At 47.3% G+C, this 144,179-nt stretch overlaps 1 protein-coding gene across 1 annotated transcript; it reads left to right on the forward strand.

Annotated features, from left to right (window-relative positions):
* Positions 1 to 40,770: 40,770 nt before the first annotated feature.
* Positions 40,771 to 100,219, forward strand: BARX2 (BARX homeobox 2). Its single transcript, XM_079763063.1, has 4 exons — positions 40,771 to 41,333; positions 84,588 to 84,888; positions 89,765 to 89,849; positions 99,251 to 100,219. The coding sequence occupies exons 1-4, from the start codon at positions 41,147 to 41,149 to the stop codon at positions 99,518 to 99,520; spliced, it is 843 nt and encodes a 280-aa protein (XP_079619189.1). The 5' UTR covers positions 40,771 to 41,146; the 3' UTR covers positions 99,521 to 100,219.
* The last annotated feature ends 43,960 nt before the right edge of the window (positions 100,220 to 144,179 follow it).

The raw sequence follows: 144,179 nt of genomic DNA on the forward strand, positions 1-144,179 counted from the left end.
AATGAAGGCTGTGGTCTGAAACTAGTGACCTCCGGGAAGGGTGAGGCTGGCCAAGCACCATTACTCATTTCATTTGACTGATCTCTCTCTTTTTTTGAAACTACGTAGAACCTAGTAGAGAGTTAAACTGAATATAAAACAAGTCGCCCAAATTATTTATATATATACACATGTAAGCTAGAATAATTAAAAGTGCTTCATGGAGGAACTAGCTCTTTTTAAAAAATATATTTTTATTGATTTCAGAGAGGAAGGGAGAGGGAGAGAGACAGAGACATCAATGATGAGAGAGAATCATTGATTGGCTGCCTCCTGCATGCCCCTGCTGGGGATCGAGCCTACAACCCAGGCATGCGGCCTTGACTAGAATCAAACCCGGAACCCTTTAGTCCTCAGGCCGATGCTCTAGCCACTTGAGCCAAACCAGCTAGGGCAGAACTAGCTCTTAAGTTGAACCTCACAAAATTGGGGGAATTTTTTTTTTAATCCTCACCCAAGGATATTTTTTTCTATTGATTTTTAGAGAGTGGACGGGGAGGGGGGGAGATAAAGAAAGAAACGTTGATGTGATAGAGACGGATTGATGGGTTGCCTCCCATACACACCCCAGAAGGGGCTGGAGATCAAACCTGCAACCTAGGTACATGCCCTTGACCTGGAATTGAACCTGTGACCCTTCGGTATGAGGGGACAACATTCTAACCACTTAGCAACACTGGCCAGGGCACAGAATCGGAAGACTTTTGATACTTATAGTCAAGAATAGGGAGAGCAGTGCGGTGAAAACTCTGACAAAAGGGAAGGAAGCATTTCGGGGAGACGGTTCAGAGGGAAGTTCTCCTCCAGCAGGGTCTGGAACACTCTGAAAGGAATAAAGAAAATAGGGGAGGACGGGGAATGGAGAGGTAAGTCACTGGGGGAGGGGATCAGGAAGACCATGACTCACCCACCTTGTCCCTATCTTTCTTTTGTTAATACTTCCAAGTGATTGTCCAATCAGACAGAAACTTAAGAAAATCAATTCAAATAACATTGTGATGAATAATATCAAGCATGTGTATGCACTGCTGGTGGGAGTGTACACGGGCGCAACACTTGCAAAGCTATCTGGCAGTCCTGACAGAAGTGAGGTTTACATGTGTGCTGTGAGGCATCAATTCCACATATATAAGGTGATATGTATATAAAACAACCCTTGCTGGCCAGCATGGCTCAGTGGTTGAGTGTCGACCTGTGAACCAAGAGGTCACAGTTCAATTTCCAGTCAGGGCACATGCCTGGGTTGCAGGCTTGATCCCCAGTGGAGGGCATGCAGGAGGCAGCTGATCAGTGATTCTCAGCATCGATGTTTCTATCTCTCTCTTTCTCTTCCTTCCTCTCTGAAATCAATAAAATAAAATAAAAATTTTTAAATGACCCTAGTGTCCATAACTAGGGTTGTGGATAAGTAAAATGTGAAAAATACACACTGTGGAATAAAATGCTACAGTTTGAAACACTGAACTAGATATACATTTAGTGACATGATCGATATTAAAAACATAGTTTGTATTTTAAAAGTAAGGAAGAGAATGAGATGTAAGCATGATGCCACTTATGAGAAGTACAAGCACATACTAGTACATGCACATAAAGAAAACATACACACAGAACATTCTGTCATTTAGAGCTTGGAGATAAATGGGAAGAGATCAATCCATCAATCAAGTGAGGAGCCTTCAGATACCACTGATAAAAGCATGTGCTACGGACTCGCCTCTCTGTGCCTACGGTTTTGCCCCCACCTCTCCTACCCACAAAATAAACCTTTAGACCTCCCAATATTTTTAAATGTAGGAGTCGCACATGAACATATATTTCTCCCATGTGTGAAATTGCAACAATAAGAAGAATCTCAGTGGGTTGTGAGAAAATTTAAGGAGATCCATTAGATGCCCAAACGGAGCCACACTCAGAGAGTAGGCGTCAACTGGGTTCGCTAACTGCCCAGGGGACTCTCTGTGACCTTGACACCAATCTCACAGCGCCTGTGTTCAGTTCCTGCCTCAGCAAAGTGGTAAATCGTCACATCAGGAACTTTCAGCGTCAAGCAAATCGTCAAAACCAAGACCAGTATGGCAAGTCCTCAAATGCAAGGGTATACAGCCCTGTTTCCTGTTGGCTTCAACCCCACAGAGAAAATAATGTAGCTATTGATTTAGGCTTAGGGAGACTCATCAACACCAATATTCTCCCCTGTGGTCCGTTGTAGCTCAACTCAGTGCTCCTTTCTGACCATTACTCACCGGAGAAGGCAGTCCTGCCAGTTCAGCGATTACCAGGCGGCGTGAGCGGGGCGGCGAAGGCTAACGTAGCCAACAGACGCTGCGGGATGGGGGAGACTGGCCAAAGTTTAATGACCTCACCTGGCATTGGATCAGATGATGGGGATTTTGCTGGCCTTTGGTCAAAGGTCTGGAACTGTGCACTCAGGTCTTCAGGGAACAATGTCACGCCACAGTGTAATCTGAAAAAGTAATTGGGAGCATACCATTGAGGGTAATGTAGGTATTGTTTGTAGCCAAGTCTACAAAGATTAGAGGTTTGAGAAGCATTGCAGTGTACTATTACAAATACATAAGCGGTTCTGAACATAGTCCAAGGCCTCTTAAAATTAAAGTGAAATGTGACCCAAAATTCTTTCCTATATAACTACTATCCAGCCCTGGCTCAGTGTGGCTTAGTTGACTGAGTATCGTCATATGCACCAAAGGGTGGCAGGTTTGATTTCCAGTAGGGGCACAAGCCTGGATTATGGGTTAGGTAACCCAGAAGGGGGCGTGCAGGAGGCAGCTGATTGATGTTTCTCACATCGAAGTTTCTCTCTTTCTCTCCCTTCCTCTCTCTCTAATATCAATAAAACATATTATTTTTAAAAATAAACTACTGTCCATGCAAGAGGAAAGTACTTTATTTTTCCACCCAACGAAGGAATTTTTAGATATCCTATCTCTCCTGCTACAGTACATTATTCATAAAGTCTGTGAATCCTCTACTCCTTAGCCTCAAAAAGGCGAGACATCTTAAACGACTTGATAAACTAAAAGAATTCTCACCTATCTACTGTAGACGGAGTCAAGCTAAAGTCCAAGACTCCATCAGATGATCCCTCAAGATCTCTTCCAGATTGGAGTTAAAAGATTCTTTCGTATGTGAATGGGAAACAAATTTAGAACTTGAAGGGATCTTAGAGGTCTTCCAATCCAATTTCTTCCCTTTATCTTTGTAGAATTTATGTCTCAGAGAGGATAACTTGCCTCGTGTTGAGCAGCTAGCTCATTTCTATTCAATACTCGTTTATCAAATACCTACCACACTTCAGGTATCATTTTAAAAAGTAGTAATACAGATAGAGTGAATAATAATAAAGCATGGCATGTTAGTTCAGCATGCATGCTAGAGCCAGATTCCCTGGATCCCATTTAGGCTTCACTACTAACTAGCTGTGTGACCTTGGTCAAGTCAACCTTTCTTATGCTTCAGTTCATTTTCCATCCAATAAGATGATAAAAGACTATATATAACCCATGGGATCATTATAAGACTCAAAAGAAGCAATATACTGCCCAGCAGGCATGGCTCAGTGGTTGAGTGTCAACCTATGAACCAGGAAGTCATGGTTTGATTCCTGGTCAGGGCACATGCCTGGGTTGTGGGCTCGTTCCCCAGTGTGGGGCATGCAGGAGGCAGCCGATCAATGATTCTCTCTCATCATTGATGTTTCTCTCCTTCTTCCTTCCTCTCTGAAATTAATAAAAATATTCTTTTAAAAAAAGAAGCAATATACTTAAAGCACATAGAACAGAACAGTGCCCAGCTCATAGTAAGAGCTCTGTTCAGTGTTTGTTAATGAAAATACAAGGTTTCTGTTCTCTAGGAGCTCTCTATCCTTCGTTTGGAAAGCCAGCCCAGCACATGGGGGACATGCAACACTAGCCTATCTAATTAGTGTTATGCATTATTTTCAGGCACAGATTTGTCTAGCTCACCAGTGAGTCATCCCACCTCATACCTAATACAGTGGCTGGCATGCGATAGACTCAGTGTTTGCTGAATGGGTGAATAACTGAACCACAAAACTAAAGAGTCAAGGAACAGGCAACCCGATAAGCAAATATTTGCACAGGACCTTAAAGAATGACCAGAAGAGCAGCATTTCTCCCTATAGAGAAGGGATGAGGGATTTGAAGCAGCATAAACAGCAAGAGCAGAGGCACGGGAGTGTGAGGGTGGCTGGTTTTCTTCGTGTGCGTAGCCTACTCTTCTCGCTCCCTTCCTTTGAGGGGTTGGGGACTTAGACCACAGTGTGCCATGGGCTCTGCAGCTCCCAGCTCCTGCTGCATTGTGTAGCCCCATTCTGGTGAAACCAGGTATGATGAAGATGCTCAAGAAGCTACCAGTTGCCCTGGCTGGTTTGGCTCAGTGGATAAAGCATAGGCCTGCAGACTGGGGGGTCCCAGGTTCGACTCCGGTCAAGAGCATATACCTTGGTTGAGGGCACATCCCCAGTGTGGGGGATGCAGGAGGCAGCTGATCGATGTTTCTCTCTTATCGATGTTTCTGACTCTCCATCCCTCTCCCTTCCTCTCTGTAAAAAAAATCAATAATTTTTTTTTTTTAAAGAAGCTACCAGTTATTCTTTCCTTTAGCACATGTTCATTCAGAAGGAACCGGCTGATTTCAGAAAGCCAGCAGGGATTAAAACACTAAATGTGTACTTACTTAACCCACTTCTTCATTGTGATGACATTTTATTGTTGTCTACTATGTTTTCCTCTCGTTGGATTCTTTTCCACGAGGGACTGAAATCATTTTATAGTTACATGCAACTGAACTACATATCATTGGATTATTTTCCTTTGAAAATCTTTGACATTGTTAATCACCTGGTGGTTCTTATGACAGAGATATCTGGCTGTCCCCCCAATATCCATTCTCTCTTCTTCTATAGTAAGAGCATACTACTCAATTTTTTACCTGGGCACATGGACAATGAGGATAATGACCACATTTCCCAGCCTCTCTTGTGTCTATAGGTGGCCAAATGACTAAGCAGACATGGTATGTTTGGCTTCCAAAAAAATACATTTTAAAAGAGTGACAGCCCGGACTAGTGTTGGTTCAGTGGTTAGAGTACCAGCCCGCTAACCAAAGGGTCGCTGGTTCGATTCCCGGTCAAGGACACGAACCTGGGTTGCAGGTTCAATTCCTGGCCCCCAGTCAGGCAGGTGTGGGAGGAACCAATGCGCTCGCGCTCTCTCTCTCTCTCTCTCTCTCTCTCCCTCCCTCTCTATCTCCCTCTCTCTTTCTCTCCCCCCTCCTCATGCCCCCACACACATCCCTCTCTTGCACTCTCTAAAACTCAATGGGGAAATATCCTAAGGTGAAGATTAACAAACACATAAATAAAAGAGTGACATTTTCTTCTCCCTCCTTCGTGCCCTCTCCTCTAGATGGAATGTGGATGTGATAGCTAGAGTTAAAGCAACCATTTGACCTGCTGAGGTGACCTTGGGAATAGGAAAAAGAATGCTCAGGAGAACAAGTAGAAGTCTGGGTCTTTGATACTCCGTGGAGTGTCATATGGGAGTGAAATAAACGCCTGCTTGTTTAAGCTCCTGTTAGTTTAAGTTGGTTGCTTTTGTTTCTTGCAGCCACATCTAATCCTAACTTAAACAGCTGCCTCTTGCTAACCACCCTGACATCTCCTTCGCCCCTTCCAAGTCAGTTGTACGACTCAGAGAATAAAAAATTGCCCTCGCTGGTTTGGCTCAATGGATAGAGCTCCATCCCGCATACTGAAGGGTCCCGGGTTCAATTCTGGTCAAGGGCACATGCCCGGGGTTGCAGGAGGCTGCCGATCAACAATTCTCTCTCATCATTGATGTTTCTATCTCTCTCTCCCTCTCACTCTCCCTTCCTCTCTGAAATCAATAAAAATATGTTTTTCAAAAGAGCTGAAATACGTAAACCTATTCACGACTCAGTAACGCAGTCTGATTCATCCATAGTTTAGTGTCACATACTTGGGATGAGGGGTGGCAAAGATGAAAGCTGGGAGAAAGGACTGGCCTGGAGGGTTGGGAGGGCTGAAGGCAGGTGGAGGGAAGGTGAGGTTTCCCAGATGAGGGAAGGGTGGAGCCGACTGTCCGGAGGGCAAGGCAATGGTGTGGTGGAGAGTCAGTGCGGACAGGAACAGCCTGCTGTGTGAAATAACAGAGCATGAGTCAGCCAGTGGCATCCTTTTAATATGTGGTTAAGAGGGATGCTCCCAGCCTCCTGGATGCAGGTAACCAAGGGACACACTGCAGCCAGAGCTCATCGGTACCAGCGCAGCCTCCAGCCGACTGGCAGACTGCAGGGCTCTGTCTAGGGGAGGAAGGACCCTGAGCTGGGGGCGACCCGTTGGAAAGGAGGGGACCACACTCTGGGTTCTTTTTAGTGCTGCATCCCGGAGCAGAGCAGACCAGAGGCCTGTGCGTGCCTGTGAATTCCTCCGATGGAACTGTGTGCGTGCGGTGCCTGCTCTCCAACACCTTTCTCATCAGACTCCTTTCTGCAGCCTGGCCTGCAGGGACCGCAGGTCCTCCCCACGGTCCTAGGATGCTCTGCTGGTCGGCTTCCTAAGGCCTTGTGCAAGAGATGCTCAGCAAAGTAGTGGATGTTGAGGAATCAGCAGCTTTTGACACGGGAGGCAAAGAAAGTTTCTGCGTTTCCCAGTGTTGAATGCGTGCCAAAGACACGCTCAGCCCGGTTGGAAATGTCAGCACAATGGAATCCACACGGACCTTCAGCGAAGCCACACAGACCATGTCCCCCAAGCTGCGGGGGTGGGAGTGGGAGGGGGGGGAACTCGACACCCTCACAACACCTAAGAGCCCTCCCGCCAATAGAACGTCTGTGCCGAGCATTACATCATCAGCAAGAGAGCCCATTGGCTGAGTCTGCCCTCAATCAAAAGCCCCATTTCTGGCAGAGAAAACTTTTTTTTTGCAAAAGCCTTTTTGGACATCAAACACCAAATTTAGTTTGTTTTTTTTTTCCCCTTTTAGTGCAAAACTTCAGTGCAATGATCGGAACGGAGGTCCTTGAGGAGGTGGCTTCGGTGGGCTGGAGCTTCCGGCCAAACCCCTGAGCCCCTGAGGCCCCCTGAGGGCCGGGCCCCCTGTGGGCAGCGCCCTGCCTCGGTAGGTGGGAAGCTGCGACGTGGTTTCATGAGGAAACTTGCTACTTAGCTTCCAGACTGGACATGCCATAATCGTGCTTTTGAGCAGCAGCCAAGGAATGGCATCTCATCGCAGAGGCTCCTGTGAAATCCAGTGGAAGCAGGGGAAAGCCTTCGAATGGGAGGCTTTAGGAAGTGCTTGCCTGCCCTGCATTGGGCTTGGTAGGTGGGCCCTGGCCCTCGAGGAAAACACAAACCCTCCTTGGGCTGCCTCTCCGGCCAGGCACTGACATCACAGAAGCGCTGTAAGGAAGCTAACGCAGGAGGCCCTCGGAGCCAGCATACACGTTTCCTAAGTCGTAAAAAGACTGATTGGTCTTCGGCCGGGAACTAAGTAAAAGGAAGTATAACTCCCTGTCTCTCCCCCCACTCACCCCTGTTCTTTTCTTTGGCCTTATTCAGGTCCTGTTTATCTGTAACTGTCTCTGAGGTGAAAGCTACACAGGTAGATACACTATAGTCAGGTGCACTGCTTCTACCACTGCTTTGTTACTCTGTATTCGTCCCCATTTCTCCTTCCTTCTCTCTCTTCTTCCCTCCTCCCTCCCCTTTTTCTCTCCCTCTCAGTCCCTCTCTTTCTCTCTCCGTCTTTCTTTTTTTTTAAATATATATTTTTATTGACTTCAGAGAGGAAGGGGGAGAGAGGGTTAGAAACATCAATGATGAGAGAGAATCACTGATCGGCTGCCTCCTGCACGCCCCACAGGGAATCCAACCGTGACCTCCTGGTGCATAGATCGACGTTCAAACACGGAGCCACGCCGGCTGGGCTCTCTCTGTCTTTCTTACAATACAAATGGATCTCCTTGGTCCTCCTTTAGAGAATGCCTCTCTTTCCTCCAGATCGATTCCCACCTGACTCTGACTGTGGTCTAGGGCCGTGGTCGGCAAACGCATTTAGTCCACAGAGCCAAATATCAACAGCACAACGACTGAAATTTCTTTGGAGAGCCAACTTTTTTAAACTTAAACTTCTTCTAACGCCACTTCTTCACAATAGACTCGCCCAGGCCGTGGTATTTTGTGGAAGAGCCACACTCCAGGGGCCAAAGAGCCGCACGTGGCTCGCGAGCCTCAGTTTGCCGACCACGGATCTAAGGAGAGCTGAGCTCCCATTCCTGAACTGAAACTTCCTGGGGCAGGGAGGGGCGGGGCCAGTTTCCCAGGGGACAGCACCTGTCCCTCAGGCCCGTGTCTAGGTAACCACAGTGCACTTGTCAACCGGCCCTGAATCCAGGTGATGGTTTCCCAACACGCAGTGTCCAAAGGGAAAGGGAGAAAGAGGCCATCCATCCTCCCCCAGGAAGTGAGAGCTGGATTACGTCACTGCGGGGCCATTTAGGGTAAAGTGTGGATTTTCATGCGGTGGAATCTTTCTGTCTTCACAGCTTGGGTTTCAGAGAAGTGAAGATAATAATAGATGGATGCGAGTTTCCCCGTGATAGAGAAGCATCGCACTTGGGGGGTGGGAGGGGGGGTTAAAAATGGAAGGAATCACAGGGACACATTGCGCAGGTGGCTGCCAGCAGCACGTGAATTCCAGGGCATGAAGAAGCAGTGGGCGTAGGGTGAGGTCAGCCCCAGACATCGAGGGAGAGGCTGCTAGGTCTCTGGTCACGCCTTGTTCTTTTAAACAGAACCATCTGAGAGGCAGCCAGACTCTGGTGAGAATGAACTGTCACCTGGCCTTACCCCTGGGCTCACCCGGGACCAGGCTCTACCTCTAACTTACTTCCCGTCTCCTGACACTCCTGCCCCCACAGGCTCCGGCCTGCTGCCTTCATATCCTGCCGTGAACCTCAGATTTCGTGCTCTGATCTCTTCCTCCAGGACTGATCTCGGCTTGCCTCTCTCAGTCCAGCCGCTGGCCCTTTAAATGCGGCCGACTCAGCAGGCCCAGACTGGCACAGAAAAGGCTGTGGCAGACAATAGTGTTTATTCTAGGCAATTGTCCCAGACCGGTTCCTCCCTGCTTGCTCCCACCTGCTGCTGCTGTCTTTCCCAGCATCTGAATTCCTCCTCCCCAGGCCCTGGCTAAGACTCCCTCTCCCAGCCCACCCAGGGCTACCCAGGCCCCTGGGCTGGGGGAAGGGGCTGTAAACAGCAGGCCAGAGGTGGCTTTCTGCTTCCACTCTGACTGTTCCAGGTACCGGCAGCCCTGGGTCAGGGCAGGCTCCGGGGCGCCACCCCAGCGCTCACCTGGCCAGCCAGGTCCTCAGCGGGGACAAAGGGCCAGGCTTCAAAGCAGCTTGGGCCACACACCGACCCGACCGCACTTCTACTCACAGCCTGGAGGGAAGGGCGTGGGAGAGGGTGTCACCGCCCAACTCAGGTCCTCGCCATCCTCCCGTCCTTCCTGCCCCCTGATGCAGAGTGCCCTGCCCTGGAGAAGCACCTGCCAGGTGGGTCCCTGCACCAGCTCGGGAGCCTGGAAGCAGTTTGCTCACCGAGCATCAGCTGTGGCCTCCCTCTGCCTGCGTTGGGCTTCCCAGGGAACCGGGCCTCTGAGCCCCACCCTCAGGGCCCTCGGCTCCCCTCCCTTCTTACTCTGCCCAGCCACCCTTCTCCTCCTGCACCGAGATCCCCTGCTTTCCCAGAGATGATTTTTTTAAAAGCCTCACCCCAGGATATTTTTTTCCATTGTTTTTGTTGTTTTTTTTTGTGTGTGTGTGTGGTTTTTTTTAGAGAGAGAGTGAAAGGGAGGAAGAGAGAGAGAGAGAGAGAGAGAGAGAGAGAGAGAGAGAGAGAGAAACATTGATGTGAGAGATGCATCAACTGGATGCCTCCCACACCCATCCCGACGGGGCCAGGGTTTGAACCTGCAACCGAGTTACATGCCCTTGACCAAGAATCAAACCCATGATGCCGAAACTGGTTTGGATCAGTGGATAGAGCGTCGGCCTGCGGACTGAAGGGTCCCAGGTTCGATTCCGGTCAAGGGCATGTACCTTGGTTGTGGGCACATCCCCAGTGGGGGGTGTGCAGGAGGCAGCTGATCAATGTTTCTCTCTCATCGATGTTCCTAACTCTCTACCCCTCTCCCTTCCTCTCTGTAAAAAATCAATATATTAAAAAAAATAATCAAACCCATGACCCTTCAGTCCTCGAGCCGGCACTCTAACCACTGAGTCAAACCAGCCAGGGCCAGGGATGGTTATTTTGAATCACATGGATTTGGAGATAAAGGAAGAGGAAGGGCAGAGAATGACTAGAGGCGGGGGATAAAGAAGCAGGGGCCACAATGGTGGCAGTGACAGACACGAATGTCGGGGCCATTAAGTCTCCTGGACCGAGGACACTTTTGGGGGCGCGGGGGGGAGAGGGTCTCACTTCAAGTTGTTCTGTAAGTTTCTCTATATGTCTGGTTATTTCCATTCCACCTATAGCAACATGCTAGCATCAGTCCTCTCAGGTGGTGGTGATGGGAAAGGGAAGGTAGGAGAAGACTTAGGACATTCTTCCTACGTTTTATGACACTTGTATCCGTTTGCTGTGGCGTGGCTCCCCTCGCCTCAGCTAAGCTTCCTGCGAGGGGGGAGCATGCCTTGCAGACTTAGGAGGTAGGGCAGCGCCGTGACATCAGACCACGACGCGTCTGCGTGACGGCCAGCAAGTCACTGGAGCTCCGTGAGCCTCCGTTTCCTCGTCTATCAAGTAGTCAAATAGCTCTGTTTTCCAGGGTTCTGAGGACTATGTTCAAGACACATCAGAGCCCTGACACATTGCAGCTATTTCAGAAAATGGAACTCTATATGCTGGCTTCCGTTTCCCCCATGGTCAAATGGGAATAATAGAATACCCATCGGATTGAGCTGTTCTTAAAAATTAACCACGTGAGTATTTGTAAAGTTTTCAGAAAGGCGCCCAGCACCCGGTGAGCTCTGTCCAAGGGTTGTCAAATACAATGAATCTTCCTGTCCCTTTTCACAGTACCCAGGCGCTGCCTCGCCCAGGGAGGTGCTTTCGTAACGATTGCTGACATCAGTCTAAGGCAGTGGTCGGCACACTCATTAGTCCACAGAGCCAAATATCAACAGCACAACGACTGAAATGTCTTTTGAGAGCCACATTTTTTTAAACTTAAACTTCTTCTAACGCCACTTCTTCAAAACAGACCCGCCCAGGCCGTGGTATTTTGTGGAAGAGCCACACTCCAGGGGCCAAAGAGCCGCACGTGGCTCGCGAGCCGCAGTTTGCCGACCGCTGGTCTAAGGCACACACAAGGGTCGGGAAAGAGGCAAGGCAGACGCACGCAGAGGTGGCTGTGGATTGGGGGGGCAGCAGGCTCCTGTTTCTTCTTCTCCGTGTTTATCCTCCTTTTACTGATGCCTCAGTCTGGACCAGCAATGTCAGCGTCTCCTCCATTCCCTCTGCCCAAGGCTTTCCTGAAGGTCACCAGGGCAGAAAGCCCCGGGTGCCTAGCAACGCACAAAACTGGGAAAGCAAGGACCTCGCCCAGGGTAACCTTCCCTCCCCCGATATACAGTTATCGCTGATCATGCGGTTTAGACCCCCTGACCTTTCGTGTCGCTGGTCATGTGGTTGGGACTCTCCCCTGACTTTTCCTTCCCTGGCATGTTGCTAGTCATGAGGGTTAGACCCCCTTAAAGGGGAACGAACAAAAGAGCTGAAGAACAGCCCTTAAGCATGAAGCCCCCGGGACAAGAGCTTCTTACCCACATCAGATACCTCTAGGTTCAGTTGTCCTTCAGCTCCAAGCCCAGTAAAGCAGCAAAACCGGACAAGCAATGCCACGACTGACAGAAGGACCAGATGCATTGGCTAATGACCCCCTGCCCTGGCACCGACCCATCAGGGGAGACCTGGACCCTAAAAGGACACATCTGGAAAGCTGACGCATATTCTATTGGGATTCTCCCCTGAGACCGCCAGACAAATACCTTCAAGATGGAAGATCCAGAGCGCTTCCTCCCAGGAGCCTGGTAAGCCTTCCCCTCCCCCTCGTCTCCCCCTCTTCACCGCGTGCCACCCCCCACCCCCCCTCCTCCACTCCTTACCTTTACCGTCCTCTCTCCTGAGCTCCAGGGGCCCTTCTTTTGCCTCCGGAACGTGTTTCCTGAGCCCATTCCTTCTCCAGCTCACTTCTCCTACCTCCGTGACTTTCTAAATAACCTTTCTGTTATAGTTCGAGTCTTGGCTCTCAGTCTTTCTTAGCCAGAACCCAAGTGCCGAGGTTGCTGAACCCAGGTCCGGTCTCACTCCACAGGCCTAACACCTGGTGCTGTTTTCCTTCTGTCAGAACTCCCTCCGTTAACTGCTAAAGTGCATGAGCAGACCCCACAGCTCCGCCTGCACCTTCCCTTTCTCTCTCCTGGGGCCCAGCTTCCATCTGAATCTCCTTTTGTGGCCTCTAATGAAAAGACCCAGCCCCAGCCGGTTTGGCTCAGTGGATAGAGCGTTGGCCTGCAGACTCAAGGCTCCCGGGTTCCATTCTGGTCAAGGGCATATTCCCAGGTTGCGGGCTCTGACCCCAGTGGGGGGCGTGCAGGAGGCAGCCAATCAATGATTCCTTCTCATCATTGATGTTTCTCTCTCCCTCTCCCTTCCTCTCTGAAGTCAATGAAAATATACTAAATATTAAAAAATACCCAGAGCTTCCACCGAATACAGTGTCTGATCCTAATTTATTAAATTTTCGTGAGGAATTTAAATGCATATTCCAGGGTATAAAGGAAACAACAACTCCCTCCCCCCCCCCCCCCCCCCCCCCCAGTAACCATGTGAGAACAGCCCAGTTAGTCACTCTATTGACTTTCTTCCCTATTCATTCAGGGCCCTACCATTTGCATGATAACATTTACTGTGTATTTACTAGGTGTCAGCTACTCTGTAAACCCTTCCTTGCTGCCGTGTTCCCATGTGGTCTGCGAATCAGTGCTATGGAGTCGCTAGTGCGATGCCCACTCACAGGGGAAGACATGGAAGGCTAGAGAAGTTAACTCATCCCAGGCCTAACCAGTCAGTGACAGTCCATAGTCCCTGAACCTGCCTCCCAAGGTCAAGTTCAACTATATTATATTATTCACAGGCACCAGCAAGTTCCCATAAAAGCTAGACCTAACTGTTCTCTTGGCCTTCTCAAGCCTGCTCTCTAAAAGACAGAGGAGTCTTTGCCGACGTTTTTCGGTGGGCAAAGAAAACGCGTGCATAACTTCCTTCTGAACAAAGGGTCTTTGGCTCCAGTCTGCTTTTCACATCAGAAAGCGTCCTTCCTGCCACAGGCCCTCCGCACAGCCAGCCCCTGCCTCCTCTCAGCTCCGCAGCCTGTCACTGATTCTAAGAGTTTGAACAAAAGAACTGGAACAGGAAGGGTTTTTAAACAGGCTGTCCCTTTCTTTAAATAATTAAAGAAGATGTTATCGGGGGAGATCGGGTTTTTATGAGCTCTTCTCGAGTTCTCTGTCATTCGCTTACATCCGAGGCAGGATTGAAGGTTGGGGTGGATGGTGGACATAGCGAAGTGCCCTAATTTGGCCCGAGTGTTGGGGAGCACATTGGAGAGTCCGGCCATTCGCCTCCCGCCTTGATTCCTTGCCAGCAGAATAGAGGGTGGGTTTGAATGGCGGGTTACGGTTCTTTGGAAACAAATTTAGTCAAAATGAATGAACCAGGGGATGAATGAAATAATTGTTGAACCCTGACAATAGCGGGTGTATCGTGGGCAGCAGGCTTTGAGAAGACTAGCTCCAGGCCTTGGAGAGAGCAAAGGAGCCAGATCCGTGGAAAACAAGCGTCAGGGAAACAATTTCTAAACCGGGGACTTGGGAACCCGACTCCCATTCAAACGTGTCTTCGAAATCTCTGCCTCAGCAGCACATGCCCTGCATTTTTACTCTTTTGGTGCAAGGAGCAGGCCACCACACACACACACACACACACACACACACACACACACACACACGCAGCGGGGTGTCTCGCAAGCGGCCTGCAGGACAATACGGAGGAAATTGGTTTTCCAGGAAGCAATTTCTCTATCAGCAGAGTGGTTCTGCATTTGCATAGAGGAGAGGTTAGGCTGACAGTTGGAAGGGTTCCATCTGCCACTTGGAGTCCTCGCTTGGAAAGCCCCAGTGTGCAAAGGACACGAGGAAATGCTGTTTTTAGTGTGGGAAGGAGTGTTGATCCAGGGGTGAGAGGCCTTCAGGCTGAAGGAACTGGAAGTGGACTTGCCCTGAGCCCTTGACCTGATTCTTGACTCTCCTTGTCTCTTACTAAATGTAAAATGAGGTCAAACAGTCCATGGAGCCGGGGTTAGGGGCAAATGAAGATTTCAAAATAAATATTTATAATGCCCAGCTCATTGCAGGGCTGATGTAGATGCCTGTGAAATACTTGTCAGTTTGACTTGTTTCCTTGATTTACACTAGAATTTAGAAGGCCAGAGGGGTTATTAGCTTATAGCTTGTCATTTTAATGGCCTGTTTCTTGGAGGAAAAAAGAAAAGAAAGAAAGGAAGGAAGGAAGAAAGACAAAGAAAACATCATCCAGGCCTGCTGGTGTGGCTCAGGGGTTGAGCATAGACCTATGAACCAGGAGGTCAGCGTTTGATTCCCGGTCAGGGCACATGCCCGGGTTATGGGCTGGATCCCCACTGTGGGGCATGCAAGAGGCAGCCAATCAATGATTCTCTCTCATCACTGATGTTTCTATCTCTCTCTCCCTCTCCCTTCCTCTCTGAAAGCAACTTAAAATATGTATGTAAAGAAAACATCACCTACTTTCCCCAGAATGTGGAATTAAAGGAAAACTACCTTTAATTCTCCAGATTCCCTGTGGCCTGGCTGCCCGGGTCTGCAACGAGTTCAAGCCCCCGACCTTTATCTGGCTTCTAGTGTTAGTTCTCCGGTGGTTAGGGCCCAGCCGCATCCGCTCTGGATGATGCAGGCCCCGCGGGGTTAGGTCGGTCTAGTGGAGAAGCAGCAGGCTGGAACAATGGCCCCTTCTTGTCGTGTGCCACCCACACCCTGTTGACTCGACCTTCAGAGCTGAGAAAACAGAAAACATTTCTGCCTACGACCTCCGGCAAGTCAGTCATCCTCTCCGGGCTTCAGCGGCCTCCACCGTGAAATGAGGGAGACTGGGCTGGCTGATCTGTCAGAACCACAAGCCGTGAGTCCCCTTTTCTGGGGCAGCCCCAGCTCCCACAATCTGCCCGCTGTCCCTGGGAGTGCACTTGGGTTTGTCAGGCTAAGCGTCCTAGTTTTGGGTTCTGAAAATAGGGTCCCTGTGTTTCTAAGATCACTTGGGCGCTGACATTCTAAGCCTCCAGGATTCTAAGTAGGTAATAGCCTTAAGTGGCTGCTCTCATGACTAGTGCTGTGAGCTTGGGCGAGTCGGTGTCACCTCTCTGGGATTCAGGTCCTTATCTGTAAAATTAGGAATAATAAAATCTTGCTTCCAAGCAGGAAGCTGGATTGGAGAGAGAGCCCCTCTTGCTAAAGATTTATGATTCAATGACTTGGGGCCCATAGGCTGAAGCGAAGGCAGAGCTGGACCCCTGGAGGTTTAAAAGAGGTCTACAGCCTTTCCCCTTCTCCCCCCCCTCCCCATCCCTGTGGCTGAACAGCGGCACCAATGATGCCCCTGAGGACAATGTCCCTTTGCAGCTGGAAAAGGACCAGGCCCACCAGCCCAGCTGCTGACCGTGGGGAAGGCATTCCTGTGGTGAGATGTCAGTGGCCTCCGAGGCGAAGCTTCCTGTGCAGTCCTCCTTGGGATGGAGGAAAGCCTCTCAGGAATTCACTCTAAGTCCTAGGAATGTCCAAGTATTACCTCTCCTTCCCCCCAGTATTTCCATTATCAAAGAAAATGAGACAGAGGGGGGTGGGAGGGGGGCAGCGGGGATTCAGGGACTCTACACCTGGACCCAGTAACAACCTGTGTGATGCTGGGCAAGTCCCATAATCCCTCTGGGCCCAGGTTCCTCATATGAAAATGAGAATGTTCGATGACAGGAGCTCCAAGATCTGTTTCGAGCGTCTATGGACTCTCAAATGGTGGGGTTCAGGCACCAAAAGGGGGTTATTTGGGGGCAGAGAGAATTCCTTTCTTCTTCAAACCACAAGTAGGCAGCCATCCAACCATGGCCTCCATTGTCCCCCCAGCCTATCGATGGAATGGGTTGTTTGGAGAGAAGGCCCTTGATGTTCATACCTTTATCCATGTCTCTCTCCATCCATCGTGTCTAATCCTAGCCCTGTCTGGAGCACAACATATGTCTGCTGGTAATTCAGGTTTCTGTTTAAAAAAGAAAGTAATAATGAGATGCTTTGTAAGTATTCCAAGTTGATGCTTCATTGGTAAAGACAGGCTGTCCATCATGTGCGGAGTGGAAATCAGGTTGAAGAACTGGTAGCCAGGCAGCCAGCCAGGAGGCGGTGTCCTAGTCCCTGCGCAAAGCAGTGAGAGCTGGGAGTGCCACGCAGTCTTCCAGCCTGAACACTGGCATTGACTTTGGTTCTTCTTCTTTTGAAAAATATATTTGTATTGACTTCAGAGAGGAAGGGAGAGGGAGAGAGAGAGAAACATCAATGATGAGAGAGAATCATTGATCGGCTGCCTCCTGCACGCCCCCTACTGGGGACTGATCCTGCAGCCCCGGCATGTGTCCTGACCGGGAATCGAACTGTGACCTCCTGGTTCATAGGTTGGTGCTCAACCACGGAGCCACGCTGGTCGGGTAACTCTTGGTTCTTCTTGGTCCCTTACTCCTCACACCTCGGCCAACGTCAGTCCCTGTGGAGTCTCAGTCCTGGGTGGTTCTCAAATCGGCCCACTTGTCTGCATCTGCCAAACATCACGAGGGCTCCCCCCGGTGGCTCACCTACCACAGCTGCCTCACAGGTTCACTGGGTCACATCTGCCCCCTTCTGGTCCATTTCAAAACAATTAGGGACAATTTTGAGCACAGAGGAAAGTTGAGAGAACAGTTTCAAAACACTCAGGAGAGGTAGTAAGGTTCGCTTTGGAAATATTAAGAGAGAATCGCCTTAGAAATAAAGAGTTTCAGCTCAAATCTTGGTTTCTCACTTGGTGACACTGGCACGTTCCTTGATCTCTCTGACCCTTAATTTCCTCATCTTGAAAATGGGTGGCGGGGGATGTGCACTGACCTCATAGGGTGGGGAGAATTAAATGAATTTATTCATTTACAAGCTATGTGTGTTAGCCTTCCTCTCTATCTTTCTCTGATTTTGTCAAACTTGAACCCAAATTATGTTGCACCCTTTCTCTAGAGGGAGCTCAAATCAACTGCACAAATCTAAACCTGTTACGCATCTTCCTAAATCCCCTAATGGCTCCCTGTTGCCCTGAGGACACAGTCCAAACCCCCTCATATAGTTCACCTGAGCCTGGGAGGTCTGGCCCCGGCTCCTCCTGCAATTGCATTGGAATGGGGCAGGGAGAGCGGCCATCCCAGGCTGGGAACACTTGGTGAGAAAGTAGAAATGAGGCAGGTAGGTTGCAGAGGCGGGCAGAGACCAAGACTCAGCAAGTCTTGGTCTGCAGCTGGACTGCAGAAGTTCAGACTGTCAGCAAAGGTTCGCTGCCACCAACTAATATCAACAAAAGGCCCACAATGGAGTGCAGAGAGAGGAGACACTTTATTCAGGTAAACAGTTTGCAAAATGGGGGAACAGTCTCTAGACTAAAAGTGCGTTCTGTGGAGACAAAATGTTACATAGGATAAGGGTGTCAAGGTCTGGACAGTTCTTACTAAATTATGTTCTTTTGATGTTGTTGTTGTTCATCCTCACTTGAGGGTATTTTTCCCATTGATTTTTAGAGAGAGTGGAAGAGATGGATGGAGGAAGGAAGGAGGAGGAGGGGGAGAGAGAGAGAAGTTCAGAGAGAGAGAGAGAGAGAGAGAGAGAGAGAGAGAGAGAGAGAGAGACTGATGTGAGAGAGACACATCGATTGATTGCCTCCTGACCGGAGCAACTCAGGTACATGCCCTTGACCGGGAATCGAACCTGTGACCCTTTGGTGCAAGAGGCAATACTCTAACCACTGAGAAACACCTGTCAGGGCCTAAATGCTATTCTTGTTAAAACGTAGCACAGTATTTTGTAGACACAGCTGTAAGCAGGACGAGCTTGACAGGGACCCAACAGTAAGTGTAGCCAACTGCAAATGGTTTTTCCATTTGACAACATGTAATTAACCAAACATTGTATATAAGCAATGGCTAAGCCTCCCTTCAGGGAGACAGAGCTTTGGATATGAATCCCCTGTCTTCTTTACTTTGCCAGTAAATACAAGTACCTAATGACAACCATGGCTCGCTCCTTCCTGAACAGAACACCTCAAGCAGCAACCTCTTGAGCTGGGTAACAAAAGGGAAGGCCTGCTTTTACAGAGGAAGTTCCCACTCCAGTCCCTGATGGGCCCATTTCTATGCAAATGAGGAATGCAAATTTGCACAGTCTAATTGGTCAGATAGCACTGTTCTGACTGGCCGGAATCACGCATCCCGATGGTCCTTATGGAGCTGCTCTCATTGGTCAGCGAAAATGCAAATGAAAATATAGCTGAACACTTCCAATTGGATGGGGCAGGGTTAAGCCCATTGGTTGAAAGATGGTTCCAGGAAGTCCTTTATAAGGGGCGGCTCTGATAGCAGGAACACAGTGCAGGAGGCTGGCAGTTCAGTCTGTGGCTTTCCCCTGAAATGCTGAGTGCGTGAGAGGTTCCCATCATCAGTGACTGGTCGGCTCTGATTATGAACTTGAGCCCAGTTAACCACAAGGATTCATTCTTGGCAGGTATATTACATCTCGGGGTCAACATTATTATAGTCCCGCTGCTTATTAGCTATCTGCCCATGGGCTAGTTACTAAGCTTCTCTCTATCTTGGTTTTCTCATTTGTCAAATTTCAGAAGAATGCTCCTACTTCATGAGGTCGTAGGAGGATTGCATGAGCTAATCTATAATAATAAAAGTGTAATATGCTAATTAGACTGGACGTCCTTCTGGGCATCCTTCCAGACAACCTTCTGGACATCCTTCCGGACAACCTTCTGGACAAAGCTGGGGTTTCGAGGGAAGCCCAGGTCCTGGGTGCCAGAGGGAAGCCAGTGCCGGCAGCCAGGGGAAGGAAGACCTACTCTTGCATGAATTTTGTGCATCGGGCCTCTAGTTAATATATAAAGTGTTTAGAACAGTTCTGTGTAGGTAGCGAGAACTCAAGAAATATTCTTATTTGGGGCAAGAGTCAAGATGTGTGGTGTGGGTTTTGTAGAATCTCAGAAGCAGCTAGGGGAGTTAGACTGGGCTGGGTGAGGATAAGGCAGTCAGTTGTGTGCAGGATAGAGTTCAGGTTGAAGAACGGGACCTGGGCAGCCCAGCCAGGAAATTGCTGCTGAAATTAGGGCAGTTGGGGTGGCAGAGAAAGAAAAGGCACAGCTGAGACAGGTCTCACCACTGAATGCCAGGTCAGATACACAGGTTAAAAAAAAAATTGCTTTGGAAACGTTCCATGGCAGCATTCTTTAGAATTCTAGGTCTAGAAAGCACTCCATGAGTAGTAGAGTAGCTGTTCATCTCAATTTGAGAAATGCCATTTACACCAGGGGAAACTATGCAGCAGCAAAAACAAAGGAGCTCTTACCCTTTGAGACAGCATGGAGGGACCTGGAGCGAAAGAAGCCAGTCAGAGAAAGACAAGTATCACATGATCTCACTCACATGTGGAATCTAATGAATAAAATAAACTGATGAGCAAAAAGGATCCAGAGACACAGAAGCATGGAACAGACTGATGCATCTCAGAGGGAAGGCGGGGGGTTGGGGGGTGGGGGGTGGGGGTGGGAAGAGATAAACCAAAGAACTTGTATGCATATATGCATAATCCATGGACACAGACCATAGGGTAGTGAAGGCCTGGGGTGGGGAGTGGGGCGGGCTGGAAGGGGACGATGGGGGGAAAAAGGGGAGCATCTGTAATACTTTCAACAATTAAGATTAAAAAATAAATAAATTTGAGCCCTGGCCGGTTTGGCTCAGTGGATAGAGCGTCGGCCTGCGGACTGAAGGGTCCCAGGTTCGATCCCGGTCAAGGGCATGTACCTTGGTTGCAGGCACATCCCCCAGTAGGGAGTGTGCAGGAGGCGGCTGATCGATGTTTCTCTCTCATCGATGTTTCTCACTCTCGATCCCTCTCTCTTCCTCTCTGTAAAGGGTCAATAAAATATATTTTAAAATAAATAAATAAGTAAGTAAATAAATTTGAGAAATGTCACTTATATCCCAGTATGGAGAGTCGCAATGTCCATCAGGTGAAAACGGTCTAGAAACCCTGCAGTAAACAAGCATTGAAAATTGTGATAAATCCAGGATTTCTGAAGTAGTCTGATCACAGGACATGCCTGCCCCTCGTCCCCCAGCAATAACATCATAGATTAAGGTCTTGAAGAAGAGCTAGTGTTCAGTGGGACCCCCTGTGGGATCCTCTGGCCTGAGCTGGATAAACAGAGCTGGAGAGAGGAGAACACACACATTCCCAGCAGCTCAATGTTACTATTTTCCTTTCCTCTGTTCTCCCTCCCCCCGGGCTCCAGGGGTGGGGAGCCCTGGAGGACAGTTTAAAATTAAATGCAGATTTCCCTTTCCTTCCCTGGTGTGAAGTTGTTGCCTCTCCCACCCTCCCCCCTGCCCCCTTCTTCCTCCAATAGCGTTTGTCTGCCCCAGAGAAAGCCATCTGGATATTAATGTTGCAATAGTGACTGTTTCAAGGGACTCCTTTTGGCATCCCTTCCAGTGTGCAGCGTTTTACTTGCGTCTGTCTCTCTGTGTTAGAAAACCGTCCGACTTCTCTCAGTGGTTTCTTTGGGGTGGTATCATCATTACCATGTCGCCTTTTCTCCCCGCCCCCTCAAGGACTTCATGGCATTTCCGCAAGGTTTATTATTCTCTTGTGCTTGAAGAATGTGGCATCCTGTTTGCACTGCACACAGTAACATGAGGATCACTCAGAGCCTCGGGGTCACTTCTGCTGAAGGAATCCCAGCTGTTGTGGGTCCGCATCTGGACCCTGGCGAGCGACATGCTGGGCCTGGAAAGGGAGATCAGACCAGGGGAGGGGATGCTGAGCTTCCGGCTCCTGTCTGAGTCCTGAACGTGACAGGAAGAGCAATGCAGACAGGGCCCGAGGTAATGAGGTTGTGTTAACCGTGGAGTTTCATGAACTTGGAAAGGACCGTAGGCCCCGCTTCTAAACCTGAAGCTGAGCTGTGCATGCTAGTTATTGTCATTATTTGAAGTCATCTGGACCGATCTCACATCCCATGCAGAATCCCATAGGTAACCAGCCAGGAGACAGAGGTACCTGGTAACGCTACAGGCTGGAGAAAGGATGCAGCAGGGAGTGTAATGGGGAGGAGAGGAATGGGAGTGGGAGATAGAGCGAGAAGGGAAGGTGCCAGGGACTAGCTCAATAAATGATAGAGTGATTGAGTGAGAACTATATTTATTCACTATTAGACTGCCTACCATGGGCCAGGGCCTGCTATACGGCAAGAAATAAGATGAATACGAAATGGTCCTTGTCTAGTGAGAGACAGAAATGTAAACACATCTTAATTACAAAACAATGTAGGGTAGAACCTACGGCTTCATGGCGTGCTCAACCCCTGCATTTGGACTGTGTGGCTTTGAACCCCAGTTCTGTCGCTTTCTGAGGAAGCTTGGTCACGTGAACGAACCTCTTTCTGCCTCCGTTTCTTCATCTGTTAAATGGGGATAACGGACTTTTTCTTCCTCCTAGCATGGGCGTGAAGACTGAATGAGTTCTTATACATAATATATGTAGACCTCAGCCTGGCCCACCGAAAGTGCTATATGCCTGTTGGAAACAATGATTATTATCATCACAGATTAGGTCACCGTGTGCTGTATGGACACAGAGGGAAGAGCAGGTGACTCGCTGGGGAGGTCGGGGGTTTATGGAGGAGGTAACATTTGAATTGAGCCCTGATCTAGTTGTTTGCTGGGCAGGCATAGGGCAGGGGTAGGTGCCTGAGAGGGGAATCCACACAGAGACAGTATCACACGCATGGACAAGGGCTCTTGGAAGAGAATGGGGTGACTGGAACACGACCCGTGGACCGATCACTTGGGGGACCTTTGAGTACTTCTTTTATTTTTTTCTTTCATGAAACGACCAATGTACATGGAGAAAACACACTGAGTGGCCAGATAATTATGATCTCTGAATGCATAATAATCTGACCACTCAGTGTATATCCTATATCAGTGGTCAGCAAACCGCGGCTCGCGAGCCACATGCAGCTCTTTGGCCCCTTGAGTGTGGCTCTTTCATAAAATACCATGGCCTGGGCAAGTCTATTTGAAGAAGTGGCGTTATGAGAAGTTTAAGTTTAAAAAAATTTGGCTCTCAAAAGAAATTTCAATCGTTGTACTGTTGATATTTGGCTCTGTTGACTAATGAGTTTGCCGACCACTGTCCTATATAATAAAAGGCTAATATGCAAATTGTTCCCTCAACCAGGAGTTCGACCAGCAGGCAGGCCGGCCAATTGCCCATGTCCCCTCGCCCTGGCCAGGCTGGCCGGACCCCACCCATGCACGAATTCATGCACCAGGCCTCTAATACACACACACACACACACACACACACACACACACACACACACACGGAGTGGCCAGATTATTATGCGTTCAGAGATCATAATAATCTGTAATCTGGCCACTGAGTGTATTTTCGGACTGTGTTTTGTTCTGATGTTGCCCTGAAGCCTGAGTGCGTGTGGCAGGTGGCCGAAGAGAGCTGAAGAAAGCTGTTTCCATGTGTACAGGAGCATACAGAAACCTACGAGCACGCACATGTCGATTCCATGCGCCGAGACAATTGTCCTTTGTGGCTGGTTTGGAAATCATCCTGCTCCTGATCTTGCAAAACTCACACTTGTTCTTGATGGTAGTGATCATGGACTTTTCGACCACAGAGATGACATAATCCGACAACCTCGTTTTATAGCCAATAAGCCTGAGGCCCAGAGAGTGGCTTGCTTAGCATTACTACATCGCCCAGTTAGTCAGTAGGAGAGCCAGGGTGTTGTTATAGGCTGAGTGCGTATCCCCAAAATTCATATGTTGAAATCCTAATCCTCAGAACCTCAAATGCAACTTTTTAAAAAAGATTTTAAAAGTTGATTTGGAAAGAGAGAGGAAGGAAGAAGGAGAGAGAGAGAAACATCAATGTGAGAGCAAAACATCAATTGGCTGCCTTCTGCACAACCTCTACTGGGAATCAAGCCTGAAACCCCAGGCATGTGCCCTGACCAGGAATGGAACCGACAACCTTTCCATGCATGGGACAACACTCAACCAACTGAGCCACACCGGCCAGGGTGGAGACAGGGTCTTTAAAGAGGTAATTAACTTAAACTGAAGTCATTAGAACGAACCCTAGTTCAATCTGACTGCTGTCTTTCTAAGAAGAGGAGATTGGACATGGATCCCTATCGACGGGAAATCACATGAGATAAGGAAGAAGGCGGTCATCTCTAAGCCAATCACAGAGGTCCCAGAAGAAACCAACCTTCTGACACCTTGATCTTGTACTTCTCGCCTCCAGAATTGTGAGAAAATGAATGCTTGTTGTTGAAGTCATCCGGTCTGTGGTGGGTGGCTATGGTGGTCCTGGCACGCTACCATAAGTGTTGTTGCCATAAGACCCAGGCTCGGGCACCGCCTCTGCAGGTTAGTAGGATGAGGCTGTGATGCCAGGCGGAGTTCTCTGTGAATCCTCACTGCTGAGGGGAGGCTGGGCCTGTGCTTGGCGCAGGGCAAGGCCTCTAACACCGTGGCACTTACCCAGCTCTGGACTATTCTCAGGATGACTCGTACCCCAGGCCCCGCCCACACAATTCACACCTTCACCCAGTGAATCAATTTCTAGCCACCAGACTCAGAAGAAGTTTCACCAAGGTCAACTCAATGGAACGTCCGTACCAAGGGTCTTTTGTAATTGATGATGATGGTTTAATTTGTGTATCGTGACTATCAATAAGTATCACTTTTATTTGCGTGTCTTGACTGCAGTCTAATTGTAGGCAAAGACCATAATAACATATTCATTTTTGTATTCTTTGCTCTTTTTAAAAAATATATATAGTTTTATTGATTTCAGAGAGGAAGGGAAAGGGAGAGGGGAATAGAAACATCAATGATGAGAGAGAATCATTCATTGGCCGCCTCCTGCACACCCCATACTGGGGATTGATCCCACAACCCGGGCATGTGTCCTTCCTGGTTCATAGATTGACGCTCAACCACTGAGCCACACTGGCAGGGCTATATTCTTTGCTCTTGATTTAAAAAAAAAAAATCCTCATTAGATAATGAGAAGAAAACTTTTCAGCAATAATCCAAACACACGGTGCCTCTGTTCAGGAATCAGAACAAAGTCATTAATTGTCAACTCCCCATTGACACACTGCCATCTGGTGGCGCCGGGCCTATGGAGCCTTTTTCACAGGCTGATGCTGCCTGCGTCTGGACATATGTTTGTTCTCCTTTCCCGCTGATTTTCCTGACAGCTGTCCAAATCCAGGGGCGACAGCCACTCAGGTCCAAGGCTTTGCAAAATATTGCAGGGGGTCAAAGTTGTCTTTGATTTTCCTCCTGCTCTGCCTTTAAGTGCTGCTAGCATTCTGGTGTTTCCCCTCCTCTGCATGAAATCTTGAATTCCATTCACCTAATTAGCATCTCTCTCCCTCCCCCCAATTCCTTTTATTTGCGTAGAACTCACAGTTTAGAAATTGCTTCTGAAACTACTCTCTCATTTGGTTCCCAAACAACTTTTTGGAATATGTACCTCATTTGGCAAACATTTATTGACTACTGGCTGTGAACATACTAGGTTGTGAACTAGGGATATGAAGATGGGCTCAGAAGACCCCAATGCCCGGAGTCCACAGTATTTCTAGGGACTTTCAAAGTTCAAAAATAGCAGAAGTAAAACCAATGAATCAGCAAAGTAGTCATTAGTAAAAGCTTGGTGCACACACCAAGAATGACAGTTTGCAAACCAGGGCACTCAAACTGAATCGTGGGGTGAGGCCCTGGGGTATATTGTTATTAAGTAGCTTATATAGTGAGAAAGCAGTGACTGGCATTCTTTTCTTATTTTTTTTATCAATATATTTTATTGATTTTTTACAGAGAGGAAGAGAGAGGGATAGTCAGAAACACCGATGAGAGAGAAACATCAGTCAGCTGCCTCCTGCACACCCCCTACTGGGTATGTGCCCGCAACCAAGGTACATGCCCCGGATCGGAATCGAACCTGGGACCCTTGAGTCCACAGGCCGACGCTCTATCCACTGAGCCAAACCGGTCAGGGCGTGACTGGTATTCTTAAAGCAGTGATTGGTTACAAGATTATAATTTTCTCAAATGATAGGGAATTGGTCAGTGCTTACCTCATGTCAACCTTGGGAAACAGTTTAACTTTTGCTTGTGATTTTCAGAGGCATAAGCAAGAAATGACCCAGGTCAAGTTAGCCTTGCCAAATGAGCTAAATCAAGCTTCCTTGTATGACTAAGCTGGTGGTGTCTGCTCAGGGAATTTTCAAGGTTGGCCTCTGTTTGTTTTTTATTTTAACAAGACTCACCAAAATGCTTTAATTTCTTTGAAAATCAAAAGGAAAAAAGAACTTGTAGGTGGAGGAACATGTTTTACTCTGTAATAGTAATATATTCATCTTTATGCCAATGCAAGTTTTTAATACAATTTTCATATTTTTAAAATATAATTTGTAGTATTTTTTTATATATATAGAGAGAAAGAAGTCCACCGAGGCCAATCTGCCTAGGAACTGCAACAATAAAAATGCAGCCCCAGAAAAAGTAGGAATAAAATGAAACAGTCATTTATGCAAACAAAAATAACTGGAATAAGGGGATTTTCATTGGGTCTGAATGGGATCGAAGCGTGTTTGGCTGAACACAACAAGAAAACCAGAAAGTAAGTTGTGTGTGGGCTTAGGGGACCCCTGGGAGAGAGCCACAGCGACCAGTGCTGGGGTCACATGTGCTGAGAGCATTTGTTGAACTGCGTCAACACTCTAGGGCCGTGGTTGGCAAACTGTGGCTCGTGAGCCACATGTGGCTCTTTGGCCCCTTGAGTGTGGCTCTTCCACAAAATACCACGGCCTGGGCGAGTCTATTTTGAAGAAGTGGCGTTAGAAGAAGTTTAAGTTTAAAAAATTTGGCTCTCAAAAGAAATTTCAATCGTTGTGCTGTTGATATTTGGCTCTGTTGACTAATGAGTTTGCCTACCACTGCTCTAGGGGTAGAATGCAGGGGAGTGTAAGGAGTTTCCAGGGAGAGAAATCTTCTAAGAAAGAAGAAAACAGCCGCAATGTGCTGGACCCCACAAGAAAGTCCAGCTCGCCCTGACCGGTTTGGCTCAGTGGATAGAGCGTCGGCCTGTGGACTGAAGGGTCCCAGGTTTGATTCTGGTCAAGGGCACATACCTTGGTTGCGGGCACATCCCCAGTAGGAGGTGTGTAGGAGGCAGCTGATCGATGTTTCTCTCTCATTTCTCTATTCCTCTCCCTTCCTCTCTGTAAAAAAATCAATAAAATATAAGAAAGAAAGAAAGAAAGAAAGAAAGAAAGAAAGAAAGAAAGAAAGAAAGAAAGAAAGAAAGAAGGAAGGAAGGAAGGAAGGAAGGAAGGAAGGAAGGAAGGAAGGAAGGAAGGAAGAAAGAAAGAAGGAAGGAAGGAAGGAAGGAAGGAAGGAAGGAAGGAAGGAAGAAAGAAAGAAGGAAGGAAGGAAGGAAGAAAGAGAGAGAGAAAGAAAGAAAGTCCCGCTCACCCTCCTGATGGGAGAAACTACTTATAGGATGCCTGGCACATGGGTTTATCACCCGCCCAGTTCTATGAAGAGCATTAAAGTGACCAGTTCATTTGAGAGCACCTGTGAGGCCCTGTTAGGCTCTCAGGCACTATAGGAAGGGGGACCTCGCAGGGCAGGCCTGGCATCTTGATGGGCATAAAGTGGTATCTCGCTGTGGCTTTCATTTCCATTTCCCTGATAATGAATGATGTCGAACATCTCTTGGTGTATCTTCCTTGGAGAAATTTCTAGTTAGATCCTTCACCTATGTTTTTAAATTTTTTTATTTCAGCTTTACTAGAGGTATAGCTGACATATAATATTATAATATATTTAAAGTGTAAACTTTTTTTTGTTAATCCTCACCCAAGGATATTTTTCCCATTGATTTTTAGAGAAACTGGAAGAGAGGGAGAAAGGGGAAAGGAGAGAGAGGGAGGGAGAGAGAAGAAAAGAGAGAGAAACATGGATGTGAGAGAGACACATCAATTGGTTGCCTCCTGCGCCCACCCTGACTGAGGCCAGGGATCGAACCTGCAACCCAGGTACGTGCCCTTGCCTGGGAATCAAACCCGTGACCCTTTGGTGTGTTGACCGATGCTCCAACCACTGAGCACACTGGCCAGGGCAAAAGTGTAGATTTTTAATATGATTTGATATACAGATACGTTGTGAAAGTATTCTCCCCATCTAGTTTATTAACATATCTATCAACTCCCATATATGTATATGATGAGAACATTTAATTTCTATTCTCTTAGCAAATTTATATACATATGTACATATATACACATTTATTTTAACACACATATATTTAAATATGTTTTTATTGATCCTAGAGAGAGAAGAAGGGATAGAGAGATAGAAATATCAAACGATGAGAGAGAATTATTGGGCAAAGTGGATGCTCAATGAATATTTGTAGTATAATTTACCTCTATATTCAATTTGTACATATTTCTCTCCACCACAGAATGGCAATGGACAGCCACGATAAAAGCAAGGCAATGCAAGGCTTAGAAGAAAACAGTGCCATTCAGAGACACGGTATGAACTGCCCAGAACTGTAACAATATCCTATCCCCACACGCAGTTATCTGATTGGCGGGACGGCCATTAGGAATGCAGTACCGCTCTCTGCCAGCTTCTGAATCATTGTCCGTAGTTTTGTGGTAGTTTGAGCAAGTCACATGAATTGGCGTTTTTGTTCTGAAGATTTTGTTGAGGGGGAGAGGTTGCTGTAGTCATATACCCACTTGTTTTTCATACCTGGCAAGACTGACTGCTCCGGTTGATCCACTGCAAGAAAGAGAGAGAATGCCGAACTAGGCTTTTATGGGACAACTAGAGGCCCAGTGCATGAATTCGTGCATGGGTGGGGTCCAGCCAGCCTGTCCCGATGAGGCCCCATCAGGCCGGGCCAGTGAGGGGGAGGGGCTGCAGATGGTTGGCCGGCTGGCCCCGCCCCCGATCAGGGTGTTGGGGGCCAATTGGGGGCCAGACCAGCCAGGGGGAGGGGGCAGGGGGGCATCGGGGCCTGGATCAGGCTGATTGGCTGCCACAGTGCATGTCATAGCCACCAGTCATTCTGGTCGTTCCACTGTTCTGGTCGCTAGGCTTTTATATATATAGATAGCACAGTCGCTAGTAGTTTTGAATTTGCAGTTTACAGTGTCAGGGCTTTGCCTTCTGGTGAGAAAACATGGGTTCTTCCCATTTCTCTTTTCTATGTTTATTCTGCTATTAACATTTTCCCTCTGAAATTTTCCTTTTTCAGTCAGACCCTCCACTCTCTTTTCTCAGACCTTCAGCTTTAACCTAAGCTAAAGAAGACCAGATGCCACCTCTAAATTCACAGTACCATAAGTGCACCCAACCCATACAAACGGGGTACATTAAGATAGGGTCTAAAGCAGACAAACATATATAATTACATGTAAATGTATGTACACGCTGCTGAACAAATGAGATATCTAGCGCCATACACGAATTAGATCCCTGAGACTAACGAACTTGGGAAAGTAGGCTTTGTATTTGTGGCTGAGATCCCCATCCTTAGGTCAGACTAAAGCTGCATCTTCTTCAGCTGTGCTATGGGGGGTTCTGGGGGCCACGGCCCTGGATCTTGTCATTGGTGTAGACTTTCTACTTGTATTGTGTGCTGCTTTCCTATCCTCCCTTGTTAAATGCCCCATATTCCAGTGATTTTCAACCTTTTTCATCTCAAGGCACATATTAGCTAATTACTAAAATTATGTCGCACACTCAAAAACACATTATATTTTTTGCCCTTCTGACAAAAAAAAAATAGGTATAATTTTATTCGTCCACACCAGACGGTTATTATTGTGTTGGCTGTTGTCATTTCTTTATTGGACAATCGAAGGGAAAAGAGGTCAGGCTGTTACATGTTTTAAAAATACTTGCGGCACACCGGTGGAAAAACCACTGCCTGCTCCCTAGAAGTAGAATTAAGTGGTGTGAGTTATTTTAGGTGGAGAACTTAAATCCGTGACAGTGAGGATATTAGGACTAAACCTGGAGTTTAAGGCCAGCAAAGAGCCTTCCTTGTGGAATCTAAAAAGTGTCCCTTGACCTGCTGCACTAGTTTGGGAAAGAAGAGCAACTAGTGACCCTTCTGACACAGAATTGAGGTTAAGGGACCCCCCATCCCAGAGGAGAACTTGTTTGCTGAATGACTGAGATGTCTGTGTTGAAGGCCCATCCAATGAGGACCACTGAAGACCACCGAGCTTGCCAATGGCAAGAGAATGTTCTGAGACCAGCGGGCAGTCGTGAGCACGGACGAACCCAACACCTCACTAGAGCCCGTTTTCAATTTTGCAATGATTTTCTGCCAATAGAGGGAGACACGATTCCACAGCACAGACGCCGAGCTGCCTTGCCATCCGGTAGAGGGCAGTGACGGGACACTTTCAGCTCAGACCTCGCTGCGCCCTTAGAACCCTCTCCTGATTCCAGTCTTGGTCAACCGCCACCCGGGCGTGGCTCTGAAGTTCCGTCAGATGCCTGGGCTGCATGGCTAGACGGTGAAAAACGTGTGAGAACCCAGATAAACCCCGTTGACAGTCCACATTCTACACAGTCACCAACCCATATTCTTTGATCACGAAATTTGTTAGCTTGTAACAGGTGAGTGGGGATGTCTATATTTAGAGGGTTACCCAGTAACCACAGAACTTGGTTTCTAGCAGAGGTCTAGCTTTGATAGATCCCGACTGCAATATATTTTCCTATCAGCTTTCTTAATATTCAGTCAATTTCATTTTCATCAAGTGCTTAACATATTTTAAATGGGGAAGATACGTGGAAAATAGACATTTGTAAAGCTGGAATCCTATAATCCATGTATATGCTTAGTGGGGAAACATTGCCCAGTAGAAGGTTTGATGAACCTGGATTCAAAAAAACTTGTGTTTGAGACTAGTCTGCAACCTCAGCTGTGTGTGTGTGTGTGTGGGGGGGGGGGGGGTGTCCTCAGGTGAACCACTCATGCGCAGTTTCTTTATGTGCAAAACAGAAATGGTAAGACGCCTCCTTTTTCATTCACCGGGCTGTGTTGAAGCTCAGGTGAAGTAAGGGATTTGGAAATGTTCTGCAAAGTGTTATGCAAATGTAAGGTATTATTGAAGTACCCTTTATGTTTTTGAATTTAAAAACAATACCTTGGTGGAATATGTAAATGTTAAGTGTAAAACAATTCAAACCATATTCAAAGCTACAGAAAGAAAAGTAAGTCCCTCAAAAGCCTGCTGTCAAGAAATGGTCACTGTTAACATTTGAACCTGATTTTGGGTATCTCTGCATGCACATATACTAGTATGCATATGTATATAAACAATGTTTCAACATTGGAATTACATTATATATTTGATTATTTTAATTTGCTTCCCCCTCAACATTTCGGTAATAATAGCTGTTACTCATCTCTCACAATGTGTCAGCCACTGCCTAAACCACTTATGTGAATTCTCATTTAATCTCACAATTATGCCATGAGCATGCGTACTTATCGTAAAGATAAGCGAACTGGGGTTCCGAGAGGTAAAAGAACAGATTTTTGCAGTTGCCTGCAATTTTAAGGAATCTTACAAGTAACAAATTTGCTTCTGCTTATAGCGTTTCCCCACTTTTATTATCTTTTTAGCACCCTGTCGGTTAAAAAGTAGTCAACTCAAGAGGACCGCTTGTTTAAAAATGTCAATCCTCACACCTAAACGACTCCGGGGGAAGACACCTTGGAGTCAGAGTGGTTAAGCAGGCTCTCCTAGGAGATGGTTATGTGCACGATCATGTTTAAGAACCACAGCCTTGGTTTAAATTCCTTGGTTGGGATTGCTGGCTTGCTTTTGAATTTGAGACACAATGCTAAACTGCCCTCCAGAAATGTCATACCAGTTTACATTACCACAGAGGGTGGGTGACTAATTTCGGCTTTTTTTTGTTTGGGTCTTTGTATTCCACAACATTACCTTGTAAATTCCTCCTTGGTTTGTCATCAGGAGAGTAAGTAACCTGCTTGTAGGCTATGTACCCTACGTGTGTGTGTGTGTGTGTGTGTGTGTGTGTGTGTGTGTATTCTGAAGGGTGAGTTTGAGGTTGTGCACTTTTCTTTAAGCTTGTTCATCATTTTGAGGTTCCTGGGAACCTATCTGCAGATTCTGCTCATCGACACCCTCTCTCTCTCTCTCCCACACCTTCCCTCCTGCTGGCTTCCTTTCTGTGCTGCAGGCCATTGGCTTCAGGGCTGTAACGAATAAAGGCATACACTTTGCATAGTTAGTCCTTACAGATGGAAACAAGTTCTAGTTCTTTCCACAAGAAGTCAACTACCATGTACCCTCCACACCCACCCCCTGCCATTTGATGTCCCTAGTTCATCCTATTCTTAGTCTAGAGTCCTGCTTAATCTCCAAAAAGTCTTGATCCTCCCAACTTCCCATCTCAACACCAAAATCATAAAAATGAAAGTCTGTCCCCTTCACTACATAGACATCATTCCTTTGCTGGACCTGTTTGAGCTATTAGCTAAAATTTCTAGTTTTTCATCAAGTGAGTCTCCTTATACTGAAGTTCTAAGGAGAACCCTTTTTCTCTTTCTCAAAAATTATCTTCCTCCTACCTAGAAAACTGGATTTCTTTTCATTTCTTCATCCTTGGGTAAAGAGCCGCTTTCCCTCCTAAAGGAGACAGAAAGACTTTTTAAAACTAATTAATTCGCAATTAACTCAACAATTAAGGTAGACATTTAATAAGTGATAACAGACTTCAACCTAAGAAACTGTGTACTCTGGAATATTCAGTGGGAGGGTGAGTCATCTCAGACTTATTATCAAGTTTACATTAGTCAGTTATGACAGTAATTATTTTTAATTGTCTGAGGCTTAAAAATACTTCAAATCAATGCACAGAGAACAAAGCCACAAAAATTAGACTGACAGGTTATCTGTACTTAATGTGACCCCCCAAATGAATATAAAAATGTTTTCTTCCTCCAGTGAATTTCTTCAAGGGAGAGCTGCATTTTAATACAGATTTCATCATGGTTTCGAACAGTTCAGATCAGAAGGTTTTTAGCCCATGAGTGAGAATGTTAATGCCGAAGGAAAATGAGGTAACATGACCAGAATGTTGGGCTGGGATCCTGAAACTCTCATCCCCTCCTCTGAGCATGTGTCTCTATGTGATCCATAAAGATGATGATTTGAAATTCCACGTACCCATAGATGATGTCATATAAGAGACGAAAGAAATGAAAGGACAGTATTATTTTGATTTCACAGAGAAGCAATTTTGTGCAACAGTGGCTCAGATGAAAAGCTGTGTTTACCAATATTTGGTCATTCAAATCATGTGTTAGATTTCCTTCAAGTAAAGACATACGGGCATAGGAATGCCAATAAATTAGAGGGCAATAAACACTATTGTGTGATCTGTGGTGCTGCTACTTTTATTTTTCAACACTTAGCAAGCCCCAGTCCTGCTTAATTCTGGCATAGCCCCAACCTTGAGAACACAGAGTTCAAAGGAACACAGAAATGTCTTTGAAACTGCCTATGGCTAGGTCATCTTCATATCCATGACATTTTGTCCTGAAGATCTGTCAGTACACCTTCCAAACATGGACCGATACAAATCACAACCTCCTCCAGGAACTATGAACTGTGTCCTGGTGTCAGAGAAGAAAACCCAAACCTCTTGAGCGACACCCACTCGCTCTCCAAGCTGAGAACACAGCCCATTGTTCTGCCTATACAAAGGACTAATTTGACTAATTTCCCACCCTGCCTTGGCCAGGATCTTGATTGAGCTGATTGAAATGGCCAGATGTTTTGGTAGCGTATGTAGACAGACTCTAAGAGACTCACTAATTGACTTAAGTACACGTATCAGAATGTGGACTGGCAATAGCATTGCGGAGTCTCTGTTCCTGTGATGGCTTCAAATCCCGATTAAAAGGGCAGGCTGCTCCTGTCATTGAAATGCACAGAGATTGGCACCATCTCATTCATTTGCTTTGGTAATTTGCAGCCTATTTAGATCTGAGCATCCCTGTAACTTGTGAAAGTAAGCAAGGAGAGCTCCCCCTTGGAAGACCTATAAAGACGGCCTCTGAGGCTTCTGCTCAAAGTGAAATGAAGTATTTCTGGGCATAAAAAAAAAAAATAATTGCCAAATGAACAACTTTAGCAAACTTTTATTCCACTTAGATGATCTAGCAAATGATACATTTGCATTTCCTTAATGTATGAGCATCTTATATGCGAATGTTTAATACCAGGATTTTCAATATTATTTTTCAATTCTCCCATTTTGCTCTGAGAATATTGGCTATGTGATAACCTCTATTGGTGATTTTCAAAAGTCATTATCAATAGCACACAGAGATCAACTTTGCCTTAAAAGCCTATCATCATAAGAAACACTTCAAATTGTGATTTTACGTCATAGAAAAAGAGTCTACATGTCATCCCACGCATGAAAGCCTGTTAACCTTCTAGGCTGAGAATTCGGGCTAGACCAGTGGTCGGCAAACTCATTAGTCAACAGAGCCAAATATCAACAGCACAACGATTGAAATTTCTTTTGAGAGCCACATTTTTTAAACTTAAACTTCTTCTAACGCCACTTCTTCAAAATAGACTCGCCCAGGCCGTGGTATTTTGTGGAAGAGCCACACTCCAGGGGCCAAAGAGCCGCAGGTGGCTCGCGAGCCGCAGTTTGCCGACCACTGGCGCTAGACAATTCATTTGGCTCTATTTTCTCTTTCCTCCCTCGAAGATTGAGGATTTCTCCAGAATTAGTTTAGTAAAGAAAATTTTCAGATCTCTCTCCTCCCCCTCCCCCTCTTTTTTTTGTTTCTATTTGTCTCTCCTTCCCTTCTCATTCCTAAAACAAAACAATACAAAACAAGCATACAGACCATGGACCCAGGCATGAGTAAACACACACACTCTCTCTCTCTCCACTTTGACCTAAGTAGGTGCTTAGCAGGAGTTTGTACAAACTTCCTCTTAACAACCTGGAGAGCAGACACCATTACGTTCTCTGATTGGCATACTGCGCCCAGAGTTCTGGGTAAAATGTTGTCCTCCTGAATTAGCAGAGTAACAATCACGCCAGTGGACTTCTGTAATCCCGAAAGCTTTCTGTGAGTGTGTTTTCCTTTCTGTGTTCAGAAGGCAGGCGGGCTCCGCAGGTCCTGGCTCTGTGCTGGCTGAAGCAGGGCCCTGCTGGTCCTTGATATCCAGGGGGATGGGAATGGCGGACCCACCAACCCCTTGTTCTCTTTGAAATCCTACCTCCTGGGGGTTGCTGACTGGCCCTGAGTCAGGGAAAACTACAGGAAATTCACAGAAAGCCTGAGCGAGGCCAGCTTGAGGCAAAGGAGAGAATAAAAAAATATATACTTTATGAAATAATTTGGCTGAGACGTCACCGGTGGGGGCAAGATCATGGCATTTCTTTTGCAGACAATAAAAAAAACAAAAAACGTGACAACTATAAATGAGCCAGTCTCTTGAAAAGTGCTGGTTGGAATGATTGACACCTGCAGATGTGCTGAGCCTGTGGTCCTGGGTGCCAGATGTTCAGTAGCACTTAGGGACCCTTGGTGGCCTGGGCCATTTCCTTTAGTTAATGATAGTCCCCCACTCCCTACGCCCGCCCCTCCCACTCTTTATTTCTCGGTTGATCCTGGGTGTTAGGCATGCAGCAAAAACTAATCCCAAACACGTCTGAAACAGCAGACGCGCTGATGCCTTTTCAAATGCAGTTTTGTTTTGTGATTTTAAAAGAATATATAGCAAGTTGCTTTTTTAATTGAACTGGAAGTAAAGGTGGTGGGAGACTGGCAAAGGATGAGTGAGTGCCGTACACAGGGACTTCCATGGATCCTCCAAGAAACTTCTGAGCTGGCCATCATCACCCACGTGTTATGGTTGAAGACTGCAGGTCAGGGAAATGACTGAGTGGGAATGCAACCAGATTTGTCTAACTCAAAAGTTCTTTCACTCACCCACGGTGAATTTGAGTGCTTTTCTCTCTTGTTGCAGCTTTTCATTAGTAAAGGGATAGCATGAGGGGGGGTGCGGGGGGAGGGAGAAAGTCAAAACCAATGTTACTCCAAAATTCCATATCTATTTTCACCGCAATCGAGGAGATTAAATTTTATTTTCCTGGCTCTGTCTTTTGGGAGAATTGAGGCGCACAGGCTATTAGCAGAAATAGGGCTGTTGGGTGTTAGGACAGCACAATTCGAAAAGGGAAATGGTGAGCGAAACAAACAATTTTAATCTGTACGCCAAGCTTTAAAAATGTTTGAAGTATTTAAAGGATTCGCTGTGGTTTTACTCTTCCTGTAAATGTTTGACCCTCTGCATATATGGCCATTGTCTTTTTTCCCAGGTTAACCTTCTCCTCCAGGAAGGTGTTGTGAAAAAAAAAGAATAGAAGGACCTCCTCAGTCCTTTCTAAGCCCGTTGGTCCAGTGGACCGCTTTGGTGCCCTCTCCTGAAAGGATGCTTTTCGATGTATGAGGGCAGTTTCTGTAAAGGAACATCATCGTTACAAAACGAGCTGGGCCCTAACCGGTTTGGCTCAGTGGATAGAACGTCAGCCTGTGGACTCAAGGGTCCCAGGTTCGATTCCTGTCAAGGGCATGTACCTTGGTTGCGGGCACATACCTAGTAGGGGGTGTGCAGGAGGCAGCTGATCGATGTTTCTCTCTCATCGATGTTTCTAACTCTCTATCCCTCTCCCTTCCTCTCTGTAAAAAAAATTAATAAAATATATTTTAAAAAAACCACACACACACAAACGAGCTGGGCTCCTTGTCCACCTCCTTCAGCTTCTTGTTCTGCAAGGCTTCAGCTTTGGCATGGCCCTGGGGCCCGGGGGGATATTAACTTACAAGGCTTTCCTTATGTTGCTTTTACATGTCTGAAACTATTTCAAAACTTAGCGACTGAAAAACAAGTGATTAAGGACACTTGACTAGAATGTAAGAAGTGCTTTTGTTTCTCCCCCTCCCCCGCCACCCCGCCCCCGTTTTGGAGAGAAGAAGGTGGTTGGGAATGAATGAGTGTATTTTTGAGACCTGTCCCGGCTGCTTCGGAATATCTACATGGACAAGGAAGCCGGAGATTCTAAAAGGACAGTCAAACTACAAATCAGGCACGTTCTTCTAGGGCAGTGGTCGGCAAACTGCGGCTCGCGAGCCACAGGCGGCTCTTTGGCCCCTGGAGTGTGGCTCTTCCACAAAATACCACGGCCTGGGCGAGTCTATTTTGAAGAAGTGGCGTTAGAAGAAGTGTAAGTTCAAAAAATTTGGCTCTCTAAAGAAATTTCAGTCGTTGTACTGTTGATATTTGGCTCTGCGGACTAATGAGTTTGCCGACCACTGGACTAGGGGTAGATCCTCGTTGCCATTTAAATGCCACTCTGTGACTCTTAAAGACCATTTTGTTTTATGACATTTCATGCCCTAGTGGAATGGTGAGACTGGGTGTGTGCTGAAATGGGGAGCAGGGATTCTTTGGTTTCTAGTCCCCGGAGCCTCCTAACTTTGCAAAGGTGTTCCTGCACCCTTCCTTCTGGCTTGGCCTTCCGGGAAGCAGGTGCCAGATTGGGGAGGGGGTGGGGGGCTCACCTCCTGAAACCTCCTGGAGGGTGTGAATTTCCATTCCCCTCCTTGCCTGCCGAAGCAGCTGGGTGCAAATGGGGCGGTCCCTCTCTGTGGGTCCCCTCCCCAAACACAGGGACAGACACTGCCCGGGTACCGTCACAGGAGGCTGGGAAGTGTCCGCGGGTCTCCAGCAGCTGGGAAGGTTTGAGTCTCTTTGGCAGATGTTTGCTGTTGCAGCCACTTCATTAATGTTGGAAACTAAACCCCTGACTCTTCCTGACCAAAGCCCCAGGTCGTGATTGACAGCTGGGGTGTGCTTCCCCTCACCCCCACAGTCTGAGAGCAGGAGAGAGGGAGCGAAAAGAGAGAGAGGTGGGGGCAAAATGGGGACTTTTTTCTAGATGCTATTGCTAAACAACCAAAATATCAAGGAAGGAGAGGAGAGACTCATTGGAGGAGAAAGAAATTCAGTGCAACCAGTTAAGATTTGAAGTCCCATCGTGTGCTTGGGTCTGTATAATTACATAATTATCCCACCTTTCACGCATTCATCAATTCACGACACTAGTGTCAGGCACATGCTAGTATTGGTGATATCAGATGAATAATATCACAGAGATTGACTCACCAGGAGTTCCTTGTCCAGTGGGTGACATACACATGCCAAAGACAGTAAAGGGGCCGCTAAGACAGAGGCAGGAATCACCTTGGGGAGTGGGGAAGCGAGCAAACGTTTCACAGAGGGGGTGACATTTGAGATGGGTCTTGACCGAGCTTTTTCGGGGCGAGGAGGAGGGAGGGGTTGGGGTGAGGAGGGAGGGGTTGGGGTGCGGAGGGCATTCCCATAAAGGGGACCTTGAGAAGTCTGTGTTATGCTGACCACTTACAAATGAAAAAAACGAAAAAAACAAAACTGAGGCTCAGCTTCGATGATAAAGGACGGATGGAGAGCTGAAGGCTCCAGACTCCAAGATCTGGAATCTCCCTCTCCCCACTACACCTGGGGACTTAGACCCTCTTTGAGATCGTTGGTCTCCGCAGCAGAAAATAGAAAAGATGGAAAAACAAAAGGAGTTGTTGAATCGAAATATCTTACTTCTTTGGCGACTTAAAACACGGCAGATTTCAAATCAAAGGGCCAGTCTGCAGGGAAATATGGGCGCATTTTGTGCCTGGAGTCCAGTAGGAGCGGGGAGGAGGGAGACGGCTGGGGCCAAGCGGCTGGAGCCTCCGCGCGCGCGCGGTCCCCTCTGGGAGCTGCGCGCCGCCATCCGCGTGGGAGCGCCGCGGCGCAGGGGCACGGGAGCTAGCGCAGCTCGGGATCCCGGTTTGAAGAGAGGGAAGGAGGAGTGGAAGAGGAGAAAGAGCGAGGAAGGGAAGAGGAGGAAAGAACGGGAAAGAGAAACGGGGATGTAAGATGGGGAGGAGAAGGGGAGCAAGGGAAGAAGAGAGAAGAGACAGGGGAAGTTGGAGAGAGAAGAACGAAAGTGCCGCCAACAGTGGGAGAATGGGAGGGAACATCGGAAAGAAGGGAGCGGCGAAAGGAATGGGAAGAGACCTAGAGGGTAACGTGGTGAGGAGGATGAGAAAGGAGTTAAGGAAAAGAGGGAATGAAAGGACTGGAGGGCCCCGGAGACTAATTTGGAGCGCGCGCATTCCGTGAGCGCACGGCGGGGCCTGGGAAAAGAGTCCGAGCGGGCCACGCTCAGTGCCTCGACAGGGTCGCAAGGTGGAACGGAGAGTCAGTCGCCCAGGCGCTGGCCCACAAGCGCTCGATCGGCCCCGCAGTCCACGCTGCCCGTGGGGTTTTCCCCCTTCCCTCCCCCACCCCCCACTCCCGCACGCTGCGCTCAAATTCTGCCAAACACTCATTTCTCCGCGACTGCCGAATCCCCTCTTTTCCCAAGGGTCAAATACAACTCCCCACCCAATTCTGTCCTCGGCCGGAACGCCGCGCCCCTGGGACCCCTCTGGTTCCTGCTCCTCCTGCGCCCAGGAGAACCCCTCGGTCTTGGCGCCAGACGGCGATGCTGGGCTGATTCAGGTGCAGCCCCTCGGCCCCGCGCGGGATAGCGGATCCGCCGCGGGGACCGCCGCCGGAGCCGGGGCGCGCACAGCCCCGAGAGCGGCGACCTTCTCCGCGGGACGCGCGCCACCATCCGGACACCTGGGGCCGCCTCTGCCTGGATTGGATTAGGAGAATAAAGGAAAAAACGATTGTAAATGGAGAGGAGGGGGACGGAGGGGCGCACAGACACTCCGGGAATGAAGTTTCTTAAAGGTGCCGTGTCTGGCGCTCGGCTCTGATTGGTTTTATTACCGCCTATTTTCTCCAAGTGCTCAGTGGTTAGTTCCCCATCTGTGTCCCTCTGAGTCGAACCGCCAGCTCGCGCGGTGGGGTCGCCCCGCTCCTGCGGCGACTCGCTCCTGGGCCAGCAGCTCCTGGGAGACCCCGCCACGACTCGGGCCGCTTCCTGGTTTCGAGTGAGGAAATGTCACCAGCTCCCAAACTCGGTCTCGGAGAAGGCGATCCGCATCTTTCATTCTGGATTTCCTCTCAGCCCCGCGCACGCCAGTTTGGAGACAAACCGTGGGAACCCGGCGCCCCGGGGCGGTTTCCGCGGACGGCGCGCGCAGTGGCAAGGACTCGGGCAGGGGGAGCCTCTCGCCCAAAGATCACAACTGAAAATAAAAGTTCCTGCAGACTCTGTGGGGAACGCACCGGGACGGTAGGCGCCCCGGAGGGAGAAGGCCAGCCGCTTAATTAGCAAGTGTCTCTTCGGCTCCCGGAACCCTGCGGCGCGGCGTGGCGAGTGAAGGGGGACAAAAGTCGCTTTGCCGGGAGTGTCCCTGGTCCGAGATGCCGAGAACACGCTGCCTGCGAAGGGCACGCCGGCGCTGGCGACCGAAAAAGTTTACACGTAGTTCACAAATAAAAAGGAATACACACTTTTGTCGGTTACTTTTTTATTTCTACAGTTTATTACTGGGATAACGGACAGGGCAAGGGTCATCCATGGTTTGGGATCTCCACGGGGCAGTCAAGTTTGCAATGGGCGCAAACACCCCGTGCTCGGCTCGCGCGGGCAGCGAGCGTAGCGGGCAGGAGGGGCGGCCGCAGTCCTCCGGACCGGGCCGGCGGGGGTCCGAGCCGGGAAGGAGAAGGGCACACTGGTCCCCGGGGGAGCCGGCTCCGGAGCCCCGGCGAGAACTCGGCTTCTTCCTAGTAAGAGAACTAGACCCGCCCGTCCCTGGTTTGAAGGCAGGGGCAGCGGGGCCAGGTGGGTAGGGAGATGCGCGCGAAGAAGACGCGCGCGAAGGAGGTGCGCTGGGACGCGCTGGGGGCCGCGGCCCTCGTCGGCCAGGCCGGCGGGCGGGGCAGTGCGCGCTCCCCGCACCGCGCGCACCCTCGAGCGCGCACACTACACACACACACCTGGAGGTTGTTCCAGCAGAGGGGCGGGGAGGAGAGGCAAAGCGAGTGTCTTAAAATAGAGAGAGACGGGCAGAAGAGCGAGAGACGAGGGCAGGCGGGAGGAGGCGAGGAGAGCGACGGGCACGCGGCGCGCAGGCTCCCGCCGAGTTGGCACAGGCGGGCCGGCCGCCGACGCCCCCTCGGCGTGACTCCGCACCCGGCCCTGCAGGAAGCGCGCGCTGATTGACAGTCGCGGTGTCCCAAAAAGGCGCGGCGAAGATGCTGATCTGCGGGTGGGTCTAGACGCGCGGCCGGCGCGCCCGGTGCCCGCTCCCCTCCGCGCCCCGCCAGGGCTCCGCCGCCTCCCGGCTGCCGAGGCGCCGGGCACAGACCCCGCCGCCGGTGCGCCAGCCCCCGCGGCCCCGGCTCACCATGCACTGCCACGCGGAGCTGAGGCTCACCTCGCCCGGCCAACTCAAAGCAGCCAGGCGGCGCTACAAGACTTTCATGATCGACGAGATCCTCTCCAAGGAGACCTGCGACTACTTTGAGAAACTTTCCCTCTACTCCGTGTGCCCCTCGCTGGTCGTGCGACCCAAGCCCCTGCATTCCTGTACCGGTAAGACGCCCCGCTGCGGGGCTGGTGGGGTGCGCTCCCTCTCTCGCTGGTGTCGGGCGCTTTACCCCCTCTGTCCTCCGACCCGAGGGCGAGAGGACTAGAATTAGCAGCGGCGGGCAAATGGCTCAGGCAGCTGCAGCCTGGGGAGGGCTGGCCAAGGTGTGGAGCACTAGGTTGGAAAAAGGGGGGAAGGCAACGCGCCCCAGGAGCGGGTCGCCTGAGCCACAGGCTTCCTCCTGCCCAGCGCCGCCTTGGTTCTCAGTCAGAAAGTTCAAACTCTTGACCTGGTTCAGCGCCGAAAACATTGTTTCAGGAAGTGGTGTTACTTCTCGCCTGGAGTTAACTCCAATCTTCTGTCTCCACTGGGGATTTTTTTTCAAGTAAAGCGGTATCCGGAGGCTCTCGACAAAATCCTGTATTCACTGAACTTTACTTAAAAGGATCTCCCTTTGGGGGAAATATTTCCGGAATATGTCGCACTGTGTTGTAAGCGGAATTAGTTTTATGTGCCTGCTAAACTAAACTAAACTAAACTAAACTAAATTAAACTAAACAACTAAAAAAACAACAATGGTAACAATAAAAACATTCCTCAAGTCTGGGTTTCGTTCTCTGGAAGAACTAAGACCAATAGTGACGATAAAAGAGTACTTCATAAATATACTGAAAAAGGCGTAGCTTTATGTAGAAAAGAAACCCAAAGGTATTTATAAAAAAAAAAAAAAACTTTGAGTGCATGAAGAGAATTTAGACTATCTAAACGCAGGGATAGCAAAACAAAACAAAACAAAAGTTGAAGCAATATTTATTAAAGTTATTGACCGTGCTTTCAACTCAAGGTGTACACGTGGCATTTCCAAACCAAAAGACCCTTTGGGGTTATGTTTGTTGCGTGGATGGCATGACATAAATCAATTTTGTCATATTTACATTGAAAAAGTAAAGTGAAGATCTAGCAGTGGTTTTGAAAGGCGTTTTTGGAATGGCCAGGCCAAGACCTGGGCAATGCTTGGAATCCTTTCCTTTCTGTTGGTTCCATTGAACGTCCCTGTAGGATAGTCAGTGAATATGTGTGTAAATACGCACCATAAAGCTCTTTTACCACCAGATTGTGCCTACATGTATTTGGTTATAACATGAATATTATGTTCAGTTACACCTCTGTGAAATAAATTTTATCTGTAAGGTGGAATTAGGCCTAAGAGGTGTGGAACACTAAAACTTGTAATACTGAATTTTAAAAATCCAGAAATAGCCAAGATAAGAAACAGATAAGACGTTTTAGAAACAAGGTAGATAGCCTTGATGTTGATATTTTTACATTTGTGTGCCCGCCATGTATAAACCCTGGGTGAATAGTCTTTGTAGATGTTGGACAGGGGACGTAGGCTGCATCTTGTGTTAAGCATAAATTTAACCATTTGCTACAATAACTCAAATCCTTTTCATCACAAATTAAACAGAGGGGATCTGTTTTAATCACAAATCTCAATGCATCCTGCTACGGCTACATACCTGGAGGTTCCCAGGATAAAACAGAACAACTTCTAAACACCCAGGCAGAGCATAGAGCCTACAGGGTTTTTGTTTGTTTGGTTGTTTGTTTGTTTGTTTTAGTGACTGCACCGCCATCCATTGATTTGAAGGCAGCCTTTTCTGACTTTTAACAGTTACGGAACTGGATCATAGAAGAAAACATGTCAGAAAACAAGTAATAAAGAGCCTCTGAAAACAGTGGTCCAGTGATCGGTTGAGGCTAAGTGCTGTGTTTTACAGAACCTTGTGTGGGAAATTAATCAGAGGGAAATAGAATGACTCATCTGATGCTGCGTGTGAAAAGAGGACTGCGCGGATATCATGAACTGAAAGCGTCGCTCAGTCTTGTGCTTCTGATGGTCATTGATGGTTCGTGAGAGAGGGTCGTGGCTGGCAGTGGTTTTCTTGCCCTCTCATTCCAGGGCTTGCTTGCTTTGCGTTGTTCTCTTGGAAATGTGATGTGCGTTTGCTCTTGCTGAGATTTAAAATACAGAAACTGGGATTTGCCAGTGGAATTAAACCCATAAAAAACTGCCTACAGTAGTCCATACTTTCAGACCCAAAGCTTTCAGCGGGTTTACGGTTACAGTTAAAGCCTTACATGTATTAGGTCATGGGAATCCCATTAGTGTCTTCGCGAAGGTTTTGCAAATACCCTGCTTCCAAAGCATTTTGTTGCTTTTAACGGTTATGTTGAGGATCAAAATCTTAGCTTGGATGAACTTAATCTTTTTTTTTTTTATTAATTAAAAAACAACAGCAATAAGTTCTTGGCATCTGTCACCCAGAATGAAACTGTAGTTTTTTTTCTGTATCAAGATAACGAGCACTTTGGGTGGAACCAACGCATTAAAAAATTCAAATCAAGGGAAAGGCACACATTGGAATTCAAGTTACTGAACTTTCTCATCCTCCGGTTTGCTGTTTAAGATTTAAGTAACTAACAGAAGTGAACTTTGTCAGGTCAAACAATGAAAACTTAAGATACAAAAAAAAAGTCACCACCCTGCATCATCAGTACATAAAATTGGGGTGGAAAGAAAGCGATCGCATTGAAAAGGCCTCTACATAGGTAAGCAGTCCATGTTGTTTAGATTAATAATTAAAATGTCAATTCTTGATACTGAATCTCCTCAGGCAGAAGATCCTGAGTTCCGGTAAGCTGGGAGATGGAAACGTTTCACATCAGGCAGATAATCACCTGACAGTGATTTATTATTAGGCACGCTAACCTTAATGGAAAACTCATCTTCAAAAAATTACTCTCTGTTTTAACAGGCCCTTTCTTATTACAAACGGTGTGATTTTAGTCTTAGAAAGCTGTTTCTAAGTCACAGCGGATCTCCTAAGTCTCATTGTAATCACTGAGAGGGAACCTGGTGTGGGAAATTAAGCCAAACGAAAGGAACGTTTATTATTACATTGAAAGTAAGATTTAAAAAACGAAGCGCAAAGAAAGCCCCCATTTGAAAACAGGTTTGTTATTCAGACCACTGTTGAGATGCGCAGTATGCTCAGAATTAATTTAGTGTATAACACGTTGGTCTCCTTTTCAATTTGATCACAGTGATCCTCATTCAGAATGGAAATATATTGCCGTTTGGGAATCAGTAACGATCACACGCAAACATGAGAGCCTTGACAGTGATGGAAGGCCGAGCAGGAGGTGCTGTTTAGGGTGTGGTAAATACTCTTTGAGTCTGCAGTGTGTTGTCGATTTCTCTGGTTGTGATTTATGCTTCTTGGTGGAAGAGTCACTTGCAGAAACCTGGCCTCCAGGATGGAATAGACTGCGGGGGGTATCCGCACAGTAGCTTTGGTGGGATCTCTCTTTCAGTTTGATCTTTAGACACAGGCAGAGTTTCTAAATTTGAGGGGTGTTTGGAAAAAAAAAATGAGTAACTCGCTTCACAAAAACAAGGATGTCAGAGTTTACCTTCAGAATTTTCATATGAGGATACTGAGAAACCAACCAGCTGTGCTTATAATTTATGGTAATTACTTATAATTTAATATGATTCTTTATAGTATAACTTAGATATACCGTAGACGTGCACATACACATTTATGGGGAGGTGAATGTAGACATTTGAACATTTTACAACCTATGACCAGTACGTGACTTTTAATTATTCCATTAAAACCATAGACCAGCCCTGGCCGGGTGGCTCAGCTGGTTGGAGCGTCTTCCTGTAAACCAAAGGTTTTGGGTTCAATTCCTGGTTAGGGCACATACCTGGGTTTTGGGTTCGATCCCTGGTTTTGGGGTGCCTATGAGAGGTGGCTGATTGATGTTTCTCTCTCCCCCCCCCCCCTTTCCTTTCCTCTCTCTAAAATCAGTGACTATATCCTTGGGTGAGGATACAAAAAATTTAAACCATAGTCTAATTCCTTCCCCCTTCTCTGGCAGAATGATCCTGTTGAATCTCTCCGTGATTGGCCAATCTTACTGCATAGCTGACCGGAGGTATTGAGGCGGACGGGGTCATAGACCAGTGTCCCCAAGAAGAAGACACTTTTTTTGCAAAGTGCTAGGGTCACATCAGTGTTGGCTTTGTTTCCGTCCGTGCTACCCATGCTGTCCTCCTCGTTAGGGTACTCGGGTAGGAAGACCTTTCCAATGTGGTCACACACCCCGGGGTAAACTCCTGCAGTCACACCCAAGGCACAGACAACCAGCCAATTAACAGGGGCTTTTGGGGAAGGGTGTTTATCTTAGGAGGTGGCATTGAGAACATTTTATCCTTTGGTGGGTCCAAGAGAAACAAGTTCTTTGGGGTGGTGTCTTTGGGTTCATTTTTCTTGCTCTTTTTTTTTTTTTTTAATCACAAAGATTGGGTGTCACCTCAGCGAAAAATGAAAGGAGGTGCGGACGTGTATCCTGACTTGGTAGGGAGGGAGGGAGGGAGCCAGCTACCGCCTCCTGGAGTTGGCTCCTGTGGTTCCCCAAACTCATCTCTGGCTTTTAGTCAGAAACCAGACCCCGTAGGATCTTGGGAGCTGGGAGCTGGGCACTGGAATGTTAATGGAGAAATGTAAACTGGGGTTTGGGAAAATGATCATTACGAACAAGCATTTGCATTTCTGCCAGAGGCAAATAGGCTTTTATTAGCAATTACTCATAACCGCTTCTCCTGTTCCCATTGTAAGGGCACATAAATCAAGGGACTCACAGGGCCAGGGCTCATCAGGGTCAGCCTATATTTGGGCTGAGTTCTTTTGAGATCCTCAGCTGTTGTTTTATTATCCCTTAAATGTTATAACTCCTTTGTTGAATGGGGGTGCTGAGGGGTTCTTGAAGGAGTCCGTTTTAACTAGTGACTACTTCACGAGCAGTTTCCTCTTCTCTGGCTGTGATTTTTTTCTAATGAGAGAATGATTAGAAGTTTCGTTCACAAGTTACCATACCCTCTCCAAACGCCTGTAATCTTCAGTTCCATTGAATGCAATAATTTAACTCAACTGATATTTATGCTTGCTCCGTGATGGCACTGTGATGAGTCACTAATTTCAAGTTTCTTCTAAATCTTGACAAACAGTTGGGATATTTTAAAAATGTCTCTAGACGACTCGTAGAGCCACGGCCAAGCCCTTTTCGGTCCTCCTCTCAAGTATGTGATGGGCAGTTTGGAACTGGGATCGGGGAGCATTATGACGCTTCAGTGCTTTTGCTGACCCTATGGAATTTCCTCTTTGAACTCCACCTAAAGGGCGTTATCACCAGCAAAACTGCCACCTTAACCTCGTTAACGACAACTCCAGTGAAACCGCATCCATGGTAACGCTACGAAACCAGTTTCCTACAGATGTGCTCGTTGGTGTGTTTTTCGGTTGTACGTCTGGATGGAAAGCACTTTGTGATACGAGCGTGGACAGCAGCAGTGATCAAGTTGCCAGTTTTAACATACCTCGGGAATCTAAATGCAAAGATCGTTAGGATTAATATATCCCAGGGATCTGTGTGAAAAGCAGTTAAGGATTGTACAGAGAGATGAAGGCAAAAAAAAAGAGAGAGGTGGGAGAGAGAGAGAGAGAGAGGAGAGAGAAAGAGAGAGGGGGGAGAGAGAGAGAGAGAGAGAGAGAGAGAGAGAGAGAGAGAGAGAGAGAGAGAGGAGTTTCTTTTGAAATTCTTGAAGCTGCTCGACTCAGCCTTGTGTGCGCCACGTCGATTCCACTTAGAAACACGCTGGAGCCCCTTAGGGGAGGAGACCCAGGGCCTGGGGCCTGCCCGGCTTGTGGCGTTCAGTGTGGAGCCCTGAGTCCGTGCTAACCCCGGAGCAGTTTTAGGTGGCACTGGCACTTTTGTTTGGAGGTCAAGGAGGAAGAGGAACAGAGATGAAAGCCAGGCAGGTGGCCCGGATCTGAGGCTCCCTCATTTGCACGAAACCTGTGAAGTTCTGCGGGTGTTGTGAGCCCGACCCCCACGCTTGCCCCTGGTCCTGGCCGAGTGAAGTCCGTTGACGAGCTCTTCACTGGAATCGGGTGAAGAGGGCTGCAAGGATTTGGATGGGGTGCGTCGATCGAAGCTTCAGTGTTCTCTTTTGGGGAGTCCTGGGCCCATGCAGCACTCGGTGGAGTGGGAGTTTCTAGTGTGGGGGGGTGGACCCCATGCTCACAGCTGGCTGAGCCTTCTTCGAAGCCAGAACATTCGCAGAACCGTCACCAGCCACTCTGCTGTAAGTGGCACCCTCGGGCTCAGTATGAGGAAGAGAAAGGGAAGAGAAGGATCGAGACTTTGTGGGTGAAGACATTTTACATGTGACATACCCTTCTCTCCCCCTTGGCCAGGGTCTGCCTCCGTTTTGGCTGCTCCAGAGGTTGGAATGATTCTCCCCCCACCCCTACTGCATGGGGGACAGGATAGAATAACAGTAGAATGTATTAATAATGGGGTTCAGAGCAGGGCCTTGTACAAAGTTGGTGGTATTAGCCAACGAAATACTCTGGTGTGTTTTTTTGTTTTCATTTTAACCAGAAAAAAACCTTTGCAAACCCTCGGGATTTCATTGATTTTTATTGCAGCTTAATAACAGTTAGAAAAAGAAATGTCTTGTTAAAACGAATGCTCTAAATAAAAACACAGTTAGTTTTCCATTACGGTGTCTAATTACTCATCATCGCCAGGGCATTTTTTATATGGCAGTTTAACTTCTGGAAGGTGGAAACTTGGCACGCATTTAAGGAACAAAGCAGTGCACCTAGATAGATATCAGAAGATGGGCTAATTATATTTGGGCTGGGGTTGACTCTTACCCAGGATCGCTCAGAGAAGGCCTCTTTCTTCAGTCGCTAAGGGAAGTCTCTGCTTTCTCTTGCGCCTGTTGAAACTGATTCCGAAGGGAGAGAATTCTGAACTTTAGATCATGTTCAAGTGCATCTGGAAAGGGACCCTGCCAGTTAGTTACCCACTGGAGCTGAGGTCAGGACTACCTGATAGGCCTGGAGGACAGCTCTCTATGCTTGCTGACTGCATTGGCGGGGTTCGTCAGGATGAATGGACGCAGCCTTTCTCCCAGGAAAAGTCAGGCTGCCCCTGACTAGGAGCCAAGCTGGGAGGCTCTCAATACCAAACTAAGGGTGTCAAGAGCGCCAGCAGGGAGGCTGACCCGGGCCCTTTTTATTGCGTCTCTCGCTCACCAACACGTCCTCAGGAGCGTGACCTTCTGGATCTTGGTCCGACAGTGAGCACTGAATGGGACCGGCTGCCCGCTGGGGGATGTCAGTGTGCTTCTGGCCATTATTGCCAAACACCGGTGTATGTGATAAGTGACAGGATAATTGTCCTTCGGCTTTTCTTATCCAAGGATCACGGATGACGTGTGGGGAAAGGGACTGGCCCCGGGCCTGGTGGAATCCCAGGAAGTCACGGCTGAGTTTCCATCTTGGGAACCCTGGCAGGTCCCTAACCCTGATTTCCCTGCCGGCCTCCACAGCCCAGTGCCCTCTGCCCAGAGTTCCTGCCACACTTGAACGGAACCGATTCGGGCCCCCGGTCATTCACAGAGGAGGCCACGGCCACGTGTGGATTGAAGGAAATGTAACTTCCACGTTGAGTGGAAGCAATATCTAGGGGAACTGACTCCCCATGTTCCTGATGGTAACTTACAAATAACCAGGTACTGAGATCATGCCTTCGAACCATGGGAAATAGTCTGGACAAGGAGAGTTGCTGAGGCGGCTCCTCTGAGTCCTCCAGGTCTTATTACACATCTGGGAGAAAAGCTAGAAATACTTTATATCCTGAACCTTATCCATAGTCAGAACAATAGCAGCAACAGTGATGGTGTTTTTTAGTGTCCAACACAGTGATGGGCAACCTTTTGAGCTTGGTGTGTCAAACTTCGCCAAAAAACTGAGCATAACTCGGGTAGTGTGTCACTTTGAGGAAAAAACATTATTTTGCAAATGTTTCATCCTCAGGAGCAGCAAATGTTTCATCCTCGGCATGCGGCCGCGTGTCATCAGAAATGGCTACGCATGTCAGTGCTGACACGCGTGTCATAGGTTCGCCATCACTGGTCTAACATGTCCTAGGCACTGACTGGACCGAGTGCTTCATGACCAGCTTCCAATCATCCCTAAGAGATGGCTACTATTATCTCCGCCTTACGGATGGGGAAGTGGAGATGCAAAGCATCTTTCTCCAAGTCACAGAATAGGTAACGATCTTTTACAAGCAATAAGATAAAAGGCAAGTACAAAAACGGGCAGTTCATAGAAACGAAGAGCTGGACGGCCAGTAAGCATGAAAAGAAGTTTGCTTCACTGGTAATCAGCCACACACCGGTGAACAGGAGAAGCCATTTCATACCCAGTGGGTAGGGGTGAAAATGAAAGAATCTGACAGCATCAGTTCCTGACAAGGATGTGGAGCAGTAGACATCCTCATACTCTGATGGTGGGAGTAGGATTTGGTACAGTTACTTTGGAGAGGTTTGTGGCAACACCCAGTAAAGCCGCAGATGCACACGCATCCTGTAGCTCCCACTCCCACTTGGGCGTGGACGCCTTGAGAAATCACTGTACGTGTGCACGAGGACATGTGTATCAGAACACTCATTTCTACGTTGCTTGAGATATGAAAACTCCAAAAACAATTCCTGCTTTTTAGAAGGGAAAAAAAAAAGAAGTCGTATGTGCTGTCTTTTTATGCAGTGATGAAAATGAATGAGTCAGATCCGCTTGTGTGAATAATGGATAGATTTTAGAAACTCAGTGCTGAGGAAGAAAAACAAATTGTAGATTGACACTCACAGTCTGACACCGTTTATATAAAGCTTGAAAACATGCAAAATATCTATATATTGTTTAGGGAGGCAAGGGTATGGGATTGGAGAAAGCTCCTCACAGGTTTTTATTTTCCTGGGCAATTACGGTATTTATTAAGGAAAAGGCTTAATGTAAAAATGGCCAAGCATTAAGATTTGGCAAAGCTTGGTCATGGGTACGCAGATGTTCTACATTATGCTTTGTGCTTTTCTGTATGTTTGAAATTCTCTGTAACATAAACATTGAAAAATGATAGTACGGGAGACCCCCATACGCATGGAACCCTTGATCTTGTGGGGCTTTTGATGGCTTTCTTAATAGCTTTTCTAGCCTGAAACAGAAGCTTTTCAGTCTCACAGAGGGGAAATAAGAACACTTTATAGTTAGACACGCGCACAGCTCACACTCACGCAGCCACTGGAACTCCTGAAATCGGTGTTCGGATCTTCCTTACCTCCTCTGGCTGGGTGGGGACATTATTCATCACCAAGGTAACTGCTGTTCCCCCAGCAACGCTTTGGCATCTGAGTGAATGGTTCCTGAGCTGGGCACCGGGGCTAGAGGAATTGCTGGGAAGTGTGTGTGTGTGTGTGTGTGTGTGTGTGTTTTCCCAAATATACATCGATAATCATTGCAAGCAAGAGTGATTAGGTTTCTCTTTCCCCCACTTCTCAGTGATGTTTCAAACCACAATAAATCGCCTTTGATTGCATCTGCTGGTATGACGTGCCATCCTTGGCTTTGAGAATGGTCCATTGCTGTTGACAATTTAACTTGGAAAAAAAAAAACCATCGAAGGACAGCTGTGAGTGCCAAGGATATAAACATGTTAATGTAGCTGCTTAGCCGGGAAGAATGCTGTTGATGTGGGCTGATACGCTGGTGGCGTTCTCTTTATATGTTGTAACCACGATTGGATTTTAGACTCGGTTTGATGTGTGGTACCAGGGATTGTTAGGGAGGGATGGGAACTGTCACCATGGTGACCACACAGAGAGCTGTCTGTTCAGGATAATCAATAAATGGTCGTCCTTGTGGTTTAGAGAAGGTAACCTAGACCACGTGACAGTGACAATGGGGGTGGCAGCTGCTTTGGTGCAGCCGAGACATTTTTCTCTTCTCTACAAAATACACACGGCCAATTTAGAAATGTTTCTTTAAGATATTATTGACACAAATGTGGCCCTTTAGGAGCTCTGCCTTCCTGTGCCCCTTCAGAGGGGGAAAAAAACAACACTCTTTAGTGTGGATGAAACAGTTTGTACTGTGGAGAGTTGGCCAAAGGGTTTCCCCTTCGCAGTCCAGCCCTCTGGGCCTAAACACACACACACACACACACACACACACACACACACACACACACACACACACGGGCAGAGAAGAAAACACTAAATCAAAGCGCCCCAGGGCCCTCGTCAGACCTTTTATAGCCAGAGGGCTGTGCTGTGGCACTTGGCTGTGCACCCGGTCAGCAGGAATTAATGACCACATCCAGGGGATGGTGGCCAAATAGGACATGACGGAAGGGATGGTGGATCTGTCAGACCTGGGGCCAGCGAACAGACATTCCTGCGAGGCAGGGGCCAGTCCTCCGAGCACGACACGCACGGTGGCTGGGCTCACGCCAAGGGACTGAGCCTTCGCTGTGTCGTCAGCCCCCCGAACCCCTCCCAATGAGACCGTACTCCTCCTAAAGCGAGGAAGCAAGCTGGGCTTTGGGCGGGGGATGGAGGAAATCTCATCAAGGAAGATGGTCCAAGCCCGGCCGGTATGGCTCAGTGGTTGAGCATCGACCTATGAACCAGGAGATCACAGTTCGATTCCCTGTCAAGGGCACATGCCCGGGTTGCAGGCTCCATCCCCAGTAGGGGTCGTGCAGGAGGCAGCCGATCAATGGTTCTCTCTCATCATTGATGCTTCTATCTCTCTCTCTCCCTCTCCCTTCTCTCTGAAATCAGTAAAAATATATTTTAAAAATAAAATTAAAAATAAAGTTCCGTACTACCTAGAATCTATATGAAAGTGTGTAAACGCACTCAAGTCTGTCCCTTTCCACAGAACTCACTACTGTATAGAAAGCCAGGTCCGTCGACTGAGCCAGCTCCATAGGAGTTTATTTTGAACCTTTGAACGCCTTTGTACATATTTATAATCATTTAATGTGTGCCAGTCAGTCTCTCGTCTCTCATTTCCCGTGATGATTTGGGTTTCTGCGTGATTCCAGAAGAATTCTAAGAAGCACGCAGACTTCACGGGAAGTGAGGTCGTTGGGGGATGATGGGCTTGATGCCGCCCGACTGTGCGACACTGAACTCATCTCGTGGGCTCTGAGCTGTGGTTCTAGGGCCGTCAAAGGTGGAATTCCCAGCAGGTATTCATTGGTTGTTGTGAACCAGAGAAAAAATGTTTAACAACTAAAGGCCAGACCAATGCTTTGAAGAATTAAGACTTGGGACTATTTTTTATGAAGTTCTTGTTGGGGAAAATAAAAGTCTCCCCAAATGGTTTGTCATCACTTAAACCAGGGGTGGGGAGCATCCAGCCCGCGGGCTGTATAAGGCCCGAGAAATCATTTGCTTTGGCCTTGCCAAGGCATTAGGGGTGAGTTAATTCAATGTCTGACCAAATACAGCAGGCTCATTTTCAGGTGGATAATTTTGTATGGACCTTGAATGATGTTATAAATATCCAGATGGCCCTTGGCAGAAAAAGGTTCCCCACCCCTGACTTAAACAAAAGAATACGAGCTGGGTTTTTCACATTATGTCTAGTTGGGCTGCGGTGCTTCTGTGAGTCTGTTTTTAAAAAGCTTTCTCTTTGCAGACCACCTATCCATTTCTGGTTCTTTATTGGGAAAGTTAAGCATATTTCATGTTAACCTGATTACCACTTGTCTTCCCCCCACCCCGTAAAAAAAAAAAAAAAAAGCTTTCTCTTTGATTATCCTGAAAAGTCGCGTTGGGGAACTACTCTAGTGTAGATAACAGCTTACAGATTACAGAGGAGGCTGGTACAATTTACACCCCATGACTCACACGTGTGAGGCCGTTTAGGGGCGCGATCCTCGTGTATGGCTTTCCAGTCAGGTGGTCCTCGGTTTCTTTGCATTTGACTGTCTGTGTGACCTTAGGCGAGTCATTTCATCTCCCTGACACTCAATTTCCTCATCTGTAAAAGGGAGATATTAATAACTACCTAACAGGGTTAGTCATGTAGGTTAAACGAGATAATGTATGTAAAGCTTTCCGCGTAGTCCTTAGCACGTACGCGCTCGGTAATTGATAGTTTCTATTACAAATAATTATCTTATAATGATAACCTCATCTTGATTGACTGAAGCACAGCCCTTCAGGGAAAGATTGCTATAATGGTGAAGTAAAACCAAGAAAAATGAAATATCCTGAAAAAAAAAAAAAAACCCACCACTTCAGTCTGGAGCATTCTTGTCGGTTGTGTCATTGCCCTCGCGGCCTTTTGAGGCCTCTTGCAACCTGGGTGGTCTGTGAGCTGTTCAAGTTCATGGATAGATAGGTTTCATCCCCCCCCCCCGCCCCCCCCCCCTGCCTTTCTGTTTTAGAATGGGGATTCGGAATTTTGTAAATTTGTACATGAGTGGCGTAAACAGGTCAACCCTACGGCATCAGAAAACGTGCTTTGTTACTTCAGTTTTTACAAGACTTGCGTATGATAATTACCCTGAAGCTGTGTCTCCTCATACAGCTGTGCATCCCAAGGACTTTTTGTTGTTGTTGTTTTTTTTTTAGGAAAGTGGCAGAGTTCCTCAACACATTTCATTTCTTCTTTGAAGCACAGAGATTAAGGAGAGTCTTTTCTTTTAGAAGAGAGTACGGTGTGGGAAAAGGTAGCAGTTTGGGGGCTATTCGTTGTCCTGGTATATCATTGGGTCTGTGGTTCCGAGGGAGTTGCCGACCAAGTCCCCCTTTCAGGGCCTTGGAGTTGCTGTTGGGGCTGGTTGAGGGTTGCACTCTGAGTGGTAATGCAGGCCATTCTGTGGACAGGGCCGCAGGGACAAGGGCCGTGCATGGATTTGTTTTCTTGGAATTGTGTTGCTCAGCTAGTCACTGTTGCCTAGGAAGTCAAGTATCTGCTGATGTCATGCTCTACTTGGTGAATCCGCTCCATGGTGTGAGAGACGTGCTCTTGATGAGGTGTTTCTCCCTCTTCATGGTGGGAAGGAACCCCCAATGAATAGGGTGCTGCCTCTGCCTCCCATTTAGAGTGAAGATTCCCATCAGCCGTCTCTGGTGACCTCATCCAGGTGCAGTGGTGGGTGGGGGCCAGGTGGGAGCAGGTGGGATGGGACATGTGGCTCTGTCCTCCTGGCTGCCATGGAGCCCTGGATTTGTGTAGGGAGGCTGACCTGGTCCCCCAAGTTCCTCAGACCATTGTTCCAACAGGATTCCGTGGGAGATAGGGATCTTTGGCAGCGTGTGGAGGATATTCTGTTCAACATAGGAATTCAGAGAGGCAAAGTGCACGTGTCTGTGCTCCAGTGGGCGGGGAGGGGGCAGGAGTGGGTGGTGTGGGAGATGGGAGGTGAGGGAATGTTGGCAAGAAGAGTCCGGGTAAGAAAGCGAGTTGTGCTGACGCCTGGATCTTCAGATGCCTGTTCAGCACTTGTCCCCAGAGGAAGACACATTTTCAAATGAGAATGGAATATTTCACTTTGGAACTTGTCCTAGGACTACGTGCTTATTATCAGAGGCGTTCCTCGGTGACTTCTGATTGGGCAATGGCCTGCCCAGCCACACATGTAGCCAAATTATCATATATATTAACAATGCAGTGAGGAATTTCGTCATCCTGGGTCACAAAGGATCATTATTATTGTATCAGAACACAGTAATGGTATTCATGCGGTGCCTTGCCAGCAATCGCGTGTACTTGGTGTTCGGAGGCCGTGAGGGAGCCGAGGTCTCAGTGGAAATCTTGTCAGCAAATCCCTCTGCCACCCAGCCGGTGTGGCTCAGTGGTTGAGCATCAACCTATGAACCAGGAGGTCACGGTTTGATTCCCGGTCAGGGCACATGCCCGGATTGTGGGCTCGATCCCCAGTCGGGGGCGTGCAGGAGGCAGCTGATTAATGGTTCTCTCTCACCATTGATGTTTCTATCTCTCTCTCCCTCTCCCTTCTTCTCTGAAATCAATAAAAAATATATTTTTTAAAAAGAAAACCACTCTGCTTGGGACCCCCCACTGACTGTGAGGTCCCAGTGCCTCGGTTCCTGCTATTGGCAGAACAGACCTACCTCCCGGTGTGTTGGGGAGGAGGGACTGATTCCGGAGCATCCATTCGGTGCTTTGAAAATGTTCACAGTGTGGTGAACGTACCCACAGACCGACTGTGAGGGAAGCTGGCAGTCTCAGGGGACTGACACGTCACCGTGATTTTCTAGACGGCTTGACCGGAGGCCAAATCTGACCTCCTGCCTCGTTCTCTGCTGCCACGAGCTCAGAACGGTCTGTACATCTGTAGATGGTTGAAAAGAGATCCAAAGGAGAATACTTTGTGGCAATGAAAACTACATGAAATCCAAACAGTGTCCCTGAGGATTTATCGGAGCACAGCCACACCCATCGATTTGGGAATATCCGTGGTGGCTTTTGTGCTACGACCACAGAGGTGAGTGGTCCCAACGGAGACAGCGTGGCCCACAAGCCTGAAACACTGACCGTCGGGCCGTGTGCGGGGAAAGTGTGCCGCCCGCTGAACTAGACTGTTGGGAGCAGGCTTCCCAGGTGGTGAAATAAGCTTGCTACTGATCCACGGCAGAGGATGCCATTCCAGGCCATCAGAATACCTCCTTTGATTCTTCACAGACCAGGGCTCTGTGACGGGTGAAAGGCCCCGGGGTGGGAGTTTAGTGGGGAATTTTGCAAGGACTCTCTTAAGTTGAGATCAGGCTCTGAGCGCCGAGGATACATTTCCAAACCTTTCTAGAGATGACAGGATTTCTCTTGCACTGAGAGAGGGGTTAGAATATTTACAATAAAATATTTGGGATTCAACGGAATTTGGGGGTTTGTGATTTACTTATTTATTTATTTATTTATTTATTTGTTTGTTTGTTTGTTTGTTGTTGCTGTTCCAACACTCACTGATTTCCCCAGAAAATTTGAGGATGACAACATAGAGGACCTCGGGAGTATCAGTATTACTGACATTTTCCAGTTTGAGGTTTGGGTGACATTTTATAAATGCTTCTTATTTCCCTCGGATGTGTTGCCCATCCCTTGAAATAATAGTAGTCGTAATAATGCAAGTTGTGCAATTAATTGCATTTGCACAGCCCCACCTGGAAGGGTTTGTACAGCTGGTAAAGCGCCGAATTGCTGGGGTACCTCTGCTGTGGAAATGCACGTCTATCTGCCGTCTGTTGGAATTTTCAACTAATTCGGGATCAGGGCTGACAGACCATTCAAGAAGGACGAAGCCCGATGCTCTAGGTGCCTCAGTTACACTCTTGTTTTCACTGAGGCACTTAGGTTAGAGGAGACTTCAGTCTCTGCAGCAGCCTTGGAGCTAATGAAACCCAGTGGGAAGAGGGAGATGTGAAATGAACCTGATTCAGCTGTACCTTCCTGTCCACTGCTGGGTTTATCCAGACAGGAGGCTGGGAATCCTTGCCACCAAAAGGGAGTTGGGGAGGAGTGTGTATGTGTGGAAGGCAGACTGACTTCAGAGGAAGAAACCATTGTTGTTCTAGGTAAAATTTACTTCAAAGAGAAGTATGTGTGGTACGTGCTACAATGATTTTCTTTTTTTTAATCATCACCTGAGGATATTTTTTCATTGATTTTTAGAAAGAGTGGAAGAGAGAGGGAGAGACAGAGAGCAATATCAATGTGAGAGAAACACATCGATTGGTTGCCTCCTGCATGAGCCCTCACCCCACGGAGGAGCCTGCAACTAATGTACGTGCCCTTGACCAGAATCGAACCTGGGACCCGTCGGTCCACAGGCTAACGCTCTATCCACTGAGCCAAACCGGTGAGGGCTACAATGATTTTCTTACTTCAGAGATGAATTTACAAAATGATAAACAAAACACATATAATAGCAAACACTTACACTGAACTATGCACCAGGAACTTTTCTGAATACCTTACATGAATTAACTTACTTCATAATAATCATGTGATACTATTATTCTTCTCATTTAGTCGAAGAGGAAAGAGAAAGAAGTAGAGAGAGCCCTCTTCTTGGGTGGGATAGCCTGGAAGCAGAGAGGAGAAGTAAAAGAACATTCTAGGTTGTCTAGAGATTAACTACATTAAGTGATAACCTCTGATTTCTACCGTGCTAATTAAAAAAAACCACCTACTCCAAAAATATGGGTGGAGGAGCAGAGGAGAAACCCAAACCTTGTCCCACATAGGGGAAACTCAGTTGCCTAATTTGGAGTTTAGACTTCTGAATAGTATCTGCTTTTTAAAAGTGTGGTGATGAGTCCCGATTTGACCTTCAGCAATGTTTTTTTAAAATTTTGGATTTTTTAAAAATTAAGACTTATTAGATTTCCCTTACTTAGTTCTTTATTTCCAGGCTATCAAACTACCCCTAGAATGATTAGGACATTCCCCCCCTCCCCCCGCCCCCAAGGAACGGTAAGTTCTTACATAGCTGAAGGCCTCTGGAATGTATTAACATCCAGATTTGCAAAGCGAGTGGCTGATGGCCATGGTCCGGTATTTGACCCATTCTGTTCCACTGACTTAAGTACTGTTCCAGGAAGGGTATGACTTAAATAAATTTTATCTCATTATTGATATTGAAACGTTAAATATTGAATGGATAAAAATATTTATAAGATCTAAGTAGGATATAAACAATAATAACACAATGAACAGAGAACGTGTCTTCCGAGGTTGCCGTGTCCCTTGTGACACGCGCCTTCCTGTCCCCGTTGGAGGCGACAGTGTCCAGTTCTGTGTTCAGATCCTGCTCTTCGCTGTAGTTTTGCCACGTTTGTATCCCTACCTCGCATATTGTGTAGCGTGGCTGGGTTTTGAACTTGATATAAAGGTTATCACACTGCTGTTATTTTTTGTGACTTTGTTTTTTTTTCACACAGCATTACATTTCCAAGAACCACCAGGGTTATGTGTAGCTGCAGTTCACTTACTCTCATTGCTGCATAGTGTCCAGTGGATAAACAACCAGAATATATTTACCCATTTCATTGATGGACTTCCAGGTCTTGCTATAGATACTGCTGCTTTGACCATTCTTAACAAATGCCTGGGCCAGGACTCATTTAATTAATTTTTCTATGAAAAGGACAGTCTTACAGTTGAATGAAAATGATATCGACTCCTTGCATAGATAAATGCCGTTTTTATTTTGGAACACATACTGCGTATTAAGTGGGCGTATGTTCACTTGCTTTATTGGTGAATTTTCCCCCGGAAGTGACAATAATTTGTATATTTTCTTTTCTAAATGAATCAAGGCATTTAGTGTAAAAATCACTAGAAAATAAGCCTGCCCAGTTTTACAGTAAAGGTTTCATAAATATGTAATAAGATAAAAAAATTAGAAAATATGAAATAATTTTCATTAGAACGTGAAGTACTTTTTCTCTAAATTAAACATGAAATAAACTTTTGTCACCCAGAGCAACAAAACAAAAAAAAAATTATATTGATTGGTTAAGATGGTCTTTGCCCCACTCTTGTTCATTTGCTGACTAGAGAAGACATTTTTATTTTTAACATTTTTCCACTTAAAAAGATAGACCTTAAAAACCTTTTGAAATAATTTATAGAGTTTGCAAAGACTCGGAGCTTTAGAACAGCGAACAGCCTATATAGTCCATTTGCTTTTTTGACTGGGAAGGAAAAAAAAAACAAAACCAGAGCAAGTAAATTACTTAACCAAGATCACAGAGGACTGCCAGGCCTAAAAATACCTCCTCTTTAAAATAGCTACACGAATCTATAGTTTCTCTTCTAGATTAGAAGCCACAGCTTCTTCTCATGATAGATATGTATCGTGTAAATGGAATCTTTAGCGCATCTGAAGCGTAGTGTCGGTGAAACAATAGGACGAGGTTTGATTTTGAAAATTGCTCTTCTCCACCCTGTGGGTTGTGCTGACCCTGGAGAGATTGTATTTAGTTCCCACAGCCTGGTTGCTGGCGTTGACAATATTGCCATTGTCTGACACCTGGGCTGCCACCAGCTCTGTTGGGAGACACGCACTGAGCTCAGAGGACCCTGCTGGAGTGTCAGTAGAGCTAGCACAGGCGTCTCCTCCCCAGCCTGTCCCCACAGGGTTTCCCTCCAAGGAAGCCGCAGCTTTGCAGCAGAGAATTTAATGAGGTCATTTGGATGAGCCTGGGTTCGTGGGCAGGGGGCTCGTGCATTTAGGGTGGGGAGTGAGGCCTTTAATGTGCTTGGAATCTCGCTGGTCCCCCGGCACACCCCTGCAGGGCCCCGTCCAGCCCTCTCCCTCTGCCCCGTCCTGAAATAGCCCTGGTTCACACGGAAGAAATTTACTTCCCTAATCCTCACGAGCTGGCCAGCGCTGCATTTGCCACGGGGTGGGTTTTGACTTTCTTTCCCTGAAGGAGTATCTCTAAAAGCTTCAAATCCATTTTCCAAACCTAGTAGGAAAGCAACCAGACTTGAGCCGCAAGGCGTAGATCGAGTCTCCAGCGCTGCCACTTGCTGGTCCTCTTGGGCTGGTTGCTGCACTTCTCTGGTCCTCTTCATATATGTGTTTCAGAGAGGAAGGGAGAGGGAGACACAGATAGAAACACCAGTGATGAGAGAGAATCATTGATCTGCTGCCTCCTGCACGCTCCACTGGGGATTGAGCCTCAACAACCCCAGCATGCGCCCTGACCGGGAATTGAACCGTGACCTCCTGGTTCATAGGTCGATGCTCAACCACTGAGCCACCCTCTCCTTTTCCATGTGAAGTAGTTTGGTAACACCGATGCTCCTGGACCTGCTGTAGAGATCGAATGAGCTAACGCTCCTGAGTCTTATATGGACAACAGGTTCACCTCTGAAACAAATTGAAGAACAAATACTTACGTTTCCTTATGTTTCAACATCAGAACGCCAGGGGACACATTTGCAAGAAGCCAGAGCGATAACGGATGCTAGATTTATAGCATGTCGCGCATCAGCTGCCCCCTTCCCCTGTGCTCCGGCCCCACCAGGCTTAGTCAAGAGGGGACACTGAAACTTCTTGTTTGACCGTCTCTCTCCCCTGTGGGGCTCTGGGCTCCCATCGGGCAAGGATTCTGCCTTATTCTTCTTTAGGCCTCTAGCATCTAGCATATTTTGGCATATTTTGGGCATATGGTAGCTGCTAACAACAGTATCGCTTTCAAACTGACCGAAGTGTTGAGAACTGTCTCTGCCCAGCGTTTCTTTAGTGCTTTGCTTACTGTAGTCAGTCTGTTTTCCTCTTGCTCAACCCTTCCCCACTCTCTCCACACAGTTGACTTTTTCGTCTCTAGGGACCACCCTACACCTGCGGTGCTCAGATGTTGCTGCTCCTCTCCCTCCCTTGCCCCCCCCCTTTTTATTTTTTTGGTCTAAGAATTTATAATATGGGGCTCGTTACACTTTGTTAATGGACTTTATTGTCTGCTTCAGTGTTATAATCTTTACATTTAAGGCCTTATTTATCTATAGTAAACTGTCTGCTCGGTGTGTCCCTTTTAATTCCCTAAGTTGATATTGATTGCACTGCCCCATGCAGCATAATGGTTCGTTTCAAGTTCATCTACAAGACTCAAGCGTAGCCTATTTGGGTGGCGGGTAGGAGTTAAATGGCAGCTGTTAAACAGTGCATAGCAACTCCTCACAACGGCTTAAACATGAAACGGGACTTGGAGTAACAGAATATGCTGGAATTTGATGAGGACACTGAGTGCTACAGGACATGGGATTTGAACTTGCAGTTGTAGACAATGACTATACCTCCTACGACCAGAGCCCTTGACCTTTAGCCCCACGATGCCCAGAAGGAAGGCTGGTGGGATTACCAGCAAGGTCCCAGTGCAGCTCGCACACCCTCCCTGTCGCACAACATTCGTTCCTTTCTTCCTTAACCTTCCATATAATAGAGACATAGAGTCTTGCCCCCTTCATGAACCGTGAAGTTGTTGATCAGAATAACTGCAAGACCTTCAGAAACTTTCAGGGATGAAAAATGCTAAGAAACCAAAAGAAGTCAGTCACCTAACACACATAACTGGCATTAAACATCTTTTCATGAAAGGATCTGGCCTAAGCTAGTGGATATTGAGAAATGCCCTATAAAGGTGTATAGCATCATTTAAGAGCAGTGCCCCTTAGGAAATAAAATTATTAATGAGCACACTAGCCTCTTTATGGGCACAGGAAGTTGAACAGATGACTGTGGTTTCTTAGATTTCATACAAAATCGGATTCTAAACAGATTTATCAAACACAATGTCTACATTGAAACCTTAGTGATTAAATGTAACCCTTAAATGATGGAGTGATCCACGCTAAATGTTCTGATTAAAGCACAGAAAAGCTAACAGCCCTTACTGTTTCAACTAGAATTGTTTCAATGACAGTTCATTAATAAAAATTGTTTTGAGTATTTACCGCCCTCCCTCCCCTCCCCCCAAGGTGTTGTGCTAAGACTGGAGATAGGGTGGTGACCAAGCTGCCAAGTTCTGCCCTCAGAGTTCTGGGAGATGCAGATCGTTAAATAATGAGTCACCAGTATAGCATTATATGACAAATTCTGTGATGGGGGAAGGTGGTTGCGCTGAGGGACACCTGAACCCAACTGGGACTTGGGGTTGCACTTAGGGAAGGCATCCTCTAACCTGAGAGAGCAGATGACAGGCAGGCTGAGTGGAATGTTCTAGCAGAGGCAGAAAGTTGCTAAAATGAGATCCTTTCCCTGAATGCTGTAATGAACATTAATGGAACATTGGTTTTCTTTGATGGTTGAAGGACTCATGACCTTCAGGTAATTGTTTTTATCACCAGTCTTTATATAGTGTTGTGGGTGTGGTTGTATGAAATTAGTAGAAGTTGTGTTTCAGAAGTAAACCTGCATCAACTCAACCTAATACTTGTGTGGTAGAAGGGCAATACAAAAACCTGTAGGTGAATTGTGTGTTTTTGAGTCACGACTTACTGTCACTTCATAAATCCATTCTATGTTTCTCCCCCTTTTTATCATTGTTGCTTTGGAGGTTCAGAGTATAATCTATGCCTGTTGATGAAAGTAGGGCTTTATGTTTTACCAGGAATAGAGGCTCATTTGATAAATGGAGTTTACTTCTAATTTTATAATGGGCCCCTAGAGTGACATGAGTAAGTTGTTTCATTCTTCTGGACTCTTTTTCTTTTGAATAGAGATATGCTCATTGGTGAAGTATGTGGAGGTTCTTGAATATCAAGTAGGAAACAGGAAAGTATGAATATGATTATAGATGTACAAATGTTTGACTGTTCTAAGCAGATTCTCAGTAAGTGTGTGCTGAAAAAATTTAATTGAGAGTGTAACCATTCACAGTAAAGTGTTAGAATCCAGGTTGCAACAGGTGAATTAAAAAAAAAAATACTGTCATTGCTGTTCCCATTGGAATTTCAGAGCTTCGTGTGTAAGTATTTTTGATTCTGGCTCACTCATCATTTGTTAGCTAAGTTCATCAGAATCTGCATGGGAGGTCAGGAAGTATGTTGGTTCACTTTGCACAGAACACACTGCAGCCCCATTGGCAAAAGCTGAGTTTGATTCCAGTTCTAATGCGTAGCTTAAGAAACCTCCAGAGAGCCAAGGGCCATGATAGGCTTTGTGAGAGAAGGCGCCTATGTAACTAGGACTTTCCTTGTTCTTAAAAGCTGGGGATTTCTGTGTTTTGTTCCTTCATAACACAGTGGCTCAGAGAAAGTCAGACTGGAATACGTTACCTCCCTGACCTCCCATTTTGGGATTTCAGTTCCACTCTAAGGATATTTTCAGAAAGAGAAAAAACATAATCAGTTGTTCTAATAGCTGTTCCAGGAACATCATGATGCTCCATGGATCAGATCAGCTCATGTCCACCTTGAGGGTAGCCCATGGGTATTGCACTTGCAGCATCTGGGTTCTCGCCTGTGTTGGCTCTCCTGGAGTGTAAGTGTAGTAAACTTATTATTCAGATGACTGTTCTCCTGGGAAGACTGTCAGGTTGACTGCGAGGGGCAAAGGACAAGTGGCTCTTAGAGCCAAGAGAACAAGTTCAACTGTAAGCCAGATGTTGCCTCTCTCACATCTGGAGAACTGGTTCTTTGATTAGAACCATAGACCTGAAGAGCACCTTCGTTTGGCGGAAGAGAAATAGATGTTTGTCAGCTTAGAAAACATTCATTGAGCGCCCACCCTTTGCCATGTTGAGGGAGCAGCTACAAAGATGAATTATCCAAGGGCTTACTGAATAGTAAAAGGATACAAACGTAAGTCAATTTACATACTCGGAGGAGAGCTCTGTGAAAGGTGGGCATGATGGCACTGTAGGTTCCTGCAGTGAACCCAAAGGACAGGATTTAGCCCAGTCGGTGTAGGAGGAAGCAGGGAAAGGTTGGGGAAGATTTTCTGTTGAGAAAACCTGAGGTGAACCTTAAAGTATGAATAAGAATTAGCCTTGGGAATGGGACTCATGGAGGTGAAGCTGGGGGCATGTGGGGAAAAGGGGGAAATATGACCAAAGATAAAGTGGCTTGAAACAGCCTGGTATGTGTCTGGGAACTCTGGGCAGGTCCATGTTAATAGAAAGTGAAGCATAAAGAGAAAGTCTTGCGAGTGAGGTTGGGAAGAGAGGGGCCCATGCTGTGGAGGTTTTAGTCCGTAAACTCCAGAGAGTCACTGCATGCATTTAAACATGGGACTAACACTTGGATTTGGGTTGGGGGAGAATCCTTTTGAAAGACGACTTTGACCAGGTCAAGGCTGAAGGCAGGAGAACCAATAGGAGGCTCTTGTTCTCATCCAGACAAAAGCTGATGAACGAGGGTAGTGGTGGGAAGATGGCACCTTAAGGAATCCCAGCATTCAATGGGCAGGAGAAAATTAGGACCCTAAGCAAAGACCCAGTCAGAGAGAGAAAAGAATAATCAGGAAAGAATGTCAAGAAAATTTCAAAAGGAATTAAGTGATCAGCAGGGCTAAGTTGTAGCTGAGGGGTGCAGTTGACTGAAGACTGACTAGTGTCCGGAGTGTGTTCTGGGGGCCAGCATCTCCAGCAGCATCTGGGAATTGGTCAGGAAAGAAACTCCGGACCCCACCTGAGAGATATGGCCAGGGTGTGGAAATGCTTGTTGATGACCAGGACATATTTGCATTGGGATGGTTGGGGCAGAATCCATCTTGCAGCCAATTTGGGAGGAAATAAGAAATGAGAAAGTGGAGATAATAAAGTCTAGACCGAAACTTGGCTACGATAGTAACGAGAGAAATTGGTAGTGACGGATACAAGTCAAGAAAACTTGACTTGGAGCTTTCAGAGACTTCAGCACCTGCGCTTTGGCTTAAAGGAAAGTAGAACGATTAAGGTTTATGATAAGGAAGGTGGATAAAGAAAAAACAAAGATGTAGAAGACATCAGTAGCCTTTTAGAGGTGTATGAGCACATGTAAGTTATTGTCGTGTGGGGTGAAGTGAAGTGGTCGATGCCCAAGGCATGGCTTGTAGTCTGGCTCTGTTTAACAAGGTTTCTTTGAGAGGCATCGTCGTGTATTTATAATAACGTACAGCTTTTTGCAGCGTTTAAGGTACAGACCTTGAATTCTCAGTCCCTTGCCAGTAAGTGTGTAAATTTGGACAAATTATTTAGATACTCTGAGCATTTGTTTCCTAATCTTCAAAAATGGCATAATAATACCCACTACCCAGGATTGTAAATGAGAGAGTGTGTCTATGTAAACAACTGCATGGCTCCACTTATACGTGTGTGTGGTGTGTGTTTTTTGTTGTTGTGGTGTTTTTTTTTCAATAAATACCTGTACTTTTTTCAATCTGAGTTTGGGAGTCCGCAAGTGCAGAGGGCTGACAGTATGCATTGATCTATGCCACTTAAAAAGAAAAAAAAATGTTTTTATTGATTTCAGAGAGGAAGGGAGAGGGAGACAGCAACATCAATGATGAGAGAGGATCATTGATCGGCTGCCTCCTGCCAGTGGTGATGGTGCAATGGTGCAAGGCATAACCCCACTACCACACATGACTGTTCACTTTATGTTACCATATGACTGACTGGCATCTCCTGCTGTAGTTTTAACGTGGAATTGTGGGTGCTTGGGTATGAAAACAGTAACTTAGTCCCCATTCTGTTTCTTGCTGAGATGGTTCTTTTTTTAAATATGTTTTTTACTGATTTCAGAGAGATAGAAACATCAGTGATGAGAATCATCAGTTGGCTGCCTCTTGCATGCCCCACACTGGGGATCGAGCCTGCCACCTAGGCATCTGCCCTGACTAGAAATCAAACGGTGACCTCCTGATTCATAGGTCACCACTCAACCACTGAGCCACCACGGCCAGGCCCTGCTATAGTTTTGATGTGAACTTGTGGGTGCCTGGATGTGAAATCAGTCAATTAGCCCCCAACTCTCTTTCTTGCTGAGATAGTTCTTGATTGCTTCCACTGCCCCTGGATTTTGGATGAAATGGTAACTTGTCCTTTGCTGAAGGCACCGAAAGGTCCGTAGAGGGAAGGACAGCGCCAGGACAGAGGTTAGGGTGCTGAACCAGGAACCCACGCTAAGCATCGATTTGATCCAAACTTCGATGCGAGATAATCTAGTATCCATTTCGCCTTGAAATTCCCAAAAGGAGAACCGTCGAGACCCAGAGCGTCACAGGCTGCCGTTTTTGTTATAGTTTTGACTGCTATTGCCACATCCTTAAGTAAACCCCCGTCAGACTGGGGAGGGCACGTGGGTGGCTGGAGGAGGAGGTAGTGAACAATGCCCCATTCACAGGTGACAAGGGCAGGCCTGTCTCGCGTGCCCATCAGAATGGTGCTGGGGATAGATGTCACTTTTCTGTCTTGCTTCGGGCGATTAGAACCAATTAAAGGGGTGACACACAGCATCGATGGGGAAAGAAAACATGAGAGAGGGTGTCCACCTCTTCCCCCTTGTCCCAAGAGAGAAAGCCGGGGTTTGCCATCTGCTTCCCAAGTTCACTTTAGAAAATGATGGAGAGCCCTAACCGTTTTGGCTCAGTGGATAGAGCATCGGCCTGTGGACTGAAAGGTCCCAGGTTCGATTCCGGTCAAGGGCATGTACCTTGGTTGCGGGCACATCCCCAGTAGGAGGTGTGCAGGAGGCAGCTGATCGATGTTTCTCTCTCATCGATGTTTCCAACTCTCTATCCCTCTCCCTTCCTCTCTGTAAAAAATCAATAAAAAATATTTTTTTTTAAAAAAAAGAAAATGATGGAGAGAGCTCCTTTGTCAGTTGGCCTCCTTCCTGGACTCTCTTCCCACTTCGGTTCGTAAAACAGCAGTGGTACCCGCTCTGCCTTGCCTCCAGAAGCCTGGTGGGAAATGCTTTTCTCTTCGCAGAGCCTCGCTGTCACCTTCACGTCCCGGTCCCAGGACAACACAAAGCCTGTCCATTTGGTGTGAGCAGTGAAAGGAGGATCCCGACAGGTGCCATTGTAAGCGTGCCGCGGAGGAGCCATTCCGAGGGCAGCAGGCCCGTTTTGATCTTTGCTCAGATGGGAGGCTTTAGTGGAATACCCTCTCAGGCTGGGCACGGGGGGGCGCGGGGGCTCTTTGATCTTTTCCTTCGCCTAAAAGGCAAAACCCTCTTCTCTGTTTCCTCCCAGGACAAAAATAAACAGAGTTTGTGAACAGCTGCGTAAACAATGCAATTTGGAAGTATGCAAAAAAAAAAACAAAAAAAACCCACCATGGGTTATATATACATACATACACATATCCTCTTGATCCGCGTTTTGCATCCGCATTGCGACCCTCGCTTGATCTGGGAGAGGTTTCCATCGATGCGGTGAAATACAGAGCCTTCATGTGCCGAGGGGTTTGAGGCCTCAGATCATTGGGGCGGGAGCATTTCTTCCCCCCAGACACGGAGCAGTTGTGAGGCGCTCCAACTATAGGAGGGTAAGAGCCCTCCTTCATGCGCCAAGAGCAGGCCACTCACACTCCGGAGGGCGCGCACCTGGAGGTGATGGGTTTACACTTAGGCGATAGAATCTGTAAGTCAGAAACCAAACTCATCTTCCTTTCTGTGCCCCTCTCTCCCCAGGAGGACTTTCTTTTGACACCTATCCTGTGTGTAATGGGATCGCCATTTGCCTGCTCATAGGCATGCAGTTCTAGAGTAGCCTTGATTTGTCTCCTTATGTTCCCCACCTCCGATCAGTCTCCATAAACGGTGTAGTTTCTCTTTTAATTGTCCGTCTCTTCATTGACACCCTTGGTTCAGGCCGTTGTTACCAGGACTAATGCAACAGTTTCCTTGTTGATCATGTAGCTACATTTAAAGCTGAAAAATAAAAACTGGGTAATACCTATGATAGTATGGAAAGCTCAGACATACCCTTTAGGCTTTTGGGAGAACATAGAAGAAACAATGACTTTTCAAAAGACAGGAAAGGTTAAAAGTATAGAAAACTCCTTTTCACATCTCATGCCGCTCCCTAGTTACCTCCCATGGCTTCTCCTCCCGAACCTGACTGGCATGTTTTTGTCTTCATACCTCTGTCACGATGTTCCTTCTGCCCAGCATGCTTGCATTTCTCCCTTCTGCCTCAAAACCATCGCTGTTATTCAGGGTGCATCTCATTGCCGTCTCCTTCCCTCCACACCCCAGGCAGAACTTTCCCCTCTCTCTACTGAATTTTTAGAACCCTTATATTTGTTATTCCACATCTCATTGAATGCCTGTAGGTACTTGTGTATATTACTTATCTGTCTCTTGACTAGATTATGAATTGGGACAAACATGTGTCTTTTTTTTAATTTGTTACAAAGGACAGCAGAGTGCCTCACCTAGGCTGACGCCTAAATGAATACTTTAAAAAATAAATGGATGGCATAAAACCATGATAATCACACATTCATCTGATATCCCTTGTGCCCATTATTTTTCCCAGCTTTATTGAGGTATCGTTGACACATAAAACTGTAAGATATTTAAAGTGGACGATGCGATGCTCTCATATATGTGTACTAGTACATTGTGAAAGGTTTTTCCCCGTCAAGTTAATTAACACATCCATCACCTCACGTATTTACCTTTCTGTGTGTGTCTGAGAACATTTCAGTGTTCTTCTCTGACCGAATTTCAGTTACACAATACAGTGCTGCTACAGTCACCATGTTTTCCATGAGCTCATCTTATAGTTGAAAGTTACTAACCTTTTACCAACCCCTCCCTGTCCTCCCCACCCCCAGCTCTGGCAACCATTTTTCTTCTCTCTGTTTCTATGAGTTCTACTTTCTTTTTTTTTTTTCATTCTAGATTTCACATATAAATGATACCATGCCGTATTTGTCTTTCTCTGTTTTTTGTACCCATTATTTTAAACAATCATTTAAGGAGCTCTTCATAAATAAATAAATAAAAACACATAAAACATTCATTTAAGTCTCACAGTAATCCCATGGCATAATTATTACTCTTGTCCTCATGTCACAGTGTAGAAAAAGGGAGTTCAAAGAGATGAAATCATTCCTCCAGGACGATCCAACGTGTTAATGGCAGCGTCTGAACTGAAATTGAGGTCTGACTCCCAAACTCACGTTTATATTCCTGGTTGTATTGTCCCTCAGGTGTCCTACCTGGGGATCCAGGTGAGTAAAGCCCAGTCCTGCTTCCCTGGAGCCTTCAGGCTGGTGAGGGGGCTGCTGGGTAAGCAACAGTTGCCCTGCAGTGAGGTGGTCACTCTGGGGACATAGGAGAGGGGGACAGCGGGGAGGCACCATGTCTGTGAGGAGAGTGGACACACGGCTTTCTCTGGGCTGGGTTCGCCAGCTTTAATGGAGATTGAATCCATAATTGCTCCTCCTTACGGTCTTAGTTCAGGTTAGCCTGCATTTCATGGTCAACAACTGCATTTACCCTAAGTGTTTGGATGTTTATGGCTTCTGAGGTAATAGGTAGTCTGTAAAACGGATAAAATAGATGATGATGATGATGATGATGATGATGATGATGATGATGATAGAGAGAGGTGGCTGACTTTATGAGTCAAAGTTTAGTTGATAAATTAGGCTCAGTAAGAAATCAACAACAACAATAAAATGGAACAATTATAACAATATACTGTTGACCCTGAACAACACGGGTTCGAACTGTGTGAGTCCACTTATATACAGATTTTTTTTTCCAAAAAAATATACAGTTGTCCCTCCTCATGTCTCCAGATTTCACCTCTATGGATTCTACCAACCATGGACCTAAACAGTATTTTTGATCCACGGTGGGGAGTCCAAGGATGCAGAGGGCCGACTGTGTACATTGTACTACACCATTTTATATAATGGACTCTAGCATCATTGGATTTGGGTAACTACCAGGGTCCTGGGGCCAATTCCCCGTGGATACCAAGGGATGACTGAGTTTAGGGGGAGTCAAAAGTTATATGTGGATTTTCGACTGCGTGGAGTTGGCTCATTTATACCTTTATTTAACACCATAATTTTTGTTTATCTTATTTTTATTTAATATTACTTCTTTTATTTTTTAATTTAAAAAATAGATGATTCCCCTTCTCTGTCCCATGATAAACTTTATGAGCAAGAGTGGTTTCGGTGCTTTGTAACTTTCTCAGTTCACTCCAGGTGATAGGCCCCATCACTAGCTCTTAATCAACGGTTAATGGTTTTAAACAACAACAACTGACAAGTTTTGTGTGTGCGAGCATTGCCTAACCAGGCTTTCTGTGAGTGCATTGTGTGGGCTGGCCATTTGTTCTCCTCACAGCCCTCTTCCCCTTTTAGGCAACAAAGCACCTTTCACCTTATTGTTTATTTACTTATTTGTAGCAAACCCTGCAGGATGTCCTGGGAAAGGCTCTCTCAGAACTATTCCCGGCAGCCAGCTTGGCTTCCTCCAGTTGTCCAGCAGTTGCGGATAAGCGATATCGGTTGCTCTGCTGGGCCTCTGTGCTACAACTTCCTTCAGCACGCCTTCCTTCTCCTCAAGAAGGATCAGATGCTGGCAATCCATTTCCCAGATCACAGAGCACTGGGTGCAGAAATGGTTTAGCTCCTATGGAAAACTACACCCTTCAGCGTCAGAAGCTGACGAAGGAACACATCCTTCATTGCACTCGACATGCTTAGACAAGGCGTTTATCAAGGCTGGTTTCATAAACTCCTCTTCCCTTACCCCAACTTTCCTTTGGACCCCTCCTCCTGAAAAAAAAAGATGCCAACATGCCATTTTAGTCCTGTCTGAAGCCATAGGTGACCCTAAATGTTTCTGAAGTGAATGGGTGGTTTAAGTCCCACTAAGTAGCTTAAATCTTCCCATGATACTATTTCTCGAGACTACTTATTATGGGGTCTGACATCACCTGGGCTTTCAGCTCCCATCTGGGGCTTCTCAGAGTCCATGCCCAGAAAGACACATCCAGTTTCAGACATGTGGGCTTTTGTAGAACCTCCTGCCCCTTGTTTTATCTTTGTCTTTTATAGGCGGGGTTGGTTGCATTAGATGGGCTGGCTGATCTCCAGGTAGGCACTCGAAATGAAGGCCTTCACCTGGAGAGTATTATGCTAAGCGAAATAAGCCAGTCAGAGAAAGATAAGTATCATAATGATCTCACTCATATGTGGAATCGAATGAACCAAATAAACTGATGAGCAAAAATAGACCCAGAGACATAGAAGCATGAACAGACTGTTGAACCTCAGAGGGAAGGCAGGGGAGGGTGGGTGGGAAGAGATCAGCGAACGAATTTGTATGCATATATGTATAACCCCGTGGACACAGACAATGGAGTGGTGAGGGCCTAGTTGGGGGATGGGGGATAGGAGAGGGCTGGAAGAGGTTAATGGCGGGGCGGGGGGAGAGAAACAGGAGACCTATGTAATACTTTCAACAATAAAGATTTTTTTTTTTTTTTTAAAGAAGGCCTTCCATTTGGTCTGCAGGTGAGTTCAGGGCCAGGGGCTGGTATGGAGGATGAGGCCAAATGTGCTATTAAAATCTTAACACTGTGGTTCTGTGGGTTCTGCCACTTCATCTCTGTGTTTGGGGATCATGCCGGTGGTGTCTGCACCCTGGATTGTTTACCCAGCCTTCACAGATGGGTGCCGCTCAGTGGGTGTTGTGGAGAGAGCAGGGTGTGGTTAGGGGTGGAGGTGGGAATGTTGGTTAAGAAAGACAAGCAGATGTTAGTGTGTGAAGTCGGAGGAATGGTGATGGGGATGGAGAAGTTTGATGGGCAATCTCCTACAGAAACTTTTTCAGAAAGCGTTTGGGGAAAATGAGTTGGCTGGGTTTCTGATTGCTTATCTCGGTCTGTAATGCCCGAAGAATTTTGAGACTAAGAATTGTATAGATCCTCGGTAGTTTAGAACTCTCCTGCCTTCTGCCAGTCTTTTACTGAGTTGATGGGGTCATAATGTGGATACAACCAGATTAGAGAGGGACACTGTGATGCCCTGACTCATTCTCAGCTCTCTTCCCCAGGACAGGGAAGGTGCTGCTCCCGGGTCAACCTCATCCTGTCCTCTCACACATGTGGTGAGAAGAAAGGCAGGCCACTGAAAGGACCTAAGTGGGCAGCGGAATGGAGAGCCTGTGGGGTTGGACCTCGAGAACAAGAGCCCTGGCCAGATTGGAGGAGGCCGTGCCTACAGGGCAAAGGGCATGTTTAAGCTCTTCTGTTTTGGGGACCTAAACGTCCCTCTTGTCAAAAATCTTCTTTCCCTGTGCTGGATGTGAATAGCAGAGATGAATATACATTGCAATTGTTGGAGGGATGGGGGCCTATGGCAGAATCACATTGAGCCTCTGCTGGTAGTTATACTTGGTGTGGGAATTGGGTTCTGTAATGTTGACGGAAGAAGAGAGATGCTTGGGAAGGACTGTGCTGGTCCAGAGGTCCCCTGTCAGATAATAGCACCTACATTTTTTATAGCCCTTTCTGTTTATAATAGTACATACAGAGTGAGATATGTCGGTTAGTACATTGACATTTTCATAATTTTCCATTTTCTAATTAAAATTCAAAACCTTGTTCTGATATCCATCTCATTCAATAGGCAACAGATCTTAAAATCTAAAAATATGTACTTATTTAAAAAAATATATGTGCTTTGAAGTAGTCTAGGTAACATTCTACACTGCAATTTATTGACCTTATTTTTTTTTTTCCTGATGATAGAATGACAATTTTTGAGCCTATAACCCTGAGCTCAGAATTTCCTGAGGAGAAGGAGGATTCGTTTTTGCAATTACTTTTCTACAGCACTTGCTAATTTGCTACCAGCTGGGAAATAAATTTGACTCATTAAGGGCAACCCAAAGCAATACTGTTATATATCCCTAGGAATCATGGATAAAAATGCCTCTACTTCTCACATACATGGTCAATGAGGAAATGGCTCATGGAAAATGAGAAACACCTGGGCATCTGGCTACCAATGTCAGTTTTTGCCCCTGTGTGTGGCTTGGCTCAGTTCTTTGGTCTTGGTAATAGAGTCATTATTTCTGTGTTAGATGGGTTTCTGAATGTCATATGTTGTTTCAACCCAAGCCGTTCCCCGGGAAACACAACTCTTCGTTCTCTTTTCTTGCCTGGACTGAAGCTACAAGGCCATCTTTCTTCCGGGAAGGGCAGATTCTCTCCAACTGGTGCCCACTTCATCTTTCAGAAATCTGTGCCCTTCGCTGGTTTTTCCTCTATGTGGGAATATGCGTACACTTTTTTGGTGTTTATATTTCTATAGATTTAAGTTTTCTACATGGAAACACGTTGCTTCCTATAGGAAAAAAATTAATGGGATTAATGAAGCAACATATATCCTTTACTTGCCTTTTTCTTTTGGGAATTGGGTGCTGTGTCATGAATATTATGGGGACCTTGAGATCAGTATTCACTCTTCTTATGCAATATGAGCCAATACCAGTGCACAACTCACCGGCATACCCTGGAAGAAGCAGGTGGTTCTAAGCCTGGGAACACTGGGATATGGGGAAAGAATGTCCCTGCTAATTGTGCTTTAACATTTTGGAAGGCAGGGTGGTCTGATTAAAAGAGCATGGCTGTGACTCAGATTTTTTTTGTTCAGATACCAGAGACATGCCCTAGTCATCGGATCTTTTTGTGAGGAGCAAAAGAGAGGTGTGTGTGCAAAATCAAGCCCATGGTTGTGCTTAAAGGTTTCCTTCCTTCGTCCCCTCCATCTGTCCAACACCTTGAGATTATGGGTGGAATTTAAGAGACATGAGATTGATTGAGTGGCTTGTTGAGCCCCTCTTCTTTTGGAGAGATTGCTGCTACCTAAGGCCCTTACTACAAGGTGTTGGTGTTGTTGTTAGCTGCATAACCTTTGAGGACAGACTTTTATCAGAAAACTAGAGGCTCGATGCATAAAGATTCGTGCAAGAATGGGCCTTCCTTTCCCTGGCTGCCGGCACCACCTTTGCTCCAGCCGGAGCTGCCTTTTCACTCAGGCCCAGAGCCGCCTTTCTGCCTTCTCATGCTGCCCAGAGCCCCCCACCGCTCAGTACCTGTGTATGCAAATTAACCCACCATCTTTGTTGGGTTGATTTGCATATTCACTCTTGATTGGCTGGTGGGTGTCACGTAGGTACGGTCAATTTACATCTTATTCTTTTATTAGTGTAGATTAGTGTAGATAGGGGGATACCAGGCAGAAGAGATTTAACCATAGAAACCATATGACTCAAAAATCTGAGACATGCTGACGAAAATGCCTGTATTATGCCAGTCATCCCAGCAAAGGAAAGGTTTGATCATTGACTATATTTTGGGGGCCGGGACAGACACTGGTTTGAGAGTGCTCCTGCTTGATGGCTTGCCTTCCTTCCTGTTCCAGCAGAGAGCCCTCCCCATCTGTCTCCACTCAGTGGAACCAGCTTCAGCATCAGAAGTGCTGTGGGTAGTCCTCAGGAAAGCCTTCTTCATTTTCTCTGCTCCTGTGATTTTTGCTTTGCTGAAAAATATATTTGTCTATGTTTAGTACTTGGCAAATTTGTATGCTTCTACCTGTTCCTTTTTATTCTTTATTTGTTTCTGATTGGAATCTCAGCTAATTTCATCCTTCCAATCTCAGTTTATTTTTATTTTTTTAAATCTCAGTTTAAATGACACTCTCTCAGGGGACTCCTGACCACCTACACTTGGTTAAATCCTTTTTCTTAACTGTCTGCCATCCTGGCCAGATCGTCAGTTGGGCAAGGACCTGATCTGTTTTATTCCAGGTTCTTGGCAAAGAACCTACCCTAGATATTCCATCATTTGTTCAATTGAATTGAATTTTTATTTTCTTTTATCCCATTTTGTTTCTAATTCTTTGCAGCGAAAGGCAAGCTACAAGACTATATTTAAGCCGGATTAGAAAGTGTAGGGAGAAGAAGGAAATTAAGTTGGATTTAGAAAATTACATTTTGGCATCAGTGTTCTGAGTTTGGCAGATGATTCTCGCCTTTGGGTGTTCAAGAGCTTGCCTGTGGACCCACAGGGCTACTAGCAGAAGGCAATAAAATCTCCTGTGGTTTTTCTCTGGAAACTTTGCCCAGTGCCCTGACGCTATGCACATTCTCCCAACCTGCCCGGTGGAGAGTCCTATACCAGGAAGGTAGGTCTGAAAATGTCAGAGGAGGGGGGGGGGGAGTTTCCAAAGTTATGTCAAAGATTTGCTCGTGAGTGACTGTGTTGAACGTTTACCATTCTTGACATTCTTTTTGGCCATTTTCACTGGTCCTGTGCTCTTTGGCTTTTGCTACAAGGCCTGTCTTGTTGATAAGTTCTGTTTCCTTTGCCCGCCCTATTGGTGAGGATATACCCTAAAGCCCAGTCCTTCATCCTCTGATGTTCTTAAGTCTCTCTTTGGAGATGAATTTTGCTATGACCCCTTCATCTCTGGTTCTGTGAAATCTACATCCCCATCTCAGAGCCCTTCTGCTGGGGCACCAGTTTGTGACTCTCCTTGCCTGGGGGGTATCATTCCTGGGATGTCTGTCATCGCCAACTAAATATGTCTCCATAAGCCTTATCTTTCCTCCCAAAACATTCTCCAAGGCGCTCTGATTCCAGCAGTTACCACTAGAGTCTGTGAGTCTTCCTACGCCTTCTATATGCCTGCCCCCGAACCGCCCCCCCCCCCCCCCCGCCCCTGGCCCCAACCTAATGGTCTCCCAGAGGTTGGTTCTTCCTTGTTGTGCCTCTGGAATCCATTCCTTTCTTTCCCCTTGGGACCCAGCTCCTCCTTTTTTCACAACTGTAGTCTCTAGAGCAGCGATTTTCAACTGGTGCAACACGTTGGCCAAAAGAATGTTTAAAACATGCCATACCTGACTGTTTCATCAGGGGCACTGACCTCTTTTCCCTTAGCTTATCAAATAAAACAATGACAACAGCGAACATACTTTTCCGGTGTGAATGAATCAAAAGTATACTTACGTTTTGGTCAGATCAGCGAAAAAAAAAAAAAATATGTATTTTGTTGTGCCGCAGAATTTTAGTAATTAGTTGGTGTGCCACGAGATGAAAAAGGTTGGAAATTGCTGCTCTAGAGCACAGCTATCCTGGATTCCTAGGCTTTTGCCACAGGCTTCTTTGTTTTTTGTTTTTACCTTTTCTTTTTTTTTTTCATGTCTCATTTCCCCAATTTGATAATTAGCTCCTTGTGGACGGAGATGAGGGATTGTTTCTCTTCCTGTCTCTAGCAGTTAGCACAGAGCTCAGTAGCTACCTGGTAGGGAGCGTTCACTGCTGATGGTGACCTCGAGCCAGAGGATTCCTCCTCGTCAGCTCTGCGCAGGCGCTGTCCCTGTGATGCCAGGACCTTAACTCGAAACTGTGAGGCACAAGATGCGAGGCAAAGGGATGGATTAGGTGAGCACAAGTGTCGTGACTTCTTAGTGAATAGAGGCACCTCTACAATTTGGAAAATTCGTATTTTTGAGTGCGTAAAAAATTAATGCCTTTTTGGTGTAGTTCTTCATTGTTTAAAATACTTTTTCATAACTATTATGCTATGTTATCCAACAAGCTTGTGGAGAAGTATTATGATTGCTACTTTGTAGATGATAAAAGAGAAGCTTGGACGTCTAGTTTGACCAAAGCCATAGAGGCAAAGGTGTCAGAACCACGTCTCCAGCCCCAGTCTTCTGATTCCAGGTAAAATCAGCTCAAGTAAGGCATGGAGTTAAATCCTAGGAAGATGCACACTTTGATTTTTTTTAAAATATGTTTTTATTGATTTCAGAGAGGAAGGGAGAGGGAGGGAGAGATAGAAACATCAGTGATGACAGAGAATCATCGATCGGCTGCCTCCTGCACGCCCCACACTGGGAATCGAACCCTCAGCCTGGGCACGTGCCCTGACCAGGAATCGAACCCTGACCTCCTGGTTCATAGGTTGACTCTCAACCACTGAGCCATGCCGGCTGGACACTCTTTTGAGTTTTGTCCTGAAGAGGTTTGAAATCCAGTGAACAGTAGTCAACAAATGAACTCCTCCTACCAGATTCGAATTAAGTAAAGGTGAGCGAGGACACAGCAGAATGCTGTGGGTGCGTGAAGGTAGGAGTGATTAATTCAGTCCTGTGCTAAACAACAGCTGCCCTGGCTGCTTTTCATCAGTGAGTGATTACGAGGAATCTGAGAGCAGGTGTGGGTGTGTGCAGACAGCAGGATGGGCAGGAGGAGGAAGACAATGCCATTTCCAGTGTGCTCTTGGCTGGGGGAGCTTTGGCGTGGCGATGGCTAGCGGGTGGATGATGACCACATTGGGGTGGTATGGCACTTTCGGCAGATGGGAAGGTCCCCAGACCTATCTGCCAGGCTGGCTTACTTGGTTTCACTCAGCTCCCGGAGTAGCCTGGTGCTTTTGTGGGCGGCTGCTGTTTTGATGACGTCGCGGGTTGAATGTGAGAAGACTGAGCTTGTCCTGTTGCAAAGACTCTGAAAAGATCCCGTGATGATGCAATGGTCCTCCCAGGTTGCTCCGATGTCCTCTGCTGATTTTGCAAACCGGTTCCATTTTTCCAGGTCCCCCAAATGTTATCTCCCCACTGCATCTCTTTCTCTTTCAACCTCGGTGAACCTCCTTAAGATTTTTATTTAACTAGATGCTCATTCCAGAGTCTACATTATGGCAGCCTCGTGGATTTTGGAATAACTTTATTCCATATGTTTCTAAGTCATTTATATTTAATTCATCAAGTTCCCCCCCCCCCTTGATGAGGTAATTAATGGCTAAGGCATTTTTGTAAGCCTTTGAGTTGGCCTCTTAAAGCATTTTCCTCTTTTCTTGAGTCATACTAAGCCAGTGGTCGGCAAACTCATTAGTCAACAGAGCCAAATATCAACAGTACGACGATAGAAATTTCTTTTGAGAGCCAAATTTCTTAAACTTAAACTTCTTCTAACGCCACTTCTTCAAAATAGACTCGCCCAGGCCGTGGTATTTTGTGGAAGAGCCACACTCAAGGGGCCAAAGAGCCGCATGTGGCTCGCGAGCCGTAGTTTGCCGACCACTGTACTAAGCCATAACCTATACAGACTGCTTCTATTTCGTTAACTCTTGCTGGGCTAGAGACTGAAGTGTATCGAAGAGTTCATAGCCCACTCAGAACCTTTCCTCTTCTGTCCCTTCTTTCCACGCTTACAGATTATCCACCCAGACCAACAGTGACTGGAGGTTCATGTCCGGTTGCCACTTACCCACTGCCCAGCCTTTCTCTAGTCTACTTTCAGCATAAGGCAGGGCAAATGAATGTTAACCACCCCCCGCCCCAAATATCTGTTTTCCTTGCAATTTCAAAAACTTGGGTCGGTCTTGTGTCCCACCAGCTTCATCCTTTGTTGCCGATGCCTAATCTGGGGAAGGGCTGTGCCTCAGGACTCATCATCTGCTCTGTGAATTTGTGAGACAGGGCTGCAAAACCAAAGCAGTTCTTTCTGGAGCCCTGATAGTTCTGGGCGGGGGCGGCGGGGGGGGGGGGGGGGGGGGGGCTCTGGCCAGCTTGGCCCTTCCGCTGATTTCCCTTAGCTCTCCTCAATACATAGCTGTAAGGGCATCTGAAGTCCTCTCTTTGGCAAAGAAAGACTGGCAGATTCTGGTGTTTCTGGATCTTGCTTGGCACACGAAAGCAGTTAAGAAGATACACATGCATAGTTCAGAGGTAGGTCTGCTTTCTTTTTTTAAATATATTTTTTTATTGATTTCAGAGAGGAAGAGAGAGAGAGAGAGAGAGAGAGAGAGAGAGAAACATCAATGATGAGAGAGAATCAGTGATCAGCTGCCTCCTGCCCACCTCCTACTGGGGATGGAGTCCACAATCCAGGCACGTGCCCCGACCGGGAATCTAACCGTGGCCTCCTGATTCATAGGTCAATGCTCAACCACGGAGCCACACCGGCCGGTGGTGAGTCTGCTTTCTTGATAAAGACAATTGATCCACTTTAATTTGTCACACTCACCGAATGCCAGGCAACAAAAGTGAGAGGAGGAAAGAGAACGAAGAGCAATTACATGCCCAACGGGCACTTGACGTACGTTGACGCATTTAATCCTCACAATTACCTGCAATTATTAGCCCTGCTCTTAGAAGAAGGAATTGAAACTAAGCAAGTCTTAGTAACCTGCTTACGGTCACCCCACAAGTCACTGGGAGAGGCCCTATTCTTTCCACTACTCAAAATTCCCAGCCAGTGTGCAGGGGTGGGAGCCCATGGAAATACTGGGGTGCGGTGGTTTTGTGACTATTCCCAGGAAGCAGCCAGAGATACCCCGTTGTTCCTCCAAGTCCCTCTCCATCTGCACCCGTGTCTTTGTGTGTGTGTGTCTGAGGCTGTCTGCAGACATACGGATCACACGTTCCTGCCCCATGAATCAGACAGGCAGGCAGCTCGGAGAGTCTTCTCCCCTCAGACCTGTGGCCCTCCCTGTGCCAACCGGAAATGTGGGTGTGGAGAGTCCATTGGGCACTGGTATGGTGGAGGGATGGAGGAGAAGCGCACGCGGGTTATGTAGGAGCAACAGCTACTCTGAAGATTCTCTCCGACGTGGAGGCGCAGCTGTGGCAGGAGTGGACAGCTGAGGCAGGAGTGGACGGGGCCCTGCGGGGAAGGACTCAGCGAGGAGACATGCCTGTGCGTGGCCTGAGGGAGTTCCCATCCATGAGCTCACCGTTCCAGAATCGGTGCGATGGAAAACGCACTGTTTAGCCTACCCAAGGTCCTACCTGTGCCCTGCCTGGGCATCGAACCAGCAACCTTTCAGTGCATGGAATGACCCCCAACCAACCGAGCCACACACCCGCTAGGTCCCCAACTTCATTTCTTTGTGAGCGTAACTGTATCTTAACATTTTAAGTCACTGGACTAGTCATCATATGGTTTGGGGATTATTAGCTCTGCATTAAAAAAAACCCAACAACAACAAAGTGATATTTATATTTTACAAAATAAACACCTTGTAACGATGTGTGTCAATAGATCAGCATACATATTACTATATTCGGAACATATGTTTGTGTGTACCTAGGAACCATTATGAAGTCTGTCTCTACAATTTGGGGTTGAAAGCTGTGAGGGGAGACTTCTTTGTATGTTTCTGAGCTGTTTTAAGTCCTTGGCATGCCCCTGGGCATCAGCCTACCACTAATGTACTCCAGTTTTTCTGATCCAAAACAGACTCCCAAAGCGGCCAAACATTTGGCAGGGAACTATTTCTAGGTACAGGATACACATGGTCATGCGAGAGCCATCCTACAGCAAAACACTGGTGAGGGGCGTTGGTGGGAGAAAAGAACGATTAGGGAATGCATTCCTTGCCGTCACGTTTGCACGCCTTTTGTCCACCCCAAAGATGTTTGCTTAAGCAATGTCTTCGGTTTAGCACAGTCCTTACTCCCTCTCCGGGGCAGATCATGTGTGTGCCTGCATTTCCACAAGCGAATGCGCAGGGTCCCAGGGCGGCCGGCAGCTGTCTTCAGTCAACATGGTCACATAGTGCGAATTCTCGGGAAAAGAGAAAGACAAACTTCATACATAGTGTTGCACATGATCTGCCCTCTCAGAAACCAGAGGACCCCCGCATGCGTGCACTAATGGATACATTGGCTCCTATTTTTAAAACCTGAATTTGATTTGTAGCCAACATATCAATACGTGGCTGGACTATCTCACAGCGCTTTTGTGCGAATAGGAGATGGGGGGGTGCACGTGCTTTGTGGCGTTAAAGCTCCGGGGCCAGTGCTATTCTGTTGGAAATCAGGTCGTGTCTGAAAACAGAAAAAGACAGCAAGCAGCTGGCTAGCGTCTATTTCGTCTCACTTTCCTGCGCCCCATTGGTTTGCCTTTAGGGAGAGTCAGTGCATTGCAGACACACATGCCCACCCTGACTTCTGTTCTGGCCTTGCTTGTTCCTTCTGAACCCTGGAGACAGGCATCCCCGCCCCCCCCCCCCCCCCCCCCCGCCTCCCCGCACTCACACAGTGCCTCGCCGCAGTTCCTAGACGTATGGACAGCGGTGAGCGGTGGTCCTCCTGACGCCCCCAAACACTGACTGGCATCACGTGGCCTTGTGGGTGTGTGCCCCCGGCATCAGAAGGTGCTCTAGCTAGCTGGTGGGAGACAGTGCGGCTTTGTCACAATTTGCATCAGATCGTTGGGTCAAGAGCCCTGAAGCTATAGACTTTGATGAAGCCTGTTGCCTTAAATCACTATCATCCATCAGAAGTTGTTTTGTTTTGTTTTGTTTTTCCTTTTTTTAAAATGAAGGTTTTCATTAAGTTTAAGCCTAAGCTTTATGGCCCAAGCTATCTATAATAATAAAAGCATAGTATGCTAATTAGACCGGACAGCCAAACGACCTTCGGACATCATTCCGGATGTCCTTCCTGACAAAGCCATGGCGGCGAGGGCTGAGGCAGAGGTGGTTAGGGGCGATCAGGCAGGCAGGTGAGTGGTTAGGGGCAATCAGGCAGGCAGGCAGAGTGGTTAGAGGTGATCAGGCAGGCAGGCGAGCAGTTAGGGGCATCAGGCAGACAGGCAGAGTGGTTAGGGGCGATCAGGCAGGCAAGCAGGCGAGCGGTTAGGAGCCAGCGGTCCCAGATTGCGAGAGGGTGCAGGCTGGGCAGGCTTCCCAGCCTGTGCCCCTCCCCTCTGTGCATGAATTTCGTGCACCAGGCCTCTAGTTTTAAAATAACAGCAATTACTTTCAACCTACCAGAGGACAGGAGCATCAAAAGAATTGTCTTTCCCTGAATTAATCGCTAAGGTTAGTGTAATTCTAATCACATTTTCATTCCCACTTGAGGGCTCTCCGGTATTTCCTCGGGGCTCTCCTCTCCACTCAGTCACTTACCTGCCGCAATGTCACCTTTCCCAGGAGGCCTTCCCCTCCCCTTCTAAAACACCTGCCCGATCTTCACAGTCCACTATCGTTGTCCTCATAGAATTCATCACCACCTGGCATTATGCATTTATTTCTTTACTATCTACTTCCCAGACTTAAATGTAAAGTACCATGAAGGTGGGACTTTATAGTATTTACTGCTATCTCCCCAGCCTTAGCCCAGGCTGTGGCCCACAGTAGATGCTCCATAAACACTTAGGGCAGGGTTGAATACAGGACTGGATGAATGCGTGTAGATTCCCTTCCACCCTGTTTCCCACCCACTCCTTCTCCAGAGGTGATCACTGTGAATAGTCTGGGGCAGGCGTCCTCAAACTACGGCCCGAGGGCCACATGCGGGTGTTTTTGCCGTTTTGTTTTTTTACTTCAAAATAAGATATGTGCAGTGTGCATAGGAATTTGTTCATAGTTTTTTTTTAAACTATAGTCCGGCCCTCCAACGGTCTGAGGGACAGTGAACTGGCCCCCTGTTTAAAAAGTTTGAGGACCCCTGGTCTGGGGACTAACTTCCTGGGTTTCTTTAAAAAATGCATTTACAAACGCAGACACACACTTTTTTATGATAATGCAAATTGTTCTATTCCTTCATTTTCTCTCCATAATATACTTCTGAAATTTTCTAATGGCAGTTTATAGGTAGTTTACCCATCCGTGTAGACAGATAGTTCTTTTTAACAATTACATGGTAGTCCATACTATAGATGTACCACGACTTATTTAACCATTTTCCTATTGATAGATACTAGTATATGGGTCACTTCCCCCTTTTCACGATTATAAACAAGGCTGCAGTGAATATGCTTGCACATAAATCTTTGTGCCCATAGCAAATAGGTCTCAAATGATGAAATAGCCTGGCCAACATTTTGATAGATTCTGCTTAATTTGTCCTTCTCAAAAATTATACTGTTTTACACACTCACCAACAATATATGAGTGCCCATTTCCCCATATCCTTGTCAACACTAAATATTACCACACTTCCGAAATATTTTTAAATGTGAGGCAAAAAAAAAAAAAAAAGAACTGTCTTACAAAAGAGAAAGCTGATACTCTGACGATTAAAAGCCTCCCTTAAAAGTAGGTAACTAGCCACTTCCTATATTGATAAACTCTTGGGTTTCCAGATTACATTAGCCTGCTTGTAAAGAAAGGCGGTTTCTTTGGAAGAATTGGCAGAATTAAAGGAGCAAAGCGATTATTGGAGATGAGACATATCTCTTGCCTGTCTAAGAAAACGTCAGGATCTTTTTTCGAGGAGTAGCATTTCATCACGCTCAGCCATTGGCCAGGTGGCCTCCTTTTCTGCTACAAAATATTCCCAGACGCCTTTTTCCTTCTGAAAAAAGCATCGACCACCCAACACCTCAGTGTTCGTGTTGGCGGGAGAGTTCCTGGGAGTCGTGGCCCTTGGGGCTTTATTATGTAGCAACGCTGCGGTTTGACTACAAGGAGAGTCAAAGAACAGGAGAAGTCGTCTGTTTTGATAACGATGGCCGGGTCCAAAACAGAAGCAGAGGGATGAGTAAGAAGGGAGACGCCAGCCCGGAGGAGAGAGAGGACATAAGTAGCACCTGGTGCTTTGTGATGTTCGTGGGTTTGAGCCCAGACCCGGCGTGAGGGCTGTGGGCTCAGGTGCCTGCCTTGCCCTCCTGCGAGCCGCCAGGGCTGGACTGAGTCCCAGGGGGCAGCCCCTGAGTCTTCAAGACGGGCGTGGATGACAGACACTTTTGTGGCATCAGAGTGTTAGAGTTTGAAGGACTCTGGTATGATCTGCTTTTACTCACCATCTGAATGACAAAACTGAGGCCCGGAGAAATAAAATGATTTACACTTAAAAGATGTAAAACCCGATAGGATTGAATCATGAAGAGGAAGAGCATCGTTACTTGAACTTTAAAGGCATAACCTATTCTTGGGCAGAAAGGTGCTCTCACCTTGACATTCCTAAAGCGGGAGTGTCGCATAACTAGTGTGTCTGCCACCATACCATCCGCCCCCTGCGTGTCCGGGGCAGACAGCACTAATCAACCTCAACCTCAGCGCTCCCCTCAGCCAGCTCTGACCCAGCCTCAGAATCCTCCTTAACACAGTGCTGTAGGCAGCTGGTCATAAGGGGTCTGAGTTTTCATGTGGATTAAAATCACTTTGCCGCACCCCCCCCCGCCCCCGCTTCTAAAGGAGGTATCCATGTGACTCAAGGTGTGGTGATAACCGCACTGGACTTCAAAGCCAGAAGAACTTGGTTTGACCCCTGAATCGCACGTCCCGAGCTCTGCTGTCTTAGGCCGGTCGCTCAGCCTTTATGGGACTGTTTCCTTGCCTCTGAAATGAGGCAGTTGCATTAAATAACCATGAAGCATCCTTCCGGGTCTGAAAAATGTTATGATTGCGGGTATACAGGCTTCTCGGGAAGCCTTCAGAGTTACGACCGTGGACTTTTATAAAAACCACAGGGGGGCTCGAGGAAGTTTGTCTATTACGGATCTAGGTTGTGTGTGGTTCTAGTATTTTCTGACTCCTTTTTCACCTGCCCAGTCCTGCTGGCCCATGTCTCTGAAACCATAAGTTAGGGGTTCAAAAGAGAGGGGGCGTGGGGGAGAGTCACACAGGTGCTTCTGGCCGTAGGGGACTCGAATGTTCTCCCTCACCAGGCTGAGCTCCTCTGCACGCTTGCTGCCCACCCGGCCATTACAGGCCTTGAGTTGCTGCTGCTTCTCCTCCCTCCTTCCCATCTGGAGGCCCCGCCAGGCAGGGTCTCAGCAGGTGGTCCTCCAAGCGGCCTGGCCTCCTCCCTCCCTGGCTCCCTGGGTGACCTGCCTCCCTGCTTGTCTTCCAGGCCCCGCTTCCCTCCGGGCATACCCTCTCCTCTCCGTGATCACCCGACAGCCCACCGTCATCTCTCACCTGGTCCCCGCCACCCCGGGAATCGCCCAGACGCTGTCCTGCCACCCCGCCGCCGAGGCGGCCCCTGCCGAGGCCCCGGGCGGCGAGGCGCTGGGCAGCAGCGAGTCCGAGACGGAGCAGCTCACCCCGCGGCAGAAGAAACCCCGCCGGAGCCGCACCATCTTCACGGAGCTGCAGCTCATGGGCCTGGAGAAGAAATTCCAGAAGCAGAAGTACTTGTCCACCCCAGACAGGTGAGGACGCGGGGAGAGGCCGGCTGTCCGCAGTTAAGGGCCTTGAGAAGGGAGACCCCTTTTGCTCACGCCATGGCACACCCAGGCACAGGGACTGTGTGACAGGCAGGACACTGTGGCAGGGTCTGGTCCTTGGCCCACATCTTCTCAGCCTTGGTTGGACAGCAGCCAACCCATAGGAACCTGCCTGTTGCCGAACTTGTACTCCTCACTGTCTCTCCCTATTTTAACATTAACAACTCCAGTGTCAGCAGGAAGGTGAAGTTTAGTAGACGGTCGCCCAGACTCTCGGCTGGGGAGCAGGCTTGGTTTGCGCAGTCCCTCGCACTCAGGACCAGATGCAGTGGGACTAGATGGGGAGCTGGGATCCATGCTCTCAGCCTTCCCCTCACCGTCCAGCTCCTGGTGGACAGGCTGGATTGATTGGGATGAGGAGTTGTCACATGTCCTGGTGCATAGGATGGGTATCAAGTCAGAGGCACTAAAAGGACCTGGATCAGATCCCTTTCTTTAAACCTGAGATCCAGATGCGGGGGCTGTGACGCCTGCTTTACTCAGAGGCTTTAGCCTCAGCCCCGTGCTTTAACTTAGCATCTTAACCGCACAATACCCAAGAGTGTGTGTCTTGTCTTGTCCCTCAAACTCACTCTGGAGATGGCGGAGCTTGTTTTTATTGGGAGTGTTTCCCAGGAGAAAAGGAAGGAGACGCCAGTGCCTCTCTTAAGCTCTTTAGTAGCTGTTGGAGAAACATTTAAATGCACATCTCTGACTAAGAGAGAATCTGTTGACTGATTCAATTAGGGGGGCACCCGCTAGCTGTGTGCTGAGGGTCCCCTGTGCCGGGCACTGTGGAAGGGATTATGGGCCCAGGAAGTAGTGGCCAAGAGTCCTGCCCTTGAGGAGATCTCCAGAGGAAGTGACTGCCATACTACAACCCAGTGGGCGGGACGCTGGCGCCAGGATGTGTGTGACCAAGGGCAGGAGGAGCACAGAGATGTCACTGAGTGTGTCAGCGGGGTTAGGGAAGGCTTCTCAGAGGAGGCAACGTTGAAGAGCTTTCACTGCAGGAGGGAGAGAAGCATGCTCACTGGGCACGTTGAGGGAGCTGCACGTGGCCAGGACATCTCCAGCTTAAGGGGTGAATGGGGGTGTGGTGGGGGATGAGGCTGCAGAAGTGAGAAGAACCTCGTATGCGTAGCCAAAGGACGTGCACTTTGCTGTTTAGGCCGTCCATCAGCAGCCATTAAGAGATGGAAGTGACATGGCCAGATTTGAATTTTCAAATACTCGAGTCAGTGCCACCGATTGATTAGAGAGGGAAGACCTGGGGCAGGAATACCAGGGAGTCTAGGGACAGTCACTGAAGACCTGAGTGAAGGTGGTCACACTGGGAACAGAGAGGAGAGGAGAGGTTGGAGAACCATTTTGAAGGCGGAAGGGACAGAATAGACCTTGCCATGAGGAAGACAAACAGGGTTGAGAATTCCGGGGTTCCTGGATGGAGCCACCGGGGAAACAGGGGCACCATGACCAGAAGTAGGAAGGCTGAGGACAGAGTGGGTTTTGCAGACAAAGAGTGAGTTCTGGTTGGACATGAGCGTGGGATGGACAGTGGAGACGGGTCTGTGTATTGGGGATCAATAGATGGGACCACTAGGTACCAACGGGCAGCGTTCATGCCCAGCATGTAATGAAGAGCCTCACATACCTGAGCAACCAGGTGGAGTGGGCACCATTTTTCATGAACTGCGGGCTGGTATATGGAAAGGCCTTCAACGTGCACAGGTGACATTTTCGGCTTACCTTCTAGAAGTCAGAGGATTTTTAAGCAGAAATGGTAGTTCCCAGTCAAGCTCCTGGGGCTTCCTGCTACCTGCCCAGGCGCCTCTCAGGTGACCTGCACAGGACTGATGAACTTGCCTGGGGAGGAGGACACGGCCTGGCTGGCATCGAAGCTGCCGCCTTAACCTGCCCGCAGACGTCCCTCACCTCTGTACGTGACCAGGGCCATGAGCACGGCCTCCTCCCACAGCTCTCTCCCTCGTCCTCATTGTTTGTTTCTCCGGTTTCCTAGGTGACCCCATTTAAGCGAATATGCAGGGAAGTGAGAATTTGTAACGGTGGCAGGTAATGAGAGAAAGCTGATGACAGTGAAGTGTTTCTCTAGCCAGAGTGAGCCAAGGGTGCATTTTTCCCAAGTGAGCTAACCCGTTTGCTAACGCGGTGGCGGGGCTGTGAACTGAATCTTCCACTGACGAATGCACCTGATGGCCTCCGGTCAACCGGCCCTGGAGGCACAGCGGGAGCCCGGGGGGGGGGGGGGGGGGGGGTCCCGTCTCCAGGGAGGCCAGAAGGCCTGGGGTTGCCCCCTGGGTTCTGTCAGCTTCCAGTAGCCTTTCTACCGGGACGACCAGATATTTGTGAAGGCGGATTTAGGACAGGGTCTGAAGTCCTTTGAAGGAAGACTGCTTTTATTGTTGGAGGTTTACTTATTTATTTTATTTTATTTTATTTTATTTGTTAATTCTCACCTGAGGATATCTTTCCCAGTGATTTTCAGAGAGGGTTAAGGGAGGGAGAGAAGGAGGGAGGAAGGGAGATTTGGCAGGGAGGGAGGGAGAGAAAGAGAGAGATATCAATGTGAGAGAGACACATCCCCGACCAAGGCCAGGGATCAGACCTGCGACCCAGGTACATTCCCTTTGATGCACAAGCTGATGCTCTAACCACTGAGCTCACCAGCCAGGCTATTATTGATTTGAATTGTGCACTCTGGTCAAAGCAGGGGGCTGGGTAGCTGCACCTGGAACCTTCCTTGCCTGCACCTACTGCTCTTCCTGAGGGTGAGATGTTGCTCGTTATCCCTCAGGTAGAGGAAGGTGCAGCTGAGAACTAACACCTGAGACGCCCCCTGGCTCAGGCTGGTGGCCGTGCAGGCCTGTGTGAGATAACAGATCTCAGCTCCACAAATGGCACTCCTCAGAAACCCAGTCTCCAAAAGCGGTGGTCCCTGCATACACTGTCTCAAGGGTGCTCGGCCCAGGGTGCTGTCTCAGAGGCCCACACTGGCTCACCGCCCAGGCCTGGAACCACAGAGCAGCGAATGTGGGCTCCCGAGGTGGTTCTTCCCGTTGTTGCCCAGCTAGACCTGGGGTTCTCAGCAGCACAGGTCCATAGTTGCAGGCTCGAGGACTGAGGAGGGCAGCCTCATTCATAGGCTCCACTCCGCTGTCTGCTCCTCCTGGCGAGGGAGCGTCCCTGCACTTTCCTCACCGAAGCTGAGCAAGAGCTTCCCTTTGGCCCTGGCTGGTTTGCTCAGTGGTTGGAGCATTGGCCTGCAGACTGAAGGGTCTCAGGTTCCATTCCGGTCAAGGGCACATGCCTTGGTTGCAGGCTCAACCCTGGTCCCAGGTCAGGGCGTGTGCAGTAGGCAACCAATCAGTGTGTCTCTCACATTGATGTTTCTTTCTCTCTGTCTCCCCACTCCCTTCCACTCTCTAAAAATCAATGGGAGGGAAATATCCTCCGGTGAGGATTAACAAAACAAAACAAAATAGAGCTTCCCCGAGACAGATCTAACTTGCATGAAAACATGGTGGTGGAGGTGAGCCCTAATACAGGAGGAGGCGTACAAGTCAGATGTAAATAAATTTGAATCCTGGCTCCACCTCTTACTGTAGGATCATCTACCAGCGGTCAGCAGATTTTTTCTGTACAGGCCAGGGAGTAAATATTTTAGGCTTTATGGGCCTGTGGTCTCTTTCACAATTACTCAACTCAGAGGTTGGAGCATGAAAGCATCCATAGACAATATAGGAACGAATGAGCGTGTCTGTGTTCCAATAAAACTTTATTCACAAAAACAGGCAGCTGTCAGGGTTTGGCCATGGTTTCAAAGAGATTCTGATCTCTTTGAGCCTCAGATCTCTGTCTGTAAAATGGAAATAATTATACCTATTTCACAGTGTTATGAAAGGAATAAGTAAGATAGCACATGTCAGGGGCTTAGCGAATAGCCTGGGCGCTGTGGTACCCAGGCAACAGTTGCTGTGTTGCTGGAAATTGCTCCAACTGCACGTTTCACAGGAATGGTTTTGACATTCAAGACTTTTCGGAAGGCTATGGAGAAATGCAGAACCACGGTTAGCAGTAGAATGGGAAGCAGGAGGGGCTGCAGATTTAATGTGTGGTTTTTTGGGGGAATCTGGCATTATGACAATTTAGGGAAGCTACAGTGAGCCTATCAGAAAGTGCATTTGAGCCACAGTTCTGGATTTAGAACGTGATGGGCACTTTCGTGGTTACGAAAGAAGCAGAGGACATACTCTGCTCTTGCAGTTGAATGAGGGAGGCAGCAATAACTAAGGCGAAGCAATAAGAGACCAGCTGAGAACTTGGAGCCACCTGGGTGGTGGCTGGCCCAGGGGAGGGTGTAGAGGAGACATCCCGCATGAGCTGGGGGTGTCCAGGAGGCTCACCTGCAGAGGTGGGACTTGAGCTGGATCTGGAAGGATGAGTGGGATTCCAATTACGAAAATACGACTTTACCTTTGGATTCTGGGTCAGAATCATCATTTTGTATAGAATCCGAGTAAAGACTGTCAGGCTTTGCAGGAAAAGGACTTTGCAATGAAGACTCAGAAATTCTTTTCAGACCCAATGTAGACAGTTCTTGGGCACGGACATCCGTCTCTAGCTTCCCAGAGTTTCAAACATTGGATTTTTGGAAGGAAAGCAAAGCTCTTTGAGGAAGAATTGGTTTTACATGGGGAAGGTCTGAAATTCGGCAGCGGTGCCTGGAACCAGTTGCCAGGACCCCATCTCTACTGCCCTTTCTCTTCTTTCTCATCTTTCTTTTGTGCCTTTTGCCTTCTAGGTTGGACTTGGCCCAGTCTCTGGGACTCACTCAACTGCAGGTGAAGACTTGGTATCAGAATCGCAGGATGAAATGGAAGAAAATGGTAAGAAAGAAGAGAGGGAGTCCAACCACGAGCCCGTCATGGCAGAACGAATCCTTCCCGCAGGGCTGGGAAGAAGGCAGGAAGGACCATGTGGTTTGGGCCCATGGGATTGGAAGGCCTTTTATGGTGCCGGCTGGGAGGCAGGCTGTGTGAGCAGAAGGATAAGCCATTCCTCCTGACCTGGATTTCCTGATCAGAGGGATGTTCTTTTCTAGTTTCCTTAGAAATAACAGAAAGTGAAAGCCCACAAGCTTCTCAGTTGCTGGATTTAACCCCACCTGCTAGCCTTTTCAAAGCACTTCCTTCCGCCTCCCACCAGCAGCTAAGAATAGACGTCAGGGCTCTTTGTTTATAATGACATTTAGGGCACATCTGTTCTCATAGCTGTGTGTCCTCTAATGCAGTGATTCTCAAACTTCAGTGGGCACCAGAGTGACCTGGGTAGCAGGTGACAATGCAGAACCCAGGCCCCTCCCAGGACTCTGATTCCCTGTCACAGGACGGGGTGGGAATGTGCACTAACAAGCACTCAGGTTTCTCTGATGCAGGTGGTAGAATGACTGCCATTCTCTAATACTGATCTAGTGCCTGGCTAATGGGTCCGGCCATCTTTGTGTGTTTTTTTGTTTTTTTTAATATATATTTTATTGATTTTTTTACATAGAGGAAGGGAGAGGGATAGAGAGTTAGAAACATCAATGAGCAAGAAACATTGATCAGCTAGCTGCCTCCTGCACACCCCCTACTGGGGATGTGCCCACAACCAAGGTACATGCCCTTGACCAGAATCGAACCTGGGACCCTTCAGGCCGCAGGCCGATGCTTTATCCACTGAGCCAATTATTTTAGTTTTTAAAGAGCCAGGGCTATTTTAGTTTTTAAAATATATTTTTATTGATTTCAGAGAAGGGGGAGAGAAATAGAAACATCAGTGATGAGAGAGAATTATTGATCAGCTGCCTTTTGCATGCCCCACACTGGGGATCAAGCCCACAACCCGGGCATGTGCCCTGATTGGGAATCGAACCGTGACCTCCTGGTTCATGGGTCACCACTCAACCACTGAGCTACGCCGGCCAGGCCCATCTTTGTTTTTTAAAAGAACTTATTAGAGTAGATATCACTAAAAGAAAGAATAAACATCTGCATTTGAGGAACTCAATTTTCATAGTAGTTTACCCCTCTTCTTTTTAGAGGCATGTTAAATCTAAGTTTTCCGAAGTAGTTGAGTGTTTCATTTCCAGTTTTGTAAACCACAGGGGACAAGGTCAAAGCCCAGAGGAAAGGGGCAGGGCTGGATGAGGGTGGGAAGAAACTCTGCCCCATTCTTCAGAGACCAGGTACGGCAGGGCCTCTGACCTGGCCCGTTCTCCTCTCATGTAGACCAGGTCTGCCGGGATGATGTCCTAACTTGCTAATCCATCTGGTCACAAGCCATAGTTCCTGGTTGTTTTAAGTATTGGAATATGAAGTCTTTCACCTTTACCAAATAACTAAGGATTTCCCACCCATCCCCCAACCTAGTTTTCAATCGATATTTTTCAATAGGTGATAGATATTAGGACATTTTCTCAATTCTGTATTTTTGTCGAATAATCTTGCCATGCCTGCTAACAATGAGAAAAATAAGTAAATAAACCACAAACGAATATTCATGGAAAAAGTAGAAAAAGGCCAACAAGGTAGCATTTATTATATATCCTGAAAGGAACTCCAGGGCGAAGTTCATAATTTCCTTTGGGGGGGTCCTGACGTTGTGGGTGGAAGGATTTTCGGCTCACAAAGTGCTCTCCAAGTGAGGTGGAGATGCCAGTTGCATGTACAAACATAGATCGCATGATTCAACACACATGCAATTAGCATCTCTTGTGAACCATGCCTTGTGCTAGGCAGTGGAGGAAGTACTGAAATAAAATATAACCCTTCGTGGAATTTATGATCTCGTTGGAGAATCAAGGTCCAGGAAGCAGTTGGGGATGACATTTTAATGAAGTCCTGGTTGTTTATTTAAAGATGTAATACCCCATAAGAGCTCAGAAGAGAGGTATTGGGGACAGCTGCAGGGAGAAGTTGAAATTGAAGGATGAGTGGGATTCAGTTGAATAGGTAGTTACTCTAAAATTTCTAGAATGCTAAGGCACCCCTGAGACTGATGGCGGGAACCTTTGGGGGAGTATCTCTGGACGAATCAGATTTGGGAGTTAGAAACTCTGTTCCCAGGCTTGCCCCTCCCCTGGCAGATTTTGGGCAAGTCCCTTCGCTGCTTTCTGTGCAAGTTCCACCGCCCACCTCCTTCCCCATCAATCATCGTCATGGAAATCAGTGTCCCCGGAGTGGCAGAGGCATTGTTTAAATTGGTTATCAGCAATCTTTCATGAGTCAGATGATTAGGGAACCGACAGCCTGCCCTCTCTGCCAGCACCGCCCAGTGCCCGTGGGACCACGCGTGTGCCCTGGCCTCTGACGTCACTTGTTTTTCCACCAGCTGGTTATGGATGGCTATCAGCGCCGTATAGAACAAGATGGAAGGCACTTGGACTTAACCTCGGAGAACATTCCGCAGGCCAGCCATATCCGGGTCCCTTGAAGAAACAAAAGTGCCAAGTTTTCAGTTACCTTCAGCAGCCATTCATTGAGCACAGGCAATAGAGGTGCCAAGATAAGACATGCACCCACCCACTAAAAAATAAAATTAGAGCCCTGGCCGGTTTGGCGCAGTGGATAGAGCGCCAGCCTGCGTACTGAAGGGTCCCGGGTTTGATTCTGGTCAAGGGCATGTACCTAGGTTGCAGGCTCAAATTGTGCCCTGGGAGGGGACCCCTAGACACAACCTTCCTCTTCCTGGCCCTGGTTGGGGTGCATGCGGGAGGCAACCAACCAATTGATGTGTCTCTCTTACATTGATGTTTCTCTCTCTGTCTCTCCCCCTCCCTTCCACTCTCTCTAAAAAGTCAATGGAAAAATATCCTCAGGTGAGAATTAACAAAAACAATTTTAAAAATAAAATTAGAGCCCTGGCCGGTTTGGCTCAGTGGATAGAGCGTCGGCCTGTGGACTCAAGGGTCCCAGGTTCGATTCCGGTCAAGGGCATGTACCTTGGTTGCGGGCACATACCCAGTAGGGAGAGTGCAGGAGGCAGCTGATGGATGTTTCTCTCTCATCAATGTTTCTAACTCTCTATCCCTCTCTCTTTCTCTCTGTAAAAAATTAATAAAATATATTTAAAAAATAAAAATTAAAAATAAAATTAGAAAAGGTATTCAGTCAAGTGGGGGACACAGACCTGTAAACTAGTAATTATAGACAATGATCAGGGCAACAGCAGAAGGATTTACAGGATTCAGAGGTGTATAGAGAAGTGGGGGGCATGGAAGAGGCGCCATCTAAGTTGGTACTAGTGGATGGAGATAGAAAGGTGCCAAGTCAAGGTGGGAAGAGTGTCACAGGCAGAAGAAAGGGACAGGAGTATTGGGGGCACTCAAAGGACTTCGGAATGGCCGGGGCTGAAGCGTGCGGGCTATTGTTCAGTCGCGGGTCTGAGCTCTGCCTCCCCCAGAACAGCGAGGCATTGTTGGGCTCCTGATTGCTTCATGCATTTTCCTGGTGAAACGCTTTCAAGGCTATCTCTTCAGGTACTGGGAAGGAAAGAAAAAGCTAATTGGGTAATAAAGATGTCTCAAGGCTAGTAACCTAATTGGAACTGGAAAAAGATTAGCACTTGATTCTCAGAGTTATTCGCACGGCTGCCAAGGGCAGTGCTGCCAAAACCAAGATTGCATCTCTGACGAGTTTTTACCGGTCAGCATTGGTAACCTGTAGCGGGTTGGGTAAACGCAATCTTGCACACGAGATGGGACACTCTATTCCGGCTCTGTTTGGCTTTCGTTCCAGTAGGACTCACAGGGTTTTGCAACAGGCGCAAGAGCGTCATCATCAGTGGTCTTTTTTGGCTCTGGAATACGACGCGAGCAGAACTGTACTCTGGGAGGGGACCATGGATACAACCTTCCCCTCCCAATCACAGAGTTGGGTGGGTCGCATCCTCATCTTTTGCAGTGAAAGTCTCCAGATAGCCAGCAATTCCGTGAAATTGCTACCAGTTGCCATCTGTGTCGTCTTGTGCAGGTTACTTAACCTCTGTGTACCTGTTTCCTCATCAGTAAAAGCCTAATATATTCCTTAAAAGGTGAGCTAATCCTTGTAAAACTTCGAACAGCGCCTGCCGCATAGTACATGACCAATAAGTATTAACTGCTACTCTTCTTCTCATTATTATTATTTTTTATTTTATTATTTTTCAAATCTTTATTGTTGGAAGTGTTGCATGTCCCCCTTTTTCCCCATTGACCTCTTCTAGCCTGCCCCCGCCCCGCACCCCAGGCCTTCACCACCCTATTGTCAGTGTCCATGGGTTATGCATATATGCATACAAGTTCTTTGATTGACATTATTATTATTTTAAATATATTTTTATTGATGTCAGAGAGGAAGGGAGAGAGAGAAACATCAATGATGAGAAAGAATCATGGATTGGCTGCCTCCTGCATGCCCCTCACTGGGGTTCGAGCCCACAACACGGGCATGTGCCCTGACCAGAAATTGAACCTCCTGGGTCATAGGTTGACACTCAACCACTGAGCTACGCTGGCTAGGCTATTATTATTTTTAAAAATTATTTACCTATCCATGCAATTCACATCTCCAGAGAATCCAGACTTTTGGCGGCCAGAAGGGATAAGCCAGCTTCTGGGACTCTGGTTAAGCGCAGCCCCAGGTGTTTGTGGTTCCTGCTTCCCCACACGCCAACCAGCTGCACCTGTCAGCTCCTTGGCGTCAGGGCTTGTGATGTCCTGGAAAACCACCCCTCCAAGAGGAGAAAGCCCGCTGAGCCATGTCCTGGGAAGAGACTCGTGCTGGAGAATCCGAACTTGCTTCCCAGCTCTGTGGACACAGCCGTGAGTTACGTGGCTCTCCCTTTCCCATAGAGCTGCAGGGAAACTTCGAGCAAAAAGAGCACAGAGCTCTCCCAGTAATGAGCCCATGGTCTGGGCTCTGCTGGGAGGTCGGGTAACTGTAGATAAACAGGGGAAAGTCAGAAACCACAGCAGCACATTGTCCGTATCCCTCGCACATTATGCACAGTGACATACTGGGAAGGGTGTTAGATTCAAATGGTCGGGGGTTTTGTGTTCAAATCTGGGCTTGCTCTCTGACGGTGATGAACCACCTCTGCCTGCTCAGCTTAGATTCCTGTCTAAATAATGGGGGAGGCAGAAGGCCCCTCCCTGCACTGACATTTTGGGCTCGCTAGTCAAACTGCCTGTCCCCCACCTAAGCACCTTGGACAGGAAGCAAGGCCTTGTCCTGACGTCCTTAGCAAGAGGTCATTTGATCTGGTGTTAGAGCTCGGAGGAGGTCTGTCATTGGGCATGGCTACAAGGAGGTGGTGTGTGAGGTGTTTTCCCCAGAGACAGGGGCCCTGTGTGCAATGGGTTGTCTGCCCTCTCAGGGCCAAGGAGACTAAATGAGGCTCCGGGAATAACTGGGGAGTAGGAGTCCTGGGGGAAGGGCCACGGGGTGCATGAGAACGTGCAGCTCCTGGTGTGGGGCGGCGGTGAGATAATTGCGTGTCAGGTGTGCTGGGAGGCAGGGCCAGAGGTCGAGTTTGGAAAGCAGCCAAGAGCGTAGGTATCTCCTAATTATTGCTGGCACTGGAGTGTTTTATTCCATTTAGAAAATGGTGTGATTGTTTTAAAGTGTGTGTGTGTGTGTGTGTGTGTGTGTGTGTGTGTGTGTGTATGAAAACAGCCAGGTGGGTCGATCCAAGCCGCGTGGGCGTTGTTCTCTAATTGCTGGGCCGGACTTTCTTTTGCCAATTAGGTGGCTCCCTTAGACTTGCCCTTTTATAACAGGATTGCTACATGGGGCACCTTCGCTCTGTGTAACCTCTTTCATACCGAGTAGAGCTGCTTTCAACATGTAAATTCCATCTTGGCACATGCGGGCGCTTTCAACAGGCTGCGCTGAAGTCAACATCAGATACTGACGCTGACGTGAAAAAAAACACCAGGGATGTCTTCTCCCCAAAAGTGGATTCTGTCGACATCCACGCCTTGTTAGAGGCGCCCTTCAAACCTGTGTGTTTTGGTGGAAAGCACTGTGGTTGGGCGGAGTCCCAGCTAAAAGGTGGTGTTTGTTGAGAACTTATGGTTTTCCTCATACCGCACACAGAAATGAACTCAAGGTGAATCATAGACCTAAATGTGGAGGCTAAAACAATAAAACTCTTAGAAGAAAGTATGAGTAAATATTCATGACCTTGGGTGAGGCAAAATCTTCCTAGATATAACACCCAACGCATAAATAACCAAAGAAAAAAAAGAAATTGGACATCAGCAAAATTAAAATACTTTGTGCTGTGAAGGACATCAAGAAAGGGAAAAGACAACTTACAGATATTTACAAATCTTGTACCTGGTAAGAGGCCTGTGTCCAGAATACATAAAGAACTCTGACAACTCAATAATAAAAATACAGTCAAATTTAAAAATGGGCAAAGGATTTGAGTAGACATCTCTCCAAAGAAGATAGACAACTGGCCCATGAAAAGATGCTCAATGTCATTCATCATCAAGGAAATGCAAATCAAAACAGAATGATACCACTTCACATCCACTGGGATGGTTTTAATAGAAAAAAAAAATGCACCATAATAACAAGTGCTGGTGAGGATGTGAACTAGAATCCTCATATGCTGCTGGCTGGACTATAACATGGTGTGGCTGCTTAGGAAAATAGCGTGGAAGTTCCTCAAAATGTTAAACATGGAGTCACCATGTGAGCCAGCAATTTCACTTCTGAGTACATACCCAGAAGATGTGAAAGCAGGGACGTGAACAGATATGTGCACATCCATGTTCATAAAGGCATTATTCACAATAGACAGAAGGTGGAAGCAACTCAGGTGTCCATCAAGTGTCCATTAACTGATGAATGGGTAAACAGAATGTGGTATATCCATACAATGGATATCATTTGGCCATAAAAAGGAATGAAATACTGATACTTGCTATAACATGGATGAACCTTGAAAGCATTATGCTAAGTGAAAGAAGCCAATCACAAAGGATGATATATTATATGATCACATTCATATGAAATGTCCAGAATAGGCACATTTGTAGAGTCAGAGAACAAGGTTGGGGGGCAAAAGTTGCGGAGAAATGGAAAGTGGCTGCTCATGGGGATGGGGTTTCTTTTGGGGGTGATGAAATGTTCTAAAGTTGGATTCTGGTGATAGTTGCACATTCTGTGACTATACTAAAAATCACTAAATTGTACACCAGAAATGGATGAAATGGATGGTATGTGAATTATATCTCAATAAAGCTGTTTTTTTTAAAAAAAGGACTATTGTTTATCAAATTACTACATTCCTTCTTATAATTCAGCACCTGGGAGTACTCTTCTGCTGTTTTAGGAAGTCAACAAATATTTAGTGACTACATGGAGAGTAGGTGGAAGTTAGATGCTTGGAGTGCAAAAAGCAAGGAATTGATGCAGGATTTACCTTCAAAGAGCTTTAGTTCAAATGGGGAAGAGAAGAGTAAGCTAGGTGTGTAAGTAGCAAAAATATACCCCACTCCTGATTATCTGTGCTAGACCTTCTCACTAGCTGCCCAGGAAATCAGCAACTACTAATATATATATATATATATATATATATATATATATATATATATATATATATATATATGTGTGTGTGTGTGTGTGTGTGTGTGTGTGTATACACACACTAGAGGCCTGGTGCATGTAAATCATGCACTGGGTGGGGGGGTACCCTAAGCCCGGCCTGCTCCTTCTCACAGTCCGGGATCCCTCAGGGGATGTCTTACTGATGGCTTAGGCCTGCTCCCTAGCAGGCCTAAGCCACAGTCTGGCCTCCCTCTGCAGGAGGCGACCAGGCACATCAGGGGAAGTCACCACCCACATCACCCCGCTGCTGCTGCCACTCCTGGCAGCCATGGCTGCGAGGCCTAAGCCCCGGGCCTTGCAGCCACTGGGGCTCATGGCTGCCTGAGCCCATGGCTGCCTGAGCTCCGGGCCTTGCAGCCACTGTGGCTTTGTCCGGTTGGAAGTCCAGAAGATGTCTGCTCTAATTAGCATATTACCCTTTTATTAGTATAGATAGTACCCTTTTATTAACATATATATATATATATATATATATATATATATATATATATATATGGCCCGGTGCACAAAATTCGTGCATGGGGGAGAGGGGGTTCCTAAGCCTAGCCTGTACCCTCTCTAATCCGGGACCCCTCAGGGAATGTCTGACTGTTGGTTTAGTGGGATGGGGTCTAAACCAGCAGTCAGACATCCCTCTCACAATCTGGGACTGCTGGCTCCTAACCGCACACCTGCCTGCCTGCCTGATCACCCCTAACTGCCTCTGCCAGCCTGATTGCTGCCTAACAATACCCCTGCTGGCCTGATGCCCCCCAACTGCCCTCCCCTGCTGGCTTGATGGTCCCCAACTGCCCTCCCCTGCCAGCCTGATGGCCCCCAACTGCCCTCCCCAGCCCCCACCACTGTGGCTTTGTCCGGAAGGAAATAAAATGTCCGGACGATGGCCAGTTGACCCAGTCTAATTAGCATATTACCCTTTCATTATATTTTACATATATATATTTCAGAGAGGAAGGTAGAGGGAGAAATAGCGATAGAAACATCAGTGATGAGAGAGAATAGGCCCCCTACTGAGGATCGAGCCCAAAACCCAGGCAGGTGCCCTTACTGGGAACTGCCAGTGACCACTTTGTTCATGGACCGATGCTCAACCACTGAGTCACACCAGGCCAGGCACGAATAGCTTTGCAGGTCAATTTTTGTCTTTGGTGACTTTCTTAGGCTAAATTATTAGAAATAGAATTTTTGTGTCAGAGTGTCCACATTTTAAAACTTTTGATTGATTTGAACTCTCAGATTGCCCTTTGAAAAGGTTGTACCAACATACGTTGACACTGGAGTGTGAGTGTTTATTTTCCCGCTTGCTACAAATATTGTTTTTTTTTTGTTTGTTTGTTTTTTACTTATCAACTTCATTGATACCACATTAACATCTTAATTTTTCATTTCTTTCCTCATTATTGAAGTTGGATATTTTTATGCATTTGTGATCCTTTTATTTAATGTCAAAAGGTATGTGATATTGACTAAAAGTGCGTCGAGCAGGTACAGGATGAAGATGTCTTTGTAGCCTGAAGATACAGGTTGAAGATCCTTCTCGCCGAACTCCATCACTGCTGGGAAGGAACGACATAGATGCTGTTGAGTGGTAAAGTGGAGGGAAGGAGTTCTTTCCTGGGTCTAATGACCATTTGTCTCCCATATAGGTTCTTAAAGGTGGCCAGGAAGCGCCCACCAAGCCCAAAGGCCGCCCCAAGAAGAACTCCATCCCCACCTCCGAAGAGATTGAAGCTGAAGAGAAGATGAACAGCCAGGCCCAGCGCCAGGAGTGCCCCACGCCCTCGCCGGGACGGGAGGAGCCCTGTGACACCCAGGAACCTCAAGCCTGCCACGTCCCCTTGGAGGTGGCTGAGCCGCCAGGCCAGCCGCAGGAGTTGCCAGTAGCCTCTTCGGAACCCCCGCCACCGTCAAGCTAAAAGAAAACTCTTTGAGGGGCAGGGGAGACTGGGGAAAAGGGAAAGAGAGAAGGCAGGAGGATAGGAGAGCAAAACTCCCCGAAGCCTGGTAAAGGGAGGGAGAAGAGAGCCACCTGCCTCCATCCCTCCTTCCCTCCCTCCCACAGGTCTCGGTGGAATTTTCATCGCAAGCGAGTCTTCTCCTGAAAGGATGCTTTAGCCACAGGATGCCCTGCATACAGGGAGACGGTGCCTTGGAACTGCCTGCCCCCGCTGAAGGCTGTGGCGCTGGGTGGGCACCCCACCTGGCTCAGTGGAGGGCAGCTCAGCTCCCTCCCTGCCGGCCTCCGGGCCAGCCAGTCAGCAAAGCAGAAAGATACCAGGCTGGGGCAGCTTGCTCAGGTCCCTTGCTGACTCAGCACTTATTTCTTTAGTTTTTAAAAGAGAATTTCCGGTTTTTGGTTGTTGTGGAGGGGGGTGGTTGATGAGGGCGGGCTGGAAAGAGTCTGGGGAAGGGAGTTCTGAGTTATTCCCATTGTTTCTGAATAAAGTTTGTTTGTTTGAAGACACGTGTGCCTTGGAGCCCCTGATGGGATTGTCAGGTGACTTGGAAGAACTGAGCAGCCTTGTTTTTTTTCTCACTTCGTTGAGTTGCCATCCTTGAAGCTGCAATGCGGACATGTTAAGATAACTTTTATTTTTTAATGAAAAATAAATCTTTCAAAAGGGTCGGGTGCATTGGTTTCTTCGGCGGAGCGCGTGTGACTCGCCTTGACTATCTCATGGAAAGAGAGACCCAGAGACAGAGCCCCGCTCCCCGGGCTGTGGTTTCCCAGCTAGAAAAGACCAGGCCGGGCCAGTGGTGTCTCAGGGCAGAGGGCAAAAGGCAGACCCACCAGTGCCCTTGGGTGAGGACGGGGCAGGTGGTGGGGGCTCCGCTCACCCCCCTCCCACCGCCTTCTGCCAGCGCAGCGCCATCAGGCACTGAACATTCTGGCCTTCCACCTTCAAAAATGGTCCTACGTTTTCTGGAGAGATAGTCAACGAATTTGCTTCAAAAATGAAGCTGTGCAAGAAAAAGTCTTGCTTCCCTCCTGCCCCCTCTGCCCTGTGCTCGCCGTCCCCTCCAGGTAATTATGTTGATTGGTTTCTTGATTATGTTTCTGTACTCAGTGTACACTTGGATGACAGGTTCTGCAACTTGTAACAGAAGATTGGAGAAGGACTTGGCCAGCTGTGCTCCGTGATTTCAAGTTTGAAATGCTGCCCCTCTTTTCGGAAGCCCCGGGAAGAGGCGGGCTGCAGACACCCTAGAGAGAACACGGACTCCCGGCTGACTGCCCTGCAGACCGGCCCAGAGGCCGGTCCCCCGGGGGTTCACGGTCATCCTCCCCGGCGCGTTCACTTGTGATGTCCTCCAGGGCAGAGCGCCTGTCGTGAGCACTGTCCATGACTACTTACACGGTCACTGTGCCCAGCGCGGGCTCAGCAAATAGCAACTGACTTTAGTAATGGCCTCCACTAGGAAGCAGAACCTGCTTCTAGTTCCGCAAAGCGAACCGTGTCATTCTTCTCAACGTGAAACAGGAATGATCTGCTTGTGTTCAGCCCTCCGGCCGCACGCTTCCCCCGTCAGCGTGGACAGTGAGAACGTGACTGCCGTGTGACCTGGCGAGGGCCCTGCCTGCATTGCTTTCGCAGTTGAGATGAACAAAGAGAACGCAGTCTTTAGCCTTGACTCTTGTGAATAGACAAAGGAGGGAAGGCTTTGGCCTTGAGAACAGGTCTGTGCAGACCACACCCGGCGTCTGTGCGAGGACTCTTGTGTGGTGTGTGCAGAAGCTTCTTTGCCTCCAGCCCACCCCACCCCACCCCAATGTACGGGTTTATGATCTGCCTACCAGGTGGTGTCAGAATGGGCCAAAGAGTTGACAGAGTGGCCCAAGTCAGCAGGTGGATCTGTCTCACTCCTTGCTCTGTCCTCTTCACCCCTCCTCCCGCCCCCAAGGGCCTTTCATTTGGATTCCGTTTTCCTACGATGGTGTTGGGTCTCTGGTCCTGAACTCTCATGTTATCCTTGTCTGAGGTGCTGGATAGTGACCCTGATAGCACGCATACAGCTGTCCACACAGTGTCCCTGAGCTTGGGCCCCGCCACTGTTTCTGACTTCCAGCCCCCATCCTATCCTATCACCTTTGGTATTGTCTCCTTCCCCTAAGGGTTGGAAGGATTTCAGGGGAGGGTTCAAGACCTCAGATTAGCTTTCCTTCTGTTTGGGAGCCCTGAGCCCAAGGGCAAGGGCACTTTACCAGCCTCGGGCCTGCCTCCCGCCTCCGCTCTGTAGAGCTGTGCTCTGTGACCCAGGGTGGGCCAGGCCGGGCCTTCCCAATGCCAGTGGACACTGATTTGGCGCCGAGCCCTGTTCCCTCTTTCCCTTTTGCACCCGGCACCCACTGCACAATATTCTATGCATGTACTAGGTAGATAGGTTGTTCTGTGCAGAGTCCTGAGCAGGGCCATCCAGTGACCCCTGCGCCCAGGAATTCCCTCCTCACTCTCTCAGCTTCTTTCTGGGGTTTCCCAGTCACTTCAGAGGCAAGAGGGAGGGCAGAGCCGAATGTCTGTCGTCTGCAGACACCTTCTCATCGCCCAGGGCAGCAGGGCTGGGCCCGTTTCCCCAGGGGCCAGAGGGCAAGGGTGATGGAAGTCCATACGTGAAGGCCTCCACGGCCAAGGGTTCATTTGCCCCATTTTGCTCATTCCTGTGGGAAAAGGTACTGAAGAAGATGCCCTCGGATTTCCCCGCAAGGGGACCACAGGCCGTGTGGCGGCAGTCAGCTTGGGAGGAAGACAACGCCTACTGAGACGTTTGTCTAAGACAAAAAGTAAAAGCCTGTCCGGGCCAAAGTCATGTTTGGTAGCTGGCCGTGCATTGGTGAGGTCGTTCGGCCTGGTTCATGAGGCGATGTTAGGAGGTGGCTGAGGGAGATGCGTCCATCCTAGGGAATGGCTGGAGGGCAAAGGCGAAGTCATAGCTGGAGTGAAATCTAAAACTTGGGGATGGGCCGTAGCTGGAAGCATCCTTTCCACCTGCAGAGAGGAGACTGAGAGACCCCAAACCACCGGGGCCAGAAGCTTCTGCCCTTAAAATGCAGCTGTAAGCACTGTCAGCCACAGTTCAAGTCCACAGGTCCTTCCTCAAAGCCTGTCCTGTGAGGAGCACCGTGCTAGTGCTAATGGGGGGACGGGAGTGCAGCAATATGTCTCCTCCTGCTCCTTCTCCTCCTCCTCCTCCTTCTCCTCCTCCTCCTCCTCCTCCTCCTCCTTCTGTTCTTCTTCTTCGCCTGAGGATATTTTTCCCATTGAATTTTAGAGAGAGTGGAAGGAAGGGAGAGAAAAAGAGAGAGAGAGACATCGATGTGAGAGAGACACATTGATTGGTTGCCTTCTGCATGCACCCTGATCCAGAGCCAGGGATCAAGCCTGCAACCAAGGTACATGCCCTTGACCAGAATCGAACCTGAGACCCTTCAGTCCTGGGCCGACGCTCTAATCACTGAGCAAAACCAGCCAGGGTGAGCTTGAATCTTCCTGGAGAACCTTGCACTTTAGTGAGTTTGGGGCGGGGACAGGGGTTCAGCTAGGTTTTTGCGGAATTTCCACCTGCCCTCACCTGTGAGATGGCCTCTCTCCAGGCAGGGAAGGGCATTCGTGGGATGTACATCACTCAGCATGTCTCTTCTTCCCTCCCCCCCCCCCCCCCCCCGCCAGCTAGGGCCGCTAAGAGAGGGTTAATGTCTTAGGCCCCTGTGCACCTGGAAGGGTGATTAACACTGGAACAACAATTCACCTGACTATGCCTCTAATCCCAGATTGTCACCCAAATCCTGGGTGGAGGTGGCTGGGGAGGGAGAGATCTGGCAATGCCATTTGGTAATCTGGGTGTGGATCCTGAGGGGAGGTGTGGGCACCAGCCTGGTTTTGCTTCTTTGCGTTCTGTGCTTGCCTCCCAGCGGGCAGTGGCGGCCAAGACCTTCCCTGCCTCCTCTCCCACCGCCTGCCCGTTCATTCGCGCCCACCCAGCGGTGCTCTGGAGGGGCCTCCCTCCGGCTGCCCTGGTGGCGGCCTCTGGCAAACCCAGGTCAGCAGCGGCCAGGAGAGGCCGGCGCTGCGGTAAATCACGGTGACAGGCGCCTTTCATACCTGACCTCCTCTCGTTCCCAAACCTCTTCCCTTCTGTTTATTTTTGTTGCAGATTTATTAGACACACGGTTAAGTGCCCATTTAGCTCTGCAAACTGTCAGCGCGCCTGCTCTATGAATAAGGCCATTCACTGACAAAAGCCCTTAAACATTTTTGAAAGAGAAGGTGGGGAGGAAGGGGGAGAGGAGAGGAGGAGGAAATAGCGCCCCAGGTCAGTGAGGAGGCCAAGATCAACCGAAACCCAAGCGCCGGCCTCTCCTGCAGCCCAAGAATGTAACAAGGGCCCTCAGAGCCGCCTGGAATCACCCCGCTCGGCAAGATGTGTGTCATCTCTCCGCAGGCCGCGGGGGTCTAGAGTTCACTCCTTTGTCTCGGAGCCTGGGAGCTCACCGCCGGGCAGGCTGAGCGGCCGTGCACCTGCTCGGGGCGGTTGCCAACAACCTGGAGGCATGTCAGGCTGGGTCCTTGCCCCTTGGGAGCCCTCCTCCTGCTTCTGCTCAGGCTCCCCTCCTTCAGGTGGCATTTCTTCCCAAGCACCTGGCTCCTTCAACACACACGGCTCTGCGGAAAGTTGCAAGACCCTGGTACACTGTCTTTGTACGCCAGCCATAATGGCTACTATTTACATCATCGCATCTAACCATCTCAGCAGCCCTCTGAAGTAGGCACTGTGATCACCTCCACTCAGAGATGGGGAAGCTGGGACCACGTGGTGGAACAACTCGCAGTTGCCTAACGCAGCTGGGCGGATGCACTTCCCATCATCCCTGGACTGGGCCTGTGCCTACTTGTGAGAAGGCTGAGTTGACCAAGCCGGATCTCAAGGCAGAGCCCTGAGGTAGACAGGCCATGTGTCCCTCAGCTTCCCCTGCACGTGCTCCTACCCCTGCTCCCACATTGTAGTCACTAGGGTATCTCTCACAACGTGGGGTGCAGACAACATAGCTCAGGGTCCCCCCAAGTGTGAGTGATCAAACCCTCTATCTATCCACCCAGACCAGCAACAGTGCAGGTCCCGTCCATCTCTTATGATGTGCAGTCCGGGGTGTGAGTGTGTGTAAGGTCATCCTTTTTTTGCAGTGGTACAAGCATCCGGAGGAGACTCAGAGAGAGGGGTCAGATCCGAAGCACAGTAACAGAGCCGTGTCCTCACTATGGCATGGCAAGCAGTGCCAGGGGTCATTGGCTTCTACCCCAGAGTGGGAGGGGCTCAGGGAGAAGCTGGGAGAGCCCAGGTAGGCGCTCCCTGGGATGCCGAGCCCTCTGCTCCAGCGCTGGGTGCAGATGTTGCTCTTTCTCAGCAGTTCTTGGGGTCACCTCTGAGGTCTAAGCCAGACTCGGAGCCCTGCCCCTCTGAGGCCCTAGAGCTCATCTTCTCTTCTTCCACCACCTCCTCCTCTTCTTGGTTTCTCTTCCAGCCATTTCTTTCTTTGTATTTGCAGTTTGTGTTCAATGCAAATACAGGCCATAATAGGAGAAAGTCACTATGAATCAAAGCATAGTTACACAACGCGGCGTACAATTAAAACAGATGTTCAGCAGGCAGATACGAAGCACAAGGAGTGTTCATTCACATATAAAAAGCTGGAGATGTGTTGGAGCTGGGTGTTTGGTATTGCTTTCTAAGGATGGCAAATATTTGCCTTTGTTATCAAGGCTACTGTGCTTACTTGGACCCTGGAACACCAGTGTGGTCATGGCATCAAAGAATTCAATGAGCCTGGCTGGCATAGCTCAGTGGTTGAGTGTTGATCTATGAACCAGGAGGTATCATAGTTCGATTCCCGGTCATGGCACATGCCCAAGTTATGGGCTCTATCCCCAGTGGGGGGAGAAGGGGGTGTGCAGGAGGCCGCCGATCAATGATTCTCTCTCATCACTGATATTCCTATCTCTCTCTCCCTCTCCCTTCCTCTCTGAAATCAATAGATATATTTTTTTAAAAAAGAATAATCATTGCAATGGGTTGAACTACATCATATATTCTTAAATCCTTGTGTTCAGAATTTTAAAAATAAAACTAATTCATCACCTTTAGAAAGATGCTAGGAAACCAACTCATGGTTTTAAAAAACTGGTAAATAAAGGGAAAACAAGCACTTACTCTCTATGAATTGTGTCTCCGGGTGACTGGGCAATTATGGAAGACTAGAGGCCCGGTGCATGAAATTCGTGCATGGGGGGGGGGGCGGTGTCCCTCAGCCCAGCCTGCACCCTCTCCAATCTAGGACATCCTTCTCACAATCCAGGACTGCTGGCTCCCAACCGCACGCCTGCCTATGACTGATTGCCCGTAACTGCTTCTGCCTGTCAGCCTGATCACCCCCTAACCACTCCCCTGCCAACCTGATCGACGCCTAACTGCTCCCCAGCCGGCCCGATTGCCCCTAACTGCCCTCCCCTGCCAGCCTGGTCACTCCTAACTGCCCTTCCCTGCCAGTCTGGTCTCCCCTAACTGTCCTCCTCTGCAGGCCTGGTCGCCCCCAACTGCCCTCCCCTGCCGGCCTGGTCACCCCTAACTGTCCTCCCTGATTGCCTGATCGCCCACAACTGCCCTCCCCTGCAGGCCTGGTCCCCTCCAACTGCCCTCCCCTGCAGGCCTGGGTCCCCCTGAACTGCCCTCCCTTGCTGGCCTGGTCTCCCCCAACTGCCCTCATCTGCCGGCCTGGTCACCCCTAACTGCCCTCCCCTGCTGGCCATCTTGTGTCCACATGGGGGCAGGCATCTTTGACCATATGGGGGCGGCCATCTTGTGTCTTGGAGTGACAGTCAATTTGCATATTACTCTTTTATTAGATAGGATAGTACATGAATAAGGAATGATTGATTTAGAATGTCATCAGTCAGGACCTTATTGAATGAATGAATTTGGGCAAAGGTTTCAGAAAGAGACACAACCAAGCATTACATATGTCCTTATAAAAGTGCACCCCACTACCTGTGAAGGAGTCTTGCAAAAGAAAAGAAAATCAAACTTAAACCTGATCAAGCTTCCACCTCAGAATGTCAACTTACAGGAAATAAAGCAACAGCGAACATGTTCAATAATGCTCTTGTGACGCACTCAGCAACATCCAAACAATCTTCCTGATAGCACTCCATATGAGCTTCTAGCCTTGACCCCCAAGTCACCCCATGTGTCCTACCTCGACAGTCCCACTGTGACTCTTGTCACCATCCAAAGCTTCTCTACCTTGAAAATGACTAATTCAAGCATTTACTCTCTGCTCTCTGATCACAGCTTTCAACCCTTCCCATTGTTAATTCAACTATTTCCCTTACCACTCTTCCCAGATACCCTCAGAACCTCCATCCCATAGGTTTATTTTTTATCACAAAGTATTAGCTTTCTTCTTTCTTCTTTGCATCCTTCACCTTAGATTTCATGCTCCATTAATAATCTCAACTTCCTTCCTACTTATCTCTTTGTCATGGCTGTCTAGCAAACTCTCCAACCCCATGTGAATTGAATGGTCTGCTACTTCATGCCTGACATTGCTGCTGGAGGAAATCCCACGGGAGGTGAGAGAGGAACCACTATTGCTTTATTCGGATCCATCTTAGAGGTTCCCTCATCACTTTCTGGAAACCATTCTTCCTTGTTCTAGACACATTATATTCCATCTGCAGTGATTATTTCAAACCTTATTCACCTCACTCCGAGCAGATGCCTTTGCCCCCAAATTTCCATTAAAGAGGAAGTCATTAGATGGGACTCCCTCAACTTCCTGTGACCAAACCTATAGACATACACATCTGTTCCCAGCTGCTCTTTTATTCCTTCTGTTGCTGAGGAGGTGTCCCCACCCCTACACAAAACTACCTCCTTTTTTTGGGATGCCCCACTGCCAACCTTTGGAGACTCAACCATAGAGAGTATATCTCCTCATTCCCTCCTCTTCAACCTCTGCATCTATCGCTTATATATCATTTTAAATAGCCTACTGAGGTACAATTGACACACAATAAACTTTACATATTTAAAGCATATAATCTGCCAAGTTTTGACATATGTATATACATGCAAAGGCATTATAACAGTCAAGATAGTAAACATATCACTCAACAGAAAAGGTTTCTTCACACCCCTTCTAATCCTTTCCTCCAGCCTTTCTCTGCCCATGTTTCCCAGGCAACCACTGATCTGCCTTCTGTCACCATAGATTAGTTTGTATTTTCTAAAGATTTATATAGATGGTATCACATGATCTGCCTTCTTCCACTCAGCATAATTATTTTGAGATTCATGTGCATGCATAATTTATTCCTTTTTTTTTTTTTTGAGCAGTATTCCAATGTGTGTAAAACTCAAAATTTGTTTAACCATTCACTGAGGATGGACATTTGGGTTGTTTTTAGTTTGAGGCTATCTATATAGCCTAAGCAACCATTTGACCGTTTGACCAGTAGCTATGATGCACACTGACCACCAGGAAGTAGACGCTCAACACATAGGCATGGAAACATGAAACAGACTGATGAATCTCAGAGGGAAGGGGGGAGGGTGGGAAGAAATTAACCAAAGATCTTCAGCCTGTGGGTATTGGGCCAAAACCAGCAGTCTCATATCCCTGAGGGGTCCTGGATTGCGAGAGGGTGCAGGCCAGGCCAAGGGACCCCACCAGTACACGAATCCGTGCACCAGGCCTCTAGTTACAAATAAAGCGGATAAGAAATCAATGGGCGAGTCTTTGTGGGGGAGTTTGCTTTCTTTTCTCATGGGGAAATCCTTAGGAAAGGATGGATCATAGGGTAGATAGGTTTAATTTTTTAAATAAAACTGCCAAACTGTTTTCCAAAGTGGTTGTACCATTTCACATCCCCACCAGCAGTGTGGGAGTGTTCCAGTTGCTCCACATTCTCAACAACACTCAGGATGGTCGCTCTGTCTACTACTAGGCATCCTAATAGCTGTGTCAGGGTTTCTCACCGTGGTTTTAGCATGCATTTCCCTTGGTCATGTGAAAACGTGGTCATTTACACTCAACCATTAGGAGCACAAGAAAATACTGCAAAGGGGGAAGTTCATAGTAGGAATGTATTATACTATATGTTTATAAAACTTTATCTTTTATATATACATAATATATGTTATATATTATAAAGCACAGTTACATTTTCTTTCTGTTATTCAACAGACATTTATTCAGTTTTCAGTTGTATCAGGCAATGCATTAGGCACGATTTGAATAAGATATAGGTATTTTACAAGGAGCTCTTAGTCTAGGTAGAAGGATAGAAGCATGTAAAACTGCTAGAAATCCCTACAAAGTACAATAGGGCACAAAGGAAAAGTGATTATTTCCAACCAGGGAATCAGGAGGCCGAGCAGAGAGAAGTATCATAGAAAGATAATGGTTGAGGTGAGTCATTTATCTTACCTAATTTTGACAACATCCTTGGAAGGCAGATAATGATGGAGTGAGGGAGGGATAGAAAAGGGCCTTCGGAATAAGAAAAATGTGAGCAAAGTTGTGGCAGTTAGGAAGCAAGCTTTTGGAATGGCCAGCACACTGTATGAGATAAATGATCCATAGAATAGTGGGGCTTCTGGTCAGAAAGGTAGGTGCTGGCCTGACTGGTGTGGCTTAGTGGTTGAGCATCAACCCAAGAACCAGGAGGTCACAGTTTGATTCCTGGTCCAGGCACATGCCCGGGTTGTGGGCTCAATCCCCAGTAGGGGTCATGCAGGACACAGCTGGTCAATGATTCTCTCTCATCATTGATGTCTCTCTCTCTCTCTCTCTCTCTCTCTCTCTCTCTCTCTCTCTCTCTCTCTCTCCCCCCCCCCACCTTCTTCTCTCTAAAATAAATAAAAACATATTTTTTTTAAAAAAAAGAAAGGTAGGTGGTGGCTAAAGTGTGATGAATTTGAACCTTATACCAACAATAGAACCTCCAAGGGAGAATGGACTGGAAAAGGAGAATTACTGAAATCCTAAATGCAACAATCATTGTCTTCGGGTGAACAAATAATGCCTCACTTAAGTTTGTATTATGTCAAATGGATGTAGATGCTATTGGGATTAATAAAATAGAACTTAATATAAAAGATGCCCTGATTACTATGTAGCTTTTGGTTATTTTTAGCAGATCATACAGTCCAATTTTCATGATGTGGGAAGCGTTGAATTTTTTTTAACCAAAAGATTGGGAAGAGCTCCTGGAAGCAGGGGGAATCCCTGGAGGTGTTTGAGAACAGCAATGGGTGCTCAGGACGGACAGAGAAGGAGCTGTTGAAGGTGGAGACACCTGTGAGGAGTTGCTCACATTGCTCCGAGATGAGGCATGAGGATCTGGACGGAGATGAACAGCAGTGGCTGGAGGTCAGCACCCTAGTTGGTGGTCTGGCTATGAGTCAGCTGCTCCCTGATCTTCGTTCATGTCTATCCTTTACGGACCAACCCAAGCCCCCATGCCCGCACTACGTTACATACCCCTGAGGCAGAGCCCTGACAGAGCAGCTGGTAATAAGATTTTTGATGAATATATTTAGCTAATGATGATCTTCCATCACAGCCCTTCTGGCTTCAAAAGATCCTCCTGAGCACAGAGGTCTAGTCACTGGATCAAATGATAGTCCTGAATGAACGATAGTAGAAAAATGAGCTGAAGAACAGCCTCATAATAACCCTGAGAGAGATCGGATTTAAAGAGGCGGCAATCCTTTAATCCCAGGTGATATCGCTTCTGCTGCAAACCCTGGAGTCCACCTCAACCAGCCACCTGATGCCCAGGAGAGGCAGGGAACATTAGCTGTTCCCAAAGTGGGCATGATGGGCTGGCTACTGGGGGTCAGGTAGGGCTGGACACTGTAATTCTAGCCACAGCCTACCTCTTTCTCTCTTCTGGTGTGATCGAGATGCAGAGAACCCTAAATCCTATCATGGCACAGAGGCAGCCTGACATTTGCCAAGAATTTCTACCCAAAAATTCTGCTTTATAAATAGAGGAATTAGGCCCGATCAGTGTGGCTCAGTGGTTGAGCATCGACCTATGAACCAGGAAGTCACGGTTCGATTCCCAGTCAGGGCACTTGCCCGGGTTGCGGGCTGGATCCCCAGTAGGGGTGTGTGCAGGAGGCAGCCAATCAATGATTCTCTCTCATCATTGATGTTTCTATCTCTCCCTTTCCCTTCCTCTCTTAAATCAATAAAAATAAACAAACAAACAAATAAACAACAAGATTGTGGCAAGGTCACTGAGGCTTATTGCATGGTGACAGAACAACAGAATTTCCAGGAGGGAGGGACATGCCTGGCACCAGGTCTAGCCTTCCTGGCTCAGGCAGGACTGTATTGTGAGCTGATTTGGCTGCTTTCTCTATCACCTGCACTTCCGTGTTAGTGTAAGAAAGTAGTATATGGATACAAAATCTAAACTGAGGCTTTCACCGATCCTGATGCTCAAGAGATCTTTGGGCAATTGAAATTGTGTGTCTGGGTGTATTAACTCATAAGCGTGCCCGATGAGAAACAGGGGTTACAAATGGATAGTTAAATCAATTATGATATTGTGCAGTGGACTTTAATTATTGGTGGTCATCCTCCAACTTTCAACTCCTCTTCACATTTTGGCAACCTGCCATATTATAAATCCTTTCTTCCCAAGGAAGAAGCCAGAACACACAACTACAGACCTCTCCCAGCTGTGGGGCGGTCATACGATCTAGGTTCTGGCGATCAGCCACATCTTCAGGAGACCTGGACTCAGAAGTAAGAAATAAGGGGCAAGAGCCACATATGAGGGACCGATCTTTAAGCAGATACGGTAGCAGAAATCTCCAGATCTTTGGGAGTAGCAATGGTGACGTTTCTGGCTGTAACCTGTTATGAGACCAAGAGGTTGTACATTGTTTGTGGCTGCTAACCTTCAAGGCCTGGCTCTCTTGGCCTCCAGGAAATTTGATATGTTATCAAACATTTTTAACCTTTATTTTATTTTTTTAGCTTATGGTACCAGAGTAGCTTTTGCTGTTTGCATCTAAGGACCCTGATAGGTACACAGATGGTTACCAGCAGTAGACCCTCAAGGAAATGGTGACAGGGTGGTGGGTTAGCTGAAGAGGCAATATTATTTTGTTACTATTAAAGGATGGGATTCCTGGTGTCCTATGAGGGAGAGTGATGAAACAATTCCTTAAATTCTTACCTGACCTCCCTACTCAAAACTCCAGCGGCCTCCAAGATGGAAGGCTTGAGGAATGCAAATACTGTGGGTGGGTCCTGTTGTTTGCAAACACAGCCTGATACAACAAAAAATCTTCGGGTGTGCATTTTAAACAGGCCCTTCAGTGGAAGTAGAGTTTTATGCCTTCCATGGTGAGGGGGGATAAAAAACAAAACACGTTCAGAAAACAAATACATAGTAGAAATTTCAGAGTATATTTAGAGTTCAATAGACACTTAAATTTTCTAGCTATCTCTATAAATTGGGCTTATAGAGAACAGACATTCACCGAGGCTCTCCATGATCAGACATCACTAAAGAGAGAGATACTGGATATAATAATTCTTTAGTCAGATATGTGTGCCTTGCAAACATTTTCTCCTGGCCTGTGGCTTGCTTATTAATTCTCTAGAACAGTGGTTCTCAACCTTTCTAATGCCGCGATCCTTTAATACAGTTTCTCATGTTGTGGTGACCCCCAACCGTAAGATTATTTTCGTTGCTACTTCATAACTGTAATTTTGCTACTGTTATGAATCGTTCTCAACCTGTCACGACCGCTAGCAGGGTCGCCTAAAACCATCGGAAAACACAGATATTTACATTACGATTCATAACAGTAGCAAAATTACAGTTATGAAGTAGCAATGAAAATAATTTTATGCTTGGGGGTCACCACAACATGAGAAACTGTATTAAAGGGTCACGCATTAGAAAGGTTGAGAACCACTGCCTATTGTTTTATTTATCTATGTATTTATCCTTATGTAGCACAGCCTTGATTCTTATAACTTATAATAAATTGTGAAGTGAGATAGTTTGTCTTTAGAGTTTGCTCCTCTTTTTAAAATTTGTTTTTAAAAATTGACATATAGTAAAAGCAACTTTTTATATTGCATAGTTCTATTCATTTTTTTAAATCCTCACTTGAGGATACATTTATTGATTTTTAGAGAGAGGAAGGGAGAGAGACACAGAGAGAGAAACATCGATGTGAGAAAGAAACATAGATTGGTTGCCTCTTGCACACACCCCAACCAAGCACTAAACCCACAACCAAGGCATGTGCCCTGATCAGGAATCGAACCTGCAACCAACCTTCTGGTGTACAGGATGATGCTCCAAGCAACTGAGCCACACCGGCCAGGGCTCGTTCTATTCATTTTAACACATATGTAAATATATGTAATCATCACCACACTCAGAATATGAATAGTTTTACCTTTTCTCCTCTCCTAATCCCTGGCAACCACTAATCCGCTCTTTGTTATTACAGCTTTAATTTTTAGAAAATGTCATATAAATGGAATCATACCGTATGTAAACTTTTGAGACTGGCTTTTTTTTTTTTTTACTCCGTGAAATGCCTTTGATATTTAACCAAGTTGTTGCACGTATCAATGTCATTCCTTTCGTTTGTTGGCTAATGTTTCATCTTATGAATGTATTGCAGTTTGTTTATTCATTCACTCGTTGAAGAACATTTGGATCACTTCCATTTTCCTGGCAATTATAGAGCTGCAATAAACATTCACGTACAGGTTTTAGAATAACCACATTTCCATTTTTCTAGGGTCGTTCTTTAATATGATAGTTTTGGATGTTCTAGGCCTATTGCATTATCATATTAATTTTAGAAACAGCTTGTCAGTTCATATAAAAGCCTTGCCTAGATTTTGATTAAGATTGCATTGAATCTCAGATGGAAAAACCTGCTTCAGGAAGGCAGCCTTAGCATAATCACCCTAGTGTTAGATAGGAAGACTCCTAGCCAGAGCCTGTTAGCTACATACTGTCTGTGTCCCATTGTTTCTGAGTTGCCTAGCAACAACTTGCCTGTCGAATATGTTCCACTCTTTCTCAACTACCTGTAAATCGCTTACACTTTAGTATGCAAGAGTTTAGTTTCCTCCACTAATTATTTTATCTCATTTTAGGGAATGGAAGGCTTTGTTTCCTGTTGAAGAAATTTCATGTTGGAAGAAAATAAAAATAGGCACCATTTAGTGAGTACCAGCCATGTGTCAGATATTTTGTATACATTATTATACATTATTATATCCTAGCATTCCCATTTTACAGATGGAGAAACTAGGGCTTAGTTAAATTAAATAACTTGATAAGATCATAGCATATTGGACCCAGGTAAGATTTCAACTCAGGTATGGCTAGGTTAAAACACCATGGTCCTTCCACTATACTATACTTTCTCTGTCCCTTTCCCTCACAAAGGTGAACCCAATTTGGGTACAAAATGATTTTGGATTTAGGAAATTTTCTGAAGAATACTTGGCTTCTGGTCAAGATGGAACATAGGTAAATGAGGTATTCGCATCTCCCCTAAAAACACATCAAAATTACAATTGGCCCAGTCGTGTGGCTCAGAGATTGAGCATCAACCCAGAAACCAAGAGGTCACGGTTAGATTCCCGGCCAGGGCATATGCCCAAGTTGCAGGCTCAATCCCCAGTAGGGAGTGTGCAGGAGGCAGCCAATCAATGATGTTTCTCTCTCATTGATGTTTCTCTCTATCCTTCTCCCTTCCTCTCTCTCTAAAAATCAATAAAATACATTTTTTAAAATTAAAACTAAATTACAGGACAACCAACATTGAGAACCACCGAAATCTAGCTAAAAAGAAGTCCTACAACTAAGGATATAAAGAAGAAGCCACATTGAGACTGGTAGGAGGGGCAGAAATGAAGAACAGGCTGGCCCCACACCCATGTGTGGCAGATAAAAATTGGAAAGGATATCTTGACTATGGAGATCCCCCCTGAGGATCCAGGAGTCCTAGCCCCACACCAGGCCCCCCAGCCCAGAGTTCCAGTACCAGGAAGAGAAGTCCCCATAACTTCTGGCTCTAAAAACCAGCAGGGATCGAGTAAGAGAGAGGGCTGCTGGAGTCCCCGGTGTTCTTCTTAAGGGGCCAGCACATGGACTTACTTGGGCTTACTACCTCTGAGATCCAGCCCTGGGACAGCAGCTCAGAAGTCACCAAGGACATACTGGAAGGAAGTGAATTGTCTGATGTCAGAGAGAGAGCTGGAGGGGCAATTTTCTCCCAGACAGAAGGGCTGGCAGAAGCCATTGTTCCTTTTCTGAGCCCAACCCCCCACAGAGCAGGCAGGCAGGTGCCATATCTGAGTCCCCATCAACCTGGCTATCACTGTTCGCCCCACCCTGGTGATTCCCTGAGACCATGCCCCACCCAATTTGCAGGTTCACCCAAGCTGTCTTCCGTGGCTTTTCCATACAAGCTGCCTGTCTTGGTTCATGCTTCAGACTTTCTTAAAATCTCTCAAACAAGCAGTACCTGGCCTTGGTGTGCCCCTTTCCTAGTGCTAAGTAGCCCCATGCCCAGGACTAGTGGCAGCTGGCCTTGATTTGCAGCTTGGCCTCTCCTGGGCATCTTCAAGCCATCTACAGATTGCTCTAGCTCATGCCAGCTGGCCCAGGGCAGAACACAGGTGGCAGCTGACCTTGGCCTGCACCTCCCAGGGGCCCCAGAGCCAGCATACCCAGTGGACAGCTTCAGACCATATTGAAGCACCACCCAACCATCTCCACAATTGACACACTCAAGGGGCAAATTCAGTGGGCACCAGAACCCAACTAAAGTAAGTCTTGGTTCAGTGGGCCCCTGAACAGTTGAACCTCCATGGTGGTTGCAGCCAGTTCTTGCAGCCGGTGGGCCTGAGGGTAAATCGCTCCCATTGATGTGCCATCAACAATCAAGGCTCAACTACAACAGGAGGGTGTACACAGCCCATGGGGGAGGGGAGCTCACCTGGAGTGCCCAGCTCAGGTGAATAGGGAGGCTGTGCTACTGGATCCTACAGGACACCTGCTACATAAGGCCACTCTACCAAGCCCAGGAGACCTAGCAGCTATATTTAATACATAGAAACAAACACAGAGAGGCTGCCAAAATGAGCAGACAAAGGAATATGTCCCAAATGAAAGACCAGACAGAACTATGGGGGGAAAAAACTAAGCAAAATGGAGACAAGCAATCTACTAGATGCAGAGTTCAAAACACTGGTTATAAGGATGCTCAAGAAACTTAGGGGAAGAGTGGATGAACTTAGTGAACACTTCAACAAAGAGATAGGAAACATAAAAACAGAACTAGAAAACATTTTTTAAAATCTATCAGAAATAAAGACTACATTAACTGAAATGAAGAATACACTGCAGGAAATCAACAGTAGAATAGATGAAGCAGAGGAACAAATCAGAGATTTGGAATATAATGAAACAGAAAACACCCAATCAGAACAACAAAAAGAAAACAAGAATCCAAAAAATGAGAATAGTATAAGGAGCCTCCAGGACAACTTCAAGCATACCAACATTCACATCATAGGGGTGCCTGAAGGAGGAGAGAGCGAGCAAAGAGTTGAAAACCTATGTAAAAAAACAACAATGAAGGAAAACTTCCCTAGCCTGATGAAGGAAATAAACATATTACTGAGTACCTAACTCAATTCCTGGCACTTTGATTTGAAAGACACAATGAATAATGATTTGGCTTTACAGGCCAATTCCCGAGGCTGCAAAGGGAGAAGGGTTATGTAGCCTCTTTTAGGATCATAGATTACACTACTAAGCCTGTATTTTTTTCAATGGATTCCCTTGCTTCAGACTTTTGAGTAAACAGATCTAAATTCAAATTCCTGGTTCTTCCACTTACTGAGTGAACAGGTTACTTAAGCTCTTTAAATCTCTTAGGGTTGCTAAAAGGATTAAACAAGAGAATGCATTTAAAGAGCTTGAACAATGTCAGGTATAGAGTAAGTGCTCACTAAAGAGAAGCTATTATTACTGAGATGATTCCATAGTTCTTTTTATGCCCAAACACAGATTAAGTCCCCTTTGCCCTCCCCTACATCTTTTTTACCCTTATCATGCACTTACTTGGAATAAATATGTTTAATAAATTAACTTTTTATTTTGAGGTAGTTATATAGAGTTGTAAGAAATAATTTGAGATTATATGGAGTTGTAAGAAATAATAGAAATAAATCCTGTGTGTCCTTTACTCAGTTTCCTGGATGGTCACATTTTACTAAATCATGGTATCCCCACCTGAAACTAATATAAAATAATATTAAATGTCAACTGTACATGAAAATTTTTAAAAATCATTTTATAATATTTTATATGTTAATGTGAATTTAGGAGAAATCCAAGAAATAATTCATATTCAATATGTGATTTTATCATTAAAAATCAAGTTTAATTTCTATATATGGGTTCATCTACTTTTGTTGGAAACATTTTGTCATTCTTGAACACATTTTAGTCAATAAAGTAGACTTTCCTCTTTTTAAAAAATATTTTAAAATTCAGACTTAATCCTGGGCTGGTCAGTACAGTATTCTTTCATTATACCAGTTACCACTTATTGAAGAAGTACCATGTGGTAAGTATAATTATATTTCTACATTTAATCCCATGAGAGCTTCCTTATGTAGCTATTATATATCCCATTTTCCAGACAAAGAAATGTAGTTTAGGAATAGGTAAGTAAACTTTCCTAAGACTACTCAATGAATATATGACAGTGCCAGGATTTGAACCCACTGGGCCAGCAGGTTTCAAAGTTTATGCTCTGAAATGCTCCTCTGTGCAGCCCCTTCTGCTCTAGCTGCCTCTTGACATTGAGAACTCAGAAGTGATGGAGAACATAGCTGTGTGTCCTGTTGCCTTTCTTAGGGCTGGTTGTTTTGTACCCTAATCTGAATGTCACCATGTCAGAAGTCCTTGACAGTGCCTACTTGGAAAGGGGAACATTGTGGCCCAGAGCAGTGAAGACTCCATTCAGATACTCCCAACACACTTCAGAAAGACAGAGTCTGCTGTGTTTGAGCGACTTCAGGCCACGCGTGCTCGTTCCTTCTGAGCATTGCAAGGGAGCAGCATAAGACCTGCAAATGGACTTGACCTCTCCACTGGGCATCTGGAACTAAAGTAATTGACCCCAGAGTATTATGTGAACCAGACAGCTTGGTGCAGTAGAAAGAGCGTAGGATTTTAACTGAACGTTGGGTTGGACTTGTCCTTGGCCCAAGCTATGTTTGTACTTTCAATGGTCTCTGAAAAGGCCTCAGGAAGAGAGGCGTTACAGGCATGCCAGCCCGAGAGATTGTCCAGTAAAGACACAATCAGCGCGGGCATGGGAATCATCAGGAGGGCTTCCTTTAAGAGGTGAGTTTTAGAAAAGATTTTGAAAGTGTAGACCACTCTTGCCCTGGAAAACACACACATGCCAGCGTGACCCCAGAGGCCGCCAGCGAGTCCGCATCCATCCGGCACCCCCAGTGGGGCTCGGCCTCGTTGGCTCCCACTGCAGGCCTTTGGGGAGAGGTTGACATTAACTAACAAAGAGATTCTTTGAGAGCCCAGAAAGAAAAGCAAAGGCCGGACTCTCCATCTGCCTGCCGGCCTGTTGTGTAAGAGCCGGAGGAGGAAGAGGAGTGGCAGGGGCAGGGTGGCTCACAGTGGCCGCAGTCAGTCCCTGGCTGTGGAGGAGCCAACTGTGCCGACAGGCTGGGCCTCTCCCACAGGTTTTCCCTGGGCCCAGACAAAAGAGGAACAGAGAGCAGGAAAAGGGTGGAGGCCTCAAATAAAAATTAATTAACACTATCTATTTTTCTTTCTTTTTCTAAAGGTAATCTCTTAATCCTAAGAACTGGGATTCGTGTGTGCCCTTTGGTCTATAACCAGAAACGGAAGAGTCAGAAGCAATCATCGTGTTCAAGGTCTCACCTATTAGATTTCCTTCTCTCAATGGCCCTTTGTGTGGGATCTCCTATGAAGTGAAACAGGCCTTCTAGGCTCTGACTCGGATGAGGCAAACGTGGCCAAGGTTGGCCATCACCAGGGAAGCTCTGACGTGGACAGATTGGAAACTGCAAGGAAATTGGCCTGTCAGGACTTGGGTTACCAAGGGAAAGGGGACACTGGAATCATTTCTCAGCTGCTGTTGAAGTCACTCTTTATCCCAGTGATAGATTTTCTCTGTATCCCATTATGCCCACCTTCTCTCTGTCTCCATCCAGCCACCGTTTTGAGGACCAAGAAATTACAGACCTTGAAACTAGAAGGTTCTTTTTGAGGACTTTTAGTCTAGACTCTTACACAATGAAGATAAGAAAGGCTTTGCTACCCTGGGCTCCACCATCTGGAAGTGGGGAAAAAGAACAAAGAAAAGGAATGACGGGTAAGGACATATGAAGAGTAGTTGGAAACTGGAAGTTACTCTCATTATTCTTTACCCAAGTAAATGGCACCACCATCCACTCAGTTGCTCAAGACAGACACTGGTGAGAGCATCTCTAATTCCTTTCCCTCATCCCCTCTATATCCACAGCCAATGATCCAGGTTATTGTAACGTTCCTAATTGATCTGCTATGGTATACTGCTGTTCTTCAAGCTAATTTACAAATCACAATCAGAATTTTCTTTTTACTACACAACTTAATCATGTTTCTCCCTTGCTTCAATGACTCCCCGTCGCCTTTAGAATCATTTCCAAACTCCCTCGTACAGTATTCAAAGCCTTCCATAACCACTGAGCTGCTGCCTGAACTAGTATGATATGCTCTAACTTGCCTCCTGAACTTTGTACATGCTTCCTGGATCATCCTTTTCCCCCCTCTGACTGACTCATATCTGCCCTTCAGGTCTCAGGCTGCTTGCCCCCTCTTATGGGCAGCTTTCCCTGACCTCTCCTATATGGATTAGGCACCTCTTCAGTGGGCTCCCCTGACCTGTGTACATGCTTCTGCAATGGCTACTCCTCTCATTGCCCACTACCAGTCGGTTTTCTAGATTAGGCTGAAGAGGTTTGTGGAAGTCGAGTGGAAAGGCCTTCTTTATGTTCTAATTTGCATGAATTCAACTACGTGATCAGATTAGAGAGAGAGAGAGAGAGAGAGAGAGAGAGAGAATGAGGAAGGGAGAGAGTGAGAGATTGTTATCTCAATGGTACAAGCAACCCTGAGTGATGTTCTACTCAGCATCAATCAGCCCACATAGGCCCCCACATAGTATCTTAGTGAGATGAATGTGAACCTCTGCTTAAATATTTTTGTTTTATTTCACAGGGCCACTACTCATTATCTGCAAGCATTCTCTAGTAAGGAAGCAACAATATGATCCAACACTGGAAGAGACACTGGTGATTTTCAAGACACTGGATTTAACTCCCTAATATGGTGAATCGATAAGGGATTTTCAAGGGTAAAATCGATGCTTATATTTAGTTTTTGCCTTTTTATATGGTTTTAGACTGATCATCTTGGTAAAATACTCTATCAGCTAAGCTTGCCTTCTTTCTCCTGGCAACTGCATCCTCACATGGCTATTCCAGGAGCTGCCATGCCCTCCCCTGACCCAAGGTAGGCCAACAAATATCTTCTCCAAGATTATTAAATTTGAAATCCAGGTAATTGAGGCCATGTCTCCTCTTTGTGGGTAAAGCTGTTAGATGAAAAACTAAAAGGATGTATTTTCCAGCACGTGGCAAAATCTGGTTCGCTGAAAGGAACAGGCAAGATAGAGAGAGAGATGATCTGAAATGGCAAAGATGGATTTAGCAGGTGTGTGCTCCTTGTCACTGGAGGGATGGGTGGAGGTGGTCAGGAGAGAAGACTACTAACTGGGTGTCTGCTTGCTTGGTGCTGATCTCAGGCATATGAGGAAGGATGGCTAACCTAGATTAAGCCCGAGTCTGTGTGACTCCAAGGAGTTCGAGGATATGGGGGAGAGAAGTAAATGTGAAGAATGAGAATGGCCTCTTGAGGGAGAAGAGGTAAGAAAGGAAGAATGGTGAGTGAGGATGGGAGAGCACTGAGCTAGTTGGCACAGGAGATGAAGTAGAGTGAATAATATTTAAATATTTAGCCTACGAACTAACCTGGGCTGGACAGTTAGAAAATGGAAGAAATTATGCCTCAGAGAAGTTAATGACCTCAAAGTTATGCAGCTGCTAAAGCAGCAGAGCCCCAGTTTGAACTGCAATTTGTGTGACTCTAAGGTCCATGCTTACCAAATATCTGGTCTAATCCCACCGTATTACAGACGAGGACAATGAGGCTTTGAGAGGTGAAGTGACCTGCCTGGGGACATCAAGATATGCCAGTAAAACCAATCCTAGAACCATCAAAACCCAAATACTCTTTCCAGGCAATTCATTGCTTTCCATCATAATCAGAGAGGCAGGGGGGAGTTACTGAAGCCTTGTAATTGCTCTGAAAGAGCCTCCTCCCTCATCTCTGCCCCATCATCTCCTTGGTAAATAGGAAGGATATTGACAAAGTGTCACTGGAGTGTGAGACACTTGGAAAATACAAATCCTTCTATTAGGAGAGTCCGAGCAATTATTGACTTGTCAACTTAGGAGGGCAGGGCAGGATTAATTAGAGCTAAAAGGATCAGGGTAAAAATACAGGCGTAATTATTATTATAATGGCGATAATCTGCAGATTCTATGTAGATATTACTCCACCCTCAAGTGGCTAATCTACTATAGTAGGGAATAAGCCAGTGGTGAAGGTCGGGATGGAAAGGAGAGAGGTAACTGGCATAGTGAGGGACAAAAGACAGAAAACCAAATGGGAGAGAAAAAAAAAAAAAGGCTGATTTGTTAGTGATGAAAGGGTGAAGATAGTCTGACAGGCAAGACATTTTATAGTAAGTCATAAGTATTTGTACCAGGGACAATCTTCCAATGGGGCCCAAATGGTCATTTCTCTTATTAGGAACGAAAGGCAAGAATGTTAATCAGACTGCCTAAGATTACATTGCTTGTCAGTGGCAGGACTTGGACTAGAATTTGGGTCTTTTTGCACTTAGTTGTGTGCTAGTCCAATAAAAGCCCATAGGGCGCTGGAGAATGCCCCAAATTGGAGAAGGAAAAGACCAGAAGAAAAGACATTGAGATATATAGGTCAAAGGGGCTAGTCCACTAGAATCAAATGCCCATCTTTGTTTTCCATTCACACCTTCCCCTCAAAGCATTTAAAAAATATATCTGGGCCTGTTCTGAATCAAACTGGCTTATGAGAGTGGTAGAGAAATTACTGGCTCATGAAAAGGTCATGTGGAGCTTTTTGATTTTTCCAGAAGTTAGAAGCCATATAACTGGAGAAAAAAAAGTAAAAGACATCATGAACACATGCCTTCTAGGAATTGTGCACATAGTATATGCTAATTTCACACCATTTTGCATCTAAATCTCACAATTATAAAGGAATAATAATTATTATCCCTATTTTACATATTTTGGAAAACCGGGGCTTAAATGACTAACTAGATAAGAGGCAAAGCAAGCTGTGAACTCAGATTCATCTGTCTTCAATAGCGTATGGTTAGAATGTCTGGCCCAAGGCGAAAAGAAAAGAAAAAAGAAAAAGCAGACAGAACTCATTCATCTTTCCCACAAGGCATTTTTTACAATTATAATAACCGGATTTTAAAAAATTACTCAGCCTTAATCCTGCTCCACTAACACACACATTTGCTGTTTTTCTCTATTCCTTGTAAACTTTATGCCTATGGACACATAGGCTCCCAGACTGGCTTCTCTGCTGAAATCTGGTCTGTGCACGGCTGTCATGGTGACAGGCACCTCCCCCTCAAATGCAATTCAGTCTGGCCATGCCCACGCTGGCCCAGCATCCTCCCTTTATTGAAACTCCCTCAGTTGGACTGCGGGACAGGCCTCCCAAATCTTATGCCATGCTTTCCTCCTCTGTACTCTCTAACTCCATCCATCCTCACTGGCATCCTGTCACGTTCTTGAACACACATGGTCCAACCTTTGCACGTGCTATTCTCTCTGCCCTAAACATTGTATCATCAGGTCTCTCCTCTGCATATTCTTAGGATTACATGTACCTCTTCTCGGCAGCCCTTACCACGGAGGTGATGTTTCTGGAGTTGTTGGGTTATATGATTAATACCCGTCTCCCCTGCTATATCGCAAGTGCGGTAAAGACAGGAACTCTCTCTCATTTTATCACCACGTTGTCTTTGATTCCTAATATGGAGCTTGGTATTTGTACCAGATCAGATGTACCCCCCAGGCCCCCTTCAGGGCAGAACTTGCTGCCCTTCTGGGGAGCAGAACCAGCCGTCACCCTCCAGCTGTCAGCAACTGGAGTCTGCCCCAGTGGCACTGAGGGGCACCTCTGGAAATCATCCCCTTCTTGAGGCAGTCCACATGCGCTGACCGAGTAAAGCGGGCATTGTTGGTTGAATGATGGCTCCCAAAATATATGTTCATGTCCTAACCCCCAGAACCCGTGAATGAGACCTTATTTGGAAAAGGGGTCTTTGCAGGTGTAATTAAGTTAAGGATTTAGACAGGAGATCGTTTTGGGATTTAGAACGGGCCCTAAGTCCAGTGGCAGGTGTCCTTACGAGGAGGGGGCAGAGTTGAGACTCAGACACACAGAGGGGAAGGCCATGTGGAGACAGAAGCAGAGAGTGGATTGATGCCACCACAAGTCACGAAAGGCCTGGAGCCACCAGCAACTGAAAGGCAAGGAAGAATCCTCCCCCAAGAGCCTTCGGAGGGAGCACGGCCTGCTAACACCTTGATGTTGGACTTCTGGTCCCCAGGACTGTAATCAATCACGGCACAGAGGCAGAAGGCCAGCATTTGGGCCACCGTGGCATGACTCTGATGAGCTCTGTCCCTGCTCCAGAGTTCACTGCTGGGTCCTGAGGGTCTGAGGCCTGAATCATGTTTAACTTTTTCATCTCCCCAGTCTTGCTTTCTTCCTTCCCCTTTTAAATAATGTTGAACTCTAATCACTATCTCCCACTCCAAACTCTGTCCTCACCGACGGCTTCCAAAGATCCCAGCATGACACGCTATAAAGAGATATTTGTTAAATAAACAAAATGAACAGATAGGGAGTTCCTGGAAGGTAAGAACTATGCATTATCCCATGTTTACAACCTTAAAGCTTAGCACAGTGTCTCAGACATAATATATGTGCAATAACAATTTGTTAAAGGAAGGAAAGAATGCATGAACATATAAGTAGATTGAGGAGAAACCCTAGATTGAAATGAATGTTGTAAAATACTTTTTCATAATTCTTGTGAGCCTACTCTTGGGAAGGAAGGAAGGAAGGAAGGGAGGGAGGAAGGAAGGAAGTGAGAGAGGAAGGGAGGAAAAGAAGAGAGGTTGATTGATTGTGGCTTGCTGTGTCATGAACTCAGCTAAGCATTGTCACCAGGCTTTTGTGAGGGTGGGAGTGGAGAGGACACAACCTCCACCCAGGACAGCTTTGCCCCTTGAGGGCAACATTTTTGTTCTCGCAGAACTCAGACTCTCCCTATAAACGTGCAGAAATCATCTCACGACCCTGCCCCCGGCCATTCTGACATAAATCCTAATGGATGAACATTTTTAGTGTAAAGAGCAAAAATAAAACAGAAGGGACATGTTCAAACAAGGCAGTGGAATGTGTGTAAAGGAGAAAGAATTGCCACTATTTTCAACAGTTGAAAAGTCTCCCGAAGGAGATAGGAAACATTTCCGGGGAACAGGGCATAGAGCCACCCTCTGCGGCGCCTTCTTTTTTATTTTTTTTTTAATGTTTTTATTGATTTCAAAGAGGAAGGGAGAGAGAGAGATAGAAACATCAATGATGAGAGAGAACTATTGACCGGCTACCTCCTGCATGCCCCTACTGAGGATCGAGCCCACAACCCAGGCATGTGCCCTTGACTGGAATTGAACGTGGGACCCTTCAGTTCGCAGGCTGATGCTCTATCCACTGAGCCAAACCAGCCAGGGCTGCAGTGCCTTCTTTTACAGGTGAAAACACTGAAGCTCAGATGAGCGAACGAGTGGCACAAAATCTCCTTACTAAGTTGTGGAGAGCGGCTACAGTGTTTGGACAGGTTCAAGCCTTGGACCAATGAGAGGGCAACGTCTTCTCGTGGCAAAGCCACGTGCAAGTCCCAGCTTGGAGGGCAAAGCCCTCCCAGCACAATTATAGCCAAAAGCTACAGTTGTAAGCTTGACCTGTGGTCCCAGTTGGCTGGGTGGTGTGGGCTGCGGGAGGTGCAGCAAGTGCTGCTAAAACAAAGCTTGATAGAGTTCAGGTGCATGGAATTGAGTAGATTTGAAACCCTCGAGAACATTGTAAACATCTTGACCACGCCCTTACTGTGCCTCGTGGGATCTGGCTATAAAATAAAGACGCGGCTTGCAGGCTGTGGTGCTGTCTGTCCATCCGAGGGCAGAGTCTCACCCAGCCCCAGCTTTACTCTCTTGTCTGTCTTCTTTAATCCTTCACCGCCCCCCTGCCCCCCAAGTTCACCCCTGGCCCGTGCTGAGTGCCACACACTAAGTTAGTGGCTAAGACGAGGCTAGAACCTTCAAAATCTTTGGGTGGCAGAAAGAAAGGAATGAAATGGGGTAGGGGGGCGGGGGGGAGAGGGAATGATGGGGGAGGGGCTGCTGGCAAAATGGACCGGGTTTTAGCATATATAGGGGGGAATATAATCTGGCTCTGGCTTGGCACTTTGGATGGATTATACCAAGTTTTCCCTACAACAACTGTGAGACAAAATCTAGCTTCGTCTTATCCTCTAGGATGGGCAATTCACACACTGGGAGCGTTTCCCTAATAAATGGTAGAGCTAGGTAGGATTCAAACTCTAGTCTGGCTCTAAAAGTCATACTGGTCCAGGAGAGCAGGTTATAAGAGAGATTCAAGTGGAAAGTTCGTTGAAACCACACTCCTCTCCTCCTTCCCCCTTCTCTATACCCCCCCTTCCCCTCTTATAAGCTTTGAGTCTCATAATTTCAGGGCTCCTCTCCTGCGGTGCAAATCTCACAGCACAAGCAGGTCAACACCTGGCCCTCATGGCGTTGCCTGGAGGGAAGATGAGCTGGGGAACAGGTGTTCCTGAGATGCTCGGTGGGAAGATAAAAGAGGCTCCGATCCAGGGATCTTGTGTCCGGATAGACAAACATAAACACATAAAAATTAACAAAAGCCATCCGTTCTAAACCTGTTTTCCTAGAGTTGTCTGCACCAATAATAATGGCACTATTGCCCTGACTGGTTTGGCTCAGGGAACGGAGTGTCAGCCTTCGGACTCAAGGGTCCCAGGTTTGGTTCTGGTCAAGGGCATGTACCTTGGCTGCAGGTAACATCCCCAGTAGGGGGTGTGCAGAGGGCAAGCTGATTCATGTTTCTCTCACATCAATGTTTCTAACTCTCTATGCCTCTCCCATCTTCTCTGTAAAAAATCAAATTTTTTAAAATATATATGGACTGTAATGAACTTTACTTAAAATTAGATCATGTTGCTTCAACAGAAATATAAGCAGAAAGTAAAAAATAAAAATAAAAATGGCACTATTAATGAAACTAGCCACAGTTATTGAGCGCATCCTTTATTTTAGGCTCGGGACTGAAGGCTGTCATAGGCCCAAGGTCACACACCTGGCCCATGGTGGAGCCGAGGGGGTGGGTGCCTTCACGCAGGCGCAGGTGATGCTGTGTCCAGTCAGCTTCTTTCCCAGAGAGCGAGGCAGTGGTGGGCATGTTGAACAGAGCACAGGTGAGCCGGCTCCTTACTTGTAGGCAGCGATGCAAAGTCACAGATGGAGGAAGTCTACGGAAACAGGAGCTTTCTCTGCGGGACACGATTCCCAGTCAGCCGAGCTGGTAGCCTTTCCCATTTCTCGCCATGGGATTCTCCTGGAACTGGACTAATTACCGTGTCAGCCCTCCATTCGCCAAAAGGATGAAGGTGCCAAGTCTGCCAGACGGTCTCCCGTGGCTTCCCCTGCTGCTCCAGCCAGTGACCGGTTAATGTCCCATTAGCGAGAGCCATACACTGAGCTGGACTCCCAGTGCTGGGCCATGGGGGAGGGGGACCTCAGAGTGGCCTTGAGGTGGGTGGGTGGGGTGTGACAGAAAGAGAGGAGACTGAATGGGACCCCCTGCCCCCATTCGCTATTTCTCCCCTCCCCCTCCTCCTAATAACATGGATGGAATGCCTCCCTGACTGCACTCAGTGAGCACGCACTGAGCACGGGCCCTGTGCTAGGCAGTCACTGCTCCCGGCACAGGCGGCACTCGCTCTGGCCGGCACCCCTGTGCTCACGCTGTGCCTCCCTCTGCAATGCCTTCTTCCTTCCTCCACAGCATCCCAGTTGCACCGGTTCATAGGTCGACCTGTGAAGTTACACTGGCATAGTTTGAACCCGTTCTAAGTAAGAACCTTAACAATATGAGGAACCTGAACGTGGAACTGACTGCCTTGTAAGGTAGTGAGTTCCCTGACACCACAGGTGCTCAAGCAGAGGTTGGGAGTAGGTGATAGGGGGTGACATAAAGGGCATTCAGACATTTAAAAGAGGGCCTGATGGAGCCTCAAAAACCTTCCGACTAAAATTCACTGACTCCATTCAGGTTGAACCATGTGCAATTGCCACTCTTCCTCTCTCTGGCCACTTACGTCTCTTTAACATGAGAACACTCCAGTCTGTTCTCGGTCGTCTGCACCAAAGGAGAGCCATAATAATACAAACAACCACATTACTAGCACGTTGTCAAGCCAGTTGGATTTGATCATAGAGGATGTTTGGTTTGGGGCCATCTCCTGGGAATTTGAAGACTTTTCTTACCCCATTGGCTCCCACACTGTGTACTAGTGTTGCAAGAGAAAGACGACCCATTAATAGCAAGACCTTCCCACATTCCTGGCAACTACCCCATCTCGCTCAGTGGCTGAGATGGCTCTGCGCTGGGCTGAATTCTGAGCTAAGGGGAGTGGCAGTTTTTCGGGGAGGTCCATGCTAAGGGACCACTGGGAAGGTCGAGCTGGACTGTGTTGGAGACAACTCCAGAAGTACGTATTGCCTGATTGAATCTGTGGGATTCTTTAAACCCCGGAATCGGGGGGAGATGCAGCTTGAAATCCTTCTCAGAGCGTTGCCCTAGACTTGGGTCAGCTCCATTCATGAAAAGCAAATATTCCTTCTGCACACGCCTCCAGTGCAAAGGCCCACTACATGAATAGGAGGAATGGCAAATAGAAAAGCAAGGAGCACACACATGCGCGTGCACACACGCACACACAGCTTTGGGTCACTGTTGACTTTTGAAACTGAAATGAACTTGATCCGTAAAAACAACAGAAACTCAGGCTAAAAAACAAACCCAGCATATCAACATTAAAAAACAGGTTTTAAATGGAAAGAACACATTTCCTTCATCCTTGTCCAGCGTTGCGGCTATCTTTGGCATTGCGTAGGGAGTCTAAGTGATGTAATGCTTAAGAGAGTTGGCTCTGGAATCGGACTTCCTGAGTTCCAATCCTGGCTCCATCACTTACTGGCTGTGTGACCTAGGGCAAGTTACTTGACCTCTCTGAGCCTCAGTTTTCACATCTATAAAAAAGATGTGGATGATAATAATAGTATCTACCCCGTGAAGTATTGTGAAACTTAAATGTCAAGTATTTAACATGATGGCAATCATATGGTAAATATTCAATAAGCAATTTGTAACTAAAAGAAATACTCCATTTCTTATTACATAATATTATAACAGTTCATCTTTTCACAATGGGAAATCAAATCCTAGGTACTCTGGAGGGATAGGTGGGGTGGTGAAGGTGGGTGGATTTTTTGTGATAGTTTCAATGAGAAAATGTGGAGTTGAGGTATTTGATCAGAGCTATAGTTGTCAACACTTGCCGCTCACAGGAATCCGCTGGGGAGCTTTTTAGACAAAGACTGGCTGTACCCAGGCCAAGTACATAGTAATACTTGGGAGGGAAGCCCAGCCGCCATGGTTTCCAAAGATCCCCAGGTGATTCTAGTGGGTAGTCAGGGCTGTGATTCTTGCTACTGGAAGTGTGGTTCAGAGTCGGCAGCGCCGACATCACCTGGGAGGGTTAGCGATGCAGAAGCTCAGGTCCCCCCTCGTCCAATACCTACTGAATCAGAAGCCTTGTCTTAATAAGATGCCCCGGTGGTTCCCATGCGCACGACATTTGAGGAGCCCTGGAGAAGATGACGCCCAAGTTTCACTTCTTGCTCTGCAGTAGGTTCCCCATAAAAGCCAAGTGAAATAATGGCCCAGTTCTCTGAAGTCCCAGAGAAGTCCTATGCACTAAGGCTTTTGGAATCTGGACCAGGAGGGATGCCATCAGAGCCAAAACCTGATTCTCCCCCCCAGGCATGGAAATCTTGACTCAAGCACACCTGTGCTCGCAGGCCAAGGGTAATTAATTAGCAGGGTGCCCCTGGCACTGAGGCTGCTGGTGCCAAGGGCAAGGGATGATGGGAAGTGACATAGATTGATAGAGACAGAGTCAAAGAGATAAGATAACTTTGTTTCCCTGAGGTCTCCGTGAACTCTGGTTTTGACAGTTGGTGCTGTGGATGGCTCGTGTGAGTCAGTCACACGGAGCGCTGGCAGCCTCAGTGAGGTGTGCTCCCCATCCCACAGGATCCTGAGCTGCTGGGCACTGTTCCTTGTTTCCCTCCTGTCTCTTTCTTCGCCATTTAGAACACAGCTTCACACTCCTGCCAATCCCAATTACTCCTGTCGTCCTAGTTCACCCCCCAAATCCACCTCCTCTTTTTCTTAAAAAAAATTTTTTTTTCATTGATTTCAGAGAGGAAGGGAGAGGGGGAGAGAGAAACATCAATGATGAGAATCATTGATTGGCTGCCTCCTGCACACCTCCTACTGGGGATTGAGCCTGCAACCCGGGCATGTGCCCTTGGCCGGAATAGAACCCGAGACCCTTCAGTCCACAAGCCAATGCTCTATCCACTGAGCCAAACCAGCTGTGGGTCCACCTCCTCTTAACCTGAGTTTCCTAAGCACCTTCTTTGTGGGCTGGTGAGTGAGGCCCTGTTCTGTGTGGCGAGAGATATCAAGAACCCAGGGAGGGCCACCATACAAAAAAGCATCAAATATTCAAAACTAAGTACCAACATATCCTATTCACTATGCAAATGGGAACTCACCAGACCAGGGGATGAGTACAATAAACAAAAGATTAGCAGGCTTCCAGAACTTGGCAACCCGGCTGAAAAAGCCCAGTGGGAACTAAACCAGGCTCCTTGTGCAGGGAGAGAGCACTCCACTTAAAAAAAAAAATGTGGTGAAATATACACAACAAAATTTGCCATTTTAACCATATAGTTCTGTGGCATTACACACATTCTCACTGTGCTCAACCATCACCACTATTCATCTCCAGAAAGTTCTTATCTTCCCAAACTGAAACTCTGTCTCCATTGAACACTAACCCCCCTCCTCATTCCTGGAAACCTCTATTCTACTTTCTGTCTCTGTGAATTTGCATAGTCTAGGGACCTCATAAGTGGAATCATACAATATTTGTCCTTTTGTGATTGGCTTATTTCACTTCATGTCTTCAAGGTTCATCCATACTGGAGTTTGTCGGAATTTCTGATTCTACCCAACATCATGCCACTCTGAGAGACGATGAATAATCCTTTATCTAGACAAGGTTACGCTGTGTTGTGAGGGGAAGACGTAGGGAGGATACAACTAGTTGTAGCTTCATCGACAAAGGCAATCCACATGGAAATGGGTCCTGGAGGAGGGGTGAGAACCTCCATCTATGAATGCAATTGGAAAAGATTGAGGGGTGTGGAGAGCGGCTACAGCGTTTGGACAGGCTCAAGCCTGGGACTAATGAGAGGGCACGATCCTCTCTTGGCAAAGCCACGTGTAAGTCCCAGCACAATTATAGCCAAAGGCTATGGTGTAAGCTTGACCTTATGGTCTGAACCTGTGGTCCCACGTGGCTAAGTGATAGGGACTGCAGGAGGTGCAGCAAGTAAACAAAGCTTGGTCAGGTGCATGTAATTGAGTAGATTCAAAACCCACGAGAATGTTGTAAACATCTTGACCATGCCCTTACTTTGCCTCGTGGAATCTGGCTATAAAATAAAGACTTGCCTTGCAGGCCGTAGCACTGTCTCTCCATCAAAGAGGGCAGCGTCCCACCTAGCCCCAGCTTTTCTAATCCTGTCTTTTCTAATCCTTTACCACCCCCCTCAGGTTCACCCATGGCCGGGCTGAGCGCGGCACAGGAGGGGAAATGGGAGGAGTTGATACACAGGAGACTAGGACCCAAGACCCAGAAGTGCCCATGAAGCTAGTGGGTGTGCCTGTGGGTGATAGGAAGCCTCCTTCTACAGTTAGCTTAGCTTCCTAAATTCCATCTGCACATGGGTCAAGCATGCAGGGCTGCCTCTGGGGAGAACCATTTGTTCTAGAACACTGGTTTGCAAAATGTCAATCCTGCCCTCGGGTTATTCTCAGCCTGCTGGGTGGCTGTCCTCAACGTGTTTGCATCTGGGTCTGTTGCTGACTTCGCTTGACTCAGTCCCTCCTCTCTCCCTGACCTCACCCAGGCCCCTGCTCCCGTGGTAATCCAAGGCAGGGCCTGGGACAGAGTTAGAGCCCCCAGTCTTCAGGGAGCTCACATCTCAGGAAGGAGCCAAAGTGGGATGTTTATCTCTCTTATTCAGAGTCTCGGAGCTGGAAGGAACTTCACCGGTGACTTGCCCTCATTTCATCCTGAGGACACGGAGGCCCAGAAGTGGGGGAGGGGTAACTTGCCCAAAGTCATACAGAGGAGCAAAGACAAGAGTCCTGGTCTCTGCTGTTTCCTCAAGCCTCGGTTTCTTCCTTTAGTTGTGATGCCTCAGCAACAATGACTTCTCCTCCCCATCCTTGCCAGCCTTCAGGCCCACCTGTCTACTTACTACCTCTGCCCGGGCCTGGATCCAGGGTTGAAGATGGGAAAACCCATTTCAGAGGCAGCCCATGAAGCCCACCCCCCAATCATTTCCTATTTGCCCCACTCTCTCCAGGTTGCCTCTTCTCCCTTGCACTCGGGGGGGCCCCCTCTTCCTTTTGTTAGGATTGCTTACTTTTTCAACCCAAACTGCTGAGAGGCCTTGGGCAAACCATCTGCGTAGTCAAATCCCAACGAGACTAAGAAATTAATGAGCAAATTGAACGGTGCCCCATAGAACTTGAAATACCTTTTCTAGCAAATACACCCCGCCCCCCTCTTTACACACTGTTATTTCTAGGCCCCCCTCCACGGCTCTCTTGTTTCCGAGAAATGACTGAAATGCCCTAAAAGGGACAGCTCAGGGTTTGTAATTACTACTCTATTGATTCAGACAAGTTCTTACCTTAGGAATTTTGGATTGATGGGGCAAAAAAAAAAAAAATTTTTTTAAGTTCCAACACACCTCCTTTAATCTCATTAGTGCACATTCAACGGACAGGCACGGAGGCTACCCTGGGGGGTGGGGGCCTGGCCAGGCAGACACTTACATGGGGCAATTTCCTTCGCACCTGGAGATGAGAAATCACAGTTTGTCAGGCCTCGCTTTGAAAGACAGGAAGATTGGTGATAAAGTCAGACTTGCATTGGGAGAAAGGACACATTCCATTCCCTCCCAGGGAGGGAGCAGCAGCCGATGGAAACGGAGTGGAAGGGAGCAGGAGAAAGAGAGACAGAACAGGCATCTCAAACAGTGCACACCTCCCAGGAAAGAGGACAGGGATTAAAGCCATCGAAGCAAATCAAGCTGCTCCTCCTCTTCGGTCCCTTAAGCCTCCATTGGCCACATCCGCTGTCCTCAGCAGAAATTACAAAGAAGCCCGAAGCCTTTGCCTGTCCTCCTAAGAGTTGAACCGGTATTGCACTTGCTCCTCGTGTCCATGTATCTCAGTGACTCTCAGCAGTAGCTCCAAGAATCTGGTCCTGGAAGCGTTACTTCTGACCGAGAATTGGCAAATCTTTATTTTGTCAAGTCATGATGCTAAAACTAAACCAAAATGAAGGGAAAGACCAACAACTATCCTCACCATGATTTCTTTTTTTAAAAAAAGCATTTTAAAAGTACATGACTGCATAAAGCTCTTTACATAGCTCCTAATTTTCTCGTGTTGACATGGGCCCAGGGAATAAAGACCTAACATGCCTTTGGATAACTGAAAACTTCATTTCCAAATCCCTTCCCTCCCCCTGTCTCTGATCTGCTTCCCTCCTCTGAAATATGCCCCTTAATCCATCTCAACAAACAGAGTATTCTTCGTCTCCTCACCTCTGCACCCTCCGAAATGTTCTCTCTCTGGTAACTCTTGCTCATCCTCAGCTCCTCTTCTCCAGACCCTGCCCCTCCTCTGCAGAGGGCCACCGTCCTCTGTACCTTTCTATACAATTACACTTGTCCCCCTTACGCATGGGTTTGCTCTCCTCTGTCTATCTGCAGTCAACGGTGCTTTGAAAATATTAAATGGAAAATTCCAGAAATAACTCAGAAGTTTTCCATTGCACACCATTCTGAGTAGCATGATGAACTCTTGAGCTGCCCTCTCCGTCCCACCTGGGACGTGAATCACCCCTTTGTCCAGCGTCTCCCCGCTTTAGACTCTCCCCACCGCTTAGTCACTTAGCGGCGCATTGTCGGGAGGTCAATAGTAACCTAAGGCTGCATCTCGGTGTCTTTGCCACTCACCCCACTTTAGTTCATCGTGTTGGTTGCGTATCATCTCCCGTCGTCACAGGAGGAAAGGTGGGGACAGTTCAGTAAGCTATTTGAGAGAGGGCACGATTCATATAACCTTTGGTACAGTATGTTGTTATCGTTGTTCTATTTTATTTTTAGTTACTGTTGTTAGTCTCCCTAACAACAACAGTTATTGGTTGTGCCTAATTTGTAAGTTAAACTTTATCATAAGTAAGTATGTATAGGGAAAAGCATAGTGTATTTGGGTTCGGTACTATCTGCGGATTCCGGCATCCATTGGTTGTCAGGACTGCTGGAATCCTATTGCACTGCAATTCCTTACCGTCACACATCTGCCTCTCTCCCTCTGCAAATTCCTTGAGGGCAAGGGTGATGCTCACTCATCCTCCTGGTCCTATGCATCCTGCGGAAAGTGCCCTCCCCAGCAGAGGTACTCAGCCACTGGCAGAGGAGGGAATGACTGGCACATGGGCCCCTTAATCCACACTCCGGGTACAAAGACGACTCCAAAGTGGAAAATGGGGCCCTTGCCCTTGGGAAGTTTACTTTGAGGGAATTGGGTGAATCAAACAGACTTCACTGAGACAATATAAAGCATTTGGAATCGGTGTGACTCAGATGATGGGCACAATAGCTGAAGGAATTTTAAATGTAGGGGAAGTCATTTCAGGGTGGGGTTTGCCCGAGATGGTTTCATGGAAGAGTTGAGTTTTAATCAGGGCCTTGAAAGAAGTATAGAATTCAAATTGGCAGAGGAAAGCAAGGATAAGCAGGGAAGGGTGAAGAGTAGGAGTGAAGGCCTGAAGGAATTACGCCATGGCAAAAAACAAAACAGAAACTAGTCCTTGGGGTGAGGGCATGGGTAAGAGCTAGGAACCAACACAGGAGTTCTGAGATGGGAGGCAGGGTAGGTGGGAAGACTGGGACTCGCCAATAGGCGGACCTAAATGCCAAGCAGAGTTAATAGAATTTTAGTGCTGGAAATAAATTTTTATTTTCTTTTTATTGGAAAGATTAGGCATCATCTAATCCAGTGGTCAGCAAACTTATTAGTCAACAGAGCCAAATATCAACAGGACAACGATTGAAATTTCTTTTGAGAGCCAAATTTTTTAAACTTAAACTTCTTCTAATGCCACTTCAAAATAGACTCGCCCGGGCCGTGGTATTTTGTGGAAGAGCCACACTCAAGGGGCCAAAGAGCCGCATGTGGCTCGCGAGCCACAGTTTGCCGACCACAGATCTAATCCAACCCACTCCGTTTCACAGATGAGAAAACTGAGGCACAGAGAGGGAGCATCCCTTCCCCAAGGTGGTAGAAACAGCAGCAGCAGCAGGAAAAATCAATGCAATGGCTGACTTTTAGAGAACTTTTTAAAAATATATATATATTTTTAATTGATTTTGAGAGGAAGGGAGAGGGAGAAAGATAGAAACATCAGTGATTGGCAAGAATCATTGACTAGCTGCCTCCTGCTAGGGATGGAGCCCATAACTCCAGCATGTGCCCTAACTAGGAATCTAACCATGACCTCCTGGCTCATAGGTTGACGCTCAACCACTGAGTCACTCCAGCGGGCCTTTTACAGAATTTTTAACAACACGTTGAGCATGGCTCTGAGCACTTTCTCTGCATATCTCTTTTAATTCTCACAACAAACCTAGTAAGGTAGGGACACTATCCCCACTTTGCAGATCTGAAAGCTGAGGAGTTCAGCAGCTTGCTCAAGTTCACAAGGTAGCACGGACAAATGGCAGACTAGGCCCTCAGAAATTGATCTCAGAGGTGGAAGGGCTGGTAGAAGGAACCTAGGATTGAAATCAAAGGACATGCATTCAAATTCTGGCTCCACCCCGGTAGTCATGTGACCTCAGGCAAGTTACCTAACCTTGCTGATCCTCTGTTTCCTTATTGGTACAAAGGGGGATAATAATTCCTACCTCACAGGATTTCTGTGGGGATTAAATAAGATTACATGTGTCAAGTTCTTGGCACATAGTATGTGCTCAGTAAACATTGGTTGCCTCCCCTCCCCATCTCCGTCCTTCCAGGACCCCTCACATCACCTTTGTGGTCCTATGGCTTCAACTCCTCCCTCACCCCCATAGGTCCCCTCCAGACACTGGTCTCCCAGGCTTCGGTGTCCTGTCCTGGAGCCAATTGCGGGGGGGGGGGGGGGGGGGAGTGGGGGGGGCAGAGGAGGAGGAATCTGGCTTTCCTGATAGATTGGCACTGTTCTCATTTGGCTCTGCTGATGCTAGCAGCATGGGTGGCAGGACAAATCTCCCCTGCTTGGGGTGAGGTCTGATCAGGAAGCCCCATCATGAACCAGCGGAAAGACAAAGCTACACTTCCCCACCCCTTGCATGGAATGATCTCCCCCTGGCCCAAGTCCTTGGCTCTTAGGTTTCTTATGTTCCTTATTCCCTCTCCACCTCTTTACTCAAACTATCTCACATGCTGAGTTGTGCTGCTTCATTGTTCCACAGGAGGCCTCCAACAATATGCATAAGGAGGCTACTTGGTAGGGGTCAAGCTTTTGCTGCAAGAACTTTGCTCGGAGCAGGTTGCTTGAGATGGAGAGATAAGATGCATAGTTTCGGTCCTGACTACGAGATGGGAGAGGATGAACATTCATCTCTCCTTGAAAACATCCCTCCGGTGTTTGGGTAATTTAACAGCTTCATCGCCTCTTGGTTGCAAACCACCATCTTCTGCCCTCTCCAGTGTCAGCAATTTTGAGCCCATTTGGAAATTAGTGTTGGGGGTTATTGACCTGAATGAACTGGGTTACCAAGTCCCCCCGAAGGAAAGGTCACGGTCGGGGAACCAGAAGTTAGCAAACCTGCACACTGCACACACTCTCTCTATTGCATTTAAATGAAGGGAAGGTCGGATGCAGGGAAGACATTGGAATGGGACCTGCCATTTCGCAAGGGCCTGCTGTGTGCGCTTTGTATGTGTGTTCTTGCTCAATCTTTCCAACCACCCGCCAAAGCTGATGAAACCAAAGTGCCCAGTCAGCCAGTCCTGGGTTTCAATCACAGTCTCACACTCCAACCGTGTAACCGAGGCCTCTTAACCTCTCTCGGCCATAAATTCACATTGAAAAGCAGCGATGACAGCACCCACCTCACCGAGGAGCTCTGGAGGTTGGAAGCTTGTCAAGAACACAGCACCTCTGCCCAGCTGGCGTGGCTCAGGGGTTAAGCGTCCACCTGTGAACCAGGAGGTCCCGGTTCAATCCCCAATGTGGGGCGTGCAGGAGGCAGCCAATCAATGATACTCTCTCATCACTGGTGTTTCTATCTCTCTCCCTCTCCCTTTCTCTCTGAAATCAATGAAAATATATTTTTAAAAAAAGAAGAACCCAGCACCTCCTGGCTCAGGGCTGGTGGCTCAGGATTGGCTCATGCATGAGCAGGGAGTAGAGAGGCCCGCGGCTCTGGGCCTGGGAAGGGTTCGGTTTTGTTTTGTTGCATCTACTGGGCGTTTGTTCCGGTGAAAATGAGGATGAGCAGTTTGGTCGGCTCTGGAGTGTTTTTGGAAAGTGTGAGAGGCCCTCTGGCGTGGCAGTCAGCTGGCCCGTGGCTGTCCTGTCCAGGTGACAAGCCTTCAGTTTCCACCTCTGTGAAATGACACGGCTGGACTCGGTGATCTCTAACCTTCCTTCCCCCTCTGCAAGGCACCCGGTGTTCCCAAACACAAAATCATCTGTGTCATCTTCACAGTCCCCTGCTGGCCTTTCGGATGTGACAGGCAGCTTAAGAGGTAGAAGGAAAACATCTCTTAAACAATTTCAAAACAAAACAAAGCAAGCTGCAGGCACTGCTTCTGGATTGGATACGTTTTCCATTTCTTACGCTGTTCACCTGCCCATGGGACAAAAACAAGAAACGTGTTTTTCTCCTTCCTTTTTTTTTTTTTTTTCCTTCTTTTAACAACACACACATTGTCTTTCTACCTGGCTTTTCATGTGGGCCTTGTGCCAGTAACATGGATAAGATCTTTCAGGAAATTTCATAATGTCACATACTTATGCAAATCGGCCAAGTGTTTATAGCAACAGGCACCACAACAGCACCCTGAGGTCCCAATTAGTACAGAGCAGCCCGGCACCCTGCGCACTTTGGGTGCTGTGAATGCGGGAGGACAGCTCTGAAGGAGGAGGGTGGGGTGAGAGCCGTCAGAGACGTTCTGAGCGCTCCAGGCTTCACCCTGGCTGCTCTGGTCAAGCCGCACTGGCCAGAGCCACTCCATCGCTGAGCCTGGGTTTCCGATCTGTCCAGGGAGAGGGTGTGGCTGCCCCATTTCATGGGTCCCAGGAGGGCTATGGGCCCTTCACTGGGTCGGCTGGCCACTGGTTCCATTCCATCTTCTATCACGTAGACTCCGGAGGCCACGCCTCGGCAACAACTCCAAAGGCCCTACACAGAGTCAGGCCCACAGGGCAGAAGCCCACATTAGGTTTCAGTGATTACCTGGATGTAGGCGGGGGTCATGGGCCAACTCCACCACTTACTAGCTCTGTGACTTTGGGTAAAAGACTCACCTTCCTTGAGTCCCATTTCCCTTATTTTTAAACAGGTAGCCAGGCCTGAGTTTTCAACGCAGTCCCACTTTCTAGCTGTGTGTAATGCAGCCACCTCACTGGGTCATTTGGGAGTTAAATGTTTATAAAGCACTAGCACAGTGCTGACGTGTAGCAAGCTTTCAATCAATGGGCATTGTCATCATCCTCATCATCATCTTCTTTAACATCATCATCATTATTTTGGGACATTCCCCAAGCTGTATTGCAGGGAGTGAAGGGAGGAGCGGGGGAGGGGGTGTTAATAGGCAATATTTGAAAACTGGGCAAATTAACTAGGGAAGTGCTAAGTAATTAAGGAGCAAAGGTGGACAAGCTTTCTTCCTGCAAGATTTCTGCAAGCCCTCCTGAGAACTGCACCTTCCTGAAAGGGGGTGATAGTGCTCATTATTTCTCAAATTGGTTTGTCCTCGGGACTCTCTTTGGTTGTGGGCCATTTGGGGGGACCCATGATTCGTGAAATACCTTTGGGAAATTCTAATCAACGCTTAGGCTGGGAGAAAAGAAATCTCAAAAAAGAAGAAGCTGGCGAGAAGTGAGGAGTGGGAGGGACATTTGAAGAAGGAGGAAAAGAAAGGACCTGAAGAGAGAAGATCCTGGCAAAGGTGTTCACTGGAGCCACCTGGATGCCACTGTGAGGTCCAAGCATCCAGCGCAAGCCCTGCTTCTCGGGGGGCTCTCGTCACGTTAGCTTGTTCTGAATCTCTACACCAATCTTTGGGGGAGCTAGGCCGATTGTTCCCATTTTACAGACGACCATCGTTAGGCACCGACAGGTGAAGCCACTAGCCCAGGACCACATAGCTAGCAGGTGGTGCCTCTGAGACGTAAGCCCACTTTCTCTAAGGTCAAGTTCTACTTTTCTGTGTGAGAAGAAGTAGAATTCCAGCATGCAGATTTTTCTAACCCCACTTAGCCCGGAGGAGTTCAATACTCAAGATCAGTTTGGGCTTATTCTCAGCTTTAGATGCCACCTGATTGTTTTATTTGTAGCCTCTTTCCAACGTTTACATTTAGAAACTTGTACAAATTTGCTCTGTTGAGAAGTATACCGGTAATTGGAACCTTACCAAATGAATTTTAAATGAATCTTACCTTTCATTGACTCAAATCCCCCCCCCACCCCCCTTCTACCTGTCTTTCTCTGTAACCCCATCTCTAACTTTACAGCTCAGTGGTCTTGGATTTAGTCTCCTGCACTCAGGTAACCCTTTTAGAGCCCTATGACCTCATCACAGAAATTGCTGGAGTCAGCCTGTTCCCTTCCCAGTCCTTTGGGATAAGGAAAGTCTGTGGGGCCTGTTAATAGTGCAACAAACAGCACCCCACCCAGCACTCTGTTTAGCTTGGATGAAGAATGGACGCGGTGACAACACAAAGCGCCCTGGCAGCGACAGGACCCGGTGATATTCCTAAACCTCATCACCTGCTGATTAATTACTAGGCCACGGGCACGGAGCGCTGCCTCGGTTGTGGCCTTTGAGGTGGTGCTGTGTGCTGTGGGCTTGTTCCCTCCACTTCTGCTGTGTGCTCCCAACCAGAGAACACTCCCTGCCGAGGGGTAAGTACAGGCAGTAAACAAACATTCTTGTCAGGTGATGGCGATCAATTAGGGCCCGAGTGGGAGTCCGCCTGTCACACCCAAGCTTCTGGAAGGCAGCTCCAGGCACCTGGGAGCCTGTGGAGAAAGGCCTCTCTCCCCTGTCTGTTTGGATGGATGGCTTTTGTTTTCTGTTTCTGTTTGCCCTGGGAAGCCAAATGCAAACAAAACCAAAAGACTCCCTCTGAAGTCCAAGACCCTGAGAACAGAGACTCTTTCCCCCACTCGGTCGCTCAGAGATCCTGGACCCAGGCTTCACTGTGAAGTCTCTGGAGGCAGCTGAGGAGGAGGACTGACCACCAGAAGCTCACAGGCTGGCTGCAGGGACAAGATCCTCAAACCAAGTAGCAGGGGAAACGGACAAGAGCAGATTCTCTCCTTGGAGGCTGTGTTGGCTGGAAACAGCAGCACTTCGGTTAGTTCTTTGGGGATGGTCCATCTGCAGATGGTCCTGGAGCAGCCGGCCACCACAGCCTCCTCTGCCCCAGCCGCTAGCGGAGGAGCGAATGAGACAGCCCCGTTTCTGCCAAGGATTTGTGTTTTAAGTGGGACACAGAGGGAAGACACTGAGGTTCAGAAAGAGTTTAATTTCTGAGAGGTTGCTGTGGTAGAGCTGAGCCTGCAAACCCGGCCTGCCCGGCTCTCGGCCTGTGCTGTTTTCCCCGGTGTCATTAACCCTCCAGGAAATGAAGGAAACAAGGAATAAAGAAGTGGAACTCGGGCCCTAGCCATTGTGGCTCAATAGATAGAGTGTCGGCCTGCGGACTGGAGGGTCCCAGGTTCAATTCCGGTCAAGGGCACATGCCCGGGTTATGGGCTCAATCCCCAGTAGGGGGAGTGCAGGAGGCAACTGATCAATGATTCTCTGTCATCATTGATGTTTCTATCTCCCTCTCCCTTCCTCTCTGAAATCAATAAAAATAGATTAAAAAAAAAAAAAGTGGAACTCGGGGCTGACCACAGGAACTGCTCTGTGGAACTGCCAATGCCCCAATATGGCCTAGAATGTGTTAACATGAAACTGCTAAGTGGAAGAAATCACTTAGAACAGTGGTCGGCAAACCGCGGCTCACGAGCCACATGCGGCTCTTTGGCCCCTTGAGTGTGGCTTTTCCACAAAATACCACGTGCGGGCGCGCATGTACAGTGCGATTGAAACTTCGTGGCTGATGCACAGAAGTCGGTTTTCGGCTCTCAAAAGAAATTTCAATCGTTGTACTGTTGATATTTGGCTCTGTTGACTAATGAGTTTGCCGACCACTGGGTTAGAAGAAGGACCCAGTGTGGCCCTCAGCTCCTGATAGTGGTCAAGGGTGCATGCCTTGGTTGCAGGCTGGATCCCCAGCCCAGGTCAGGGCCCGCATGGGAGGCAACCAATTGATGTATCTCTCTCACATCAGTGTTTTTCTGTCTGTCTCTCCCCATCCCTTCTACTCTCTCTAAAAAATCAATGGAAAAGTATCCTCAGGTGAGGATTCACAACAACAGCAAAAAGAGACAAGAAAATGACAGGCATGGCAACTCAGGGGAGTGCTTATCTCTGGGAAGGACACGGGGTATGAGAAGAGAAAACACAAAGGTTATTATTGGTAAGATATTGGTAATAGTCCAGCCTTGGCTTGGGCGGTGGGTCCAGAAGTGTATGTGATGTTATTCAGTGAGCACACATACACAAAATACAGTCAAATCCAAGATGGGCTCCAATGGACCGATGGGGAAGCAGTGATTATGACTCATCCAGTTCTGTGAAACTAAGGCTCAAGCAGTCAACTAATAACTAGGAAATCCTGGGCCCATTACATGCTAATTATATGGGCCAAGTTAAGTTGCTTAACATAGCTTAATCTCCGTTTTCTTGACTGTGGGGAACTAAAATCCATGAGTCATTATAGAGATTAAAACTGAGCAATAAATGGGAGCTAATATATTTTATAGCAGCTGTATTGAGATCTCATTCACATCCCTCACAATTCACCCATTGCAAGTCTACAATGTCGTGCTTTTTAGTGAATCCAGAGTTGTGCAACCATTAGCACAATCGATTTCAAGACATTTCATCACTCAGAAAGAAAATTAAAAAAAAAAAAAAAACACCTGGTGCCCATCACTCCACTACCCCCAGCCTGAGGCAACCACTAATCCGCTTTATGTCTCTGTGACTTTGTCTGTTCTGGACATTTCTTATAAATGAAGTCATATAATAAGTTGTCTTTTGTGATGGGAGCTAATATTTTTATCCTTCCCTAGAGGAGAAATTCTTAGAGGGTAGCCGTGTGAATCCCTGTGAGAGAAGGTAGCCAGAAATACAGGCAGATAGGGCAGGGGCCCAGCGGGAAACAAAGGCAGGTAAAACATAGATCGGGGCAGACACGGCCGTTTGAGCAAGCCTACCCACAGACACCAACCATGCTGAAAAAAACCAAAATGTGTTTGGAGACAGAGCGGGAGGCATGGGAAACCAAGGGAGGGCCTGCAATAACAAGATGTACGTACACATAGAAACAGAGAAAGTTCAGGTCCGTGGCTGGGCAAGAACAATGAGGGAATCAATCAGGTGGTGACATAGATAGATATGGAGCAGGCTTGTGGCAAATATATACCCCTGGACTACCAGGCTTTAACGGGCAGCTCATTATTGGGTGTTCTCCCACCCCCTTGTGGGGAGTCTGAATCTGCTTGTAATAAATTTTCTAAATAGATAAATAAATTTTCCACACTTTTGCTTAAATCTTCTGGTCGGGGGAGCTCATTCTTCGGCATTGAAAGACACGGCTCACCATTCTGGTCATCACCTGTTGGCCTACAAACACCTGCAGCCCGGCTGCTCGTGTTAATGCTAGCTGCAGTCCTGACCACGAAAATCCTTTTCCTTTCCATGATGAAGCACTATCTATCATCAAAGGGTTGCGACATGCCGTCTTATCGACACACGTCGAACAGTGCCCTGTGAAGCAGGCGTAGAGAAGCCTAGCCACTTGGTCAAGGTCACATGAGTGGTTACTGGTTCAAAGCAGAGATCCCTACCCAGGTCTGTCTGACTCCAGCATTTGGGATCTTAATCATTACCTAGTCATGTCCCTGTGCACGACGAAATCCTTTACCTTTTAGGGGGAGTGGGAGTAATTAGCTTAATTTTTAAACAATTACTTTTTTGTTCTGGCTGGCTTCCCGTTTCCATTGGAATCAAGCAGGGTTACAGGCTTGAGGGATTCTTTCCCGGACTAATGTTATTCATTCTGAACCCTCTTTTCTAGAAAAACGTACCGGTGGGAAGAGCAGCAATTATCACCTGAGAAAAAAAATGTGCCGCCAGCCGGCATGGGTCAGCGGTTGAGTGTCGACCTATGAACCAGGAGGTCCCGGTTCAATTCCCCGTCAGGGCACATGCCCGGGTTGTGGGCTCGATCCCCAGTGTGGGGCCTGCAGGAGGCAGCCGATCAATGATTCTCACTCATCATTGATGCTTCTCCCTCCTTCTCTCTTCCTCTCTGAGATCAATAAAAATATACTGGGGAAAATAAATGTGCCGGTGAATGAGCAGGAGGCTGTTGACTTACAGGTTGGTTAAAAACGATAAAGCGCTCCTAAGTCCTTAATTCTTGGTGTTCAGTCAGGATGCACCTTCTGTTCTGAGTTCCTGTGGGTGTGAAGGAAGTTCCCTGGGCACGGGGAGGCTTTCTCTGAGTGCCGGGCAGTTCCCACTGCCTATTGGAAATAAACGACAGGCAACAAAGAAGTGCGCGGGGGACCAGCTCCCCCTAATTGAATGTAACACATACGTTTAAACTGCCGTGTGTATTGCTACTGGGCGAGGCCATGTGATTCCAGAATTTCTACAGGAAGGGCCAGTGTTTTTGTTGGAAGAGGGCACCCGGGAGGGTGTTTTTGTACTAATTTTACAAAGTGGAGAGCACTGATTTTTCTTTGGTTACACATTTGCTTGGAGAAAGGGTTGTTGCTTTTGGAAATGACACGTTCCCACGGAAAGACACACACTTCATGGCCCCTTCTTCCGTACTTAGCCCGAAGGGAGCTTAACGGGGCCTGATTAAGCAGAGAAAAGTCATCAAACGTTCTTCGACAGCTCAGAAATCCCTGGGGTTGGGTTGAGCGGTAGGTGAAGGGTTCATGCCGGTGTCAAACGCGTCCCCACCATCTCATCACTGTCCACGCCTGACACTCACACTGACAGCCAGGAGACAAGCATTCATGCCTGAGACCTGAAGGGAGAAGCACCTGGCTGCGCTGACCTACCGCCACACAGTTACATTTTTATTAAATATCTCCATGGCCATGACTGGGACAGCAGGGACTGCCAGTGAAGCTAAGGCGGTGGTTCTCACCCTTCCTAATGCCGCGACCCTTTAATACAGTTCCTCATCTTGTGGTGACCCCCAACCATAAAATCATTTTCGTTGCTACTTCATAACTGTAATTTTGCTACTGTGATGAATCGTAATGTAAATATCTGTGTTTTCCAATGGTCTTAGGCGACCCCTGGGAAAGGGTCATTCGACCCC

Source organism: Cnephaeus nilssonii, assembly GCF_951640355.1.
Source record: "Cnephaeus nilssonii genome assembly, chromosome: 22".
In the NCBI taxonomy this organism is placed as follows: Eukaryota; Metazoa; Chordata; class Mammalia; order Chiroptera; family Vespertilionidae; genus Cnephaeus; species Cnephaeus nilssonii.

What these genes read in the sequence shown, in the direction of transcription:
- BARX2 (XM_079763063.1), top strand. Translation starts at nt 41,147, where the DNA reads ATGCACTGCCACGCGGAGCTGAGGCTCACCTCGCCCGGCCAACTCAAA. An exon ending in GCCCCTGCATTCCTGTACCG is followed by an intron (nt 41,334 to 84,587) that starts GTAAGACGCCCC and finishes CTTGTCTTCCAG; the next exon opens with GCCCCGCTTCCCTCCGGGCA. An exon ending in TACTTGTCCACCCCAGACAG is followed by an intron (nt 84,889 to 89,764) that starts GTGAGGACGCGG and finishes TTTGCCTTCTAG; the next exon opens with GTTGGACTTGGCCCAGTCTC.